This window comes from Mirounga angustirostris, unplaced genomic scaffold, assembly GCF_029215605.1.
Source record: "Mirounga angustirostris isolate CCGP_5_RB_7025 unplaced genomic scaffold, mMirAng1.0.hap1 SCAF_2, whole genome shotgun sequence".
Lineage (NCBI taxonomy): Eukaryota > Metazoa > Chordata > Mammalia > Carnivora > Phocidae > Mirounga > Mirounga angustirostris.
This window is the reverse complement of record NW_026991710.1, coordinates 103857235-104001413: the sequence shown is the minus strand read 5'-3', so window position 1 is coordinate 104001413 and position 144179 is coordinate 103857235. Positions and strand designations below refer to the sequence as shown.

Here is a 144179-nt window from a genome sequence, read left to right as displayed (position 1 = left end):
ACTCAGTTAAAAACTATAGGGATCAGAGATGTGTTTGCTTTGGGCACCACTGAATGTCCAGTGCTCAGCATAGTACCTGGCACAACACATTCTAGTTGAATCTTGAATGAACAAATTAATGTAGTCAGGATCTGAATCTTCATACAAAAATTTTTGAAATCCATCTGTTGATGCAAAGTATTCTCTTCAATAGCTTCAGGACACACTTCTATGCATACATTAATCTTCCCCCATTTAAACCTTATAAAATAATATAATGCAAATTACTGTCAATTGATAATTCAAGCAATGCCTTTGGGGGATTATTTTATAACGCCATCCTTATTAATGTCCAACTTAAATCTCTTTCATGTGAAAGATGTTCTGGTTAAAAAGAAGTACAGACAAAGAAAAAATAGCTGATAAAATGCATCTTCAACTAAAGGACAGAAACTCATGTTTTAAAAATCTCAAAATAATTTTGATAAAGAGGAACATGGAAAATTAATGGCAATGATTAAATTAATAACTCAATCAAAATAAACCCTCTAATTTTCTCAGATTGTTTAGCCTCAGAATGGGGAAATAATCTAAGCAGTATCCAAAGAGAGGGATTTGTGGCATTGATTACATCTAGTACTGGCTTAATGAGACACTGTAGTGGACACTTTCCCCCCATTCCACTCTAAAATTTCAATCTAATGTGTTTTGAAGTTCAGTAGTGAATTTTTATTCCGTTCCACCAATAAATGCAAAGCCCCTTTTCTTTTTTCACATATAGCTCAGACAGCATGCATTACTCATGCTGAAAGGAAAATCTATTTCCAAGATTGTGAGACATTCAGATATAATGACAATGGTACTAAGTTAAATTGACATGAATTTTATCTTTAGTATTACCATATCTTATGAACTAAATCTGTTATTTTAGTGTTACTCTTTTTTCTCAAGCTTTTATTAAATTCTAGTTAACCTACAGTGTATTATTAGTTTCAAGTGTAGCATTTAGTGATTCATCACTTATATATGTCATCCAGTGCTCATCACGACAATTGCTTTCCTTAATCCCCAACACATCACCCCACCCACTTCCCCTCCAGTAAACCCCAGTTTGTTCTCTATAGTTAAGAGTCTTACTGTTAATCCTTTTATGCATCTAAAAAAATGAAATAGTAATACATTGTTAGAATTAAATGAAGAAATTAACATAAAGAGCTTGTTAACTGCAAAAAATTTTTGTGAAATTAGATGATTATTGTGATCATCTTTACCAAAACTCCACAAATTAAAGCATCAGCTTAAAGAATTTGTGCTCAAAAATTTGTACGATGCATTAGTGGTGAAAGTATGATATTCCACTTTTAATGTTTCTTTCCATTATGACACTCCTGGCCTTTTGTCACCTGTCCTTCTCTCTGCTTTAGGTGAATTGGGGCCACTAATCAGATTGTTGAGTTTGAAGAAAGAAACTTGGCCCACATAGTTTAGCCCCTCCTTCTTCTCTTTTTTGGTAGCGCTACAGAAAGTCCTGCATTTCCTCTACTGTGTTCTCCCAGGTGTAGGTTCAGCGACTGATGGAGGAGACCTGCCCCAATTCAAGACTACCAGCGACAGGACACTTGATAGTCAGCATCCAACAAGGCCGCCAACAAAGTTTCCTCGTATTCTTGCCATTGTGTAGTCCCCTCCCACATTGAATCTGGCTGACATAAAAAAAGAATAATATAATGCAGAAACGACAGTGTATAACTTCTGAGGTAAAGCTGTAAAAGAAATTGTGATTTCTCACTTGCTGTTTTTTGGGTTACTCCCTCTGGGGGGAAGCCAGCTGCCAATGTCATGAAGATATCCAAAGAGTCCAGTGGCAAGAAACTGAGACCTCCTGCCAACAGCCAGTATCAACTTGTCAGTGATACGATGGAGCTCTCTTGGAAGCAGATCCTCTAACCCCAATCAAGCTTCCAACCATAGCCCAAGCTAACATCTTGACTACAACCTCATAGCCAGGACCATCCAGCCAAGCCCCTTCTGGATTCCTCATCTGTAGAAACTGTGATATAATAAGAGTTTATTGTGGTTTAAGCTGCTAAATCTTGAGATAATTCTTACACAACAATAGATGATTACTATGAGAGATTAACTGCTTTTACACCTTACATCTGTTAACACATAAAAAATACATTCTCCAATATCAGTTTGAAATATCAGAGGTGAAATTTTCCTTCCAAACACTAAATCTTTTGTCTTTTGTTGTCATTACTTCAGCACTTGAGCAGGGAAGTTTGATTCCAGTTACTGAGTCCTCTCAAACATCCTATTGTGCCTTGCATTTTATAATGTATCCATCTATTCAACAAGCATTCTATTGAACATCTACTAAGTTCTAAGCACTGTGCAAAAGTTTTGAATACCAAAAGAATTAGAACTTGAATAAGAACTTTCACTGAACTTGAAATTTCCATAGTCTCATTAAAAAAAGGCAGAACTACTACAAACTACTACATAATATCATAGAATGTCAAACTTCAATGAACTTGTTAATGAAGTATGAGGGCAGGAAGGGAAGATTTCAGCAAGTGTAAACTGATTTGCTATATTTAATTGGAATTACGGTGTACATGGAGACAGCATATGTGAGTAAGTCCATCCTCATGCATTACCTCATTGATGATAATGAGTAGAAAGAAGAAGAAAGCATAGTGGTTAACAGCATAGACTCCAGAGCCAGACTGTCTCAGGTTCTGTCTTGACTCTGTCTCCCTGGACTTGTGTGATCTTGGGATACTTAACATAAACTTTCTGTGCCTGTTTCCTCATTTCCTTTTTTTTTTTTTTTCAAGTGTGCAGTACAGTGACTTTTTAGTCTGTGCGCAGGTGCGTGCAACCATCCGCATAGTCAAGTTTAGAACTGGCCATCCTTCCAAAGAAACCATCCCCCCTTCGCCGCCACTCCCCACCCCCCAGCCCCTGGCAAGCACTGTCCTGCCCTCTGTCTCTGTGGGTTTGCCCATCCTGGACCTTCAGATACAGGGAGTCCTAGAATCTGTGCCCTCTCGTCAAATGGGGTTATTTGAGGATTAAATTAGTTAATAGATGTCAAGGATTTAGAATAGTGCCTAGCACTACATTATTGTTTGATATTATTATCAAGATTCACAAAATCATTCAATTAAGCTGACAATGGTTAATCTCAACTTCCTCAGACTCTGATTCACTCTGAGTCAAATTATTCATACATGTTATTTTTCTCTGTTGGCCAAAAAATATGTTAGAGATGTTATCTAACATTCCAGGAGTATCAAGAGATAAGTTTGCTCTTTCCACAACAGATTAACTCAGACGTTGGAATTTCTTGCCCCATTTTTTGAAAAACCAACCAGAATTACCTTCTTAAAGTCATCTTATGAGGAAGAATTAATTATTTTTCACCTGTTTAAACTGTTTACAAATCTGGACAAAAATGCAAAAAAAAAATTAAATTGATTGTCTTTTTAAAGTAATGAATAATCATAAAGTAATGAATAAATCAAACAATGCCTTATTCATGTTCTAATTCAAATTGTTCAATAGTTCCTTCTTTTTTAAATTGTTTTAAATTATTACATATTCTTTACTAAAATAAAGCACTAGATTTTTTATGGAATCAAACATCTGAATTATTGAACTATATATCTGATAGGCAAAAGAGGTTAGTTTTCCCATTCTGTATTAGCTACAATATGGTATCTTTTGCTCATTATAGTTCAAAATAATAGAAGTTTTTTTAAAAAAGTTTTTACTGTTTCATGAGCGTTTGAGATTTTGCACTGATGCATTGTCTATTCTTTTGACTTTGTGTAACCTAAAAGCTAGTTCATCTATCCCTGAATAATTAAGAGATGTAGAGTGATATCAGCAAGATGATAGAATAATAGGAGTTTTCTACCCTCTTGCCCCAAGAATATCAGTTTTGAAATCACCCATGGGCAGGAATTCCTTTTAGGAGTCCAGGAGTCCAGCTAAGAAGTTCTACCACACCACTGGAGCAAAAAACTCTGAGACTGGATGCTTGGAGTGGGTAGAAGAGAGTTTTACTTTTCTGTGTCATCCGCGCCACAAGGCAGCACAACTCAGTGCCAAGAGATTCCCTAAGCCCACAGTTTCTTCCATAGGGGACAGCGAGACTGTGGGAACATCCGGTTTCTCCAGCTGTGTGGGATACTGACAAAGGGGCCCACTTCTTTCTCATCCCATCCAGAATACTGAAGTGATCTTGCATGATAGAGGGGCAGGGAGAATCTGGGAATACAGCCTCAACATGCCCAATCATTGGGAAAATGCAAATCAAAGCTACAATGAGTCATCACCTCACATCTCTTAGGATGGCTATGATCAAAAACAAGCAATAACAAGTGCTGGCCAAGATGTGAAGAAAGAGAATCCCACCCTGTTGGTGGGATTGTAAATCAGTATAGCCACTATGAAAAATGGTATGGAGGTTCCTCAAAAAATTAAAAATGGAAATACCATATGACCCAACAGTCCCACTTCTGGGTGTGCATCCAAAGGAAATGACATTACTATCTCTAAGAGATATCTGCATTCCCATGTTCATCGCAGCATTATCCACAGTAGCTATGACACAGAAACAACCTAAGTATGATATAGTATGTGTATGTATGTGTGTGTATATATATATATATATATATATATATATATATATATAATGGAATATCAATCAGTTTTAAGAAAGAAGAAATCCTGCCATTTGCAAAAACATGGATGAATGTGGAAGATATTATGCTAAGTGAAATAAATCAGAGGAAGACAAATACTGTATGATCTCTTCTATATTTGGAATTACACAAACAGAGAGTAAAAAGGTGGCTAGCAGGGGCTCAGGAGTAGGGCAATTGAGGAGATGCTGGTCAAAGGAAGCCTTCAGTTATAAGATGAGTATGTTCTGGGGATCTAATGTATAGCATGGAGACTACAGTTAATAATAATACAATATTATGTACTTGAAATTTGCTAAGAAAGTAAATATTAACCGTTCTTAACACACATACACAAGGTAACCTTGTGAGGTGATGGATGTGTTAGTTAACCTGATTGTGATAATCATTTCACAAAGAATATGTGTATCAAATCATCGCATCATACATTTTATCTATATATATAGAGAGAGATAATTTATTTGTCAGTTATACTTCAATAAAGCTGGAAAAAATATGAAAGAATAGATTGATAGTAACTGCAAAAAAAAAAGTATTGTGATATAGGCATGAATAGGCATGGATAAAGTCTTAAAGAAATACATGAGAGAGTAGAGAGGGCCACTGAGAATGTAATCTCTTGTCTAGAACTTAAGTATTTGAGAGCTAGTTGTCAGAAAGGACAGAAAGGGAGAAGAAGGAGGGTAGTTTAGAAAATTGAAGAACAGCTTGAACAAAACAAGAAATGAGTTAATGAGCATGTCCTGGGAGAAGTGGGCTATAGCCAGATGTGCAAGTGTTATTCCCAGCATGATAGGCACATTCATCTTTATCTTACAGTCTAGGGTTGGTAAACTTTTGTTCATGGAGCACATCTGACCTGCCTCCTGCTTTTGTGAGTAAGGTTTCACTGGAGCATAGACACAACTCTTCATCTTATGTATTGCCCATGTCAGCTTCATGCTCTGCAATGGGGTGAGTCATGACAGAGATCATGTGAGCAGGAAATCTTAAAACATTACCTACCTGGCTCTTCACAGAAAATGTTTGCTGACCCCTGTTACAGATGACAGCACCAAAATGAAAAAATTTGAGGAGGGGAATAAAAACAGAAAGTGTTTAATGAGGCTCCCCACCCTTCCCCGAATAGTTTTTGGAAAGAGAACTCTGATAAAAAGAAAATCTTACGTAGTGGTTTTATCTGTATTATCTCATTTTAAAACTATGCACATTAAGTATTAATTTATGAACCCATTACCTTCTCTATTACATTACAAGTGCCTCCATAAATACATGTGTTATCTAGGTGGAGTAGGGAGCAACCTTATCCATATGTGTACATAGATGTATAAGAGCTAGAAAATAGGAATTATTCTTAGAGAAGAGCACATTCCAGTTCAGTTCAGAAAGGAGCCAACAGTAGCTAGACAGGCAGAGAAATAAACCGAGAAAGAAGTTGCCAGTAAAAAATGGCTAAGAGTCATGAGAAAGAGGTAGAGTATTGAAGAAGACAAACCACTCAAATCACACTTTTTTCTTAGAGTTTACTCTGAGTTTACTGGATACATTGAAGCTTGAAAGAGCTGCATGTAATTGCTGCAAATTGTTAAAATTAATTAAAATTTTAAGAGCTGATCGCTGTTTTTAGTTATTATAGGGAAAGCTCTAGTTAGCTCCATTGTCTTGAGGAAAAGGAAGCTGATGATCTTACGAAATCTTGGGCAGGAAACTTGAAAAGCATATTATTACAGCTCAACAAACCATGATCACGATCAGCTTTTGCAGAAACACCACCATGAATACTGAAATGAATAAGATCTTGATTTTTTAATATATTTGAATCATATTTTTATTCTGATAATAATAAAAGCTTATCAATAAAAAAATAGATGGATATGAGCAAGAAAGAATCTCAACTCCCAGAAAAACCACTGTTAACATTTTGGTGTATTCCTTTTCAAATATTTTTCTATTCATTTTTTGTTCACAGAGATGGAATCACACCATACAGTCAATTTTGTATCTCACTTTATCCGCTTATCATTTTGCAAAATAAGCAGTCTGTTTTTGTTCCAACTCTTTAATGATGTTTGTTAACACAATTTTTCATCATCTCAATAAACTATGATTTAGTCATTCCTCTGTTCTGGACATTTAGATTGCTTCCAGTTTTTTGCAATTATAAATTATACAACTTGATGATGAACATCTTTATGTCTGAATCCTTAATGAAATTTAGAATTACTTTCTTAAGATAGATTTCTGGGAGTAGGATTATAAGATAAAAGGTTATGAATATTTTTAAGCATTGTGATCCTTCCTGCCAAAATATTTTCCAAAACTGCTCGGTCATCTTGCATGATCTCCTCCCAGCAGTGCAGGGGAATGGATAGGCAGCACTTTGGTGTGAGTGAAACCAAGTTCAGAGAAGGAAATACAGAAATCACATTCACTGACAAATTTTTGTCTAAAGGGAAAAGTCAGAAAGGAAGAAAGTGAAGTGCCACCTTTTGCAGAAAGAACAGCTTTTACAAAAGGGTTATAAAATGAAAGCCTATTGAGACCCTTCCCAGATCCGATGGGGAAGTCATCTGGTTTTCCTGTTTTTACCCACAAATCTGGGCAACCCCTTCCATCCACTTCTAAGACAGAGGGCTGAGCAGTGGCACCAGCTTGCTCCCCTGGGGACAGATGGATCTGCTCACCACAGTCACCATCCAAAAGGCAGAAACATGATAGTTGGAAGAGACCATAAAGATGATTTGATCCTACACCTCACTTTATCAGATCAAAGCCTAGAAAAATGAACTGACTGTCAAGGAGTGACTCACAGCCACTTTGTGGCAAATTTTGGACTAATACCCATATCTCCCTCTACCTCTGATGACAAATAAAGATTACTGTACTTAATTTGAAGGCACAAACCTTGTATACATGATTCCTTGTATACGTTTCCCTCATTAAGTTTTGAAGTTGTGGCAGATGTTGAACAATTTACTCTAGTGCTTAGAAGGTGTTTTTAAAAATCTGATAAAAAGTTTCAGAATTTCCTAACTGATTGGTATACATCACTAGGGTGAATAGTTGCTCATTTCTTTGCTAATTTTCTGGATGCTCTTAAAGGACGTTAATTAACCTGAAGTCTCCAACTTGATTCGTTTTTTTTTTTAAAGATTTTATTTATTTATTTGAGAGAGAGAGACTGAGAGAGAGAGAGCATGAAAGGGGGGAGGGTCAGAGGGAGAAGCAGACTCCCTGCCGAGCAGGGAGCCCGATGCGGGACTCGATCCCAGGACCCTGGGATCATGACCTGAGCTGAAGGCAGTCGCTCAACCAACTGAGCTACCCAGGTGCCCCCCACTTGATTCATTTTTAAAAGGATTTTTTTTAAAAAAAATTATAGTGTAGGGCGCCTGGGTGGCTCAGTTGGTTGAGCGACTGCCTTCAGCTCAGGTCATGATCCCAGGGTCCTGGGATCGAGTCCCGCATCGGGCTCCCTGCTCCGCGGGGAGCCTGCTTCTCCTTCTCCCACTTCCCCTGCTTGTGTTCCCTCTCTCGCTGTGTCTCTCTCTGTCAAATAAATAAATAAATAAATAAAATCTTTAAAAAAAAAATTATAGTGTATAGACAATGGAATATTAATCAGCCATCAAAAAGAATGAAATCTTGCCATTTACAATGACATGGATGGAGCTAGAGAGTATTATACCAAGTGAAATAAGTCAGGCAGAGAAAGACAAATACCATATGATTTCACTCATATGTGGAATTAAAGAAACAAAAAAATGAGCAAAAGGAGAAAAGAAAAGAGAGACAAACCAAGAAACAGACTCTTAACTACAGAGAATAAACTAATGGTTACCAGAGGGGAGGAGGGTTGGGGCATGGGTGAAAGAGGTGATGGGGATTAAGGAGTGCACTTGTAATGAGCACCAGGTGATGAATGGAAGTGTTGAATTACTATATTGTACACCCAAAACTACTATAACATTGTATGTTAACTAACTGAAATGTAAATAAAAACTTTAAAAAAATTGTAGTGTATAGAAATAAAAAAGCTTAAAAATAGTTAATAGTATAGTGGTTGCATGTTTGGTTATAGCTAAGGTCAAGTGTCATTTCAGGCTTAGGAATAGTTTCTCGTATTGTTGGTCCCTGAGTCATTGGTCTCTTGTTGGTTCCCTCAAACCTTCCCACACCTTTGTAACAGTACCTTTACTAATCCCTCTTAACTTGAAAAACAAATAGTAACACTAATATAATATTTGAAAGATATAATAGTATGTGATTCTAAATGCAAACATTTGTCATTTATCCTTTCACAAAGGCTTTCATAAGCACCATAACTTTAATAAACATGTGTTTTGATTTCTGAAGTCTTAAATCAGTATTGCAAATATAAAGCAACTACTCTTTTTTTTTTAAGATTTTATTTATTTGTCAGAGACAGAGAGAGAGAGTGTACACAAGCAAGCAGAGGGAGAGGAAGAAGGCTCCCCACTGAGCAGAGAGCCCGACATGGGCCTTGATCCCAGGACCCTGGGACCATGACCTGAGCTGAAGGCAGACGCTCAACTGACTGAGGCACCCAGGCTTCCCTAAAGCAACACTCTTTAAAAAAATATATAATCTTTGTTATTTCATACTGTCATCTGAATTTTAAACCTGCTTACATTGTATTTTTATGTTTAAATTGGCAATAACCATAATATTTACTGTGGATATATGTATATATGTATATATATATATATATATATATTTGCAAGTGTAGCATTTGTTTTCCTTTGTACATTTTGCCTACAGTTATAATAAAGCACCATTAGGTTGGGTCTTTCTAACAGATTTGTGGTTATAGGCATGAAAATATATGAAACAGCAGCATTTTCTATTTCAAAATAATGGAACTGTGTATTAAAACAGCAAAATATTTATACCGAAGATCTGTATGTAATGCTGAATATAAAATAAGAAATAAGTTAAATAATCACCTTTTCCCTTAATAGAATCTAGCAAAGTAGTTTCAAAAAGTAAATACATAGTAAATATTTTTAAGACATATTTTTAAAAAACCGTAGTACAACCTGAAAGCTTACATTATCATTTTTTGACTATTTTAACCTAATCACAGTGTATTTTTCATATTGTGATTTGTAGCTTTAAGAAAATAAGAGTATTTTCCTCATCTATTTTACTAAATACAGATGATGAACACAGTTCTGAGTTTTTGTATTCCTATTGTTTTCATTACAGTTGAACCAAGAAAAAATCTGAATGGCTTTATATCTAATCTTAAAAATGAATTCATAACTTGAAACTCTCCCATAATGAAAACTCCAAAACCATTGAGTCAATCTTACACAAATTGTATCAGAAAACAGAGAAGGAAACATTTTGCAAATAATTTTATAAAACCTAGATTATCCTATACCAAAACCAGACAAACATTACAAGACAAAAAAGTCACAAATATTCTTCAAGAACAAAATATTCTTGACAAAATATTAGCCAACAGAAATCAAACATGTTTATAGATATATATCACATCATTAATAGATAGGGTTTATCCCAGAAATGTAAGGTTGGTTTAACTTTCAGAAGTTAATCAATATATTTCACCACATTATGAGAATAAATATTAAAAGTGATTTGATTCTTCCAATAAATTCAGAAAAAAGGTGGGAAAAAATTGAACACTTAGGACAAAAAAATTTCAGTGACATTGGAGCAGAATGATACATCTACAACCGAACGAAGATCATCTATGAAAAAAACTACTGTGGACATTATACTTAGTGGTTAAAGACTTTTTATGTTTTTCCTCTTAGATTGAGAATAAGTCATGGATATTTGAACTCATCACTTCTATTCAAGACTGTTCTAGATTATATAGATAGAATGGGATCACAATAAAAATCCCAGAAAGTTGTTTTCTGAATATGAACAAAATGATTCTAAAGTTTATATGGAGAAGGAAAAGACCCAGATAGTCAACACAATGTGGACAATATAAAGCCCCAGAAATCAAGACTGTTCAGTATTAGCAAAAAAAAAACAAAAACAAAAACAAAAAACAGGGAAATAAGTAGAACAGAATAGAGAACCCAGAAATAGACCTAGATAAGCATAGTCAACTGATCTTTGACAAATGATCAAAGGGGGAAAGATAGTTTTTTCAACAAAGGGTTCCTGAACAACTAGACATCAAATGTAAAAAAAAAAAAAAAAAAAAGAATCTAGACACAAAATTAACTCACAATGGGTCACAGACCTAAATGTAAAATACAAAACAATAGAACTCCGAGAAGATAATATAGGAGAAAGCCTTGATAACTTTGGGTATGGCAATCACTTCTAAGATTCATCACCGAAGGCATGGCCCTCAAATGATAAGCTTTAGTTCATTAAAATTAATTCACTAAAAACTTCTCTGCAAAAGAAAATGTCAAGAGAATGAAAAGACAAATCACAGACTGGGAGAAAATATTTGCACAAGACACATCCGATAAAGGACTGTTAAGCAAAATATACAAAGAACTCTTAAAATTAAACAATAATAAAAACTAACAGCTCGATTTGAAAATGGGCTAAAGACCTTGACAGAAACCTCACCGAAGAAGATAAACAGCAAATAAACATGTGAAAAGATGCTCTGCATCAAATGCCATCAGGGAAATGTAAATTAAAACAATGCAGTATTGCTACATACCTATTAGAATGGCCAAAATCTGAAACGTTGACAACATCGAATGCTGACAAGAATGTGGAGCAACAGGAATAATTATTCTCTGCCTCTGGGAATGCAAATAATACAGCCATTTTGGAAGACAGTTTGGAGGTTTCTTATAAAGCCAAGCATATTCTTACCATACAATCCAACAATCATGCTCCTAGATTTTTACTTAAATTAGTTGCAAACTTATGACGACATAAAAACCTGCACACGGATGTTTGTAGCAGTTTTATTCATAATTGCCAAAAGTTAGAAGAAACCAAGATGTCCTTCATCAGGTGAATGGATAAATAAACTGTGGTACATCCAGATAATAGAATATTATTTAATGCTAAAAAGGGAATGAGCTTTCAAGCAATGAAAAGACCCAAGGAAACTTAAATGCATATTACTAAGTGAAAGAAGCCAATATAAAAGGCTACATGGTTCTTTAAAAAGCAGAAATGTGGAAATAGCAAAAAAAAATTAGTGATCGCCATGAGGTGGGGTGGGGAAGATGGATAGGCAGGTTACAGTGGCATTTTAGGAGAGTGAAACTCTTCTGTATGTTACTATAATGATGGACACATCTCATTATATATCTTTCTAAATCCATAGAATGTACCACACACCAAGAGTGAACTCTAGTGTAAACTATGACTTTAGGTGATTATGATGCGTCAAGGTAGGTTCTATCAATTGTGACAAACGTGTCACTGTGGTGGGGGATGTTGATAATGAGGAATAATATGCATATGCAGGAGGAAGGGTTATGTGTGAAACCTCTACCTCTCTGTCAAATTTAGTTTCACAACTAAACCTCCTCTAAAAAATAGACTTGTAAAAAATAAATTGAAATAATAAAATGATAAATTGATTGCCTGAGGCAGGGCTATTATGTTGAGGGGCATGACAGAAGTTTCCAAGTGATGGAAATGTTCTATGTTTTAATTGTGCTGAGGGTTACATGGGTATATAATCAGTCAGTGTGGTACAATTCAGATTTGTGCATTTTATAATATGCAAATTATACTTTTCCTCTTAGATTGTTGATTTTTAAGCTAAAAAAATGTAATTTCCAAATCAAGAAAAACTATAATAGCCTCTGTGAGATAAGAGAGGTGGATGTTCTTTCAATGAATGGTGTAAAATAGGAAGAAAATGAAAAAGGATAGGGACTGGTGTAAAAGTAGGACATTTTCTCCTGGCACCAGCCATGTTTTCAATATTTTTTTTGACCATGTTTTCAGTATCATAGCTCTCTTCCCAGAAATAGGCAATATTACTCAAAAATAAATAGAAATTGAATTTTAGAAGAGGAATGTGCAATGGAGGACCCTGAAGCTTACGATTATCAGCTCCATGTTAAATCCACCTGGTATTTATATTTCTTGTGAGTTGAAATAAGAATTGCATAAAGTTCTATTCTGTGAAATCTAATATAATGGAATCCACCTTGTTCAGGTTTTTATTTAAAATGTGCTTATGGCCGTATTTGTGGTATGATGAGAATGATTTCAAATAATGATTTTAAGTTTAGTTTTATTTGCAAATAAAAAAAAGAGTTAAAGAGAGGGAGAAAGGAGAAGTTTGCTCAAGCCAATTTTCAGTGTTGTAGCCTAGGAATTAAAAAGAGAAATCAATGGGAACTGGTTTGTGATTTTTTTTTTTTTTCCTTTTCCAAACAATTGCATCATTTATTTAACCTCATTGCTAATCCTGTTTAAAGTTTTTCCTTGATGTGATGCACAAAGGACTTCGGGCTTCTCTTTTTTTTTTTTTTTTAAAGATTTTATTTATTTATTTGAGAGAGAGAGAATGAGAGAGAGCGAGTACATGAGAGGGGGGAGGGTCAGAGGGAGAAGCAGACTCCCTGCCGAGCAGGGAGCCCGATGCGGGACTCGATCCTGGGACTCCAGGATCATGACCTGAGCCGAAGGCAGTCGCTTAACCAACTGAGCCACCCAGGCGCCCTGGGCTTCTCTTTTCTAATCTAGAGAATAAAAGTTCTCTAACACGACATAAATGAAATATTTTCAATGAAATTCTAAAATATGGTGAGATAAATGGAGCACTATTTTACACAACAGAGTCATCCTTATATTAAGGCGTTTCTCTGATAGCATAGAAATTTGTGCAGCGAAATGGGAGCTAGAGAAAAATAAGAGAGCACAAACCACTATTTTAGCTACTACTATGAGTTCAAGTCAACTAAAAAAGGGAGTAAAAAGAGATCTCAATGACATATTGCTTATAAAGAAGTTTTGGAAACCAGGAATTGAGCATTGGTAAGTTTGAGATGTGAACTAATGTTTTCTAACACAGACCTTGAAAATAAAATGCTGAACTATATTGAATTATATATATATATATATATATATATATATATATATATATATATACACACACATACATACAACTTGTGAAAAACAATCATTGATTGTAATTACTACTAAACTTTAAAGCAGTTACTGCTAAACTTGAAAAATAAACCAAATTGGAAAAACCACTCTTGGAAGAGTGGATGGGAATCCACACTATAATCTGTGATAGTTCCCACCTACCTCGAAGTGTTTTCCCCGTTCTCCTTCCTGGATTCCCCAAACAACTTAAATGTCTGAGATGTCTGAGATGTCTGAAAAGTCCTTGTATTGGGTTGCCAACATTGATGTATTTGAGTGGAAGTTGGCCCAGAACCTCAAAGTAACTGTTTCATTTCATCTTTCATTTACAAAAAAACCCAAACGAATGGACACATTCTACTAGGGTAGAGAGAAATAGAATATGGGAACCCTGGAGTAAGGTATGGCCCTTGATTTTCAGCACATTGGCAGCAACATATTTAGCAGTTTAAATGTTATTCTTACTGTTGACACCCAGGCCTTAAAGAAATTAATTATAAAGCAAACAGTTTACGACACTAGGATAAAAGTATGTCTGGTCTAGTCTGGCCTAGAATAAGAAGATAAGATTGTAGACATCAGAGCACCCTAGGAAGTTGCTTGGGCCAAGAGGAAGGAGAGTCATGAAGACCAAATGGATCCACGTCATGTTTTTATCTCTGAGTGACTGTGCTAAGCGTTTATGGATGACATCACTTTAAATGTGTTTTTGAATTTTTAGTTGTGTTTACAGTGTGTGGACCATATTTAACTTGATATTTTTTCTTTAGAAAACAAAGAATGCTTATTGACTACATAGAAAAGAGAGTTCAAATGAAAGAAAAAAAAATGATTTTTTTAATTATCTTATTAAGAAAACAAAAGTCAGAGACCTTCCAAAGGAGTGAAAAAAAGGTAGTGGATTAAGCCACAGTACGTTTGAAATGTGATTGTAACTGAAAACAAACTGGGCCTTGCATACATTTTCTTATCCAGAGCCTTTCCTGTGAAGAGCAGCTTTCATTGTTTTATTTTCTGATCCGCTGATTTAATTAAATGCATCTGCCAAGCTAAAGGGAACTTTAAAATTATAAATACACAGAATGCTGAGAAATTCACTTGCTCATCAAGCATATTCTGCCATGTCCCCCCACATGGTAGGCTTATGAAAAGAAACTACATCTGGGTGATTCATCTTCTAAAGTCTTACTGAGAAATTATCTTTTTTTCTCTTTATACAATACAAACACACATTTCATAAGAAAATATGTAATAGCATATTCTTTTGGCATGTACTCGTTTGAAACTGGGACAACAAAGCTTAGCACCAATATGAAAGAGGTCACTGAAACAGTTCTTACAAGATGTCCTTGCTCTCCAGTTCAGTAGAATTACTAGATTTTTATTTTTCCTGAGTCAACACAGTTCACTGACTCCAGCATTTTTATTAGCTAAATGGGATTTTTTGAGAAGATTGATAGTCCTTTAAAAGAATCTTTACTTGTAGCAATTAGCATAGCAATGTGCCCAAGAATTCTCTGCCCTGAACAGGCCAGTCCTGACCCATGCTGTGCCACTCTTTCCTGCAGGGGATAGTCTAGCAAGATGGATACTTTATGCTGTGAAAAATACGAACTAGTCATCAGAGATCCAATAGAAGTGTCACCAAAGAAAACAAAAACATTGCCTCATTGTACGTATCAAAACTATTTTTACTCAAATAATACTATTGTGAAACATGAAGGACCAAATTCCATAAGCCATGTCCTTGTAAAATAAATGAATCATTTCTCTTTACAATATACAAGAACACTGATAGATTCTTTAAAATAGGTACTTTAACATGATTTCTTTCAAAACTAGCTTATTCAACATGTTTTTTAAATACCATAAAGGACCTCATTAGTCAGACTCACCCTATAAAATTATAGTTATAAATGATTTTCATTGCAGGCATCTCTTCCCTCAGTGAGATTTTTTAAGGTATTTTGGGTTATTATTGAAAACCTCTTCCTCCTTGGCAGAGAGGAGCTGGCTCACATACAAGTAAAGTAACAGCATGTTTTTGCATAGAAATAGGGAAGGGTTGTTGCTACAACTCTGCCTTATAAGTTATAATTCTACACTAAAATACTTCACCAGAAGGACATGCCCATCATATCTTTTCTAGGGCAGTGGATCCCAGACTTGATTTGATTGGTTTCTATAGTTAATCTCAAGTAAAAACCAAGAATAGTGCCTTCTGCATAGAAGAGGCTTGACATAAATGTGTTCAGTATATCGGTACACCAAAATTCCCCTGTCCTATACCCTCCCCATGCCTTGTATCTACAAGGATTCCTAAGAAATCTTGGATGGGTCTTAAACACCTCTTGCTTTGATAGATTTGAGAAGCTGTAAATGTACTAATGAGAGAAATGTTGAAGTTACATGGGTAAAAGTTGGGAGACGATGTAGTGAAGTTCCTGAAAAGATGGTGGAAGAACTAGCTCTACAAAGAGGAATACCTATTTCCATTCTGTAGTGGATGGAAGTAAATCTTGACACATTGGCAGGTGAATTGGGGTGGGGGGCGGGTGGTACAGAAAAGGAAAAAAAGAGTTGATGTGGCATCTATCTGACAGCTTTTATTTTTTCTGTGAAATATGAAGTTAGCTTATACTTGTAAATTTTTTTCAGCTCTATCAAGGTATAATTGACAAAATTATATATATTTGAAGTGTACAAGGTGATGTTTTGACGTATGTATACATTGGAAAATGATTAACACAGTCAAGCTAATTAACATATCCATCATCTTACATAGTGACCATTTGTGTGTGTGTGTGGTGAGAATACTTAAGATCTACTCTCTTAGTAACTTCAAGTACACAATACATTATTACCTAGAGTCACCATGCTGTACATAAAGTTTTCAGAACTTTATTCATCTTATAACTGAAAGTTTGTATTCTTTGACCAACATCTCTCCCCATTCCCCACCACCCATCTCCTGGTAATTACCCTTCTATTATCTTTTCTATGACTTTGACATGTTTTAGATTCCATAGATAAGTGATAGCATGTAATATTTATCTTTCTCTGTCTGGGTTACTTCAGTTAGCATAATGTTCTCCAGGTTCATTCATGTTGAAACAAATGAACAAATGTCAGGATTTTCTTCTTTTTTAAGGCTGAATGATATTCCTGTGTGCGCATTTTTTACCCATTCATCCGTCAATGGACACGTAAGTTATTTCCATATCTTGGCTATTATGAATAATGCGGCAATGACATGGAGTGCAGATATCTCTTTGGGATAGTGACTTCATTTCCTTTTAATATATACCCAGAAGTGGGATTGCTGGATCCTATGGTAGCTCTACTTTTAATTTTCTGAGGAAACTCCATACTGTTTTCCATACTGACTGTGCCAATTTATATTCCCACCAATAGTGTAAAAGGATTCTTTTTTCTTCACATTCTTGCTAACTAAAAATGAAGGAGGATGAAGTAATAAAATGACTTAAGAAGAATGGAAAAGATTTTAAACAGACTAAAAATAGGTTGGGACATGATTTCAAAGTGTCATAAATAACAGTATAAAGATGGAATTTCTATAACAAAAAGTGAGTCATTTCATTTGAGATCTGAATATTAACTGTGGGATTTGCAATTAAAAAGTCATTGATGATCTTGACAACCATTTCAGTAAGGGTGGAAGGCAAGTTGTAATAGATTTAGGAGTAACAGAGTGGAAAAATGGGAGTACAGAGGTAGATTCAGAAAGTGAGGCCCCAAAAACTATGCAAACTGTTTGATTCATAATTTCTACTTCTGGAAATATATTCTGAAATCAAATTCAATCTGCCCTGAAGTTTAGACCCATGCAGTATCATTAACCAAATGGAAAAAGAAAACTAATTTTACCAATCTGTGCAAGCATAATATGATCAGCAGTGTAGGACTGTTTGGTAAAAGCTCAACAGGAGAAAATGACTTCACCTCAGGCTGAAATGAAGCCTCCTATCCTTATAAGTGAATGGGTTTTAGGACTTGCAGTCCTTTAGCAGTGCATGGGTGGGGGGTGTAGGGCGAGTTAGTAAGGGTAAGAGAGCATGATAAGGTGAGAACCTTGCAGCAAGATGCAAAGAGACAAAGAGAGAAAGAGAGAGAGGGAGAAAGAGGGCACCTGGATCTCCTGTCTCGTTACAAGACAGGCTGACATGGAAAACTTAAAGAATGGTCAACCTGGCCTCTAGAATGCAGGGAATCATGGAAGTACAATTGCACCCACTGAGCCTATAAGGATTATAAACTCCAGGAAGACAAGGATTACTCACGGTTTTCTTCACCATTGTAACCCTAGCACAGAGCCTGACACAATGAATACTCACTGAATTAATTGATTAAAGAAAGAAACAATGTCAGAAAAAAACCCCAAAAAACCTGCTTCAAAATGTCCTGCCTTGACCAAGAAGATAGGAAACATAGGCAGGGCTAAGAAAGAACAATGATGCACAAGTACACTTAATGCAATTATTTTCAATTGCCCTTCATTATGAGTATGACAGTATTTATTCTAATCAGCCAATGACCATAGTTTAGCGGTCGGTAAATATTTTTAATTTTTCCCCTGGGTAAGGGTTTAAGTGAGAAGTTAAGCTTAGAGAGGGAAAAATTTCACCTTGTCATCAGCAATATCTCATTTTTTAAGTAACATTAATTATCAAATTTGTTATACAATGATTTTTATAATAATATCTCATGCTTTTAACACTATTATCACCTGCTCTTTCCCAATTTTCTGAAAACAGTATTGTTTATAACTTTGAAATATACATTTTAAATAATGGTGAGTATTGGATATAAATAATTTTGAGGGATATTTTTATGAATTCCTTTACATTTAGAAATATTCCCAATACATGGTATTCAAGATGCATGTTGTTCAAGATGTTATTCTAGCCAATTTATCCCTTTTACCTACCTTTTGTGTTAGATTATTCTTCAAAGAATACTTTGATATGGTCTCCATAACTTGTAGAGGAGGGGACCTAAATTCATGTAAAATCTTCATGTATTCAACATATTTATTGAGCGCTTACTATGTCCTGCACTGCTAGGTATAGAGGATAAAACAGTGGCAAATTCCAACACGTTCTCATGAGTCTAATATGGAGGAATGATGTTAATCAGATAATTACATTACTGATTCTATATAAAAATATTGAAGGAAAGGAACCTGTCCTAAACTTCTGCCTCAAGGAAGGCTGACAGTGGAAAATAACAAGTAAACTGGTATATAACGGGAGAACAAGAGACAAGGTGATAACTCTCTATGCAGAGGAAAAATCTTTGCAAAGGCCTTTTAACAGAATGAATTATGGTGCTTACCTTAATTGGTGCTCACAGCTCTTTTGTAGCCTCTATGACTGGTGCCCTTGGAGTTACTCACTGGCCGCCTTTCATGGCTGATGATGATGGCTCTGGAGGCAGGACTGGAAAGAATGACCACAGTACAGGGAGAAGTTGGAGTGGTAGACAGGAGTTAACCTATGTTGAGTTTATAAATCATTTTAAGTATTATTGTTTATTTCAGCACTTTAAATTGTGAAGTCACACAGATTTAGAAAGATCGTTCTAACTGTAGTGTGGAGAACAGAGTGGAGGTGGTACAGAGTGAAATCAGGGACAGCAGGTAAGCAGTTAGGGCAATTGTGCGGTTGAGAGATTATGGTGGCAACAGAGGTAGAAGTAGCCTCATGAAATCACAAGGAGAGAATCGCTCTTAAACTTTTTTCAGTTGCCCTTCCAATCTAACATTTAATCTCCTCTGTAAATCACTACCAGGTTGCTATGTACTTCTCCTCTTGAACACCTTCCAATGTTGATCTAAAATAAAGGTATATGTAGGCTATTATAATGGAGCAATATAGTACCCAGACTGGATTCAGACTATTTAGTTTCAAATCCTCTGGCACCTTGCATAATTATGGGGAAGTTCCTTAACCCATCCATGCCTCCGTTTTCTCGTTGGTAAAATAGTGAAAATAGTACTTACTTCAGAGAATTGTTGTGATGATAACTAAAATAACGTACTTTTAGGATCTAGTACAATTCCTAAGTAAAAGCTCGAGAATTAGGTTTTATATTAATAAATGATGAAGTTTGATTTATAAAAAACTAAGGCAAACATCTGAATCATTTCAGCATCATATTATTTCATAATTATTTTAGGACAAAGTGAATATTTTACTGTGTACTCTATGGGATCCTTTATTTTAAGAGACTAAAACTAAGGTACTTTCTTCCATTAAAAATCATATCGTTTATATATATATATTTTTTCATATTGCTTATATTTTTATTCTAACGTCCCTGACAAAAAGAGTTTTGACACCAGGCTATAATATATTTGGATACCAAAGAACCTGCCTTAACTTTAGATAATTAATACCTTGATATATCTTCAAAGTTAATTGTATTAATTGTATTTAAAATTCTGACTTATATCTCCAAAATAAATGTGATATGAATGTAAACTTAGCTATCATGGAGAAATAAAGCTTATGACTTGATAATAGTAAGATTTATAGAGTTTATTAATGGTGTAAAATTACTTAAGAGTATTTCTGGTCTATAAGGTGGGAGACACAGATACAATGTAGTCTAATTCAACTATTGTGGCATAAAATATATTCACTTTTTATTGAAGTATAATACTTCTTACTACTATGAAATAATTTTTGTTAAGTGCATTAAAATTTACTTATCATTCTAGGGCACTCTTTCATCTTTCTCTTTAGTAGATATAAATTTTAAGGACATTGGGATAACAAAACTGATGATAATCATTATTAAAAAAGCCAACTCAATTATCGTCATCATTGAAAATGGATATAAACATTTTTTAAAGTGTCACATTTAGAAAGTACAGAATGTGGGGAAAAAAGAAAGTACAGAATGTGTGGGTGCATGTTTTTATTTTCATGAAACAATAAATTTAGGCATAATCTAGCATTCTGTGTTTAGTGTTGGTTACTAATTTTACTTTTTCTCACTAAGGAAATAAAAAGTCTGGCTATATTATTATTAATTCATGTTAAAATTTTTATTCATGATTATTCATTTGTATTGAACAAAGACAATGTTTAATGCCGCTTTTACACTTCAGGGGGTGATTTAACAATTACCAACAATGGAATATATGACTTAAAATTTAAGAAATACAAGGGTACCTGGGTGGCTCAGTCATTAAGCACCTGCCTTTGGCTCAGGTCATGATCCCAAGGTCCTGAGATTGAGCCCCACATCAGGGTCCCTGCTCAGCGGGAAGCCTTCTTCCCCCTCTTCAACTCCACCTTGCTTGTGTTCCCTCTCTCATTGTCTCTCTCTGTCAAATAAATTAAAAAATCTTTTTAAAAAATTTAAGAAATACAGAGGTTTCCTTTCCTATAATGCATATTAATTTATTCCTTAATCCTTTTTCACAAGAATTTATCATGTGCCTATTGAATGACTTTGTGAAATATATTCCACTAGGTTCTAAAAGTTACATGTTAAAAAAATCTCTATCCCCAAAGAATCTAATGGCAAAGTAGACAAACACAGTGCACTGCTTTCATGGAATAGGCATAACACATATAATGTGGAGGGAGAAGAATGAATAGCTAAGATAGCTGGAGGAAATTAAGAAAGATTCCACAAAGAAACTTAAAGCTAAAGGTTATGTAGTTTTTCTGGTCAACAGAAATTGTGAAAAGGAAGTATTCTAAATAGAATGCTTCCAAAAGTACGGAAGTATAAAGAGCTCAAGCAATTCAGTATGTACAAAGTATATATGGGGAAAAAAGTCAAGAGGTAATTTAGATTGCTAGTTAAGTGCCATATCATGAAGGGCTACACAAAGCCTACCTCCTACATAGATAGGTTCAGAGCAGCCAAGGGAGGAAAAAAATTAACAAAGGAGCATGATGATCAGGTTTTTTTGTATTCAAAATACCACTTTTGCAATAGTATAGAAGATAGAATTACAGAAGGTTGAGACTGGAAGTAGGAGGACCAGAAGAGAGAGGTGAGAATCTGAACTAAACAGTAATGCTGAAAAGGAGGAAGCAGGTACAAAAAATATTTAGGAAAAAAAATAGAATTTAATATGAAGAGTAAAGAAAAGGAAAAAGTGTGAGGTGATTCCTAGGTTTTTGACTTGGGGCAACCAAGTGGATAATGTAGCTAAACAGTAAGAAGGAATCCAGGAGGAGGAACAGATTTGTGTGGGATGGAAAGATATGTTCATTTGAATTAAAATTAAAATATCATGTTGTGGGTATATTAAGTGAAGTTGCTTTTTATAAAAGTGGCTCTGTGGTTCTCTGTATTAGTCATAGTACATTTATTTATTCAACATTCTTGTTGAGGAACAACAATGCCAAGGTAGGGTAATGGGTGAGGGTGGGTAGTAATGACTAGTAATGGATGTGCATGGTCCCTGCCCTTCAGCAACTTATAACTGAGCAGCAAAGTGGCAGTAAATTGCACAAATAGTTTGTATCATAAAATATTACTTTGAGAATTCAGATAAGAGAGCAATTATATACAGTGGCAAGTCTCAGTAAATATACTTCTTTTAAAAAATGGAATTTAAATTATATCTGAAAGAAAGAAAAGATTTTGATGGAAAATGTGGGGAGGGCATTCCAAGAGTAGAGAAGAGAGTGGGCAGAGAAGGCAAACCATACAGAAACACCATGTGGTGTTAGTTTGACTGATATGGCAATTGTATTTAAAATAGTAATGAGCAGTAATATTGGAAAACTATCATCTGACCTCAAAAGAAGCCAGGGAATTATGATTCAACTTAGTAGTAATGGGAATCTATTGAGAGTTTCTGAGAAGGGAAATGAATGACCTACCAGAGCTATTCTTACTAAGATTAATTTTCAAGCTGGTTCAGTGGGGAAACCATTTAAGGTTATCAGGGCTTACCTAGAAAAAGATCAGCTGGTGTGGGGGGAAAAAAGACAATGGGAAGACCAATCCATGGCATTTGTCTAATTGTTGGAATTGACAGAACTGAAATAAATGACAGCACTGAAATTTTAAACCAATATTATTGGATGTATTTTAGTGACATTAAAATTGGGAAGACAAAAAGATGCTTATTTTAGGAGAAAATAATGAAAGGCTATAGATGAATGATGTTGCCTAGCAGCCTTCTGCAAATAAAAAACTAAAAGTCAAGAAAGAGGTTGGGCCCGGATTTATAGATTTGCAGGCTGATACAAATCAGTGATATAGGATCGTCATTGCAAAAATGAAGATTCAGTCTTCCTGATGTATTCTGAGTCATCTATTTATGTTTGTCCTACTTCTGGTGACTGAACTCTGTAGGGGCAGAGGTATCTCTGCATCCCAAGCACCTAGAACATAATATGGGCTCAATGTTGAATGTTTGTTCAGGCTCTTTTGGTTGCAAGGAGCAGTCACTTAAACAAGCTCCGGTAAAGGAGGTTTAATATAAGATTCAGTAAGAGACATGAGGCTTACACAGAAATATATGAGAAAGATCCAGAATAGAATCAGTACATATGGGGATTGGAACTAGATTCAAGGCAGGAATAGGGACTTCAGAAGAGAGAATTTACGGTCCTTCCCTTTAGAGACAAGCAAGGCATGTAATCCCACTACCTTCTTTCCCATTCCTCCTTTTTGAGTCTTTTCTTTTTTGTTTCAACTACAATCTAATTTTATATTTCTTTTTTTCTCTACATCATGATTATTGATAGTTTCTATGTTCTTATACTTCTGCTTTAACATGACCCATCATGATTCTTATTGGAATTCAAGGTCTCTCTACATTCTTTCATTTATAGTTCCTGCTGTACCTGCCTGAATTTCTCTGTAGATCTGAAGACTGTTCCAGAGTATTCAGCAATTTTGGCCCAAGTCATCTCAGTTTTTGCGGAGCTTTTCAGTCTTGTTCACCTTCAGGCTTTCTGGCCAATCTATCAATTTCCTTACCTGGGTTAGCTGCTCATTCCTGATCCAGTCAGTGAAGTCTTATGGGTGGATGGTGGGGGGTTCGTGATAGAAAAAACAGCCACCTAGTGCTATGTTTTTATTAAAAGCTATGCATGACATTGACGTGTTTCGTATAAACACAATTTTTCCCATTAAGTGTGAATTGTTAATAGTATACATGTTTAACTCAAAATGATTTATCATATAAATATTATTTCACTGAAAGCAACATAGAAACAGGACTATAGTTCTATTAAATGCTCTGAAAAATAAATGTATTTGTTAAAGTACAAAAGTTGTCACTGTTGTACATTTGAAATATTTCAGAAACTCATCAAATGTTTACTCTTAATAAACTGCTATGATCATATTAAATTTATAAAGTTAAGTTGGATGTAATTGGTGGCAAAGCATTTTTTAAAAAAGATTTTATTTATTTGAGAGAGAAAGAGTGAGTGAGAGAGAGAGAGAACAGAAGTGGGGAAGGGCAGAGGGACAGGGAGAAGCAGACTCCTCAATGCGGGGCTCGATTCTAAGACCCTGGGATCATGACTTGAGCTGAAGGCAGAGGCTTAACCAACTGAGCCACCCAGGGAACCCCTGGTGGAAAGGCATTTTGTTTGATTTCAACCTGCGAGTCATAGAATAGAGTCTTTTTTATGGAGGGGCTTTATTTCATGACATAATCTACCAATATTCTTTTATTATTTTATCAGTATGTGCTTTCTTTTTTCAGTTATAGGATAAGCTGCTTTAAATCAAGCAGTAAGTTTTCAATTAACATTTTATTCTCCCACAAAGTTTAATAGAATTGAGAGTAGACAATTAAAGGAATGTTGTTGGATAGTTGATTGATTTCAGTTTCTATAAATTTATACCTCTCGACTTAAAGTTTAAAAAGTTTGAAATCTAAACTTTAAGAGATTTGTTATTTTTGTGTATATGTATATGGGGATTCACATGCATGCCTGCCCACCTACACCCATGTGCATGCACACACCCACACACATTATTAAATGCCTGTACATTATAACTAATGTCTTTTACCCCTTAGTCCACATAAAAGATAAGAGAATTGCTGTAGGGAAATTTCATAATTAAGTGCATATATGTAATCGCTCTTTCCTATCTCATACTATTTGACATTTATTCTTTTTTTATACTTAAAAATGTTAAGATATATAAATAATAGAGTAAGAGTAAGATCCTTTAGACTTTTCTGTTGACGCATTCATAATAGCATGAAAGGATCTAATTACATTTGTAATTATCTTTTTTCTTTTTAATTTATGTGGCGTCAATTTATGTTTCTGTTAATTAACTCTCAAGGGCTAATAGCACACTCATAAAGATAGCCAGAGTTTCACTGTCTACTTTCAATATGTATATGTGGATACTGAAGATTAGAATCCAATTTTTGTATTATTAAGACATAATTGCTTTTTCCTATTCTTTCACTTTCACTTTCTTCATGGTAGCAGTACAATCAAAAGGGAAGAGAGAAATGAATAAATAAAGGAAATAAACATATTTTTAAACCATTTTAGTTGCCACTCTGAAACTATTATTTATGAAAGAATCAATGACCTTGTGATATTTCCACACCCCTTGAAGAACCATTGTGGGCAGGTATTGAGCAGGCTCTGGTAATACTGAAATGAATAAAAACAATTTCCTGTCTTTCAAACGTTTACAATCTAGGTGGGGAAGACAGATTTGCAAACAACTAAATGAAATAAAGTGTTACAAATCCCATATTAGAAATTCAGCATATAAAAACACTTAGCCTTCAAACGCAGTGTGCATGAAATGTGATTTTACTTTTTCTGTAATTCCACCTATTTCTATTGTGCCTCCCATTCTGCTTGATAATAGAACTTTAATCTCAGAATCAGTCAATTTAGAATAGCCTCAGGAAAAAACTTTTGAATTCCCTTGGTCTATTCATAGTTCACACTCCCCCTGATCCTTAGAATTATCTCAATGTTCTAAGGGATCTCTCAGCACCCAGATAGAATGGAGGAAGAAGCAGAGGGGAATAGAAAGGGGACAGTTTATTAATGGTTGTTATCCTCCAAATTGCACTGGTCCCTGCTAAAATGTTCATATTCCCATTGGTTCTCTAGTTATTAGTCCATCGAAGCCTCTGTTTTTTCCTTTTTAATCATACTTAAAACCTAATCTGGAAGACCAGCTCTCTAAGGTACTTATGAGCCCTTCAGGGACATATAACAAACAACTGATTTTCACTCACACCACCCTGGGTACAAGAAAACTCTGGAGTCTGTCCCAGGCACCTTTGCTCAGATACTATTTGTTCATCAAGTCTCTGGTGCTCTAATTGCACAGTTCCACTCTGCTCTCATGTTCCATCTTCTGCAAGGGATCTAGGATTTCCATTGTATATTCTATGAGATAAAGCTGAGAACATGGGGCTCAGGGTGCATTCTCGGGGAGCCCTCAGTATCACCTTCTCTCTACCTCCACTCTGATTCTCCCTTTTCATCCCAGCTCATAGAATATTTTTTTTCCCCTAGAATGAGAAAAGTTTGCTTCTATATCATCATACATTCTTCCAACTCTATGATTTATCAGCATAAAATTTATACTCTTCATCTTTCAAGGTTTTGGAAGCTCAAAATACCTAAGATGTTATAAATCAAAAGCTTTTGCTTCAGAAATGAAAATGAGCCGGGGCGTTGGTGGTATAGTGGTTAGCATAGCTGCCTTCCAGAAATGAAAATGACTTTTTTCTTCTTTTTTGTTGTGGAATCATCTGTCCCCTGAGGCAACAGAAGCTTACTATCTATATTGAATAGAAAATAGGCTATATGGATAAAAAGAATTACTAGGAACAGAAAATAGATCCATTGATTATCAAGAATGAATCCTACCTTAGATATATATACAGACTTCAGGAAATGCAAAGAGAGGGAGTTATTGCCACCAGAACTGGGTTGGTGAAGAAGGATGGAGCAAAGCTAAACAAAGGCTTTATAGAGGATATTCTGTTAAGTTGAATTATGAAGGGTGAAAAGGATTTCCATAATATAATTTTGTGTATGTATTACCTATTCAAATAAATTAAATACATTTTATAACATAATGAAAGCTAGTTTATCAGCTTCATTATGTAAGAAAGAGAAGGAAGAGAGGGAGGAAAGAAGAAAAACAAAGCAAAATGAGTAGGAGGTCGACAAGGTATGAGGAGGGAAAGAGTCTCAGGTGGTAGGAATAACATGCAAATACACATAGGAACAAAAGCATTTAGATAAGATGGCTGCCTTTGATTGGAACATGTGATGAAAGGGTGGGAAAAGTAGGAGATGAGAGTCAGCAGTATCTGGTAGGCAGGAGTAGAATCATGGAGGGATCTTTTAACCCCAAAAAGGATGTTAGGCTTTATCCTATGGTAATATGGGGTCAGTAAAATATTAACATGTTTAAACAGGTAGTATTATGATTAGATATGTATTTAAAATGAACATAATGCTGGCAAAGTGGAAGATGGATTGGAGAAGACTAGATAAACAAAGACCCGTTAGGAGACAGTTACAATGCCCAGATAAGCACTGAGGAAATCCTAAGCAGAAACAGTGATGAGAAGAATCAAATATGAAAAATGTTGAGATAAATTAGGAAGGCAAAATAGCAGGTCCAGTGAATGCTCAAATGGGTTTATGGGTTTAATGGAGGAGGTGTAAAATGCCTTCCAAGACGGATTCGGATCCCTTGATGTCTTCCTTCTGCACTTTGAGATCTATTCTTCTCTAGTCATTAGACTTGCGCCCAGAGGCTAATCTGTGTGGATTCCACCCTTGCCCTCTGGTTTCACTTTCAGTTCGCTGAGTGGGAGGTGGGGAGAAGAGATGGGAGAAGGCAGGTATGGGAGGTCAAGAAGTTCTTCCACTTCCTTTCCTGAGGGTTCGCCACAGGTTGGCTCTGCCCTCTACCTGAAGGCCAGCTTCAGGCAGCCCTCTTTCTGTGCTACTCCCTCCAATTTCCAGTAATTACTCTCTCCACTTGTCCCTTCAGGCCTTGGGTGGTAACACGGACTGCTGTAGCTAACCTCGGGGTACCGCGTTTGTCCTTTCTTTGTTTCCATAAACCTTGCTTACACATTTCTCTTTAGCTTATTTAACATGACCTTTAGATCACCCAGTTTGAGTATGCCGTTCTTTTTCCTTCCAGGAACTTCACTGAAAGTGGTCCTTTAAACAAGACAGGGACTATGGACAGAGGAGCCGGTTTAAAAAAATATATAATAAATACGCTCTCTCTTCCTACTTCTATTGTAATCCAGTCTCTAGTGTAATGTAAATCAGCTCTTCTCAAATGTGATCTTTAGACCACTAAGGAAGGGTCCCTAAAACCCTTACAGGGGATCCATGAGGTCAAAATTACTTTCATAAAAACACTAAAAATCTTTTAACTTTTTCACTGAGTTGACATTTGCAGTGATAGGTACAAAAGCAATAGTGAGCAAAATTGCTGACACATTGACATGATTCAAAAGCAGTGTGCTCTGCTAGCAGCCACTGCATTTTCACTGCCATACACTCACAGTTGTTTTTGTTTTTGTTTTTTAAAGATTTTATTTATTTATTCATGAGAGACAGAGACAGAGAGAGAGAGGCAGAGGGAGAAGCAGGCTCCCAAGGAGCAGGAAGCCCGATGCGGGACTCGATCCCAGGACCCTGGGATCATGACCTGAGCCGAAGGCAGACGCTTAACCATCTGAGCCACCCAGGCGCCCTTTTTTTTTTTTTTTTAAAGCCAGTTTCACCTAAGAATACATGTGACTAAGCAATCAAAAATATTTTTATTAAATTTCATGGTTGAGTACATATCCGGATGTATACCAAACTATGATTGACTCAATGAAAAGCACTTGTGTGTGGTGTGAATTGTGAGTTAAACTGGCCACTTTTTTTTCATGAAATACCATTTTTAATTGAAAGAACAACTGATGGACAAACTACAATTATTCAGACTTGGGTATCAGGCAAATATTTTCTCAAAAAATTAATGAAGTGAGCCTGTCACTTTAAGAATACCACTTGATAGTATTTATTATCATTGACAAAATTTATGCTTTTGAACTGAAATAAAATTTTTGAAATATTAGCTTCCATCTCTGTGAACTTGACCAATTTTCTGATTCAATTTGTGGCAATATGAACAAAGGTGGAGTTTTTCGACATTGTATAATGAAATGTATTTGCATTTGCATAACTCCGTGAACTAATATTTTTCAAATGACCAATGTATGATGTAACAAAATCATGCATGGATAAAAGTCAATTGAAAGTTCAAGATTAAAAAAAGAAGAAGAAGGGGCGCCTGGGTGGCTCAGTCGGTTAAGCGACTGCCTTGGGCTCAGGTCATGATCCTGGAGTCCCGGGATCGAGTCCCGCATCGGGCTCCCTGCTCAGCAGGGAGTCTGCTTCTCCCTCTGACCCTCCCCCCTCTCATGCTCTCTGTCTCTCATTCTCTCTCTCGCAAATAAATAAAATCTTAAAAAAAAAAAAAAGAAGAAGAAGAAAGAAAGTTCAAGATAGACCAGCCATTATAGACTGAATGTTTGTGTCCCTCCAAATTCATATATTGGAACTTCAATGTGTTGGTAATTGGACTGGGGCCTTTGGAAGATGATTAGGTCCTCTCTATGGAGCTTCTATGCCCTTTATGCCATGTGAGGACACCAAAAAGATTGCTGTCTATGATGGAAGCAGGCTTTCACCAGACACCAAATCTGCTGCTATTTTGATCTTGGACTTCCCAGATTCCAGAAATACAAGAAATAAATTTCTGTTGTTTATAAACCACCCAGTCTGTGGCATTCTATGCTATGGTTATAGCAGCCCAGCAGACTAAAAGGTCAATTAAATTTTTTGTAACAGAGTATGAAAAGTTCATTGATACAGATTCAGATTCCATATTGAAGCTAAAACTTTAAAGCATTAAGACATCACCATTTGCTAAGTTTTGGTGGAGTATAAAAGAGAATATTATACATTGTCTGAAAGGCTATTAAAATACTCTTCTTTTTCCAATTACCTATTTGTGGGAGGCTAGATTTTTCTTTTTTTACATACTTCAACCAAATAGCATATCAAAACAGAGTGCATGCACAAGCAGATAGAAGAATCCAGCTATCTTTTATTAAGCCAGACATTAAAGACATTTGCAAAATGTAAAACATTGACCTTTTCTCACATAATCTTTTTTGTTTTGGAAGATATAATTATTTTTTTATAAAATTAAAGTAGGCTTGGGGTGCTTGGGTGGCTCAGTCGGTTAAACGTCTGCCTTCAGCTCAGGTCATGATCCTGGGGTCCTGGGATTGAGCCCCACATCGGGCTCCCCATTCAGCAGGGAGTCTGCTTCTCCCTCTCCCTCTGCCTGCCGTTCTGCCTACTTGTGCTCGCTTTCTCTGTGTCAAATAAATAAATAAAATCTTTAAAAAAAATTAATTAATTAATTAATTAAATTAAAGTAGGCTTATGGACATTTAAACATAATATATTTATAGTTTTGTTTTAATTTTGAATATAGTAAATATCAATAGATACACTCTCCATAAACACAGTTCTTTAGCTTCCTCAGAAATTGTTAAAAGTGTAAAAGTATCTTGAGCCAAAAAAAAAATCAGAGCTGACATAAATGTTTTAGAAAGAAAAAATATATGACTGATACATGGACTGATATTAACAACTTATATTATAGTTTACTTCAAAACACCTAAAGACGTTTCTCTGACCTGTCTCCATAATGCAGCGTTTCATAATTTTAGTACTGCCGTTGGAAACAAAGCATAACAAAATCTAGAGGCCACATTAACTGATAGTCATTGAGCCCTTCTGCTTTTTTCTCAGAAATACCACCTTGAGGACTTGCTGTATTTTGCTTTAGCTTTCTTATCTCTAGCAAGTTTGCACAGGAAAAATATTTACTCCAACTCTAAGATTTACATTATCTCACTTCTATTGTCTCAGTGCACAATTTCCTCTATTGTAAAATTATCATTGGCATTCAATTTTGAACATAATGAGTTTGAAATCCTGTGTGAAATCCAAATGGAAATCTGCAGGAGTGAGCAATAGTACAGAGAAGTTGGACCAGGCATATCCATTCAGGAGATCCCTTCAAATACAGACAGTAACAGAAGTTGAAGGCTTGAATGAGAATTCAGAAAGAGAAAAAGAGGACAATGAATAGAAATGTTCAGAATACCCTCATTTAAGGGAAACATGGATGAAAATGAACAAACAAAAGAAGACCAGAAGAGATAGTCAAAGGTTTATAAGAAAAAAAAACAGAACTGTGACTTGGAAATAAGGGCATGCTCAACAGTGTTGTTTTGACACAGTAAGATTGATTAAATGAGGAGGAGTGGCTCGTTAGGTCATTAATGACATAACTGAAAACAATTTTGGCTGGGTTGTGGAGGTAGAAGCCAAATGATAAGAAGTTTCAGAGAAAACAGAAATTAAGAGACTAGAAATGTTAAACTTGGCCTAATATTTCTGGAAGTTTGAAGTTAAGAATAGAAGCCAAGAATCAGTCTTCATATTTCTAGTTGTGCTTATAAGTGGATATTACTGTTACCATTCAGTTTGGGTTTCACTATTGAAAAAAAAAGCAGCAACAACAACACCTATGCACAGGGAGCTACAAAGGTACTGAATCATCCTGCCCGGGCTACTTTAACAGAACGCCGCAGCCTGGATGGCTTAAACAACAATTCTAGAGGCTGGAAGTCCAAGATCAAGGTGCTGGCAGGGTTGGTTTCAGGTGAGATCATTCTCCTTGGCTTGCAGAGAACCACCTTCTCATTGTGTCTTTACATGGCCTTTCTTCTGTTTGTATACATCCCTGGTGTCTCTTCTTCTTCTTATAAAGACACCAGTCCTATTGGTTTAAGGCCTCACCCTTTGATCCCATTCAATTTTAATTACTTCCTTAAAGACCCTTCCTCCAAGTAGAGTCCCATTGAGGATGAAGACTTCAACACGTGAATTTTGGAGAGAACACAATTCAGTCTATAAAAGGCACATGGAAGGGTGCCAAATATTAAGTGAAGTGTTAGAGCTTTAGTGATCAAATTTCTAAAGGATGGAAAGTGCAGATGAAAAAAAACTGGCAAATAAAATAAAATTGCAAGTCAGTTCAGAGTAAAAAGGTCAGGAGGCCCAAGAGAACAAGCAGCATGTCCAGGGACTTACACATAGTGTATATTCAGGATATGTGGCTGGGATGGGGAACACAAGTAGAGGAATCATGAAAGAGAGATGCAGAAAGAGATCTGTCTCTCTCTAAAAAATGAGGAAACGACTGTTATAGCAGAGACAACCACAGCAGTAACAGCGATGCCACAGAACTAGTAATTAATAATAATACATGTCTTTGCATTTGTTTAGTAATATTTTTAAAGATTTTATTATGAAAAAATCTTATGGTGAAAAGTGAGTCCAATAACTGAAATGATTTGCTCAAGATTAGAATCAGAAACCTGACATCTGGATTTCTGGCCTACTCTTCTGATAGGCTTACTCTCTCAGACAATCCAATAGAGTTTTATCCCAATGGCCAATAAAATAGAGTACTACTTACTATTTGTCATTTTATTTCATCAATATTCTTCAGATAACATTCAGTATTGGCAGTGTAGAGAGGGTGTGGATGTAGAAATGGACACATAAAATCAAAGGGTGGTTCCAGCAGAGACATTGGCTTGTGTTTCTGACTTTATCTGAGGGGACACATTTTATGTGTATTGCTGAGGTCCTGAGAACTTCTCATTGCTTACAATTAAAATGGGCTCATACACTCAAATACCAGAACAAACTTTGAAATCAAGAAGAGAGAGATTCAAAGCACAAGAAGGATTTGATGTGCCTTTCCTGGCTCTGAAGAAAGTGGGAAAGAAGGTAGGTGGTCTGTAGGAGATAAGACTGGACCCCAACCAATAGCCAGTTAGGGAATAGGGGACTACATAGAACTGAATTCAGCCAATGACCAGAATGAACTTAAAGACAGATTCTTCCTCAGAACCCCAACATAAGAGTTCAGCCGGGCTGACATCTTGATTTTGTCTTTGTAAGACTCTGAGAAGCCAGATGAGCCATAATAAACTCTGACCTGGAGAACTGAGGGACAATAAATTTGTGTTGTTTTAAGTTACTATATTTGTGGTAATTTGTTACACAGCAATAGAAAACGAATACAGTTATAAATGTTCTGGCCCCCAAACAAGGAAAATGGAGTCAGTTTTAGATCCAGCTGGGAAGGCCCCATTAGGTTTCAGGACTTCAGGATATTCTCTGGGGCTTTCACCTCTGCCTTCTGGGATCTTCGTTCTGAGTCATCCTTCCTTTTTTATGAAAGGTAGATCCTGTTTGTAGCTGACTGATATTATCACACCCTGCTTCCTGCCAGGAGAATTTGGGGATGCTGCGAGTCTCTTTTTATTTCATATTCTTTTCTGCCCCTTTCAGTCCCAGCCGGTAGTGTTCCTGCTAGTAAAATATTCCCAAATACTTTGTGGCTTTATGTGGATTTCTGGAGGGTTTACTCCAACAGACAAAGGACTCACTCATAAATTTTTTTTTTCTGAGATAATTCCTTTTCTATTCTTGGCTTGAGCTGAGATATCTAAGGGACATTGCCAATAAGCTTTTTAGAGAGGCGTTCCGGTCTAATTGAGACCTATGAGGCACACCTTTAATCTCTGGTGATTAAACACTCTGACCCTTTTGATCTTTCCAGGGTGGCAGCAAAATGTTGTATAGACACACCCACACCTTTTACCCAGTGCCACATTTTCAGGAGTAATTTCTTAATTTTAGCATCTTTTGCTATCTCTATAGGCTGAGAATTTCCCAAATCAGCATGCCCATGTACTTTTTGGTTGACAGTTCTTTCTTCAATGTCTTTCTATCTTCTTATATTTCATTATGAGCAGAAGGAAGGAACCAGGCCTCACCTTCAACACTTTTCTTAGAGATCTCCTTAACTCAATATCCAAGTTTATTATTTACAAGTTCTGCTTTCTATGTAACAGCAGGAAACCACTTTTCTAAACTTTCCACTACTACATGGCAAGGATCTCCCTTCCTTCAGTGTTCAGTAGCAAGTTCCTCACTTCTTGCTGAGCCCTCAGCAGCAGCAGTTTTTGTTTTTTTTTTTTTTAAAGATTTTATTTATTTATTTGAGAGACAGAGAGAGAGTGCACACACACAAGGTGGGGAGAGGCAGAAGGAGAAGCAGACTTCCTGCTGAGCAGGGAGCCCAAGGCAGACCTGAGCCGAAGGCAGACGCTTAACTGACTGAGCCACCCAGGCGCCCCATCAGCAACATTTTTCATGTCCATATTTCTACTAATGGTCTTCTCAAAGCAATCAAGGCTTTTTCTGTCATGTTTCTGAACCTTGGTTCATTACCTGATTCCAAAACCCCTTCTACATTTGTGGGCATTTGCTCTGGTGGCATCATGGATAACAAAATCTGCTACAGAATAAATTATCACAAATTTAGGAGCTTAAAACAAGATACACTTAATATCTTACAGTTTCTGTACGTCAGAACTCCAGCCAGTCTTGAGTGGGTTCCAAGTATTCAAGGCTTAAATAAAGGTGTCTACTGACTGCATTTTCATCTGGAATTCAAGTTCTTCTTCCAGGTTCATTCTTGCTATTGGCAGAATTTTGTTCCTTGCAGCTGTAGGACTAAGATCGCCATTTCTTTGTTGGCAATCAGCCAGGGGTTACTCTTGGCTCCTTGCTGCCACTCTCCACTCCTTGCACATTGCCCCGTTCCATCTTCAAAGTCAGCAATGGTGTATCAAAGCCCGTCTCGAGGGCGCCTGGGTGGCTCAGTTGGCTAAGCGACTGCCTTCGGCTCAGGTCATGATCCTGGAGTCCCGGGATCGAGTCCCGCATCGGGCTCCCTGCTCGGCGGGGAGCCTGCTTCTCCCTCTGACCCTCTCCTCTCTCATGCTGTTTCTCTCTCGCTTGCTCTCCAATAAATAAATAAATAAAATCTTTAAAAAAAAAAAAAAAAAAAGCCCGTCTCGAGCTTTGAATCTCTTTGTAACAAAAAAAAGAGTCTACCTGAAAATCATCACTTAGAGTTGGGTTTAGTCCAACTATGAGGCTTGAACCGTAGATTTTCTACTTCTATTTAACGTATAATTTGTGGACTTTGGTTTTAATATAAACTTCCTGCAAAGAACTCTTCAGTAATCTTTTCTGCCTTGGTCTGAGAGCATATCTTGATTAAGGTATTTTCCTCTTTCCAGCCTCTACCTCTTGCTATCAAATGGTAGCCCCTTGTTCCTCTCAAATTTCGGGAATCATGTGAGGCTTTCCCTTATGTAACTTGTGTACCTATCTGAAAGTCTTGCTTTTATCTTATCAATTACAGATTATAGACTGAAATGCCAGGCACTTACTTATGTGACATTTTTAAATTCTTCCGGAAGCAAATAATAAATGTATATAAATAAATACAAGTAATAAAATAAGTCTTTATTTTAATTGGGATTTAGTCATATTAAACTACCATGTGTTATAATACTTGTTCATATCACAAAGATTATATTAAATAAGAACTATGTCTTCAGGAGCTATTACTAATGTCAGTTACTACATATGAAATTATTTTTGAAAAAAGTTCATGTTGATGTATGTTCCAACATACATTTAGTTATTTTTTTTAATTAGTAACTAAAATTATGCAAAAACTCTACTTCACTTTCCTGTTTGAGAGAAGATCCTTCAACCACCAATAACTAAAGAAGATAAAAATAGGTTGCTTTTAATCTCCTTAAATTAAAAGAATTTAATCAGAGATAGAGTGACAACTTGATTAAAATCAGATTTTTAAAGAACTAGAAAAAAGAAATTGTCCTTCGTTATGTATTAATTTATGTAAGTAATAATTTTATCCAAAGTCAAGTAAATTATCAGTCTCTGTTCAACTATGATATAAGTTTTCTGTGCCTTAACTCTTCAAAGTCCTGTTATGTTAAGTAAAAACATAATTTTTAATATAGAATATAGAACCTAACACTGAAAAAAATGTCAGTGCGGATGGCTATATTTTTCTTTAACCTTTTGCAAAGTCTTTCGACTGTATTCCTGTTTATTCACATTAAGCCGCACATTGAATTTAAGGGGAGCTGTTTATGTCAGGGACTCTTAGCCTGGAGTCCGACGACATAGAAGGGCATTACTGCTTTAAAATTAACACAGGCTTTGTGTACATTTGCCTTTTTTTTTCTGATGGAGAGTTTAAATTATTTGTCAAATTCTCAAACTTTTCTATTTGTAGTACTTAAAAATCTTAACAATAATATTCAGCATTTCATCCACCAAAAGATGAAGTCAGTCTATTTTTCCACCCCTTGAATCTGGTCTGTCCTCCTGAATTGCTTTGACCTATGAAACATGGCAGAAGTGACACGGTGTGAGCTCCAGACCAAGGCCTCAAGAAACTCTACAGATTCTGCCGTAGCTCCCATGGAACTCTGAGACCACCTTGCTCTGAAAAAGCCATGGGAAGAAAGCCCAGCCACTTCATTCTTTGCAGCCAACCCAGCTAGTGACCCAAACATGGGAGTGAAGCCAGCTGAATACAACTACGTGAGGGATCCTAGGTAAGACCAGCAGAACCACCCAGTCAATCCACAAAAATGTGAAAGATGATAAATCACTGTTGTTCGAAGCCACCAAGTTTTAGGTTATGGTATGTGATGTAGCAACAGATAACTGATCCACCAAAAATCTAATACGCCTCAAAAAGCTGGATTAGAGGCAAACAGCAAGTTTCCCTTCAAGTACTTTTTCCTTTCCTACAGAGCCATTTTGACCGATGTGCCCCGAATGGAGACTCTTTATCAACATTTTGATGTTATCTTCTTCTACTATCTACGTCAAAAGGAGGCGATATTGATTTTCAGAAAAATGTATTACTTTAAAATGCTTTCCTAATTTTAAAGAATACCTTTGAAATAATTTTATTATGTATGTTTTCTTTGACGTAGTCAAAATTTCCAGGATCTTTTTATCAGTACAAGAGCTCACAGGCCTAAATCCACATTTAATTTCTCTGGGTTAGGCAGCCACTTTTGCAAGTAATATTTGCTCTGCTCTATTGTCTGATTTTTTTCCTGCTGCTTGATTTTTCCTCCTTAGCTTAGGGAAGTTAGAAAGCCTTTGGGGGTGAAATTGACCTATGCCACTGGGGGAAATAGAGCCCAAGTCTGGGAAATCTTGTGCTCTAGACTGAGAAGCGTAAGAATTGTGTGCCTCAGCAGACGGTCAACCAGGAGGCCGCTTTTGCACATCGACTGGCAATGGCTTTCTGTCGCTGCCTCGTAAGTTTGTCTCGTTAGTTTTCTTCACACCCAATTCTTACAAGACTGTCAGTGAAATTTCTCCACCTTCTCGGTGCAGATGTAGGGAATCTCCAAGTTGAACTTCTAAAAGCTCTCATGGAGGAGGAGTCTCTCTCTGAGAAACTGATCATTTTATTCTCACTGTGTCTTGACTCAAAAGTAGTTATATATCTTTCTCACCTATTCTAGATCTCCTTTGCCCTGTTTATTTCCCACCTGAATAAATGCCTATGATATGAATTTAAATGTGGTCTAATTTAAACAGAAGGTGATCTCAATTCAGTTGTCGCTTATGATTTAAAGATAGTGTTGCTTTTGTTTTCTTTTTTTTTAAGATTTATTTATTTATTTTAGAGAGAGAGGGAGCACAAACTGGGGGAGGGACAGAAGGACAGGAGGAGAGTCTTTTCTTTAATTTTATTTTATTTGAATTCAATTAATTAACATAGTGTATTACTAGTTTCAGAGATAGAGTTCAGTGATTCCCCAGTTGCATAGAACACCCAGTGCTCATTACATCATGTGCCCTCCTTAATACCCATCATCCAGCTGCCCCATCCCCCCACCCACCTCCCCTCCGGCAACCCTCAGCTTGTTTCCGATAGTTAAGAGTCTCTTGTGGTTTGTCTCCCTTTCTGATTTTGTCTTATTTTATTTTTTCCTCCTTTCCCCTATGATCCTCTGTTTTGTTTCTTAAATTTCACATATGAGTGAAATCATATGACAATTGTCTTTCTCTAATTGACTTATTTCACTTAGCATAATACCCTCTAGTTCCATCCACGTAGTTGCAAATGGCAAGATTTCTTTTTTTTTTTTTTTTTTGGTGGTTGAGTAATATTCCATTGTATATATATACCACATCTTCTTTATCCATTCATTTGTCAATGGACATCTGGACTCCTTCCATAGTTGGGCTATTGTAGGCCTTGCTGCTGTAGACACTGGGATGCAGGTGCCCCTTTGGATCACTACAGTTGTATCTTTTGGGTAAATACCTAGTAGTGCAGTTGCTGGGTCATAGGGTAGTTCTATTTTTAACTTCTTAAGAATCCTCCATACTGTTTTCTAGAATGGCTGCAACAGCTTGCATTCCCACCAACAGTGTAAGAGGGTTCCCTGTAGGGAAAGAGAGTCTTGAGCAGACTCTGCACTTAGTGTGGAGCTTGAGAGGAACTCAGTCTCATGACCCAAACATCATGATCTGAGCAAAATCACAAGTCAAGTTGTCAATCAAGTGTGCCACCCAGGTACCCCTGATGTTGCTTTTCAATCAATGATTTATTCAATTGTTATGTGACATTAAAATACTAAGCTTAGTTTTGCACACACATTTTCATTAAAATATATTTTTTAAATCCTTCAGTTAACTCACCACCTATTTTTCTATTAGGTTTTCATTATCAATGTCTTTATTGATTTGTTATCAATGTTAACAGAAATGTTATGTTTTTAAGACAAATTTAAATAAAATTTCCTCCCTAAAGTTTAGAATGTTAAAATAAACAAAACAGAACTACTTGGTGAATTAAGTTGAAGATAAATAATCTAGTACCAATAAAATGAAAAATAATTGACTTTCTCATATAGGGTATTTCCCCCAGGATTTAAAAGGAATCTTAATATTTCGTTCTAAATTTCTAATCCCTCTATTATTTTTCTTTGTAGGTGACACCCTTCCCAGTTTTATTGAACTTTTCCTTCAGTATGCATTGCATGGTGAGCCATTTCAATAATGATATGCATACTCCAAAATAATGTATTTCTTTACCTTTCTGAAATTCTTTCTTTGACAATCTCCAGCCCTGGTTTGCCCTCCTTGTTTGCTTTCTCTATTCTTGTCCTACAGATACTGAGCATTCCCTAGAGAAAGTCACAAAATTATGCACATACTGCTGTCTTCCTAATGCACTCTCTCTGTTTCTTCTTACAAATGGAGGGTACCAGTGTGTCTAGCTAATATAATCCATTTCCCAGTTTATCTTGATAGTTCTGGTAACTTAGAAGTGTGCTGACAATTACTGGAAAAGTTTTACTTTCCTGACATAGATTCTATGCACCCCTTATTCTCTACTTTTTCCTCATCTTCTTCCTATGTCCAAGATATGAGAAGGATATGAGATACGAACCAACGGAACTAGAGGTAGAATGCCATGTTGACACCATGTAAGGTGACCAGCTGTCCTGGTTTACTAGGGACTAAGGAGGTTTCTTAGATGTGTGACTTCCAGTTTTAAAGCCAGGACAAGTTGGTCATCCCACCTTGATGTGACAATGAAAATGAAAGATATATACTTAGGATGGCAGAAGAGCAAGAAGAGAAAGATAGAAGGGTGATTCCTGATGGCACCCTCGAGGTGCTGTATGAGCCATGCCACCCAGGCTTTTTATTACATCAGAGAAATAAGTCCTTATGCATCAAATCATTGGGTGTGAGTTTGTTACACCTGCTCAAATATGATCTCTAACTGCATTTACTACCTTGAAGCACTCTGGTTTATGGGAAGCACACGACAATCCATCTGAATGGTGTCAACTGCTATTGTACAGCACACAGCCTGTGTGTGCCAAAACTACACTTTCTTAAAGCCGTGAACCTCCTAATGTTCCAACGATGATTATTCCTTGCAGATAATGCTGTTTCTTAGATATCCTCCCTTTTGAAATTTCCCCAAACTGTATTCCCTGTCTTTCCTTCATGTGGTCTTAAAAAAAAAAAAAAAAAAGAATTAGTTCTCTTTTTTAAAGTGTACCTCCCCGGGGCGCCTGGGTGGCTCAGTTGGTTAAGCGACCACCTTCAGCTCAGGTCATGATCCTGGAATTCCGGGATCGAGTCCCGCATCAGGCTCCCTGCTCAGCGGGGAGTCTGCTTTTCCCTCTGATCCTCCCCCTCTAATGCTCTCTGTCTCCCATTCTCTCTCTCAGATAAATAAATAAAAAATCTTTAAAGTGTACCTCCCCATGTGTGAAGTTGATTGCTTCCTTTCCCATCTCCTCTGGGGTCTTAATTTATCCGATTTGTTTGAATAATATTTAATTTCATCCTTTTGTTATTGTAACAATAAATTTGATGGAATTCTCATATAAAGATATGATCCTTGGTAAACTACTTTATCTTCATGTTAAATATTCTAGTTAAAAAAAATGAAATTTTGAATAAGTTATTAATGAGCTTGCTCACCTGAATCATCCAAAATTTAGATCTATCTTTTATTTGTATAAGTTTCTTAATGTGTTACCAGCAAATATAGAATCCTCTATGGAAAAAAACAGAAATTAAACAAAACTCTTATTTAAGGTTAATGCTAAACACATTTTTTTTTCTTTTTGTATTTTGAAGTAGCTACAAACCTTTAGAACTTAAATCAACATTATTGAAATAATGTACTTCTGATTTAGATTTCCCCCTGCTTTCCCCAACATGCCATCCTAGTTATATGTAAAACTTTGGTGGTAAATTGAGAGGGCAGCTTCTGATTCTCATTTATTATTAAGTAGTATGCTAGAACCTGATGTTTTTATATATTTGGAGATATCATATGGCTCTCTGGTAGGCTACAGTGAGAAACATCTTTGTTGAATAAGGTTGCTAATGTGATAAGAAATATTCAATGGAGAGAAAAGACATTTTGAAATAAATATAAATCCTCAATCTATATGATCTTAAAAAGTTCACTTAACTTCTGTCTCATTTTTCTTTCTTTTTTTTTTTTAAGATTTTATTTGTCAGAGAGAGAGAGTGAGGAAAAGCAGGGGGAGACAGAGGGAGAAGGGAGAAGGAGAGGGAGAAGCAGGCTCCCTGCTGAGCAAGGAGCCCGATGTAGGATTTGATCCCAGGACCCTGGGATCGTGACCTGAGCCGAAGGCAGATGCCTTCGGCTGAGCCACTTAGGCAACCCTTCTGTCTCATTTTTCTAATTATTTTTCAAATGGATAGTGTATATACCACAGAAAAGTAGGATGGTATAAATAAAGGTATGTTGTTTCAGTTCTCCAGAGCTATTTAAATTGCCCAAGAGACTAGATGAAGAGAGGGACAGTAGAAATTATATGTAGTATTTGTGAAATAATAGATTTATTTCTATCATATAGTGTTTTAGTTACTTATTACTATATAACAAACCATTCTACCACTTAGATGCTTAAAAGAGCAATCATGTTGACATCTCTTATAGTTTGTGGTTCCACTGGGTTCAGCTAGACAAATCTTGCAGTGGGCCTACTTGGGGTTCTTTATGAAGTTGTAGTAAATGGTGGCTTAGGCTGGAGTCATCAGAAGGCCCAACTGGGATGATGGGTTGGCTGGGCTTCTCCACTTCTCCAGAGGATCTCAGGGCCTCTCCACTGGGGCCTTCTAGTGTGGTCTGCCACATGGTCTCTTTAGCAGGGTACCCAGACTTCGTCTTCTACTTTTTTTTTTTTATTAACATATATTATTTGTTTCAGGGTAGGTTTTGTGATTCATTAGTCTTACACAATCCACAGCTCTCACCATGGCACATGCCCTCCTCAGTGTCCATCATCCAGCCACCCCATCCCTCCCATCCCCCTCCACTCCAGCAACCCTCAGTTTGTTTCCTGAGATTAAGAGTCTCTTTTTTTTTTTTTAAAGATTTTATTTATTTATTTGAGAGAGAGAGAATGAGAGACAGAGAGCACGAGAGGGAAGAGGGCAGAGGGAGAAGCAGACCCCCTGCTGAGCAGGGAGCCCGATGTGGGACTCGATCCCGGGACTCCAGGATCATGACCTGAGCCGAAGGCAGTCGCTTAACCAGCTGAGCCACCCAGGTGCCCGAGATTAAGAGTCTCTTAATCTGGTTTCATCTTGTTTCATTTTCCCCTCCCTTCCCCTATGATCCTCTGTCCTGTTTCTCAAATTCCTCATAGCAGTGAGATCATATGATAATTGTCTTTCTCTGATTGACTTATTTCGCTTAGCATAATACCCTCTAGTTCTAACCATGTTGTTGCAAATGGCAAGATTTCAGTTTTTTGATTAGCCAGACTTCTTTAATGGCGGTTCCCAAAGGTGACCATTCCAAGACATGACACAGAAGCTGCCAGCCTTCTTCAAATCTAGATCAGGAGATTGTATAGTGCCACTTCTGCCTCATTCTATTGGTTAATGCAAGTCATAGGCCAGACCAGATACACTGTAAGGCGACTGCTTAAGGGCATAGAGTCCAGTAATCGTGGTTCTTTGAGGGCATCTTTGGTGTCTACCTAGGACAAAAGTTGAAAGGAACAAAAACATTGTTTCCTTTTTCTGGTATGGGAATCTATAGATATGCCTTTTAGAAAATAATTTTTTTTTTTAAGATTTTATTTATTTATTTGACAGAGACATAGCAAGAGAGGGGACACAAGCAGGGGGAGTGGAAGAGGGAGAAGCAGGCTTCCCGCTGAGCAGGGAGCCCGATGCGGGGCTCGATCCCAGGGTCCTGGGATCGTGACCTGAGCCGAAGGCAGACACTTAACGACTGAGCCACCCAGGCGCCCCTAGAAAATAATTTTTGAGTGGTGATTTCATTATGTTTCTAGTTTACCATTCATGTCTGACAGAATGCTATGTTTCATGCTTTAAAGACTTGGCATACGGCACTCCTCAACCAATTCAGTTCTAGACTTAGGATTTCAGTTACATTTTTCCATCAGAAGAATTTTCAAAAAAATAGAGGGGCTTAATCAAAATTAAATGAAAATGAAAGGAATGATCTAAAGGAATGATCATATATTAGGCTCACTGAAGAGCACTAATAAGAAATATAGGCACCTAGATAAAACTGACTAGGAAGAAAATTATGAATTACCTCATGGAGGTCATTTAACATCTAGCTTGATGTAGAAAAAACAAAACAAACTTTCTGAGAAGTTAACCACCCTGCCACAGGCCTCTTGGCCCTGCTACATTATATGACTGTCCCTGCCTCCACCATCACCAGAGTGAAATATAAATGAGTTCCCTGGCAACATGTGTGGGATGGGAAGCGTGGGATTCACAGGAGGCTTTGTGACCCTAGGAAAGTGTTTTCCGAGATGAGGTACTCCCACAGATTCTTCGTTCAGTTTATTTTATGTTTTCTAGCATATTATATTAATCTTCCATATTAATACAACCTACCTCTCAGAGGTTGCTGATGTCAGAGTGTACTGGTGTAGCAAATAACAGAGACTTAGAAAAAGAAAAAAACAAGATATGGTGTCTAGAAGAGCAGAGAGACTAAAGACAATAAATAAAATAATATCTCTCATTTACCTTGGGCCTATCAAGTTAACAAATTATGCGCAGCAAATCAAGAGATTAATTTTATCTCATATTTCACTGACATTTTATTAAAGAATGCATTGTACATAGACGTAATGAAGTTAGAGAAGTCCACCTTGACAAATGACATTTTGCACTACTTTTAAATGACTATAGTTATATGTAATTATTTCTGTTTCTACATGTGACAATATGACATAAGAGTCAGGAATTAACTTTTTACTAAGTCAGTTTCAACTGTTCTCAGATATTTAAAATGTGGTTCAGAGAATACACAAATGACCTTTATCAGGATAAGTGATTAGAGAAAAGGGTGATGGTGACTTCATGTTTGGACCTGGGCATTTAAACTATATATAAGCCTATATAGGAAAAGGTAGGAAAAAGCAGTTATGAGAATCCAATGGAAGGACATATTTTAGAAGATTCTAATGTGCTGCTTTAAATTCCTTGCTGTCTTTGGGAGCTGGACAAGGTTATGAATTTCAGACTCATACTAGCATGTGTATTATAGGTGCAATTTTAGGGTCTACTGAATTTCTGCTCTATCTAGGAGCCTGTAGGGTAAGGATAAGAGCATTGTAGCCAGCTACTCAGTAACCACAGATACTTCAGTCTTTATTTCGGTTAGCTGGTAATTCTGCAAAATGAATCTTATTCTGGAGTTTGTTTAATCGTTTGAAGGAAAGGACTATACCTTACACATTTTATAGAGTGTTTCAAGAACAGAAACAAATAGAGTTGGCAACAGGACTTTTAAAATGGAAAGCTTAAATAAGCATTCTTTTAAAAAGAGTATCTAAGCAGATAGCCACAGCTGGATGTTCTTATCATTAGGCTTACTATGTCAAAGACTTCTATAGTCTGGGGCCACATCAGGTCCGATTAACTACCATAACTTGTGCGTGTTTGTGTAAACAAAACACTGTTATTAACAGTAGTATTGAAATAATCTGGAAGGGGATTGGTAGCCCTTCATATTTATTTGCAGCTTCTGCTATGGTCTTGTTTAATAGTGTGTGAGATGCATTAGCAGTGAACAGAGTTCTTTAAATTTGTGGGGAAATTTGAAAGATTGCCAGCAATAACTCTTTTCCAGACTCTTTCCAGATGCAAAGTAACTAACCCCTTCCTTTCAAGGGTAGTGTGAAGGATAGCAGCTAGGGGAAAAAAGTACAGTTTGATATGGGAGGCTAGGCACGGCCAACTTCTGGTCTTTGTAGTAGAGAAACTTGCAAGCTTGTTGATCCCACCAGGTGTTTGGTACACCAGTCAGGTGTTGGGTTCTGCTGCTGCTGCTGCCTTTGACATTCATGAACTCACCAGGCTGCCACGTTAGAGTCAGGGGTAAATGCTGAAAAACCAAAGGTAAAGTATAGCTGAAATAGAGACTGAGTTACCCTGTAGTAGAGCATACAGCAAGTACGCTGAATGCTTTTCGTAGTAAACAGAGTTCTTTCAATTTGTGGCATAATCTGCAAGACTGCCAGTGATATTTATTTAAAGAATTACTTTGTAAACAAATCTGAGGGATCTACACTAGTTAAACTAGAACTCTAAAATGAATCCTTTGAATTTTCATAGCATTTCATTTAAAATCATCGAAACTCAAATTAAAATATTAGATGTTTGCAGCTTTCAGGGATTGTAATTATTGAAAACAAAAGTTGCAAACAGGAAGATATTGAAATATACCTCTACCAATCAAGGAGGGAACTGAATGTACTCCATGATAAGGGGAACTATCAAAATAAATGTAAAGAAAGTTTATATGATGAGCTTTGTCTTGTAAAAATATTTGTTGAATGATGTTACTCTGAGTGAGGTTAAAAAAAGAATACATCTATGGAAAGATTTGGGCTGAAAACTGTGCATTTCAATATAAAGAAATTTAAATTGAGAATATATTTTATTTATTAGAGCTTGCTCTCAACTTATTAGTTACCTCAGCACTTAGAAAATTTTCAATTAAAAATACCATGGTCTACAGAGAAGCATTAATGGTGTCAATAATTTCAAATTTATTCAAATGTGAGGAAAATTTCAGGAAATATATTTTTTAAAGATTTTATTTATTTATTTTGACAGAGACACAGTGAGAGAGGGAACACAAGCAGGGGGAGTGGGAGAGGGAGAAGCCGGCTCCCCATTGAGCAGGGAGCCCAATGCAGGACTCGATCCCAGGACCCCGGGATCATGACCTGAGCCAAAGGCAGACGCTTAATGACTGAGCCACCCAGGTGTACCAACAATGAGGAAAACTACGTTTTAAAAAAATGCATTCTTTGGAAAAATATCAGTATGTGGTGCTAGAGAAAATATACTAAGAAATTTATTAACGTATATGAATACGTACTAAGAGTGAGTATGCTGCTTATGCCATTTTTAGCGTTCATGTAATTGATAAAAAAAATCTTATAAAATTTTGTATATAAATGTATATTTATGTTAATATATGTAATTGTTATATTTTTGGAAAATAACACTTGAATAGAACTCTCCACCAATATAACATAATCAAGTTTCCAGTCAATAAATAAATATATGTAAGAATTACACAATTTTAATTAACTTTATTGTCTCTTTCTCTTTTTTGTTCTCAAAAAATGTCTTGGTTAGGTCAATAAATAGGCCCACTAAGTGTACACACACAAACACATACACACACATATTAGATATATACATGCACATGTGTCTAATATATATATATATACACATTTATATACATAAATAAATATATATATATATTTCCCAACAATGGAGATTTCAGCTTTTGGTGAGAGAGATTTAAAGGTAGCAATATAGTCTAGAAGAGGTGGAAAAAACAAAAAACATCATTGCTTCATATCAAAAATGGGAGAGATAAATGTGTATTCCAAAAAGAAAGGAAGGTTAAAGTAATCCCAAGTTTCCTTTGCCCTGCAACAGTCCCCCAGACTTTAAGAAACTGTGTTCATCCTGCCACAATGGTGTATAACCTATCGCTAAGCTCAACATGATGCCAGGTACGTTGGAAGCCTCCAAGTAAGTAATTGTGGAATGAAAGAACAGACAGGCTTTACATGCTGTGAACCTTGCTAAGAGTGGGGAATGCAAGGCTGTGTAGGGCATAGTCCATGCTCATCAGAAATTTTTCTATTGGGGAAAGCAAAAGCCATAAAAATGAAATGTGAAATAAACTTTTAAGCCAAAAAAAATTCTAAGCGAGTCTAAAGATTAATTACAGCTCAGTTATCCCTGATGCTATTTCAAACAGCATTCTGAGATGGTTAGTTATCATAAAAAAAATAGGCCCACTCAACCAATTTTTTGTAACTTCTCTATTGGGCAGAAATTATTTTAGTTATTATATCAGCAAATAGTTTAATGGAAATGAGAGTATGATGTACATACTTATTTAAATTTTTTCTCTAAACATATAATATCACAGCCACGAAATTGAAGGACTCGATGACTATAAAGCTGCATGGCAAACAAGCTAAGTGGTAATTAAAATTGCTTAAGCAAATGCAAACCAATTTGTATTTTTAAAAAAAATCAAATTTCAACTCTCTAATTCTGGAGATTTTATATCTTCTGCCTTTTCTGCTTGTGCTTCGGAAAAGAACCTCAGAATTCACATAAAATGAATTAAATACTAAGATCAACAAGCTCCAAATGCCATGGATAGGCTAGGAATAAACAGAATGGAAGGGTAAGCACAAGCACGATCTATTTGGTTTTATGATCTTCTAGTTAAGTGTGAGAGCTGTACTTTGAAATTCCAGAAAAAACAGATGGGACGCTGGTTTGGTATTTGGGAAATAAACATTCAAATCAATGGTGAATGGGAGATGGAGAGCTCATGGCTTTAGCATAAATAATAACACAATAAAGATAGCACGTTTTCCACTCTCTCAGTTGACGACAGTACATTTACCTTCCCAGTAGAAATCTGGAATCTAAAGAACCCAGGTCCAAGTGAGTGCAAACACCTGGCCTGTCTAGTTCAACAGTAGCTGCCTATAGTCAGGCCTTCTAGGGCAGTTCATCTGATTCTACAGTCTGACCTCGACTATGGACTTTTTCCCCTATAGTGGCCCCTGCGGGTCATCCAACCGTCCAGGAGGGAAGCAGCCTGAGTCCGAACCATGACTGCTTTCAACCTCCATCTGGTGGAGGCCATGTCCTTTTCATGAGGCGGATGGGAAGGTCGCCCTATACCCCTGCTATTTTTTTATTTTTACAACATTCTTCCCAGTCCTTGCCTTGCTTCTCTCAGTCCCAGACTGAGAAAGTAAAAGCATCAAGGGAATTTAATGGATTGAAAGGGAGCCCGGACCACTGAAGAATAGGACGGGTCTGGAGTGGTCTTTTGGAACAAGGGGTTTAAGGGAGAGGCAAGGGGCAACTCTCCCAGCTCAACTGCCCTTCCTAGGAGCGGATAGGGCCCCCAGAGCCAGCGAGTCCCTCCCGGCCTGCAAGACAAAGAAAGGCTCAAGGCCCAGTGGTGACGGGGTGGGTGGGGGCAGCGACTCGCGTGAGCTCGGGGACGTGAGAACGCAGCCCCCGCCCCTTTCTCCGCCCCTCCGAAAGGCGGGGCCCCAAGGCCACCCCCAAAAGGTTCCCCAGCGACTCGGGCAGCGGGGTCCAGGCGCCCGCACACGCCCAGGCACGGGCGGCGACGGGCCGGCGCTCTGGGGGGAAGGGAGGGGCAAGGGGAGGAGCCGGCGGGCGAAGAAAGGCCGAGCGGTCGGTGGGGGCGGGGCCTGGGCCTGAGGGCGGGGCGGCGGAGTGGGGCGGGGCGGAGCCGGCCGAGTCCCGGGCTGCCTGAGACAGTCACTGCCCTGACGGCGGCGGCGGCGGCGGCGGTTGGCCGGTGGGGGTTGGGAGGAGCACGACCGAGGCTGCTGGGGCAGCTGGAACTGGCAGTTGCCGGGGCCAACAGGAGGATCTGGAGCTGAGAGCGAACCCCAGGCCGGGTGGAGGAGGCGGCTGCAGTTGGAGTCCGGGGAGCGCTGGCGGCCGCGGATTCTCAGAGGAGCAAGTGCCTGGGGTTTAGAGTCTGCAGCGGCGGCGGCGGCCACGGCGGCGGCTGGGGCCGAGGTAACCGAGGGGCGGCAGCGGGGGTAGAAGCGAGGCCCCTCCTCAGGTCGGGAGCTCGGGGGCTGTGGCTAGGCTCGAACCTGGCTCACCCACCCACCCTTTCAGTCGCCGGCCCCAGACCGACTTCTCCCCACGTTCCGCCGTGGGTCGGGCGGGGGCGGGAGCGGCGCGTGTGGTGGGGGCGCAGAGCTGGGCACCGACAGGGAGGCGCCCCCTCCTCTGGGATTGGCGAGGACGTCGGGCACCCCCTCCCCCCTCAAAAGACACACCCCAAAATCTCGGGCGGGGCGGGGTGTTGGGGCGTTCCCAGCCTTCTGGAAGGGAAGACCTCAGCGTGGAAGCTGCACCTCCGTCCGTGGCTTCTCGGAGGTGGCCCTCCTGTGGCTCCTGGAGGCTGCTCAGACCGAAGGTGGTTCCCGTCTCTGGGAATCCCGGAGTTCCTTTTGTCTGTCAGCTGAAACTGGAGGCCGGAACTCTAGGCAGACACCCACCAGCCCCGAAGCACTCTACTCCTTATCCCTTTTCTGTCTCGGAAGGAATTCTCCCCAGCAGCCTTTTCTCCGGCCACAGTAGTAGATTCCATTCCTCACCCGCATCCGAAACCTTTATCTTTAGCGCCGAGGAAGGAAGGAATTCACGTTGTACTTGTGTTTAGATTTATCATTCAAGATCATCCCCATCCTCCCCTCAGTTTGTTTTTTTTTTTAACCCATTCTCATCCAGCCACAACGCAGGTAAGCATCCCCTAGATTTTGCAAACTATCAACAAAGAAGTGTGACTAGCCGAGTCAACAGAGTCCTTGACTGGCTGGACTGTGCAGTTTAATAGAGCTTCCTTTAACTGGCGCTGTTCTACCAAGCTACTCGGAAAGACCTTTTTGGCTGGACTTAAGGATGTTACTGTGTGTGCATAAAGCCTTTTTTTTTTTCTTTCTACATGAAGTTCTTTTTTTTTTTTAAATCTAGAGTAACTTGATTAAAATGTAGTTGTTTGGGAAGCATAACCATAGAGGAAGGAAAATACAGAAAGGAAAATGTAATTATGATTCTGGGGATAATTGTCCAACTTTTTCAAAGTGCCAAAGATGAAGCATATGGATTTTTTTTTAAGTATATGGAATTTTGAGATTATTTTAACTGGCAAATTGTATCCTTTGTAAGCTTTTAAGTAAACAGGCTCTTAACATACAATATTTTGCACCAAGATATTTTGTTTTATTTTAGTTACTTGTGGAAATTGTTGATTTGCCAGATATCTTGAACCTAGAAATCTGTGAACAGGTTCATTAAGAATTTACTCTCTTGAAAAATGCATTTAACGAATGCTTTGGATTAAGAAGGTGTTCACAGTGGCCTGTCATTTATGCCACATAGAAGACCTTAATCTGAAACAGTTCCCTCCATGGCAGTTTCCCAGACGCCTGAAACTGGCAAGGTCTGGTACTTTGAGTGACTATCCATCCGTCAACAAGAAATATAGAGCTACCTATCTACTGTATACGTGTAATCTCTTTGATGGCATTTACTATAATGGACATCTTTTCTGCATCTAATTTTCAGATACAGAATTAACACTTCGAATCTGGAGAAGCATTTTGTACAAATTGAAAGATTGGGCATTCTCTTTAGTTTTCCAGATGTATTGTCTCATCTGCACACTTGAAACATCCACAATCACATAAACTCCCAAGATATAACCATGGAGTTATGTGACCCATCAAGATTTAGGGAAAGTATTGCCACGCTTTGGAACCAGGCAATTTTCCACCAGTTCAACAATTAAACTAATACATTCTCTGCTGATAATCAAGAGTAAAGAGCCAAATAAAGTCATGCACATTCTATTGGCAAATGGCATCTGTGGCTGTTGGGTTTTACTGTAACTCGTTACTATATCATTCACAGTCAACTTAATTTGCAAGTTATGTCCTAATGGATGTAAAGACCTGTGTTGATGTATCCGGGATCTAGCAAATGTTGAAGATAAGGAACCTATTATGACTAATCCTTGGGAAGAGAAAGTCTGCAAAATGGCTCAAACGAGTTTACTGCAGGGGAAGCAGTTTTACTGTAGGGAGTGGGTTTTCCACAAGCTTCAGCATTGCCTCCAGGAGAAAACCAACTGCTGCAATAGTGCTGTCAACACACCGTCCCTTGTAATGAATTCTGGGAATAATGCTAGTGTTGTCTCTGGAAAAGGAGCTGCCTGGGGTGTGTTGTTGGTAGGAGGGCCTGGCAGTGGCAAGACAGCCCTATGTACTGAGCTGTTGTGGCCAAGTTCACCTATAAGCTTGCAGAGAGGTTTACATCGCCAGGCTTTGGCCTTTCATTTCTGCAAAGCCCAGGACTCTGATACTTTGTGTGTTGGAGGGTTTATTAGAGGTCTAGTTGCCCAGATCTGCCGCAGTGGACTACTCCAAGGATATGAGGATAAGCTAAGGGATCCAGCGGTCCAAAGCCTCTTACAGCCTGGAGAATGTGAAAGGAACCCAGCTGAAGCATTTAAAAGGTAACAATAACAATGCCATGATGTTCTGGTTTCTAGTGTTTTCTAGATTTTTTTTTTTTTTTTTTTTAGTTTTTTTGTCTGTTTAAATTTTGTCGGGTACCTGTACTACTTCTGTACATTTGGGGATAATCTGTAGTTGTAAATACACATGTTTACTTTGAGTATTGAAGGAAACAGAATTTAAGCTTTGTGTTGTACAGGATATGGATTAAAAGAATGTCTTTTATTTTACTTGTTTAATAACAGAATGTGAAACACTGCAGAAACGTAATTTTTTTTAAACTTATGGCAATTGTTTATTTACTTTTCTAACGTTATCTATAACTAATAAAGGATATTTGTTCTTATGGTAGAGAAAACCACTTAGCTGCCTGGAAAATAGGCTACATTTTGAGGGAGGGTGAACTGCACATGACGCCGAATTTAAAGGAACTCTCAGCATAGAATCTCCTATCTTTTTTGCTTGTAGTATTATTATTTCTCTAAGTAAGGCAAGTCCTTTTTGAAAGAGATCATTGGCCATTGAGAATCTGAAGAAAATCTGTGTTTGGGGTTTAGTCCCCTTTCAAGTAAACAAAAAGTTAAGTGGTACTTTTAAATATGTGATATTTATAAAATAATGAAAATCTGGCATAATTTTAGTACTTTTAGTGAGCATTATGAAAAACAACTTCTTCCTAACTTCAGTTAAGCATTTTTCCATTGATAAATGGATTGGTCTAAGAAAAGAGCAAGTGAGCAAAGAAAACATGATTCTTTGAAAATAATTTTTTGCATATCACTCCTCTGCTCATTGTAAAAGAAAGCAGGGAAGTTCTTACTTTTGTGCTTGTTATTGCCTCACTGCTGCTTGAATTACTCATTTTGCATATACTTTTATCCCTACACTGTAAGTATTTCTTAGCAGGCAAAAGTTTGTCCCCCAAAGCTGCAGGTATACTGTGTGGTGATTAGCGTACGTGTGTGTGTGTGGCTGTCTGTCTGTCTGTCTGTTTCTCTGTATGTCTCTAGGAGTCATTTAAGCAGGATTTGAATTGCTTTGAAAGGAGTGGTGTTTATTTTTATGATGTCCTCCTACCTAATGGTATGAAAACTATTAATTTTTAAGTGATACTGAAAATATTAATAGTATAGTAAACACTATGTGTCAGTCAGTGTTCTAAATGATTTACAAATATTGAATTATTTTCATAGTAATCCTGTGAAATAGATACTATTATTCCCATTTCATGGATGAGGAAACCGATGCACAGAAAGCCTAAGTAACTTGTCCAAGGTTAAAGGCTAGTAAGTGGCAGAGCTGGGATTTGAAGTATGTGTGTATGTATACAGGTTTGTAATCAAATTCTTTGAAGGACTTGAGGGGGAGAGTAGATTAGAAGTTTGTGGAGGACAGGGGTGTGTGTCACAGTTGTGATTTGAGTGTAGGTTCCAGATTACCCGTGTAAGTGATACAGTCGTAGGCCGGAATGATCTTTATGGATAGTGGTATGGAATTCAAACATGGGATGGGTATATTAAAGTCACCCAAAGGGATGTGTCTCTGCGAGGTGTGATATTATTGCAGAGTTTTTAATGTATAAGTGCAGTCCAATAAAACTCAGGGCAAATCTGTTATCTTTTGCTGTTAGCCACCAACATCAGGGTTAAAACTAGTAGATCATTTTTAAATAACAAGTAAATCTGTTAGGTGATACTGGTGCACAAATATGAAATACCAGGTTCAGTGGACAGTTTTAAATGTGAAATCACTGTCTATAGAATCAATGTCTTTAATATATGAATCTCTACTTTTTAAGAGACTTAAATCTCTGTACATAAACAACTCTTTTCCTATTGACTTCCTACTTTTTCTGAAGATCCTAGCCCTAGTTGAAGAGCTGAATTTTCATTTTTTATAATTTCATTTCTTATAAGTTATTTGGATTTAACACCTTAGGAAATCAGTTTCAAAGAACTTAGCTAACTAAGTTGAACTTAGTCCAACTAAATTAGGTAATTATACAATTTATTTTCTTGGAATTTATATGTAAATTTCAAATGCCTTTAAATATTTAAAATAATGTCTGATAACTATATTTTTGCTATATTCTCATTTTGAGCAGATCTTTCTGTATGGTATCATAGATTTTTCTGAAAAAAGGTCCTTCTACTTAGATGGTCCTCCTAATTTTTTTTTCCCTGTGTGAATTTTAGTTATTAACTAATTGAAGGGAAATAAGAAGCAATTAGAGCTATATGTAAAAACCACACCAGTCCCGATTTTCTGACTGACAGAAGAAATTAATCACTTTGATAAAGGAAGCATGGTCTTTCTATTTGGAACATTTTGGTGCTTTTAATTTCCTCCTGGATCTTTCAAGAACCTGGGTCACATTCTTTCTTCATCATTAAAGTAATTAATCATTAAATTAGGTGACTCTGGTATTCTAACAACTGTTTCTGATAATTCATAGAGTACACTCTAAGACTGTGAAGCTCTAATGTAACCATAATGAAATGCAAATATGAGAATACAATTCATAGTTAAAGAGAAATATTTTTGCATAGTCTATGGCATTAGATAATCTAAGCCTTTACTTTTGGACAGAGAGTTAAGATTTTATTTTAGGTTTATTGGTGATTGATTTGTTAAATAAGTCCTTTAGAGAATTTTAATAGGAATCTATTTTCTTTAGGCAGGGAGAAATGTAATTCAACAGGTAAGCAATCATTGTTTTCAAGAAGTTATAATATTTCAAAGGAGACAGAGATCAGAGCTTATTATAACATGGTGGGAGATGAAATATAAGCAAAGTAAAATATTTTTTCACTTTTGAAAAAATTAAAAACCACTTTTTTTAAACATCTTTTTAACATCTAACACTTGATAATATTGATGGTTTCATATATTCATGTGTGAGACAATTTAATAGTATTGGAAAATTGATAAAAATCTTAGTTCTTCACAGTTCCACAAAGTTGGGGAAATTGCAGAGAAGCGATTCAGTATCGAATGCATTTTATACACCTTTCTTCAGTTTACTTCCTAATTTTTTCCCTAGTATTTATCTTCAATGATACTAGATAAAATATGTAATACCACAAAAAAAACTTCTTACGTGAAGTCATGGACCTACGTGGTAACTTGTTAATTACTGGTCTTTTTCTATATGATAATAAAAATAAGAGGAACATTATTTTAATCTAGTTAAATGTTGCTGCTTTCTTTCCTTTCTGACATGATGTACTACCTTGATTTTTAGATTTAGTTGTCACAAAATTTCTTCTGACATTCATTCATTCTTATAACAAATATTTGAGTCTTTTTTTTTAAGATTTTATTTATTTATTTGACACAGAGAGAGAGCACAAGTAGGCAGAGTGTCAGGCAGAGGGAGAGGGAGAAGCAGGCTCCCTGCTGAGCAGGGAGCCCATGTGGGGCTAGATCCTGGGACCCTGGGATCATGACCTCAACCGAAGGCAGATGCTTAACCGACTGAGCCACCCAGGAGCCCCTTGAAGAGTCTTTTGTGTTTTAAGCACAGTTTAGCTGGAGATATTTATTGAGAACCTTGTCTGTGTTAAGTAGAGTTCAGGTGTAGATAAATCAGTGAATAGAACAGACAAAATGCCCTGCCTTCACAGAGCTTAAATTCTTAAAATAATATTTATCCGATTTCTATAAAGAAATAATATTTGGGGTAAACAGTTGTTATAGTGTCCATACAATACATGAATGTTTTAACACTAGTTGGAAGGAATTACATGATCTACTAAAGGGTATGATGAATGAAGGCCCATTAATTTCTATTTTCCCTTTTTCATTTTTCTCTCTTAATTGGTTAAATTGCAAAGCTATTGTTACTGTGTTTAGAATTTTTTTTCTCATTTCTGTTGATGGAACTAAGTTGATGACAATTACATTTTTACTTGAAAATTAGAAGCTGATTTCTTTCGTTTTGCCTTTTCCCCTTTAGGCTCTTATTGCAAAACTTTGTATATTTTGTGTATTTTCTAGAGTTAGTGTTAGTGTTTCCTGGTAGTCATAAAACTGTAAAACAAATTCCAGTTATTTTTGACAGAACTGTCAAGGTATCTAAGTTAGGGATGTGAGAAAGATTTTCAGATCTTGTGACTGGTTTAGAAGCACAACTGAACGTGGTTATTTCGTTCAACGAGAATCTCCTTTTTGAACCTTACTGTCATGGTCCTTGAACTCAAGGATGTTCTTGGAGATTTAGATGGATGTGGTGCTGGGAAATACAAATTTTTGTTCCTGGTAGATACCATTCTCTAATTTTTATTTCTAGTTAACAGTCTGCAGGACCAGGTATGAGTTTTCTATGTGTGATAACAATTTTCCTTAGTAAAAAGATTTTCTTCTCTGTAATGTGTAAATGGAATAAAATCATGATGAAGAATTAGGATGACTGACTAAACTTTGAGAGTTTGGCAAGAAAATGTGTTAGTAGTGAAATGCTTGTTGGAAAAGAATTGGAAACTGGAAGACCAAACTGACATTTGTTTTTTATGTCAGATAGGAATCCTCAAATGGTTGAATCTTTTCTCTAATCTTTTTATTTCCTTCTTGAACATTTATAGTTTTTCACTTGTATCTCTCTAGATTTTTAGCTTCTTTTGTAGTTATTTATGCATATCTCTCTGTTATCTCCTCCATTAGGCATATGCTTCTTCATGGCATTATTCATGACTGATTAATTTTTTATATTTACTGTAGTGCTTTGAACAGCATTTTGCGTATAGTCAGTGCTAAGTGATTATTATGCTACTTACCTATCTAGAATATGTTTGAGCCTAATTGAAGGACAGCTGAAGTTCTTGGATAAGAAAAGGAATTGAAATGTTATATTATTTAGGTCAGTTTTCAATGTAGACCAGACTGGTATAGTGATTATTAATTTATTAACCTTCTGTGTCTGCTCTTTAGCATGTATGAATATGGCATTAGTCCAGATAGTTTAAGTGGCCAGATGTCTATCTTCTGTCTTAACTGGCTCCAAGTATTTTTGGCATACTCAACAAAGGGACTAAGAACAGAATGAGACTGAGTGTATGCTTCCCACTTACCCTCAGTTTTGGGGTATTTTCAAGGCAAAATATTCCCTTTCCATTATCTGTCTTGTATAACTAATACTACTTAAAATAACTGTCATTATCTATTCTTAGATATTATCAGATTAAGAGATCTTGTAAAGTGTCTTTATTGTTCACATTTTAAATAAAATAAATGGATTAATATTTTCATAATCAAAATTCTATTTCTTTTAGTCTAAGATAGTCGTTTTTCACTGAATTGTCCGTTGTTTCCAATTTTTAACCATGTTATTTTTACTTTAAGATGGACTTCCATTCATTCAAACCCTCCCACTTTCCCTTCCTAAAACCTTTTCTTTCTACCCTTGATGGGTTCTTTCTCTTTATATTCATATCTAAGAGCTGCTACCTTTGGTTCCTGTTCCTGGTACTCCTTATCATTTGCTGAACCATTCCTCTACCTTAATCACTTCTGCTGTAATGACATAACATATTGCTCCATATCTATACTGTTTAATTTCAGTCACATTTTTAGTTCTGGTTGGCCATTCTTTCATTTACTTCTTAATAACTCAGTTTTTTTGTTTTTTTTTTTTTGTTTTTTTTAGACCAGAGAGAGTAAAGTTATGCCCTACAAGTAGAATATTTTTTACCCAATTCAGGAAATTTCACACACACATCCAGACTTTGTTTTTCTTGAACAAAAAAATGGAAATTTTGACAATATTAGGTTCTCATTCTTTTGAATCAGTAATCTGGTAGAGCTGAGTTAGCTGCTGTCTTCAGATGGTGCCTACACACCCTAATTTGATCCAGTTCCCCCACTCTGATATTCTATTCCAAGACCACTTCATTTGTTTATATATCCAGCCTGGCTCCTCCTGGCATTTTCAGACACAAACATGTTTCCTATTCCTCTGAAAAAAAATGTATTTTTTTAAATTTCTCACTAAATCTTCATATCATCTCGAATTTGTATATGCAAATACTACTTTTATCTATGACTTCATTTTTTAACTTAGTGATGTTTGACTTCTATACTTCTATATAATATATATTCACAGAAAGATATTTATGTAGTGTAGTTTCTGAACTCATTGCTCATTCTATCTTAGCTTTCAATGATATATTCTAGAACTTTTTTCATTATTTGTAATTTCTTCCTTTCAAAATCCCCTGACTACATTCTTTGGTCACCCTTGCTCTAGGTTCTCTCTGTTTGTCCAACAAATCTTACTTAGTTCTTCTCTCGTTATACATACTCCTTCAATAATTTTATTTACTTACATGGTTACCAGTGCTCATATCTAATATGATAGCAATGAAAACTGCATCAACAGCCTTTATGCTCACTCTGATCAACATGTATCTTTTCACTGGAGTGTTCTTCACTAGACTTTCCGTCTTTCAAATCAGCATCTCTTTCAGCATTTCTATTCATTGGCTCATTCATTTATTTCTGAAACAAATATGCTGCACCTGCTGGCTGCCAGAAATACGCTCAGTGTCAGGGCTAGAGCTGTGAGCCAAACAGGACACTGGGTTAAGTGTGGGGTGGGGGGATATACATTGAACAAATAATCACAAAGATAAATGTATAAATGCAACTTTAACAAGTGCCAAGATGGAGGGAAGGATACAGGATGAAAGCGTATAATATGAAACTTGACCATTATCTGGAATTCTTGGAAAACGGACTCTTAGTATCTAAGTTGTTCCTTAATTCTTATTTCCTAGACTCTTTCTACTTAAAAATGTGATCTTAAGATCAACATTATTGGCATCTCTTGGAAGTTATTAGAAAGGCAGAATATCAGGTCTTTTGAATCTGAATCTGCCTTTTAACCCATTTCCTAAGTGCATCCTGTGCACATTGAAATTTAAGAAGCACTGCCCTCAGCTTGTTTCTAGAGTTTTCTTTATTTTCTATTAGTTTATTCTAAGGTATTTGATCATTTTCTTAGAATGTTTCTTGAATCTTTTATCCTAATCTAGAATATTTATTCATCTACTCCTAGTTGATCTACGTAATTTTAGCCTTTACATTCTAATTCATTTTGTTCATAGTTGACCAATTAACCATAGTAAAACAGTGCTTTCTTTACGTCATTCCTCTGAGATTGTGATAACCTATACAGCAAATTCAAATTTCTCTGCTTACCTTTATTAAAAGGTCTTGATAATTTCATTCTGTTCCATCTAAGATATGTATCATGTTTCCAAAACTTCATCAGAGCACACAAGCTCATTTGTTGTTTCAAGAAACATTTTAAGCATATAAGAGAGTGTTAAAGGGGGTAAGAGATGTGAAAAGTAGGAATATTCTTACTTTTCTCAGTGTTTAGTAAGAACTTCGTGTGTGTGTGTGTGTGTGTGTGTATAAAATAAGGATATGGATCTTTTGTTAGTTATGTATGTTGCAGATATTTTTCTTTTTGTTTTTTGGGTTGTTTTTTTTTTTTTTGCTTCACTTTGTTTTTAGCATTTTTGATGTTTTAAAAAAATTTTATGAAATAAAATGCTTTCCATATGGTAAAGTGGTTTGATTTTATGAAGTAAAATAAGTAAATACTTTTCTGTCTTTAAAAATACCTTTTAAGGGGCACCTGACTGGGTTGGTGAGTAGAGCATGTGACTCTTGATCTCAGGGTTGTGAGTTCAGGTCCCATGTTGGACATAGAGCTTACATTAAAAAAAATGCATCTTTGAAGTATATTCTGATTGGTTGCCTATTTACCCTACAGTCATTCTAGTTATGTCTTTTACCATACTATATATAATTGTCTTAAATTTTAAGTCAATTTCACTCTTTCATGTTATTCTAATCTCAGAAATATATTTTTTATCTAACTTTATTTATTTATTTGAGAGAAAGAGAAAGAGAGTGAGAGCATGAGCGGGGAAGAGAGAGAGAGGCAGGCCCCTGCAAGCAGGGATGTGGGGCTCGATCCCAAGACCGCAGGATCATGACCTGACCCGAAGGCAGATGCTTAACTGACTGAGCCATCCAGGTGTCCCTCTAATCTCAGATATATTCTAATGTTATTTTTTTCTACTATATACATGCATAGTTAAATATAGTCTTTGGTAATAAAATAGAATTTTAAGTGCTCATGTAATTGCTTAATAAAAAAACAAGTATTAATTAAGAGAACTAATTATACCTTACTTGTTGTTATCTAGAAGAAAGATTTGGAGCTTTCCAGAAGTTGCTGACCTTTTACAATTATGACTTATGATTTGAATACATAGAAACTGTGATAGATTGGAGTGCCTGGGTGGCTCAGTCGGTTAAGCATCTGCCTTCAGCTTAGGTCATGATCCCAGGGTCCTGGGATCCAGCCCCAATTCGGGCTCCCTGCTCAGTGAGGAGTCTGCTTCTTCCTTTCCCTCTGCTTCCCTCTCCCTCTGCTTGTGCTCTCTATCAAATAATAAATAAAAATCTTTAAAAAAAAAAAAGAAATTGTGATAGATTGAATTATCTGTTTTTGGTCTTCATCTTTCTATGTATTCTTGGTCTTTGCCATATGGTATTACAGGTCCTTCTACTAGAGTAGAAATACACTTCTCTGCCTTTTTCCATATGGCTCAACCATGTTATTTGGTTTGGCCAGTGGGATGTCAGTAGACATGATCTAAATAGAGGCTTAAAATGTGCGTGAATAGTTGTGCTTATCCTCTTTGCTTCTACTATCACATGAGAAGGTCTTGTGGCTAGCTTTTCAGTTCAAAGAGGATGAGAAAGGTATGCAACCAGTAATATACCACTATTGTAAAAGTAGCTAACAATAAAAAAGCTAAGGAAATAATATTTCATATAGGAAATCCATAATTTTCATCAAAAATTTAGAAATCGATTCCTCAATTTCATTCATCCCCCACACTCAATCCGTTAACTACTTTTGTTTTATTTCAATGATAAAACAAATACCTTCACTTCTCTGCAGCCCCATTTCTGCTACTCCTATTCTTTCTTGTGTAGATTCCTGCACTGGCCTCCCAACATGGTCTTCCCATTGCTATAGTTGTCCCTCTTATCTTCACAAAGCCGTTAGAATATCAGATCATATTATTTACCTGCTTAACATCTGCCAATGGCTTCTCACTACCTCTAGAATGAAATCTAAGCTTTACATGGTCCTGTCTTTGCCTAGCCTTTGACCTCAGCTTGTACCACTTTCATCCTTGTTCATTGCTCTTTATCCACATCATTACCCTTATTATGTTTTGCAATAGGTCAAGTTCCAGCCAGCAGGTTTTTGTATGACTGCTTGCTCTGGTATCACTTAGATGCCAGCTTTACTATTATCTCCTCAGAGAGCCTTTCCTTTCCATTGAGTCTAAGAAGTCTCCCCACCCAGTCAGTGTCTTACATCAGATTATCCCACTTCATTTTCTTTATTTCTTAATTTTCAGTGTCTATCATGATCTGAAATTATTTTGTGCATTTGTTTACTTCGACTTTATGCCTACCTAGTGGAATGAGCAGACAGCTTGACTGTCTTGTTCCCTTTCTATCTCCAGGGCATAGACTATAGTAGAGACCTTAACTATTTCTTGAATTGAGGAATAACTATATTTTAATTTAAAACATTATAAATTTGCTCATATTGATAATTTGTGTTGCTCTAACCATATTCAGTTTTGAAATAGTACACGTTTTTCTGTGGAGCAATTTATATAGAGAAATTTTATAGTTTAGATAACAAGGATCCATTTGAACCAGTATTTTTTATTTTATTTGTAGTCTCTTATGCATGTTGAAATTAGTTTTTATAAAATGGAAGACTCTTTAATAGCATCAGATTGATGTTATATGATGTGAATCATGAGGCCACCTTTTGCTTCTCTTCCATAAATCCGTAGTTTCATCTTTGTTTCATAGTTTCATTCTTATAAATCTTTCTGAGATTATCATTTAAAATTCATATTCATTAGAAAGGAGAAAAAAAACTTTTGTAGCTTAAATCTCAATTATTATGCTTATTAATTGCTAATTTAGAGAGAGAAGCAGCTTGCAAACCATGGACTTCACAGGAATTGAAACATAAAAATTAATGGCACCAACTACAAGAAATGGTTGCAGAAAAAGAATTTGTGGAAAAAATGATGTATTGTTCCTACCCCTGAAGTTTTTCAGTTATACAAGAAATAAAATAGGAAAACAAATGTGCATCTGCCTACCTATTTTGCCATATTTGCTTTAAGTCTGAGTTTTCTGTTTTGTTTTAAAGGAAAAAATAATCCACATTCGAAGCCTTCCCAGGTATCCCTTACTAATTTTGATCTCATACCCCGTAAGATGACTCCTCTTATGGATTTACTTTTTATATCTATGTAGTTTGACTAACTTATATGCAGTTTGACTACATAGGGAGATATGTATGTATATTCACATACTAGTTATATGCTCAAGTTTTATACAGTTTTGATTCTGTATCAGCAGTTCTCAAAATTTTTTTATTTTAGGTTTTCTTTGCACTCTTAAAAATTGCTAAGGATGTCAAAGAACCTTTATGTGGGTTATGTATCAGTATTTGCTGTATTTGAAATTTAAACTGATAAACTTAAATATGTACTAATAAATATTTAAAAATAAATTCATTACATATTAACATAAGTAACTTTTAAATGAAAGAATATATATTGTCAAGGACCAAAAAAAAAAAAAAAACCAAAACCACATACTTAAAAGAAGAGCATTGTTACACATTTTTTACAACTCTTTCTAACATTAGGCTTAATAAAAGACAATTGGATTATCATATCTGCTTCTGAATGCAGCCCCTGGAAAACTCTACTGTATCCTTGAGAGAGAACTAGAGTGAAAAGGCAAATCATATCTTAGTTTTATTCTTACCCTGAAAGGTTCTAGAGTATAGGAAACCCTTAGGGAACCTCAGACCACACTTTCAAAACCACTCTTCTATATAAGTGGCATTGTGTTCCTGGCAGTATTCTGCAATATTTTCTGTGTAACTTTTTTTTTTTTATGTTATCTATGTTGTTATATGTGGTTCTGAATGATTCATTTTAACTACTGTACAATATATAATTCCAGTCTTTATGTTATGATTCATTTGTTGTTGTTGTCATGTTGATACTCATTTAAGATGTACTCAGCTTTTTATGGGGCGCCTGGTGGCTCAATCGGTTAAGTGCCCCACTCTTGATTTCCACTGGGGTCATGCTCTCTGGGTCATAGGATCGAGCCCTGTGTTGGGCTCTGTGCTGAGCGTGGAACCTGCTTAAGATTCTCTCTCTCCCTTTCTCTCTCTCCCCACCTGACTTGACTGCATGGGTGCACTCTCACTCCCCATCCCGGCCCCCAAAAAGTTGTATTGAGCTTTTAAACTTCTACAAAACCATGCTGCTAACATTCTCTCTTGGGCATACATACTAAAAATGAAGTAGTGAAGGGTGACTCCAAATTGCATAGTTAGAAGTGAAATTTGGGATCATAGGGTATATTCATCTTCAACTCTGTGAGATAGCACCAAACTAACCTTTAAAATTGTAACAGTTTATTCTCTTACAGTGTTGTGTATTTGAGTTTCCATTACTCTTTTAGGTCACTGACACTTACTGTATTGTCATAGTTCTTTATGTTTCAGAAAGTGAACATGAAATGGTATCTTACTATTTTAAATATCTTTGATCCTATGGCTTGTCATTTTGTTTGTAAAATTTTTGTTTTGAAATGTAAAAAGTGAGTATTTTTTTATTATTTCCTTTATGTTTTACTTTTTTTGGGTCTGAATATTTAAAAACTTGTTCTCTACTTGATTGTTTTACTGGCATTTGTTGAGTGGCATGTCTTTCACTATTAATCTATAATACCACCAGTGTGAGATACAAACATGTATGTATGTATTTTTGAGTTCTCACTTTTACTCTGGTCTATTCATTCATTCTTTCATTCATTCATTTAACAATTATATATTGGATACTTGGATCACCAGATGCCATTCTTAATACTGGGATATATTAGTAAAAGTGGAAATGTCATCGTGTTTATTGAGCTTACATTTTTTGGGTTGGAGTGGGTGGTTGGTAGAAAAGTAAAAATTAATAAGATACTAATAGCATATCAATTGACAGTAAATGCTGTGTGGAAAATCAAACTAGAGTAAGGAGGATAGTAGTGATGTACTGGGAGATTGTGGGAGAAGGATTGCTATTTTACATTGGGGAGATTAGGGCATTGTGAAGAAAATTTCTGACGAGAACATTCCAGACTGAGGAAATATCAAGTGCAAAGTCCTGAAGTGGAACTTGGTTTAATATAATCCAAAAAAAATAAGGGAACCTGTGTGGCTAGAACAGAATAAGCAACAGGGTATGTGTAGGAGACAAGTAGAGAACAGGATCCATACAATGTCTGGCCTTCAAGGCTGTTGTAAGGACATTTATTTTTAGTTTCAGTAATTTGGAAGACATCAGGTCTTCTAAACAGAGTAGTAACATCCTCTGGCTTAAGATTTTAAAGGATCACATTGGCTACTTTGTTGAGAACTGGGTTGGTGAAGGTGGAAACAGGAAATCAGTACCTGGCTAGTGTAGAAATGGAGGAAAGAGGCAGTGGTGCTTGGACTTGGGTAAAGTGGTGGAGGTAGTGAGACTTGTTCTGTTTTGATTATTTTTAAGATTGATCTGAAAGCACACTGGATGTGGAGGATGAGGAAAACAAAGAGGAGTAAAGGACTATTCTAAAATTTTTGGCCTAAAACTGGAAGGATGGGATTGACCTTTACTGAAACGGAGAAGACTAAGGGAAGCACAAGTTGAGGGTTAGAGGTCTGAAGTTTAGGTTTTAATATGTTCAACAGCAGATACCTAAGCAGAAAAGTTGAGTAAGTAGTTAGATTCACAAGTCTAGATTCAGAAAAGAGGTGCTGGCTGTATATATAAATTTCAGTGGAATATAGATGGTACTTAAGGGCATTAATAAACTTATGTAAAAAGTGAATGTAAATAGAGAAAGAGAAGATCCAAGATCTGAATATTGATATATTTCAAAATTGAAAGGTTGAGAAGATGTGAAGAAGAGTAGCTAGTGTGGTAGGAGGTGAGAGCCAAGTCCTAGAGGAGGGGTATGGAGGTGGAAGAGCTTCATTTCAGCCTTACAACGACACTACACAAATAATGCAATAAATTAATTTGAGAATATGATAACCACTACAAAGAAAACAGTTGAGATGGAGTGTTTAGAATAACAGCAATAAGTGATGATGAAGTCTTCTTAAGACATGGTGATCAGGGACCGTGTCTTTCAGGAGCAGAATTTGTGCTGAAACATAAAGGACAAGAAATTCTATATGGGGGAACTTTCTAGGCAGAGGGAGTACCAAGTGCATTGGCCTTTAAAAAAAAAAAAAAAAAAAAAGACATGTTTACTGTTAGAACTGAAAGGAGGGCATTGTGACTGGAGCAAAAGGAAGGACTCAGGAATGAAACCTAAGATTTTGGCTTAAGAACTTTGGCTTAACTTGGTTAAGTTTCTGCCTTCAGTTCAGGTCACAATCCCAGGGACCTGGGGTTGAGTCCCACATTGGGCTCCCTGCTCAGCAAGGAGTCTGCTCTCCCTACTTGTCCGCTCGTTCGCACACGCTCTCTCTCTCAAATAAATAAAATCTTAAAAAAAGAAAAAAAGAAACTAGGGGATGCTGAGATACATCAAGTGACATTGGAAAGGCAGGTGGGGAAGAACTTATTTGGGTGAGATCATATGATAATTGTCTTTCTCTGACTGACTTATTTCGCTTAGCATAATATCCTCTAGTTCTATCCACGTCATTGCAAATGGCAAGATTTCATTTTTTGATGGCTGAATAGTATTCCATAGTGTGTATGTGTGTGTGTGTGTGTGTATCTTCTTTATGTATATACCATATCTTCCTTTATCCATTCATCTGTTGATGGGCATCTGGGCTCTTTCCATGTTTTGGCTATTGTGGACATTGCTGCTATAAACATTGGGGTGCAGGTGCCCTTTCAGATTACTTCTTTAAACATACTAAATTTGAGGTGCCTATGGGGCATCCACACAGGAGATTGGTAGCAGATAGTTTGGGGGATTTTTACTTTTGAGTTTAGGGTGAGGTCAAGGCTAGAAAAAAGAACTCAACATTTTTAAAGCCATAGATTGGCTTCTGGTTATAATATGAGTAAGTAAGGCATGGAAAATAGTACAAAAGCAAGAAAGTAAAACTATGAGAGAACTATAAGCCCAAACCTTAATATAATGTGGAAGTTGATATCAAATTGAGATGCAGACAAAACTGGCAGAGCTTTTATTCTTTAAAATAAGTGCAGACCCTGAATATCATCAAGAGTATATAAAGGTTCTTATTTGGAACCATGGAGACAGGTTGTAGACTTATGCTAGAAGTTCCCCTGGACTGAGTTAGGGAGAAAACAAAGAGGGCAGGGAAGAATGAGTCAGACATTTGGGGGTAGTTTAGGAGGGGATTGTGGTAAGAAACCCTGCCTTATGTTTATCCCCACAGCTTCTGATCTTAATTGGCTGGGGAGAAGTAGAAGCTCAAAGATATTTTTCATGCCCGTAACTCTGAGTCATAAGGAGAATTCTTACAAGCCTGGACACTGGCTACTAACCTGCAGTTGCTGGTCCAGAGGGAACTTATCTTACTGAAGAAGAGCTGTCACAGATATATAAAAATACATCTCAAGAACAAAAGAGGAAGGAATCTGAGAAGCAGAGCACGAGAAACACTCACCAAAAAAAATGTTGCCATGGAAAAAAAGAAATCTATGGCCAAACATACAGCCTTAAATGAAAACGTAATTAATAAGAAATTACCTGAGTTAAACAGTTGCACAAAGCAGAAATAGAAGTGCTGGGAAAGGGGTGCCTGGGTGGCTCAGTAGCTTAAGCATCTGCCTTGGGCTCAGGTCATGATCCCAGGGTCCTGGGACCAAGTCCCGCATTGGACTTCTTCCTCTGCTTCTGCCTGCCACTCCCCTTGCTTGTACTCACTCTCATTCACACTCTCTCTCTGACAAATAAAATCTTTAAAAAAAAAAGTGCTTGGAGAAAAGATAGTAAGACAATGGAATGAGATGAAACATGCCCAAAACATGTATGAGGGTTTACTCTGTGAAAAGGGAGATATTTCAAATCAATAGGAGAAAGATAATCTCATAAATAGTTTTGGGATATCTGTGGAGACATGTGGAAAAAATTTGGAACCCTAGGTCACATCTTTATGTCAGAATTTGATTAAAAAATAAAAGTAAAATGTTCAAAGCTTTTGAAGAAAACATGAGGAAATGCTTTTCAAGCTTAGAGTTGGGAAATGTGACATAAAACTCAGGAATCATAAAAGAAAAAAAGACTCTGATATATTATCTGTATAAAAATAAAAAAAGAAACTGCATGTCAAAAAAAAAATATGTTAAAAAGTCAAAAGGAAAAATAACAAATAGTGGAAAAAATTAGCAACAAATGTATTTGCTTAATACTGAGGAGTCCCAAAAAGAGAAAAATTGACAATCTTTTGTAAAATGGGCAAAGAGATATAAAGACACAGTTTAAAGAAAAAGAAATATGACTCCTAGACATATGTAAATGGGATTGGCCTCATGATAAACAAAATGTAAATTAAAACTACAATGATGCCATTTTTTAATGTATCTGTGTAAAAATTAAACAGGCACTCTTACATAGCTGTTGGGAATATATATTTATGTAATTTTTAAGGAGAGTGTTTTGTCAATTACTACCAAAGTATACACAGGTATGCCCCTTAACCTAGCAACTGTAATCCTAGTAATATATATTACAGATGTGCTTATACCTTGCAAAAGATATGTACAAGAACATGGTAGACTTAGACTGAACCATATCAATAATCATATTAAATGTAAATGGCAAATATCCTAATTAAATGTCAGTTTGCTTGGATAAAAATGTAAGATCTAATTATATGTTGCCTACAGTATACTTTATATATAAAGAGACACATAGTCTAAATGAAAAAGAATGAGGAAATATATATTATCCTAAGCCTAATCAAAAGAAAAAGCTTACATTAATATCAGGTGATGTAAATTTTGAAGAAAAGAATACTACCAGGGATCAGAGAGGATCATTTCATAATGATAAAGGGATCAATTCCTGAAGGATATAACAGTCATAATTGTTTCTTAGTAATAACACAACTTCAAAATATCAAAAACTAATACAGTTGCAAGAAGACTTAATTACATTCAAATCCACACATACATTCTGATATTTTAACACTCCCCTTTCAATAATGGATAGAGCAAATAAACAGCAGATCAGTAAGAACAATTGGACAATACTATCACCAAATGACCTAATTGACATTTGTAAAACAGTCTACCCAACAATAGCAGAGTACACATTCTTTTCAGGTGTCCATACAACATTTACTAAGATAGATATATTCTGGGCCATAAAACAAATCCTAATAAATTTAAGGGTATGCAAGTTATATGAAGTATGTTACCTGATCACAGTTGAATTAAGTAATGATAATAACACAATAACCTAAAAAACCTGGGAAATCACCAAATATTTGAAAGCTATACAACTCACATCTAAAAAACCTGTAATTCAGAGAAGGAATCAAAGGGAAATTATTTTGAACTAGATGATATTGAAAATAGTTAAGAAGGGAATTCATAGTATTAAAGGATTATATTAGAAGGAAAGTATGAAAAAATTAAGTTTTTATTTTAAGAAACGATAAAAAGAAGAGCAAACAACTAGTAAGCAAAAGCAACAAAATAATCATCAAATCCTATCAATTTCACCCACCAGATTTCCCTCAAATCCTTATAATATTTGCTATAATATAATTAGTAGACCCTAGTGGTTAAGAGTATAAATTCTGGTGACCAACCACCTGGTTTGCCTAGGAGTTGGGGGTGGGGAGGAGGTGCAGCTAGTTTCTCAAATCAGTGCTTAAAACTTGGAAAGTCCCAGGCAAACCTTAGGATGAATGGTCCATCCTTGTGTAGGTTCTGGAGTCAGACCTTAGACCTGAATCCCTTCCTTTAACTTTGGACAAATGACTTATCCTCATGTGCCTTGATTTCCTCATCTGGAAATGGGTATTATAATAGTACCCATCTTAAAGACTTTATGTGAAAATCAAATGAGTTAGTGGATATGTAAAGTACTTAAAGCATGTAAAACACTGAATTAAAGTTAGCAGTGGTGCTCCCCCTTTTTTTTTAATAAGCAGTGGCCTCCCAACTCACTCTTCCCTTGTAGATTTACCCTGCTTCAGGCTTTCCTTCAAATATAGCCAGTTACCTTTATAAACACAAATATAAACATCTCAATTTCCTGCCTTAAAGTACTTCAGTGGCTCTTTAGTACTCTTAGATCACAGTCCAAATTTCATAATAAAGTTTATAAAACCCAGTGTTTACGTATTTTCCTAACTTTTCTTCCATACTTTGTTCAGTGGTCTTTCTCTTCTTCAAGACTTTCAGGTGAGGTTCCCACAACTAGATTTTTTTTTTTTTTGGTCCTGTGTGTTGTCCTTACCCTAACTCTTTCTCCTGACTAAGCTCCTTTTTTTTGGCTTCCCTGAGCTCTCCCCCACCCTATCCCTGTCAAAAGTAAGTTCTAAGTTGGCCCTCTGTGTACTCCCATAGCACTGTGTTACTTCTCAAGTGGCAGTGATTATAGTACATTACTTTGGTATGTTATATACTATGGTATAAATATTACTATAGTACCTGTTATTCATCAACCTTCTTTGTTCTCATAATAGAGGAAATATATACATAAGGTACAGTAAAGTAAATTTTCCCAAATTTAGCATATTCCTTCTGTCAGGATTGCCCTTCTTCCTCTTAATTATAATTTATTGTAAAATGTATTATAAATTTATTACAATTCCTGGAAAACTATAATTGGTTCTTCAAAACTTAATTCATCTGAGCACCTAATATTTGAATATTTCTCTGACATCCTCTGCCTTTCCTCTCTACTTCCCTTGAGTTGGTCATTTATCAATCACATTAGTGATGTTACCGCTTTTTATCATAGCACTGAGCATAATGCATTGAAGTCATTTGTTTTCCATTCTAGCCTACAACAATGTCAAGTCTTTATTTAAGTTCTGTTATGGGCACAGCACTATGCTAAGTCTTGGAGTACACTCATGAGCAAAACTGACATGGTCCCTCTTTTCTTGATGCTTACAGTGTAAAGGAAGAAATAAGGATCATTGACATTAAATTAATAAGTCTAACTGCAAATTTGATAGTGTTATGAAAGAAATATTTTTAATACTATGAAAGCATATTACAGGGATTCAATCTTGGAAAAGTGACTCTCAGGCTTACAATCGAAGATTAAGGAGGAGTTAATTACATGAAGAGAGAAAAGAAGCACATTTCAGGCAGAGAAAACTGCAAATGAAAAGGTCCTTGTGTGGGATGACTGGGTGGCTCCCGGTTAAGTCTCTGCCTTCGGCTCAGGTCATGATCCCAGGGTCTTGGGATTGAGTCCTGCATCGGGCTCCCTGCTCAGCGGGAAGCCTGCTTCTCCCACTGCCTGCCGTTCCCCCTGCTTGTGCGTGCTCCCTCTCTCTCTCTCTGTCTGTCTCTGACAGATGAAATCTTTAAAAAAAAAATGAAAAGGTCCTTGTGTAATTGTATCTTATTTAATAAAAGTCATTGAAAGAAGGCTAGTGTGGCTGGAGTAGTATTGTAAAAAGGTTCCTCTGGCTGCAGTAGAACTCTGGGGAAGTGGTTGGAGACATGTAACATACAGAACATCCAGGTGATTATGGTGGCCCAGGTGAGAGAGATGATGGTAGCGTGGAGTAGGATGATGATGTTACAGACTGAGGTGGGTTTGAGAGATTTTTAGAAAGAAATATTGGTAGGACATAGTGATAAATTAGATCTTGGTTGCTATGGGATTGAAAGTTTAAGAAGAGAGTTGTAGAAAGTATTAGCTGTAAAGTTTTGGTATTCATAACTAAATGGATTATGTCCCTTTCAGTGCCTTATTCAGCACATGACATGGTTAAGTAAATGTTTGTTGAAAATGAATGAGCATTGTTTCAGCTATGAAAATGTTATATTCGATTGCAGTATAAGTTATGAGTAGGAAATGCTTGTTCTGTTGAATTAAATGTAATAATTTGTTCTTTAACATTGAAATTTGAACATACACCAAACAGGACGTAGATTATAGTAATTTATCTTTGTACCATCTTTTAAAAATAAAATTTGTGCGTGACAAGCTAGTATAGCCTGCAGTCATTTTGTAAGAGAAATAATAATGAAACATTTCTAAATGATATGGGACACTTGCTATTTTCTTTTTATTAAAGTGGTCCCCAAAGGTTTTTTTTTTTTTTTTCCTTTGCAACACATTTTAACTTGGTTATAAGCAATTCGAGCTTTTTATTGGAGATTCAAAAAATCAGGAAGGGAATATTGAAATGTGGTTTCCTAAAGTTCCTACTGTCCTCCTTAGCTGAATTACTAACACACACACACACACACACTCTCTCTCACTTACTTTATTGTGGAAAATGTTGTTACTGAAATGTGGACTATTTAGGACTAGTATCTTAAAGTAAGGAACTGAAACTTGTACAATATTTTTATTCTAAAACCTTAATTTATGTATTCTTAAAATATATTTATAACCTGTATGACTAATGTTTGAATGCTAAACTAAACATCATAGCCAGTAACATTCAAAATGTTCATTTGAATGTGTTTTACAGATGTGTTCTGCTCCCTCTTTTGGGAATGAAGCCTCCCCAGCAAAGCCTGTATCTGCTTGTTGATTCTGTTGATGAAGGGTGTAACATTACTGAAGGTGAACAGACGTCTACCAGCTTATCTGGAACTGTTGCAGAGCTTTTAGCTGGTCACCATGAGTTCTTTCCACCATGGCTATTACTTCTGTGTTCTGCCCGAAAACAGAGTAAGGCTGTTACTAAGATGTTTACCGGTAAGTGTAATTATTGCCATGTATGTATATTGATATGTTATCGATATATTTCTAAACTATCCGTCTTATCTTCTAAACTATCTGTTGGCATTTTTGTGCAAATGCCACATTGGTTTAATATTTTTTTATTTTTTGGGTACATTTACTTCCCTGCCCTCGTTGTCACCAATATTATTATTCTGAATTACATATTTTTACTTTTATTCCTCCAGATTGACTTTAATAGCATACTTTTTAAAATTATAACTATTAATGATATAAACAAAAAATACTAAACTTGGTTAAAACTTTTAATATAGGAGAATTTTGAAATATAAAATATGCTTTCTTTCCATCCATGAGCATAGCATATTTTTTCATTTATTCAACTTTTTTCCTAGACTTTTTTCAGTTTTCCTTGCCTATGTCCTACATATTTCTTTCTGCTTTTTGCTATTGTTTTAAGTTGAAATATATGGGCTTTGAATTGAAATGAGTGCGTTCAGAATTAAAATTGGTAGGTGTATCACCATAGGGAAAGAACATTAAGATTTTTACTAGTCTAAATAAGTTTCATCCACTCATATCTGAGGATTTAACATTGTTGGAAAGAGATTTTCTCTTTCCTGATGTATTCACTACACTAACCAGTAGCATTTTTATTAATGGCTTCAGATTAGAGTCAATTTAATGAAAATTACTTTGGCCCTTAAGCAGAATCTTGACTGCCTATGAGGTTATTATTGTGGGCTAATGGCAGTTGGTATGTGTTATGGGACTGAAGGAAATAGCCCATTTGAAACCATTTTGTGCACAAAGAAATTAATCCGCAAGTATTTTTGAAGATCTTCATACATATTTATTATATCTGGTTATAAGATAATACATGCTCCATATAGAAAATGTTTTAAATGACAACATACTCAAATATTAACATCTTTCAGGGATAAAATATTAAGTAACCACTCTTTAACATTATTTATTAAATTCTGTGTATGTTACCCTACCTAGTTGAGATCATACTTATATCAATTTGACTTCCTCCTTTTCAATAAAGTTTAACTAAAGCCTTTTAGTGTCACTGTATTGTCTTTTTAATAACCATTTTAACGGCTACATAATTTACTAGTGTATCAATATGCCAGAATTTAGTTGACTTTCTTATTGTTGTATTTCCTAGTTCCTTCCCTCCCTCCCTATCCTATTCTTTAGGATAATAAATACTTGCAGTGAGCATCAGGTTATAAATACTGACACACATCCTATCACCCTGTCATTCTGCTGTCAGCAGCACGAAGAAGTTTCATACCCTGGGAAATATTTTCAGTAAGAGTACAAAAGTGGTTCAACAGAGATATGGTCCAACATTTCAGTAAATTCTGTTTTTATCCCCCTAAAAATGTTGAGCATTTTTCAGCCTTATAAAAATGTGTTTAAGTGCTTTGATAGCAATGTATTAAATTGTGCATATTCATAATAAGAGAATTGCATATATAATGATTTGAAGTTGCAATTTTAAAAAAGCAATTATTTTCAGTAACTTTAACTCAAGATATTCAAATTATTAACAGATACTTTCAGTTTTGTTTTAATGAATAGATAACTATCATTAATGATAACATAACAATTTATTCTATCTAAATTCATATTACCAAGCATTTAGATTTGGAAGAGCTTTATTTTTTAAACTGTAAGCATTTTGTATGTATTCTTTATGAAAGTGTATTTATAGTAGTAATTTAGAGGCAGTGACAGGTAATACTCTAATTGGATATAAATATTCAGTCCCATAATTAAGGCTAGTGTACATTCAGGTATGTGGATGGAAATATATAAATTTTTCAAGTGAAAAAGATCAGCTTGTAAAAACAAGCAAGTGTTACTTGTTATCTTTGGCATCCTTTTTTCCTTAGTCATTTGAGAGTTCAGAAAATCTTACTGAGGTGCTTCCATGGATATGTATGTAAGACTTTCCAATGTTGAGTTTAGTATCTCTTGTCATTAAAGTTGAGAGGAGCCCTGAGCCACTAATAGAATAAGAAGTAGTTCCATTTGTAGATCAGAAAATGAAATAGTTTATCTGCCATTAATGCATTTTTACAGAAGGAAGAGAAAACTGATTTATATACTTACAGATATTGTGGCACCTGGGTGGCTCATTCGGTTAAGCAGCCGTCTCTTGGTTTCAGCTCAGGTCATGATCTCATGGGTCATGGGATCAAAGCTCCTTGGGGGGGCTCTGCGCTCAGCAGGGAGTCTGCTTGAAGATTCTTTCCCTGTGTCCCTCCCCCCACCCACGCATAAATCTTTAAAGTGTATATATATATTCATAAGTGTTAATTTATTAGTATTAATTGATTTGTTATTGATTTCTTTGCTTATTAGTTTATTATATATTGAGGACATCCTTTTCAAATATATGGCAACTTCTGTAATCATTTTCAGCTGATGACATCTACTTTTTTTGTCTCTTTAGGTTTTCGAAAAATAAGCTTAGATGACCTTCGGAAGGCATATATTGTTAAGGATGTTCAGCAGTATATCCTTCATCGTTTAGATCAGGAAGAAGCTTTGCGACAACACCTCACAAAAGAAACTGCAGAGATGTTAAATCAACTGCACATTAAAAGCAGTGGATGCTTTCTTTATCTAGAACGAGTTCTAGATGGAGTTGTAGAAAATTTTATTATGTTAAGAGAGATTCGTGACATCCCAGGAACTCTAAATGGTCTCTATCTCTGGCTGTGTCAGAGACTTTTTGTAAGGAAACAGTTTGCAAAAGTTCAGCCCATTTTGAATGTGATTCTTGCAGCCTGCCGGCCTTTGACCATAACGGAATTATATCATGCGGTATGGACCAAAAATATGTCATTAACCTTGGAAGACTTTCAACGTAAGTTAGATGTCCTCTCCAAACTTCTTGTTGATGGACTAGGAAATACTAAAATACTATTCCACTATAGTTTTGCAGAGTGGCTTCTGGATGTGAAACACTGCACTCAGAAGTATTTATGTAATGCAGCAGAAGGACACAGAATGTTGGCTATGAGTTATACCTGTCAAGCCAAGAATTTAACACCGTTGGAAGCACAAGAATTTGCATTGCATTTAATTAATTCAAACTTACAGTTAGAGACAGCTGAGTTAGCTCTCTGGATGATATGGAATGGTACACCTGTCAGAGATTCCCTGTCTACTTTAATACCCAAGGAACAAGAAGTGCTACAGCTGTTGGTTAAAGCTGGTGCTCACGTCAACAGTGAAGATGATCGCACATCGTGCATAGTCCGACAAGCTTTGGAAAGAGAGGATTCCATTCGGACATTATTAGATAATGGAGCTTCGGTAAATCAGTGTGATTCAAATGGGAGAACATTGTTAGCTAATGCGGCATACAGTGGCAATCTTGATGTAGTGAACTTACTTGTCTCCAGGGGAGCAGATTTAGAGATCGAAGATGCGCATGGACACACACCACTTACCCTAGCTGCTAGACAAGGACATACCAAGGTAGTTAATTGTTTGATTGGGTGTGGTGCAAATATTAATCATACTGATCAAGATGGTTGGACAGCATTAAGATCTGCTGCTTGGGGTGGCCATACCGAGGTAGTTTCTGCACTGCTTTATGCAGGTGTAAAAGTGGATTGTGCAGATGCTGATAGCCGAACAGCTTTGAGAGCAGCGGCTTGGGGAGGACATGAGGATATTGTACTGAATTTGCTACAACACGGTGCTGAAGTCAACAAAGCTGATAATGAAGGCAGAACTGCGCTGATAGCAGCAGCATACATGGGCCATAGAGAAATTGTGGAACACCTCCTGGACCACGGAGCAGAAGTGAATCATGAGGATGTTGATGGCAGGACTGCACTCTCTGTAGCTGCACTTTGTGTGCCTGCAAGTAAAGGACATGCATCAGTTGTTAGTCTTTTAATTGATCGAGGTGCTGAAGTAGATCATTGTGATAAAGATGGCATGACTCCGCTGCTGGTAGCTGCCTATGAAGGACATGTCGATGTGGTTGACTTGCTTCTAGAAGGGGGAGCAGATGTAGACCACACAGATAACAATGGTCGGACACCCCTCTTAGCAGCAGCTTCTATGGGCCATGCCTCAGTTGTAAACACACTTTTGTTTTGGGGTGCAGCTGTGGATAGCATCGATAGTGAAGGTAGGACAGTCCTCAGCATAGCTTCAGCCCAAGGAAATGTTGAGGTAGTACGTACTCTCCTGGATAGAGGGTTAGATGAAAATCACAGAGATGATGCTGGATGGACACCGTTGCATATGGCAGCTTTTGAAGGTCACAGGTTAATATGTGAAGCACTTATTGAACAAGGTGCTAGAACAAATGAGATCGATAACGATGGACGAATACCTTTCATATTGGCTTCGCAAGAGGGTCATTATGATTGTGTCCAAATATTATTGGAAAATAAATCCAACATTGATCAAAGAGGTTATGATGGGAGAAATGCACTGCGGGTTGCTGCATTAGAAGGGCATAGGGACATTGTTGAATTACTCTTTAGCCATGGAGCTGATGTTAACTACAAAGATGCTGATGGGAGGCCTACGCTTTATATTTTGGCCTTAGAAAACCAACTTACAATGGCTGAGTATTTTCTAGAAAATGGTGCAAATGTAGAAGCAAGTGATGCCGAAGGAAGGACAGCACTTCATGTTTCCTGCTGGCAAGGCCATTTGGAAATGGTGCAGGTTCTGATAACCTACCATGCTGACATCAATGCTGCCGACAATGAAAAGCGATCTGCTTTGCAGTCTGCAGCTTGGCAGGGCCACGTAAAAGTGGTTCAGCTTCTGATCGAGCATGGTGCCATAGTTGACCATACATGTAACCAGGGTGCAACTGCACTCTGTATTGCAGCCCAGGAAGGGCACATTGATGTTGTGCAGGTTTTATTAGAGCACGGTGCTGATCCAAACCATGCTGATCAATTTGGACGCACAGCTATGCGTGTTGCAGCCAAAAACGGACATTCTCAAATAATTAAATTATTAGAAAAATATGGTGCATCTAGTTTGAACGGCTGTTCCCCATCTCCTGTTCATACAATGGAGCAAAAACCTCTGCAGTCGGTGTCTTCAAAAATGCAATCATTAACAATCAAATCAAATAGTTCTGGCAGTACTGGTGGAGGGGACATGCAGCCTTCATTGCGTGGTTTACCTAATGGGCCAGCTCATGCATTCAGTTCTCCTTCAGAATCTCCAGATTCTACAGTCGATCGTCAGAAGTCGTCGTTGTCAAATAATTCCCTGAAAAGCTCGAAAAATTCATCTTTGAGAACTACATCATCCACAGCAACAGCTCAAACAGTGCCAATTGATAGCTTTCATAACCTGTCATTTACAGAACAAATTCAGCAGCATTCGTTGCCACGCAGTAGAAGTCGACAGTCAGTTGTGTCCCCGTCTTCCACGACGCAATCCTTGGGACAGAGCCATAATTCACCAAGTAGTGAATTTGAGTGGAGTCAGGTAAAACCCAGCTTGAAGTCAACTAAAACAAATAAAGGGGGGAAATCAGAAAATTCCAGCAAATCTGGGGCAGCTGGGAAAAAAGCTAAACAAAATAATTCTTCACAGCCAAAGGTTTTAGAATATGAAATGACTCAGTTTGATAAAAGAGGGCTGACGGCCAAATCCGGGACTAGTGTGCCACCTAAACAAATATCGGCAGAATCTCAGTGCAAAATTATGGTACCTTCAACTCAGCAAGAAATTGGTCGATCTCAACAGCAATTTCTCATTCATCAACAAAGTGGGGAGCAGAAGAAGAGAAATGGGATAATGACCAATCCAAATTACCATCTTCAGAGCAACCAGGTTTTTCTTGGTAGGGTTTCGGTCCCACGGACAATCCAAGACAGGGGGCATCAGGAAGTGTTAGAAGGATATCCTTCCTCCGAGACGGAATTAAGCCTTAAACAAGCCCTGAAGCTTCAGATTGAGGGTTCTGACCCTAGCTTCAACTATAAAAAGGAAACACCATTATAAAAGGTAACATTTCATCAACATAGAGAATACAATGTCAAAAGTAGGGTTCTCTCTACTGAGGATACTCTTTTCCCTAATAGTCACATGGCCAATTCCCTCGCCTAATCTCTAGTCAGATGCCATCCTCTCTTTCAACAACACCTTCCCTTTGCTTCCTTGTGAATTCGAATTGTCCCGCCACCAGCACTCTCTTTTTTCCTTTCCTGCTTTTTGTTATCCAAAGAACTTTTTAGCATACTTTATGTACTTTATTTTTTATTATGTTTATTATTTGTCTCTTCCCAACTAAAATGTAAACTGTGTGAAAGTAGGGATTTTTATGTTTTGTTCTCTGACATATTCCATGTACTTGGAATACTGTTTGGACCTATGGTCGTTTCTCAGTGAAAAGGTATTGAGTAAGTGAATGGATGAACGAATGAGTGAATGAATAAATGAATGAATGAATAATAATACTTAATGGATCTCAGATTAAGAATGGCTTCCTATACAGTCATTTCCCCTCTTAAAAGTTCTTTGATGGTAATGGAGGGGAGAGGACCATTTCTGTAATATTCACATTTTGGTTTGAAGAAAATAGTGTATGTAGTGCTTAGTAGATAGGTAGTCAATGTTAATTTCCTTCCTTTTTCACCCTGGAAGAAGTCAAAGATTTAATCAGCAAAAGGTAATTTTTATTATGACAGATCTCTTAAAAATCTTCCAAGTAAAATTTGCACATACCAAGAATAGGTGAGGAAAGATGGTAAGTTGGATGTATTGGCAAGAGGGTATTTAGAGCCTAGTATATTTAGACATAAGAATTATATGTTTAAACCTCAAAATAAATCATATTTATTAAATAAAAACTTTTTCTTCTTTCCACCACAATGGATGCTTCATTAATTACATAGGGGAAGTTAATGAGAAAATATATACATAATTTTATATAATAGATACTTTTTCAGAAGCACATTTCTCTCATTAGAGATAAATCCAAAGGTTTCGTTAGGAATCTTGCTAATTTATACTACAAGTATATTTATCCCACTTTGCTTAATTATTTTTCATCCTCTAACAAAATTGTACTCTTTACTTTAGTAAATTGATATTTCCTCCTTTTGCTTTTTTTGTCTTTGGAGCTATATTTTAGGGGTATTTTAGGTGAAGCATTATTATAAATTATAAACTTCCTGTGCTTTCTAATAGTAAACACCCTTCAATATGAATCGATGGAGGACTGGTCAGATATCGTTTAAAAATAATTTGTGTAAAGTAGTTCATTCTGCTGTGTGATTTATTTTAAAAATATTTTGTTCTGATGGTACAACCCTCTAACTCTCATGACATCATTTATAAAGGCAAAGTATAAATATATATTAAACAGTAAAACACATGAATTAGGGTAAACATCTTATGGATTCCTTAAAAGTTATTTTTAAGTTGACTAATGAATCTCTAATAGATGTGTCCACTTTATGCTTTACATAGTAAGTATATTTATAATTATATAGGGTCTTAAAACTATATGTAGTTATATAATAAGTATAATGTGGAAATTAATTTTTTTTTTAACTTTTGCATTAGTTTCCTATTCTGTGAAACAGAAGACATTGTGATTGGAGTGGTTCTTCAGCTACTGGATGAAAACATAAAATGCCTGTTGATTTGCTGAAAAAAAAAGAAGAATGTGATATCTGCAGTACAGTTACCTTAATTACTGTAATGTGCCTAAATAGTAAGGCTGCCTTCTCAATGTAACCCTCTGTGCTTAAAAAATTTCATTTTGTGTGCTTTGTATTCACTACACAAGAATAAGCACTTTTGTTTTTAAATGCAGATATATACTGCAGTTCCCTGATAAAAGCTGAAAAAAATTTTAAGTTAAGATTTGATAAATGTGCATGTGCCATGATTCAAATATATATGAAAAGGCAGTGTTCTTTGTATTTATTTTATTTTTTCTTTTTTTGTGGCAAACGAAACTCAAGCATATTGTTTCAGTCACATTTGCATTGTTGTAGTGTATGGCTTGTTTCTTGTATCTTTAAAAATGTTGCTCAATAAAATAAATCATGCAACTATTTTATGTTCAGTACACCTTCAGCATTGGTTGAAAATGTGTTTCTATTTAATGCCACACTGAGGTGAAAAATGGTTTGTTGACAGATTTTTAAAAAATAATTCTAGTGTTTTAGGGAGCTGCTCTGAGTAGTTTAAATTTGGATTTCCCAGTAGAATCCTCCTAATCTCTGGCTACAGATGACAAAAAAGAAAAAGAGAGAAAGAGAAAGAGAGGAAAAAGCAGACTATAGGCAGAACAAAGTTCTGTTTCATTCACTGGGATGCAGTTTCACCTTCCACTCACTTGTCACTCCACCTCCAAGAAGACAGACTATCATCCCTGAGGCATGAAAATTCTCAGGGACAAAGCCATGCCTCAGGGCGTGTGTACGTAGAAGGCCATGCACCTGTCTGAGGGTAGATTTTTGATCCCTGAACAATTCATTGACTACACTCATCTCTTCTGTCCAGTTAAATAAAATATCATTTCCCAGCATGAATTTTCATGCTGGCTTCTCTCTCAGTTGTTTCGATCTTGTAAATCACTGCATGACCAAAATAGCCCCCGACTCAAAATCAGTTGAATCAGTTTTCATGGTAGTTGGATGTAATACGTGCGGTCCTTCACAGATGACACCACTAACCTGTCAGTCATAGCACATGTGTATTTTTTTATTGATAGTTGGTAAACAATAGTGATGGATTTGCACTTTTCTGTCCACATACTCTTTCCTGTTTTCTTCTTTGACCAGTTGCTCACAGGATGACCGGATGGGATGGCAGGGTTAAAGATGAAGTCTGTGACCAGGGAAAACAAAGGTGACTGGCTCAAATGAGCTGGGGACCCACAGCCTTGGCCTCCCAGATGGGCTCTAAAGTAGTGAGGCTGGCTTAGATGGGTTGTGTGTATGTCTGGAAAAGGTTAGAATTGATTGTTGAGAAGCCAGGGTTGTGGGTTTGATCTCTGAATAAGCCCCGTGAATTTTAGAAAGCCCAGAAATTCTATTTTTCCCATGTGCTGTTGATAAGAAAGAGGAATGAGGAAAGAGAATTTGGAGATTCAGCACAAAAACACTACTACTGGAGAAAAATCTTGAGTAACAGAGGTCAGTAATGTCATCTTCATATATGAAGGACACATGTGGTGCATTGTTCACAGAAATAGAAATGTGTAATTGGTTGTGATAAGTGTTTCACTTGAATCTTCGTGTAAGGCTTTTGTTTTCTCTTATTTTTTAAAGTCAGCGAAACACATTTTGTTTGTGTCATCGGCAAGTCATAATCAGGAATAGGAGAGAAGTTCAATCGATATTAAGGTGACATGGCAATATTGATAACTCGAATGTGAATGTTTCAAGTACTGAGTTTTTGTCCCTATGGGACATTTATTAAATACACTTAATAGGACTCTTGCAAAGTAGCCTTAAAAGTGTTAATGATTCTATTGATAAATATGAATTCATACTATTATTAGAACCAATCTTACTCATATCTCAAATACAGTACATTTACATTACTGTAGAAGATGAAGCTCTAATTTCTTATTAGGTGTATTTTTCTTTAGAAGAGAACCCTGAAAGCTGCCAGTTTTTCTATTAACCTTGAATTATTGGAATTGTATTTATTTAATTTTATTGTTTTTTTACAAAAATGCACCTTGTGGCCAAAGGGCAAAGATATGATTCATTACATAAGGGATTTATGTTTTTCAAAGAGCTGAATGTTTTCATATCCATACTATGTACACTTGAAACAGTTGGTAGGAAGAGGGTCTGTGGGAAAAATATGATTTTCAAAAGTAAGTATTCCTCTGGATGTTTCTGTATTACTTGTGTTTTGGAATAGGACAGAACTGGCTTTTAGGTAGGATAAGGATGATAAGGGTGCTGAAGATGCCCTGCTTTGCCTATTTGTTTTTGTGGGGGATTTAATAGCATGACTAAAAATGGCTTTTGCTTCATGAAAAAGACTAATAAATAGTCCCCTCAATTAAAAATGCCTAAATAGCTATTTTAAAAATCAAATGTTTAAATTTTGTAAATCACCTGATGTCACTACACACCTATGACGCCATGTGCTTATAACTGTTTTAACATTCCATCTGCGCCCGTTCCCTAAAAGTTATGAGTTGGTGATAAGGGAAGTGATAGAAAATACAGTAATGAAAAATTAAAATCTGAATGTATGTAGGAAAGGTTTTCGAAGGAAAATTGGAACTCCTGTGTACTTACAAAGTACAGCCAGTATCTTTTGTCTCTCTTCCTTATCCCCCCATCCCTACTGGAATCCTTACCAAAAATAATTCACTACTTTAAAAACAGGAGTAAATAATTTTCTCAGTATTGTTTGGCTATGCAAATGTTAGGTTTGCTTAATGTCCTCCATTTACACTTCTCAGCAAATGTAGTTGCAGACAAATGCTTTCTTTTTATTTTTTCCTTGGTTTGGGGTATGTAAATAGCCTAAAATGTACATTGAATTTCACATTGTAAAAGTTTATTTTATTCCTTGTATTATATTAAGCAAAAATCCCTATGTATATGAAAGTGCATAATAAATATATTTGCTCTACAGAGGATATCTTGTTTTAATTTTACCCTTGAACCAGCAGAACATGCGTGACATGTTTACAGTGAAAACGACTATTAGTTTTAAGTTGTTAACTTACTTTAAATAAATAGAAAATGAATTTGGAAACATTTTACCAAAAAAAAAAATGAGATATAAAAACTTCACAAAAGAAGGTAGAAAAACAAAAAGATCTAGACTTTATGTCTTCCAAAACCTTCTGTAAGGACTTAGTGTTTTTTTTCTTTCTTCCTTGATTGATAACTATATAACTACTGTACCTCACCATGTCAGGCTTCATGATTCGGAAATTGCAGTAAGCCAGTCAGTTGTGTGTATGCATGCCCCTTGGTCGTCAGAATATTATGGCCATCTCACATTTGATATTTTGGAGTTTATTGCAAGTATGATCATTTCTGTGTATTCTTCACTTGGTAAAGTTGAGTCACTTCATGATCCGCTTCTCCCACCAGAACACAACATCGTATGTATGTATGTGCACGTGTGTGTTTATATACAATATATTAATTACTCCAGGGAGCGGTTTCTAAAAAGGCCAGCAAGGTATTCTGTGTTAGGTGATCTTATGATAATTACAGAGTTCTGCAGTAATTACCAGATATCATTTATAAATATGTTGGATTAATAAAAATTTGACTTGAACTTTTTAATAACAATGTTTAAATGCAAAGGGCTGGTGTACTTAGAATTCTGAAACAGACGGTTGACTAAAACTTATATGGAGTTTTCTAGTTGGTGATCCAGAGAAATACACTGTGAGAACTTGGCAATGACTACGATTTTCACTCCTTTGCCCTAGTAGTTGGAAGGATTCCAACTAGTAGTAGTGATACATACTCTTAAGGCTTAGATTCCTGGATTTGGGGGAAATTTTCATTAAGCAAATACATGCACTAATCTTACTTTCAAGATAGGGCTTCTGCTGGCTTGTTAGTACAGTAAAATTAAAATTATCCAGTATTAAAAAGGAGTCATTTGAAATTTACTGCATATTTAGATTACTACTCTTAAATGTACACAGTCATTACCCACACTGACAAAATTTAAATTACAAGAAACATATTCATAGAAGAATATATTTCTAATGTTTAGAAGAAAGTTTTACTTTCAGCCTTTACATATTTTTGGTCTACATGTTAAAAAGTGAGGTAACAATAGGTCCCAAAAGAAGTGATGTACAGTTTTAGTGAGTGCTACTCCCATTTTGTTTGTAAAGTTATGCTGAACTAAAACATACAGGAAAATAAACAAATCTTAAGACACTGTCCTATAATTTTTTACAAATTGAACATACCTCCTTAGCCATCACCCTGACCAAGATGTAGACCATAACCATATATCTAAGGATAAACCTCCTGTATCTGAAACTAATGATTATTGTGAAGATAGAGGGTAAAAGAAACCATGTGATTTTATGAGATTTGATGGTGATTTAATAACTCCATTAGTAGCTTTTAGTAGGTAAAGACATAACAAACAAACACTGTATACATGCAAAAAAAGAAATGCTATAATTTTGATTAATTCTCATAGAGAAAGACAACTTATGCATTTACAAATACCTGCTAAAAAACTGTGTGCATGTTTTATTTTTCTTATTTTTTTATTTTTTAAAGATTATTTATTTATTTATTTATTTGACAGAGAGAGACACAGCGAGAGAGGGAACACAAGTAGGGGGAGTGGGAGAGGGAGAAGCAGGCTTCCCGCGGAGCAGAGAGCCCGATGCGGGGCTCCATCCCAGGACCCTGGGATCATGACCTGAGCCGAAGGCAGACGCCCAACCGACTGAGCCACCCAGGTGCCCCCTGTGTGCATGTTTTAAAAGTACTGTAAGTTCAGTATATCCAAACCTAAAGCCATCAACTTTCTCATTAAACACCAATCCTCTTAACCTTTGTGAATAGTTTTCCATTCTACTTTAAAGACACTAAAATGGGCTACTGTAGGTGATGCTCTATGGGTGTGGCTTATGCTCAGAAGAGGACCTGGAAATCCCTTCAGGGAGCCCTTCTTGGTAGAAAAGGCTTTGGTCCTTCCTCAAGAAATTAACCAAGGGATGATGCACTGTTACATACTTTAAGTTAAAATATAGTGTGACTAAAATTTTTAATAATTAACTCAAAGGTTTAATTAGAAAACCAAATATCCATCCTCACTGAATCACTAAGACAGCTCCTACTTTACACATCGCTCTCCCGGGCGTGTAGGTTTAAAACTCCGAAGTAACATTACTGCACTTTGTTTCCAACACGTGTTGCTAGGTCTAAAATGGATTTTTATGTTATACCAGGTTTTCTAAATGCTGCATGTATTCTTCTCTCTTGGCCACTCATAATGCGCATCATCGTATTAAAATCTCTGAGAGGTCCTTTAGGAAAAGATAAGTTCATTTAACTTTGTATACACCAGTGTTTTTTCAAAAAATCTTTTTGATGATAGAGTGTCCTGCTCCACAGTCGTTTAAAGAGCACCTGTTAAAACATGGGTGAAAAATACATCGCAGAGTCACCTTGCCTCTCTTCGCTGCTCACGAGGAAGTAGCCATCCCCCATGGGCTCTCACCCTCCCACATTTCCTATTCCTTCCTCCCTGCCTGTTGCCACCATTCTTGGGTGGGCCTCACCTGGCCTCGCAGAACCCCCTCTTCACCAGAGGGGCCTTCTGTGCTGGACCTTCTCCAGCCCTACCTCTGTACCTACAAACTGACAGCAGATGCGTTTCTGAAAGTATGGCTCTCTTCTCATCACAGACTCCAGCCTGCCTTGAGTCTGTCTCCTCTGCAGTCTGTCCTTCAGGTAGCCACCAGTTATCTTTCTAGAGCATCACTCTGATTCTGGCTTACGCCTGCCCGGAAACCTTCGCTGTCTCCTAGCGTGTCTTACAGAACCGCACAGCTCATGCCTGTCCCGAAAAGCCCTCACAGACTATCTTTCACCCCTCCTTCCCGCTGCCGCTGCTTCCCTGTCCTCTCCAGCTCCACCCCCACTGGCCACGCACCAAACCCTCTGCTCCCCACCCCCCACAGCCATATTTGCTCTTGCTAGAACACTCCATGCTCCTTCTGAGATATATCTCTCTGCTCGCATTGATCTTTGTCCCCATCTCCCAGCCAGAGAGAAGTGCTTTGTAGTTACTGTTGTATTTTATACTTGCCTTTTATGGTTCTTCTTCTGCATTATGCTAAACATATATTGTCTTCTTTTCTCCGCCTGTAATCTTCTTTCCGACAGGAATTGAGTCTTACCCATCTTTGTATCTTTTGGATTATCTCATACATAGTAAGTGTTCAGTTACTGTTCTTTTCGTGGCACTTTCTTCTCATTCAGAAACAGCTGTGGGAGAAATATTTAAATTCTGCTATTTTTGGTCCACTTGTTAAAACATATTGAGCTTACCCGAGCTCCAAGAGTGATCAAACTTGGTAAGAAATAGTCTGTATTTTCTTATCACTGCTTTCCCATCTGTTTTATTCACTTAGTTTGTATTGAATATAGCAGAAAAACAAGCCAATTGTTTATCATTTATTAGCATACATGGTTGACCGATAGCTTGTTAGCTGATAACCTGACCTGACCTCTTTGTAACTGGAGACAATTAAGTGGAATCCAGTTTATTCTTTTAAGAAAAACTTAGTAACTCTCACTAAAATCGAGAAAACTTATCCATTTGTCCTTCAGTTATGCAGCAAGGAGGGAAAGCCGGTGGTTTTCAGGGATGCAACAAGGGCAAGTGTAGGCTGTCAGCCCTGCTCTGTATCACAGACACATCGCTCCCCGACCCTTTCCCTAGGAAGCCACTGTAAGTTCTTCTGGTAATGATAATAACAGGCATTTGATTCGAAACCTGGTAATAACTCATTTGATGTAGATCTTAATAGAAGCTGCAATGAAAATCGTTGGACATGGGGGGTGCGGGGAATAGCCCATTAAAAATGAAATAAAACTGGTGAAATAAAATTTTAAAAAATGTGTAACCAGGATGGAAAACAAAAGAAAATGTGATCTTAAAACAAAAATAGAGGCTCTAAAAGAGAAAACAAGAGGAGATTGTATAAACTAATTAATGAAGACTATGGTTTTGCCTTATTTCAAAGTTCTAAATTCTATTTCATTTGACTTGTGCAAAAAAAGCTTTCATTAAATTTTATTCACATTCATTTTATTATTTGCATTTCTCACATTTATTACTTGTTCTCTTTAATAGTAATCATATTTCCTTTCTAGTTAAATTCTTATTTAATAAAGAATGACTTTTAGTGTCCATTCGACACTGAAAATTTGTCATATTGATACTAACTTAAGACTTAAATACAAAGAGAACTTTATCCCCTCATCCCTTTGGGTTCTAATGCTTTTCATCTCCGTTTCAGGCAATTTTTTGTGACCAATAATGCAGTCATTTCAGTGCCAGCAACTTCCTATTGGAAGTGACATTTATTTATTTAGTCAGTAAATATTTATTGAATACTTAAGCAGTCACCAATAAAAGTGATAAACAAGAAAAACAAGGTTTATGCCCACAAAGCATTTACATTTTAACAGTCTTTTTTTAAAGAAAGAGTAAAAATAGGATATGATTAGAATAAAATTATAAACTCTATGAGAAAAGAGATATTCTCTTTTATTCACTGACATATTCCTAGCAGTTCTTGGTATAAAGGAGGTGTTCAGTAAATATTAGTTAAATTAGTGAGTGAATGCTTTGAAATAGCTTTGTAGCCAGAGAAAATATCTACAGAATCTAGATATTTAGAGTTTTTTTTTAATTTATGTGTCTAATATTGTCTTATTTCTAATCCCCAAACTGTAGTGAAGGTTAACCATGTTCTGTGAAAACACAATCCACAACACATATGAAACACATTAAGACCTGCAGGGTGCTAGACCAAGGCTGAGTATTTAGAAGTCTTTGGTTGAAGGAGACAAAAACCAACTCAAGCCAAAGGAAGTGTATTTGGGGGATATTAGAAACTCACAAAAGTCATGGGAAATGTGAAGAAACTGGCCTGAACACAGGGAGAGTTCAAGTTGTCTATAGATTCTAAAAAAAGGATGTTCAGAAATAGCAGGAAATATTTGTTTAGGGAGCTGGGATAAATGAATACCAATTGTTTTCATTGTGTCTGTCATTCTGTGTAAGTTTCAGTGAGGTTAGCTTGGGTCATGCTCCCATCTCTTAGCTGGGAGAGGACAGAACATCAAATCACTTTCCTGAGATCATATTCAATAGGGAATACAGAGTTCTCAAGAGGGAATTGGGGTATAATTAGGAAAGGAAAATAAATGCTAGGAAACCCCAGCTCGAAAATGCCAGCCATAGTACTTATGCCAACTGAGGCATATCAAGAATTGTGACATCACATTTTACCCCACTTATAAGCTCACAGGTCAGCGTGCCACAGTTTCATAGCTATACCAGCAGAAGACACAAGACTTGAGGTCAGAGACAAAGAACTTTCTTACTCATAGCACAGCAGACATCATGGGCTTCATGTTTGCACTGGTTCTCCTTATCCCCATGCTGTATGACAATGAAGCAGGAGCAGGCCCAGAAGGATGCCACATGCACAACTAAGGAGCTACAAGCCTAGGACTCCCGATCTTGTAAAACGGCTGCTAGCAGACTTGCCCAAACTTTGCCCCAGAGAGAGCCATCGTTTTTATCTTGGACAGCAAAGAAATCTGCCCTCCGCACTGAAAGGAAACATATATTTCCAAGGTTATTTGCTACCCAGACATCCTTAAAAAGATATTCCAGACAAATGATGTCACAAGATGGCCAGAAACATGAGGGATTCATGGCAAATTGTCTACTAACAAGATCAGAGGATGAGAGGGACAGAGAGACATTGATAGATGAAAGTCTGATTCAAATCAAAGAAGAAAAAAACCAATGTCTGAAACACTAGTTCAAAGAAACCAGAGGATAAAATAAGATTAGGGACATGTAGCTGAGAGATTTGGGTTTTGTGGGTTCAGAGGGAACAAGGCAGTGGTGCTGGTGCTGGTGTTGGGAGATGTCCTCAAACCCCAATGGTCGTGTGTTGGTGCCATGTGTCAGGCAGACTTACGACACCAAGAACAGGATGGATCTTTGTGAGTTTGTGCCTCCATCTGCTCGGTGGAACTTGGAGAATTACATAAATGTATTTGTGAAGAAGATGCAGGAACACGTGGAGATCAGGCAGAGGTGTTTGGGATTCAATCAAGAGATCAGCTTTATGCCACTGCCTTAACTACAGAGTGCTTACGCTTCACTCAATAAGCTATTCTTTGGTATTCCCAGAGTAGTGTCTGGGCCTTTCATGGTTTCCTAAGGGAGAAGAAGACTGTGGCCATCATGCTTTGAAAAATTTTCCCCAACAAACCTTACTCTGTATGATACAGGCATCTTCTCTGTCCAAACTCAGAGGTACTTCCTGGAAGAAAAAAACCAAACATAGTCACTGTAGGTTCCAGGCCTTGTCACAGGGCAGTGATGGCCATGCAAATGTGGGACTTGAGCCAAGAGTGACACCTTAACCTTTAATGGAAGAGGCGGGGCAAGAGTGGGCCATGTCCCTAGTTATCTTACCTGTATTTGTTTCTGCTGTAATGGCCTCCCAGGAATATTCACAGGAATATCTCTGCTTTGAAAACATATCAGTGGCTTCAGGGCAAAAATTAGTGTTACAGGAAAAAAACAAAACAAAACAGTCTTAAACTAGCATTAAAGAAAAAAACTTTCTTTTTAACTGAAGTATATGCTAATATAGATTGAAACAAGAGTAAGAACTTCAAGTAGTTACCCCATGGAGGTGGTAAAAAATTTAAAAAATATGTTTTAAGGGAAAGAAAAACTGGTCGGTCATTTTTGAAAATTAAGTAATGGAAAGCTACAAAGAAAAATTAGTAATGGAAAGCTAGAAATTTGACTTCTGAAGTCAAATAGAGGCTTTATCTGAAGTATTTACTCCCCCCTTTTTTTTGTAGTGACCCTATTCAAACCTCTGATAATGAATTCCTTCGTGATAATGAAGTACTTCAGAACATCTCAAAGAAAATTTTGACGTCATGGTACTAAAGCTGCTATTTAAGATATATTTCAGTCAAATATACTCATAAGGGAATGCTTAAGAATAAGGATTGAAGGTCATCTAGAATTTCCACTGGATAAAAAGCAATTATAAATAAGAATATTTCCCTAAGGTCTGAAAAATGCATATATGGGTTGGCTTAAGAACTTTCATTTTTTTAATCAATTGGTTGTTAGATAGAAATATCACTTATTTATGCCATGGATGTTGGTATAGTCCTGCTTAAAACAGTAATTTTTGATGTAAAATTTATCTTGGATCAGTGGATTTCCAAACTCAGCTGGCCATTTTAGCAGCTTCTCCGTATTTTCTGAAAACCCACCATTTTTGTGAAGCGCTGCCCTGGGTCATCTAGTTCAACTTCCTCCTTTAATGGAATGACTCGGAAAACTTAATCTCAATCATGTGACAGATCTTCTTAATCCAAGCTGAGTGGTTTCCCATTCCCAGGTTTCCCATGTCAACCTCTAAGATTTTATATTCCACTTTTTGTATTGATTATTCTGACATTCTTCCTTCCCCATAAGGGAATCCATAGAGAAGTTTGATTATTTCAAAGAAAAGTGGATCATATTTCCTTCTTTAACCTATCCCAGTACTGAACAGAGATGCCCCTGTTTTCTAATCATAGATCAGTACAGGAAACAGTAGCATATATCCCAGTTTTGAGAAATTTTTTATCCAATTTTTCAAGTGAAGATAAGCATGCTGTATGAAAATACCACCATGACATAATGAAACACATATGAACCTTGAATGAGCATAGACTAAACAGTATTATTGGGTTTCCTACTATCTCTAAGCATATCTAAATATCTACAAGGTCTAAGTTTCTGTAAGAAGAAATTGGGGGCACCTGGGTGGCTCAGTCAGCTAAGCGTCTGCCTTTGGCTCAGGTCATGATCCTAGGGATCCTGGGATCGAACCCCACATGGGGTTCCCTGCTCAGTGAGGAATCTGCTTCTCCCTTTGCCCCTTCCTCATTCCACCCCCCAACTTGTGCTCTCTCTCTCAAATAAATAAATAAATCTTAAAAAAAAAAGAAATTGATCTAAGAATTAGAGCAAAAATTTGCTCAAATGTAAGCAAACTTTTTATTTTACTTGCAAAATTGATCTAGGGTTCTTGCGTATTCTTCACCTGGATTCTTTCAGTGATAGTATATAAGCATAGTACACTTACTAAAACCAGGAAATTGACATTGAAAAACACTGTTAAAAAACATTTATAAACCTTATAAATGAGGTTAAGCCTCTGACTCTTGGTTTCAGCTCAGGTCATGATCTCATGGTGGTGAGATTGAGCCCCACATCAGGCTCTGTGATCAGTGTAGAGTCTGCTTCAGATTCTTTCTCTCCCTGCCCCTCTGCCCCTCCCCTGATTGTGCACTTGTGCGCACGCTCTGTCTCTCTAAAATAAATAAAATCATAGAAAAAAAAAAAACCTTATTTGTATTCCTCATGGTTTTCTTTCACTTTTTAATAGTTCTAAGACATTTTATCACACACGGATTTATATATAACCACTGCTATAATCAGGAAACAGAACTGTTCCATCATCCCCCAAAACTCCCTCATGCTCTCCCTTTATAATCACACTTTTCCCACAAACCAAGCCCCCAGCAGCTATGGTGACAAAAGAATTCACAGATAATTTAGTTTTAAAAGTCCAACTTTATTGAGCTAAATGTATATATTAAATAATAAAATCTGTTTAACTTTGTGTTGAAAAGCCAGTGATTATTTCTAGTGAAACATGAAATGCAAGGCAGCAATTTCCCTTTTGTCTTTCTGGATTTTATACAGAAGTAACAAGATGAACATTAACAAAAACTGCATGCTCATTTTGAGTGAAATCAGAAGACAGACATAATTTACAGATTCAAATAAAAGGGTAGGGTCTGCTGTGAGTAGGAAGAGCATCTCCCAAGCTTGGGATGAAGAGCAGCAAATATTGTTTCAGGGGGAAGGGACAGCAAGATGGCCCAATGGTGACAGAATTCAGATAACAAAAGAATGCAGCCAAAATACACTTTCTTAAGGTAAAAGACCAAACTGAAGTAACTAACCTATATTTGATGCATATATAGAGATCTATTTACTGTTACTCAGATGAATTTGAAAACCTGGAAGAAATGGATAATTTTCTTAGAAAATCTAATTTACCACTACTGACCCCAGACAAGATTTTTAAAAATCTAAATATCGTATTTCCATAGAAGAAATATAGCAATCTTAGGGGAGTAGTAAAAAAAAGAAGCAAGAATAGATCATTTCACAGAAGAATTCTATCTGACTTAGAGCTGAAAATTTTCATGTCCTTAAAACTGTTCTAAAACATTATGGGGAAGAAAAAAACACTTTCAAATGCTTTGTATGCAGTCTTCATAATGCATGAACTTGTTATTACAGTTTAGTTAACTAACACTAGCCCCTCAACAACAAGGTTCAAATTTCAGTAACTATGATGTATTAACCATGAGTCATTGCATAAAGTAAACACTTCACTGCTAGGTTTCAGTCCACAAATCTCTATGTACATAACAGATATGCATTATGACCAGTGTCCCTCATGTCACCTCTTTCAAAGTCTGTTGGTGACAGGTCACTGAGTATCTATCACTCACTTTATGCACAGACAGCAAAACATGAAATTGTGTTGTTTCTTTGTCTCCCGATGACAAACCCCTGTATCATTTTTTAATAATCAAAAGAGGAAATTAGCCAACAAAGATTTAAGTATAGCAAGGACATGAAAATTGATGATGCTAGAGTAGAATTGGATGTGAGAAGATTTAAAAGTAGCAGCACAAAGACAGGGTAAGATCCGGGCCTCCATGAAGTTGTAGTACAAACTGTGTTAGCAAAGTTTGATAAATATAAAAAACAAACCAAAGTTGTTTTAATATCTTCTAAAATGTGCAAAGGACAGGAAGCCACTATGGTTGAAACCATATACAGCCATTATGAGAAGACTAAAGTTTATTCCACTGCCAATAAAGGTGGATTTCTTTGTCTTAGGAGTTGGCACAAATTGGTTAATATTATCTGGTGAAACCATTAACACAGCTCTGGATGCTGCTGAGAAATGTGCACCCAGACTGCAAAGGTTATTAAGATCTCTTTGCATGGTTTCAGTGTGCGGGTCACTTTTATGTTTTCATACTACAGTGAAAAACGAGGACTCCCTGTATAAATGGGTACCAACTTAATGACAAAGAAAATACTGGACCTATAGACTGATCTTACTTATGATTTTTGATTCAAAAAATCTTAAGTAAATATTGGCAACCAGAAACCAACATTACATTAAAAAATATTTTATCATAACCAATGGGGTTATTCCAGGAATTCAAGCATGGTTCAATATTGGGAAAGCTATTTATATAGTAGTTCTTTTAATTATATATCTAAAAAGAAATGTATATATCCTTCATGGATTCTGAAAAGACACTTGATGAGCTACAACAAGAGTTCTTGATAAAAACACTATAGAAATAGGATAAAATATATTTCTGAGCATAAAAGTCATTTTTATGCTTAATAAAGAAATAGGAGATACAGCCCGCTAAAGTCAAGAATAAATCAAGAAAATTCACTATCATCATTCTTACTTAATATTGTTCTAAGTTAGTAGCCAATACAATTAGAAAAAGAAGAAAAAAGGGTTGAGTTTGTAATGAAGCAGGGGACGTTATCACTATGTGTAGACACTGTCATCATATACTTGGAAAAGTCCAAGTGAATCAACTGAAAAACCACCCTAAGCAACTAAAGATTTCAGTAAAGCAGGGAAGCACACAGTTAATATGTATTTTCCGCAGTTTTCACATATACACGCAATAACCAAGTGCAACACACAGTGGAAGAAATTCACAAAAATGACATTTTTGGGGTCTGTCAGAACGACAAAAATCCCCAAATTCGATCTTTTAAAACCTTCCCTTTTCGAAAATCCACGAGAAAACAGGCGAGCTCCTTCACTGCAGAAGGCAGTATATGCTGCTACGATCTCTATAGAAAGCAATTTACTTACTACGTAATGAAAAAGAGCCAAAGGACAATAAAAATTGCAATGTGGACCAAATGAACAACACTGGCTTCCTCTTCTTCTCATCTTACCTTTATTGGATGGAGGCACTTTTCACCAAGTTTTGAGAAAAAAGATGTCTTTAGAACTACACTGACCACTGATATCACACGTGGCCCCTGTGGTCGTCCCTAAATAATTATTTTAAAAACAGAATGGATAGAAAGGGAAAAGGACCAGGGCTGTGACTTCAATTTTCTTGTGTTTATAGTAAAAGCTCTAATTTTTTTCATGGGAAGAGCTTTCCATTGATGTGCATATGCAGTTGCCATTAGCCTTTATAGGGGTCAGTCATTTGCCTGTAACGAAGGTGCATCCTTGAGGTCAAATTACAGACAGAAAGGTCGTAAGCAAAAGAGAAACCTTGGTATGGAGCTTCTCAAGAAGCACACTGCTGCCTTTGTACTTTCTCTTTCTTTTTTTCTTTTTTTTTTTAAAGGTTTTATTTATTTGAGAGAGAGAGAGAGCCCATGAGAGGGGGGAGGGTCAGAGGGAGAAGCAGACCCCCTGCTGAGCAGGGAGCCCGATGCGGGACTCGATCCCAGGACTCCAGGATCATGAGCTGAGCCGAAGGCAGTCGCTTAACCAATTGAGCCACCCAGGCGCCCGCCTTTGTACTTTTTCAATCCACGGTAAGAACTTCCATCTACTTTCCCACATTAAAATATCAACTTTTTCAAATTACCGGGAGGAAATGTAAACAGTCGCTATCAGTTTCTCCAACAAACAACTGACAACTTGTGCTCTGGCTTGCTCATCTTAACACATTTTAACATGTCTTTTTCCCAATAAAAGGAGGCTTCTTTTAAGACACAGTTATACTGGGGATGTTAGGAGGTGATCAGTGGGAGGCGACACCCTTGCTGCTCCCGAGTTAGTGGGAAGTTAACCCTGTAATGGCTTGAGGGGACTGAGCCATCTGGTTTCACAGTTCATTACCCTTTCACTGTCAGGAGCAACACATTCTGTAAGGAGTTGCTCTTTGCTTGCTGAGCAGTTTAGAATAGAAACTAACAATGGGATTAAGTTCATTCTGCTTCCCTGCAGGTTTCCATCCTCAGGGTGCCCTCAATTTGAAGAATAGAAACATCGGCTCAGGAGTTGGGGAAATGAGAACAGTAGGCAGGACACATGGGTGTAAAGCAATCAGAGTTACATTTGCAAAGAAATAGCCTACTTAGGATGAGGCCAGTAGGCACAACCAAAAACAGAGTCAGTCCCCACTAACACCATCACCGTGGAGAGTTAAAGGACAGGCAGCATTTGTGAAGTGACCAGAGTGGGGAGAAAATCCTTCTTGAGGAATCCGTGAATTTTGGTAAAGGCTAATTTAGTGGTTTTCCCTCCCTCCCTCCCTCCCTCCCTCCCTCCCTCCCTCCCTCCCTTCCTTCCTTCCTTCCTTCCTTCCTTCCTTCCTTCCTTCCTTCCTTTCTCTACAGAGAAATATCTTATAAGTTATAGACCCTCCCCATGCTCCTCCCCTCAGCTTGGGAGCTATGGAGAGTATACTATTTACCAAGTGCTTTTAGGCACTGTGCTCAATGTATCCTATACAATTAATTTGCATTTAATACTTTTAAAATTTTATGAAGTTCTACCACTCATATTTTATGAATTGATAAAATCATGTTAAGGGAATTAAGTAACTTGTTCATTGTCAAAAAAAAAGCAAACAGACAGTGCCAAGATTCTGTGTTTGTCGTTACTCAATATTAGGTAGAAGAAAAAGCTGAAGAAACGAGTTTAAGGTCTGTGGACAAGTCGTGCAAACTGAGATTGGAAAATGTGGAAAACAAAAGGTGACTTTTGAAGGGTGACTCAATATTACTTCCAAATTCACAAAATCTAGAAGGAAAATGTTTTCTTTATTAAGTTTTTTAAATTTTATTATGTTAATCACCATACATTACATCATTAGTTTTTGATGTAGTGTTCCACAAGTTTTTAATTTTAATTCCAGTATAGTTAACAGGAAAATGTTAAATACTTTGCTGTACCTTACACATAGGAGAAGAAAAAAGGGCATAACTTACATTTGAAACAATGTTTAGTATTAATGAATGATCTTTGTAATAGGGAGAATTTAAGTTAAGGGTAACAATCCTTAGAAAATTAAAAAAAAAAATAAACAGTTACATGATTTTGATGGAAGAGATCTGCCTGTAGGGAAGATTTGAAAAGAAATGATCTCTTAATTATTATCTCTATTATCTCTTAAGTAAGAGATGGGAAAAGATGACCAAATGTGAAGATACACCAGTGGAAGAGAAAGAAGGGCCAGATGATCATATGATTTTCTTCTTGTGTTCTGAAACTTGTTTGCAGAGACTTCAGTGGTCAGCAGGTCATCCAGGAGGATTCCCAGCAAGTTTCAGAAAGTGAGAATCTGGTTTGTTAGCATGAGTTTGAATGTGCAAAGAGAGGAACAGTTGCCATAAGCATTTGGTTATCTTTGAATATAGGAAAGAACTAAGATGATAATATGATAAGCTATTATCTATAAGCTGATTTAGAAGCAGGGCCTTGATACAAACTTAAAGTCCTCACCTATGCAAAACAAAATAAAACACCTGCTACAAAACCAATTCATACCCGAAGGAGCTCTCATTCGTTAAAACTACAATAACAAAAAAATGTGTTCCTACCTTTTCATAGAGATCCATCCGCTAGCAAGGATAAATAAGTTACTATTAGTTGCCTTCTGGTAAAACTTGGGGATTAATGGGATTGTGCTTTCTGTTGGCATGAGACATAAATTCCATTCAGTAAGGATTCAAATGCTAAATTGGAAAATCCCTTGCACCTACGTGTAAACTTTATTCCTGGCAAAACTGTCTTTAGCATCAATGCTAATATATGTAGAATACTTAAAAAAACAAAACAACCAAACTTCATAGGTTTCTATAGAGACTATTCCCCTGGTAGTATACTATTGGGAGATTTTTTTTTTTTTTTAATGGCTTGTGTTATATTGGAAAGAACACTAAGTTTCCAGGAAACCTGAAAAGTCGTCTCTGCTTTGCTGTTCTTTGTCCCATATTGCTTCTTAAGACACTGTTTTATCAATTATGAATTAGAAATAATAATTCCTGTTCTTCCAGCTCTTCATAGGGTTACATGAAACTATTTTGTAAGAGATATTAGATCTAGATTTAGAATACTGGCAATTTTTAATACTGGAGACTCAATTTAAAATTATTCCTAACTTTTAATAAAATTAAAATCTTCACAATTAAATTTGAGTTGTCATAAATTCCAGTATAGTCCCAATAACAAAGTCACATGAAATCTCAAACATTTACAAAGAAGAAAACAAGCAGGCTATGATAAGAGAGAAAATTTGAAAACCATATTCAAATATTGCAAGAGAAATTTAATTTAATGATTGTAGTTGGCAATCTGTTCGCATTTTGTTCAGGTTAGCTTCCCTATAATGCTGGACTGTGGCAATGTTGCCTTGTATTTTCTGTCCCACAGTTTTGTCATTTATTGACCTTTTGGAAAACTCTATGATCATTTAGATCCCTATGGTTGATCTGTCACTTCTACCTTTCCTTCCATTTCAAACTTCAGTTCCATACCCACCCTTCACGCTATACCAGGCACCAAAGAGTTTCAAAACCCTCCCTAATTTTGATAAGACTGGAAAAGGCATGTGTTGCCTGAAGAAGCTCAGTCAAAATAGGAACTACCAGGATCTTTAAACAGATTCTTTTTTCCAAAGCATGCATGTATCAGGGTGCCAGGTTGACTCAGTCGGTTAAGTGTCGGCCTTCGGCTCAGGTCATGATCCCAGGGTCCTGGGATTGACCCCCCGTGGGGCTCCCTACTCTGCTTCTCTATCTGACCCCTCCACCCCCCACTCCTGCTTGTGCTCTCTCTTGTGCTCTCCCTCGCATGAGTGCTCTCTTTCTCAAATAAATAAATAAAATCTTGAAAAATGCATGTATCTCCTTTACTATCAAATAGTACATTTCAGTTAGCAATTGACATAGGATTCAAAACATATCCACCCCCCTCAAAGAAGGTTCCTATGACATTTTCAATTTGTAAATTAAAAGGTGAGAGGAAATTTAAATTTCTAGAACCACATAGCCTTGTTTTTAATCTCCCAAATAAGCTTTTTCATATTGGTAAATTTCTCTTTATAATAAATACATTGCCCGCAACTCAGAAGGAAAAGTACTTTAAAGGAAGAGACGTGCATTTTGCTCAGGGCACTTCAGTTGATCTAAACAAAGGCTGGGCTCCAAGCACATGTAACTTTGGAGATCAGACGATTGCAGCTGCTGGTAAATAAGTAGGTTTTGGGAATTCATACTTGGGGAGGCCTGCTATGGCTGCTCAGGCCCCTTACATTATGTCAGTGGTTTATTGAGCAATCAAAACATTTAGAATTCTCATGGAAATTTGCCTGAAGCAGGCATGAACATACTGAGGTGTAAAGTAATGATTAGTTCATGAGTAGAGGTGTTGCTGTTTGTTTTGTTTTGTTTTTTTTTTTGGTCTGTTTTGGATTACCCTTAATGGGAGCAAAGAACACAAAGGATTTTCTGAACATGTATAGAGTTGTATTTCTCACGGAATATTTGAACTATCTCCTTACATCAGAATCGGGATTGGGCTAGGCAGTGTGATTGGAGCTCTGCGAAATGAACTGCTAAAAGTCCCTCGTTGTCAACTCAAGACAAACTTCACACTTAGATTTACTTTCATATGTGACTTCTTTACAGAACGGTGCTGCACTCTGCCCCACCACTCACAGATATACATTCATCGGAAAATTAATAATGAACCCAAATATCTCCTGTGCCCCCAACCCACTCCTATCCTACAGCCCTGAAACCACTACATTAAGAATGCTCTTGTAGATTTACCTTTAATGCCCTGAGCTCATTTGAAATAAGTCCTCTCTGATCAGAGTCCAAATTCAAATCAATATTGTGGGGCCTGGAAAAAGACGAGACAGGCCCACTCCTACCAAACCTAAATGAACTTGCTGTTTGGTGAAGAGGACAAGGGTAATGTTCATAGACCCTTCATCAGAACATGCAAGTACAGATGGGTGTAAGGTCTTCTAACCTGGGTAATAGGGGGACAGTTTTAATTACAAATGTCTTCTGAAAGGAAAAATTATTAAGTCTTGAAGTATCTTTGAAAATCTATGTCCTAGGAGAAATTTTCACAGAACAGCAGAGGTATATTTGCTTCATAGGGTGTCAGTGAAGTCTTGTGGAAAGGTCATGCTAGCCAGGCAAAGGAAAGCTAAGGCCTGACCAGGCCAGATGCAGAATCTCATAAAAAGAAGGTGATTCAGTGGCCATAGGTGATAAATATATTCATTTTGAATCTTTTGGTTTGCAAGTCATAGAAATCCATTCGAATTATTTCTGGCAAAGAGGGGACTTCATTGAAAAGCTGGCTTGCCTCGCCATAGAATGGCAAGAGGTTGCTCAACCTAAGAGGTGACCAAAACCAGGCACTTGACATCCTCCTGACTGTCTCTCTTCTGTTTGTAGATCAGCTTTTCTCAAAGGCTGGCAGTCTTCAAATCACATAAAGCTGCCACTAGAGAGGAATTTCTTCTCTTCCCAGGGAAGGCAGAGATTGGCCTACCCTTGGATAAATCAACTTTGACAAGGAAGGTAGGGTACTATCAATGTGAGCAGTTATTAAAAATTCAAGGTTAAGTGCAGAAAATAGTAGCTTTGAAAATAAAACGGGTGAGATTCCCAGAAAAAGGGACTAATTTTGTGCAGCAAAGAAAGCTGGATGTAGGTACTGCACCCGAGAATGAGAAGAGAAATGATCAGTTGTGCTCAAGCTGAGGATCCTTGGCGAGAGGCATTGAGGACAAGGAAGCAAGAGCAGAAATTAGAATGCTGGAAGAGGGCCGAGGGTAATATTTCCAATGGAGAAGAATCAGGCAGTATCCTGTTCAAGTGACTGTAACAAAAGCTTCAAAAATTACCAGGCCGGGAGGTCAAGAGCAGCAAAGATTGCTCTTTAGAAATGCAGTTAAGGCCAGTGAGTGATTCTGGCTTTGAAATTGAGTGACTCTGCACTCCCCTGAACCCGTTACTGGTCTTCAAAGGACCACAACCTCAGGGCTAGTGGGGCCCTCTGTCAGGTCCTAAAAGTACTCGAGACATTACTGCCTCCGCTCATCTGCTTGTGTAAACCATCCCTGGCTGAAGGGGGTTAGAATTTCCGCATCAGATGAAACCTAGGTCACAATTTGTTTTCAACAACTTTAACTGATCGACCAATGCATGAATCTTTTTCTTTGCTCTTATGAACTGGTGAAGCCTGAAGACAAACTAAAAGACAAAGCAAAACAAAATTTCCTGAGAATAATTTCACAAATTTCTTCTCTTCTAATATTGAACCTTATTAACCCTGATTAAAACAAAGCAAAACTAAATAAAGTTTCTGTTTTTTTGTTTAGAAAAGGTAGTGAATATATGAGGCTGATAAAAAATTTATCTCTAGGCAAGGGACTTGAGCAGACATTTCTCCAAAGATGATATACAAATTGCCAACAGGCATGTGAAAAGATGCTCAACATCACAACCATGAAGGAAATGCAAATCAAGACCATAATGAGGTATCACTTCACACCCATTAGGATGGCTCCTACTGAAAAAACAGAAACCAAGTGTTATCCAGGATGCAGAGAGATTGGAACCTCTGTGTCAGTGGGAATGTAAAATGCACAGTTACAACAGAAAACAGTATGGTGGTTCCTGAAATAATTAAAAATAGGATTACCATATGATCCAGCAACTCCACTTCTAGATGTGTGTGTGTGTGTGTGTATTCTGGATATATATCAAAGAATCAAAAGCAGAGTCTTGAAGAGGTATCTGCACACCCATGTTCATAGCAGGCACTAGTCACAATAGCCAATAGGTGGAAACAACCCAGGCGTCCATCAGCGGATGAATGGATAAACAAAATGTAGTATATTATTTCATTTAGAATGGAAGGAAATTCTTACATATGCTACAATATGGATTAACCTCATGGACATCATGCTAAGTAAAATAAGCCCATCACAAAAAGATGATTACTGTGTGATTCCACTTATACAAGGTATCTAGAGGAGTCAGATTTATAAACAGAAAGCAGAATGGTGGTTGCAGGAAGCTTGGTGGGGAGCGGAGACTAGGCAAACTGGGAGTTGTTCAATGGGTATAGAGCTTTGATTTTGCAAGACGAACAAGTTCTGGAGATTGGGTGCACAACGATGTGAACATACTTAACACTACTGAGCTGTGGTCTTAGAAATGGTTAAGATGGAAAATTTTATGTTATATGATTTTTACCATAATAAATATGCAAATTATGATCAGAATTTGTTGATGTGAAGATATTTGGAATGTTTCTACTATGAGTCGATTTGACACAAGCAGATTTTTTTATTTCTTGTAATTTAAACCCCTTTATATTGCATGATGTTTTCTTCTTAAAATTGCATTTGGGCAATTGCTGCTAACTTTGTAATTATTGCATTGAGCTTTAAAAAATTATAATAAGGGGCGCCTGGGTGGCTCAGTCGTTAAGCATCTGCCTTCGGCTCAGGTCATGATCCCAGTGTCCTGGGATTGAGCCCCGCATCGGGCTCCCTGCTCTGCGGGAAGCCTGCTTCTCCCTCTCCCCTCCCCCTGCTTGTGTTCCCTCTCTCACTCTGTCTCTCTCTGTCAAATAAATAAATAAAATCTAAAAAAAAAAAAAATTATAATAAGATTTTATAAACACTGCTGGTTTTAAAACTAAATTTTTCCTTCTAATTTGGCTTTTAAGAAATAAAGAATAATGTATTTTAAGCAGTGTTTAAATAAATCATAATTAATTATATTTTAGGTACATTGACTAAGCTGGGCCTTATAATTAGAGAGCTAATTATGTTGAAAATGCAATTTCACTATCCCCCTGGGCTCGTGTGGTTATTTCTATGCTCTAATTTTGACATGCAGTGTTTATTTGCCACTAGGCAACACCTGATAAAAATATTTAAGTAATGCAAGGACAGTTATATACCTATGAAGACATGCAAAAATAGTTTTATGCGAGAAAGATGATTATCTGCTTAACATTTTGAATATTTGCTTTGATTTACATGTCTCATTAATGATAAGTAGGCAACATAGCTCTCATCACAAGTCTAGACTGCTCAAAATACTGGTTTTTTGAAAAAGTGAGGTGATGGTCAAGTCTTCACATATAACCTCTGTACCAAGGCATGAAGAGATATCACCTAGGTGGCAATCGTTTTGTAGCTGAGACATTAGAATTCTTAGCTTAATGCAACATAGAATCAAGAGGTGTCAATAGCAAATTCTCACAGAAAGGTGGAATTTAAAACTGGACCTGACACAGAGTAAGTAGGTCTTCCAGGAGGAGTTTTGTGCCTCTGATTTTCATTCTGTGACAACAGAAGTCCTTTAACTTTTTTGAATTCCAGTTCCTTCAAGCATTAAGTAGAACTAACAAACACCTGCTCTTTATGCTCTTCTTAGGACGCTAAAACAACAACAACAAAGCAAACAAAACCCTCCCGTGTATCTCCTTAGCAGAACATAAGTTGTTTTAGGAATATTTAAAATTCCTTTTTATTAGGACAGAGGCAATGACCTGCTGTGCAGGGGAGCACTTCCAGTGGAATGGCAAGAATTGTGTCTTTTACAGCACGCTACCAAGATGCTGGTTGTTAAAGAATTACAAGCAAAAATGTCTTCATAACACATGTGTAAACTGAATTTTTGTACATTCGTTTCTGAAAATCAGAACCTCTCATAATTGTGTTTATACATTTTTAATAAAAGTGAGCTTATACCAAGTAAAGGAATGTGGAGAAATAGGATAAATAAAAATGTGAGGAAAGTATATATACTAAAGAGATTAGACACAAAATTAAGATGAGTCAATTCTTTTTGTATTAGACATAGAACCATAGAGGCAAGCAATAATTAAATTTCTGTGGTAAACCTTTCATATATTGAAGCACTGTTGTAACTTCTGGTGCCAAAATGTCCCCTAGCATCTCTCTCTGAAATTATTAATTCCAAACAGACTGATAATTTTGAATGTCATACTTTAGAAAAGCAGAAATATTAGGTCAATAAAATAGCTTCTATATTTTCTAAATCCTTTGGAATTATAACAATTTGATCAAAAGATATAGATCCGAAATACATCTATATATTGGATTACAAAAGTCAATGAGCCACTCATTGTTTAGACTTCTGGTTAAAAAAGCTTACTGGTAATTTTATTAATTTATTCATATTCATTGATTATTTCTGCTCTCTCAACACTGAGAAGGCTAGGAATTACCTATAGATGCAGTTACCGTTAGAATATTTGCAAAGCTATGTTCATCTTTATTTATGTTTTCCTATTGAAAGTAATCCAGATCCAAACATGTTAGTGACAAAAACGTCACTTATGTGTATATTTATGAAGTTCTTACTGAAAACAAAATGTGGACAATACATTTCTTTTCTTTTGCCTCTCCTTTAAATCTTTTCTCATTCTCACTCAGTTCTATTTTCTCTATCTCTCAGGCATTTTGTTAGGTACATGGAAGAACAATGGAGTCAAAACTCTTTTCTGGTCACCCTGGGTCCATTCTGCTGTGAAGTTCTCATCAATGATCACAGTGATGAGAAACAAACAGCAGGATGTAGTCAAGGACACAAGAATCTAGTCATGGAGCAAAACCCTACAGATAAATACTTTTGTGTTTGTTCTTTTACCTCCTGGCCAATGGCTTGTCACCAATTCCACATTCTCCATCCTCATCACTGTAATCCTCAGAACTGAGGGAGATCTGATGTCCCTTATGCTCAATTCGTGAAGCTTTATTTTTAAAAATGTCATCAAAGTAGATACATATTCAGATAAAATTTGGCTCTAATATTTTGTGAATTCGCAAAATGTAGAGTCTTCACATTGTGGCAGAACCAGAGTGATTTAAAGATTCGATGACTAATTCACCACAACTTATTGTAGCTGCCAAACGATATCTAGGTCATTTTTTAAGTCACCCTGTTGACTAGAAATATAAGAGGAAAGAGAGTTTTGAATAGTTTTGCTGTAGGGCAAAAAGATTTAGCCTTTGAGGGACAAGTGATATACATCATGCTTAGAAAACATATATCATTTCATTGACATCCATGAAATATATATTTAATTTAACATATATTCATTGAGCACCTAGTATATCCATAACACCATTACACATACTATACAACCATTTGCTAATTTGCAGTTTATACTTTATTTATTTATTTATTTTTAAAGATTTTATTTATTTATTTGAGACAGAGAGAATGAGAGAGACAGAGAGCACATGAGAGGGGGGAGGGTCAGAGGGAGAAGCAGACTCCCTGCTGAGCAGGGAGCCCGATGCGGGACTCGATCCCGGGACTCCAGGATCATGACCTGAGCCGAAGGCAGTCGTTTAACCAACTGAGCCACCCAGGCGCCCCAGCAGTTTATACTTTAGTGTGATATACACACATGGGGATATTAAGTTAACATGATTGCAATGTAACTGTGTACTGATCCTCCCAAGAAAGTATATCAGTACATTCTTAATGAGTGGAATGACAATGACCCATGAGGGAAACGAAAAGACCATCATGGGCTAGAGTGGTTTCTCTTTAGAAGTGCCAGAGCTTGGAAGGCATGTGGGCCATGGTGTCAACTCACCATCTCACCATGTTTTCTCTTGCTCTCTTTATTCCAGTTGAATGACCTTCTTTCCCCTCTTACCTGCGATTCTTTTTCCTCCCTGCTTCTCTGAGTTAGCTATTATTTCTCTTTCACACCGAGCTCAATCATCACTTCCTCAGGGAATGCTTTCCTTGCTTTCACTCACAATGAGAAACTAATAAGGCAAATGATGGTTGTCCTTTGTTTCTGATATCTATTACTGCATAACAAACCACCTCAAGGTTGAGTGGTCTAAAACAACCAAGTGTCATTATCTCTCATGGTTATATAGGTTTCCAGGGTAGGCATCTCTTGGAGTCTCTCATACCATCTGAAGTTTTGATGGATAGATATCCAAGATGGTTTCTTTGCCCACATGTCTGGAACTTCAGTCCTCCTTGGCCTCTTGGTCTCTCCTTATAATGTTTTATCTTTCAGGGCCTCTCCAGGTAGCTGAGACTAACACAGAGAAATAGTTTCATTTCTTGCAGCAACTGGCTTCTTAGAGGCAAGAAGCAGAAGCTGTCATGCCAGTTAAAGTCTGCCCCCAGAAGAGAAACAATGTCAATTCTGTGATATTCTATTAATCAGAGCAATCCCAGATTTAAAGGGTGCAAAAATGCACTTTACCTCTCCCATGGATATGTAGAGAAATCACATTACAGGAGAGTGCAGACAGCAGGAGTTCTTGTTACAGTCACCTCTGGAAAATATAATATGATACAAATATAAGTATAAATATATTAGCCACATAAATTTTAGAGTGAGGAGTAACATATACAAGCATGCTGCTTAGAAAGGGGAATGATGAAAGATGGCAGGAAGCTCAGGTGAAAATGTGAGGGTGAAGTGGGTTTTGCCATCTGGTTATTACAGAACAGGAAGTCAGAACAGAGAGTCAGGAATGAATTAAAGGAATAAAAGTGTCTTTGAGAAATACCTAAAAATAGGAAGAGGAAACTAGTGATAAAAAACAGGGTTCTTGAGCAATAGCTTTTGGTGGCACTCACAGAAATAGTGAGGGAAGCAGTGTGTCATCAAAAGCCAAGATGAGGGGTGCCTGGGTGGCTCAGTCCGTTGGGTGTCCGACCCTTGATTTTGGTTCAGGTCGTGATCTCAGGGTTCTGAGATGGAGCTCTGTGTCAGTCTCCATGCTTGGCGGGGAGTCTGTTTGAGATTCTCCCTCTCGCTTTGCCCCTCCTCCTGCTCTCTCTCTCTCTCTCTCTCAAATAAATAAATAAATATTAAAAAAAAAAAAAAAGCCAAGGAGAGAATCTATTTCTCTAGCTCCTAATGTGGTTAAGACAGAAGTACAGTCCTGGGCTAGGAGATGGACTGTAGGGATAGCATAGCAAGTACAAATATGTTTCTCATAAAGAGGTTTATGGACTAAAAGCATGCCAATCTAGGATTGAAAGGGAACAGTTAAAGGCTTTAATCATCTGTCTTGGTTTAAAATGTAATGTCATGGATATAGTCTGGATTTTTATAATAAGTCTTCATTTTAACCCCATAGCACAGATATTTAAGAAATAAATTTTTGAAATGTGGTCATCCCTCCACCCACCCAAAAAACTACCCACTCCCTCTTCTCCTGCGTTGTATCTGTAGCATTTCAAGGAGCTTGCAGAGTGTCAAGTGATTAAGGATGGCATCTGTTCCTGGTAGCTGCCCTCTCCCTGTGCTGGCATTTTCCGAAGCAGCCTTGTCCTGGCTGGTCTGTGTGTGTTTGCCCATGCAGACTGCTTCTGTGACACCTTCGAATCTAGTCCAGAGGCTGCACGGGTCATGCTGGGACTCAGTTAATGCTTGGGACTCTCTTGGGTGTGCAGAAATCACGCTGTTTTTCTTGTTTATGCTGAGACCACAGAAACTCAATGAGGCTTCATATAATTCTTACCCCTTCCTGATGACTAGAGAAAAAGGAAACCATCTACTCCTAGTGTAAGGTAATTGTATGAGGCTTACTGGAGATATCTGAATCCAGTCCTACTCTGAGGACGTTCCTTGTCTTCATCTCCACCAAATGAGACAAAGGTTCCTTCTACACTTGTTTCCCACAAAATATCTGGAGTCCTCTGTCCCTCAAGACAGAAGTCCCTCAAGACTTCCTTCAGCAGAGCATGGATATCTCTACCTCAGACCCCACTGTATCTACTCACTCTTACATCTTTTTCTCACTCATTTTTCCCCCCAAACTTTTTGGAGTTATTTTTCATCTTGGGGTTGGGAAAGAAGAGAGAGAAGAGGACAGAAGCAGTGAAATTTCACTTGAGTCATCTAGTACTTTTTTGCCTTGAATTCCCTTGTTGGCTAGATTTTACCCATAAAAATGTAGGCTTTTGATCCTCAGCAGTCTGTTCTTTGAGTCTATGAGTACATTTCCTCCAGCAGTGGATAAATGCAGTCACAGGGTAGCATAAAATATAGCAGATACATGTTGATTAATACTTCAAGATATTATTCCACTATAACACTAAATTACCCAACTTATGGGTTATTCAAATTTTGCTTTGATATAATAAATAAGGCAGGGAAAATATTAGTTTGAATTGTATGAAATTGCTACTAGTCGAGAATTTTAATCAGAAAGGCAGAAAAACATTGCAACACAGAAGCATGGGGTCTAGTGTATTTTTTCCTCAGGGCCTGGCCCATGTATCATCTGCTTCAGAATTAAATGGAGTAGATGTAGTGGGAGGTAATAAAATTATTAAAGTGGTGTTAACTGTACCCTACTTCCAGCTTTCTAACCAGAAACTCTAGAGGTGAGGTCTGTGATTTTGCATTTATAACCAGCATGCCACATGACTGGTTATTTGGTACATGTACGAACCCCTCTTTGGGAGTTTTTATTTTTTGTATGGTGTTAGTGAATAATCAACCTGAGTTAGCAGCAGATAATAGATCTTTTTCAGAGGAAGCCATTTTCTGTTTCCTTGGCTTCAGCCATCGTGAACTTACGTCACTTTGTCACATATGCTAACTAAACATTTAATCTATATTTTTATGTCATTGTTTAATGAGCAATTCATTTCACTTGCAGAGAAGAGAAAACTATTCTCACTTAGTTAGGCATATTTTACACCAAAGAAATACACACCAGAGTCAAGGACAAAGAAGCGCAAAACTATTTCCTTAACCATTGTTAGTTTAAATAAATGGGGATTGTGTCTACAGTTAGCAAAGAAAAAGAATTGGAAAATGTAAGTTGCGTTTACGTAAAATAAAACCAGGATTGAAATTTTTCCCCCTAAAGCTGAAATTACTTATATGACATAAAGTGAAAGATGTAACAATTGATAAAAGGATTTGAGTTCACATGAAATATGCCATCTGATAAATTAGACTTTTAAGAAATGGATTGTTAACCCAACTTTTTATATTAAGATTTTTAAACATAGAAAAATAGCTAATGGAAAATTTCAAACACTTAACTACTAGTTATAAGATGTAAGTTAGGGGTTATATTTACTTGAATTTAATTATGGGGAGAGGGAAAACCAACACATTACCTGGAACAGCAAACCAAGGTGCTACGTAAGTTGGTTACAAATCAGCAAACAAGAAAATGCTGAGGAAATTGTAACTTGCAATTAAAATGATGTTGGCAACAGAAAATTGTCATTTTTCATGGGTTGGTTATTTAACCACTACCTTGAATGCAGTATGTAGCTTCAAAAGAAAGAAGTTAACCAAGTTTATGTGTGTCTCTAAGAATTTTAGTTCAAGTGCAGTCAATCCTGATTAACTTTAACCCAACTAAGTGGAACCCTTAATTAGCGATATTTTTTTCCCTCAAAAAGCTGAAAAAAAGAGGTAACACACACACACACACAAATAAGCTTATTTCAAAGTTTTACTTTAAAAATTTCCACCCAAAACTTCCAGAGCATATTTTGTAGTCAATGTCTATTTAGAAAATTTTCCCAATCCACTATTTTCTTTATTATATAAAGATGCTATACACATACCCTAAATATTAATATAGATTCTCAAAAAAAGACTCTGTTTTATTTAATATACTTCCTAAGGCAAAAAAGTAATCTTCATTACAAAACAAAAAAAGATAATTTCAGGAATTCTCTTATTTGTAATTAATGAGAACACTAAATTAATCTAGAATAATCCTTTTATTGAGCTTTTTGACTAAGTAAACTTAAACTTTAATAGCTGGGACAATTTATTGGTAACTGTCAGGTAGGCATCAAAGAGAACAATGAAAGATGATCCAGACAGTGGACACTTAAATTGTTTGTCAGCAACCTCACCCTGGGCATGCACGGGAGTGAGGTTTAGAGAGAAGGGGGCAAACAAATTATAGAGATAGGAAAAGGAAAACCCTTGGAGGATTTTTATTATTATTATTATTATTTTTTAAAGATTTACTTATTTATTTGAGAGAGAGAGAGAGCGCATGAGCAGTGATGGGGGGTGTAGAGGGAGAGAGAATCTCAAGCAGACTTCTGACTGAGCACGAAACCTAATACGGAGCTCGGTCTCACAACCCTGAGATCATGACCTGAGCCAAAACCAATACTTGGACACTCAACCAACCGAGCCACCTGGGCACCCCTTGGAGGAGTTATATTATTTAAAAAAAGAAGAAGAAAGCAGAGAAAAAAAGCAACCCGCTTTTTTTTTTATTATTTTAAAAGATTTTATTTATTTATTTGACAGAGAAAGAGAGAAAGAGTTCACAAGCAGGGGGAGAGACAGAAGAAGAGGGAGAAGCAGACTTCCCGCTGAGCGGGGAGCCCCATGTGGGGTTCGATCCCAGGACCCTGGGATCATGACCTGAGCCGAAGGCAGCCGCTTAACCGACTGAGCCACCCAGGCGCCCCAAAAGCAACCCTCTTGATGGTGATCTTCCCTTAGTTACCACATCACTTAAGTAAAATATTTGTAAATTGATGGGAATAATGCCCAAAAGAGGAAAAACGGATGATTCAGGAAAGAGCAGGGAGAGGAAAAGGCGCCATGTCTGTGAGTAAGCATAACGTAAAGACTTTTGTTTTAGATAGAATGATTTAACGTTAGAAAATGTAACTTCCTCAAAACAAAGACATATATTTAAGGAACTATTACTTGGAATCCTGATAATATATGTTTGTGTATGTGTTCGTAAAACTGGATAAAACAATCTTAAAATTTACCTGGAGAACAAATACCAAAGATTAGCCGAGAACATTTTGAGAAACAATAACATAGAAAAACATGTTTTCCTAGACTTAGAACATCCAAGAAAGCAAATATAAATGGACCAATATGGTATCTACATGGTAGTAGACAAATGGCTTAGTAAAATATAATAAAAAATCCAGTGTTAGGTCCAAAGATGCATGAGAATTTCATGTGGCAGTTAAATTCACTGGGAAGGAATTTGTTATTCTATAATAAGTGCTTGCAAAAGTAAATTTCCATCTGAATGAAAAGAATATTAGCCTTTACCTTACAATAAAGAGAAATGAACTTCAGAGGAATTAAAGTGGTAAGGGTAAAATTAACATTTTGTGAGGACATCTAGGAAATCATAAGTACAACCTAGAGATGAGGTTGAATTTAAGCAAGACTAAAAATCCACAGGCTATAAAATAAAAAATAGACAGATCTGATTACATAAAAAGAGCTTAGGATATAGTCAAGAAATGATATGATGGACCATGTATGCCAAGAGGAAGAAGGAAGGGTGGGTGTGGAGGGAGAGAGTAGAGGGATGAAAAAGCTGGAGGACTCAGTTCTCATGCAAGGCTCATGCTGGTCACGGATAAGCAAGTAAAAGTACAGAAAGGTGTAGTCTGAGTGATTAGTTTGAGCCAGGGATTTGGGGAGTGGAGTAATTAGAGACAATGATAAGATCTAGGTGGGATCAGATCATGTACCTCAAGAAGCTGGGAAGAGTGAAGAATGATGAATGAGAACACTTCAAAACTACCTTACATCAATCTGTTCTTAAGATACATAGAAAATGCTTACTTGGGCTTGCACAAGCCTTCCCCGCCATCCGCAAATCCAGAGCTGATTAAGGGATGGACCAGCCTGGCAGCTCCCCAGACCTCAATCTATAAAAGTTGCTAAATCATTGTTGGAATACTAATCGTTGCTGGAAATGTAAGAGTGTTAGGATTTCCTCTTCACCGTAGTTGTTCTCAGGGAGATTGACAGGGGAAAGAGGTCCTTCCAGCCTTCTTTCCTCCCAACAGTTATCATCCAGTACCAAGAGTCAATAAGCTATTTCCAGAAAGAGTTGAGTCCGTTTAACTGCAGGCCTTCATTTTGCTGACTGGAGTGTCTAAATTTGGAGCCAAGATTTCTCAGAAAAATAGAGGAAGAGTTGATTGTTCCTACAGAACTTCTACTACTTTAAATGTGGAAAATTATGAGTGTGTAGGATCAGTGAATAATTCCATGCCCACCCCCGTCTGCCCAGACCCCTGCCAACCACGTTCCTGGATTTCATCTTCTCTAAGTCATTCTCTACGAAGAATATTTGCACTGAGTTCCTAGTGAAGACAAGAGAAAGCCTAATAATACCATGAGACACAGTTTATCAAGGCTCTAGAGAAGGTGAGAAATCTGGAAATACTTTGGGAGTTATTTCTGCCATCTCTTTAGGGCGGACAAAGGATGTAAATTTACCAAGTACAGATCTTCTTGGACTTACGTCCCAATAAACCCACAATAATAAGTTGAAAATATCATAAGTTAAAAATGTGTTTAACACATCTAACCCATGGAACATCATAGCTTAGCCTAGCCTATCTTGAACATGCTGAGAACACTTAGATTAGTCCACAGTTGGGCAAAATCATCTAACACAATGCCTGTTTTATAATAAAGTGTTGACTATCTCATGTAATTTATAAAATACTGTATCAAAACTGAAAAACGGAATGGTCATATGGACACAAATGGTTGTGAGTGTAGAGGTTGTTTACCCTCATGATCACCACGGCTGCCCAGCATCATGACAGAGTATCCCACCACATACCATTAGCTCAAGAAAATATCAAACTTCTAAATTTGAAGTATGGATTCTACTGAGTCCGTATCACTTTTGCACTATCATAAAGTTCAAAAGTCGTAAGTTAAACCATTGTAAACCGGGGACTGTCTGTAATGCTTTATCAACAATCTTCAGAGGCAGCCAACTGAATCAGTGCAGGCTGGCAGCAATAGAAACAGGCGTGGGGTTCTGGCAGCAATGGACAGACTGAGGTAGGAGAGAAGCTTCTTTGGTTTTAATCCTCTGTATTCATTTCCTAAGGTGGGAGAGATAGCATCACCTATTAGACTAATGTGAAACACTGTCCTAATTTATTTCCAAGTTTGGGTCTTTCTGACTTAGATTTTTTTTGCTTTTTCTATGTTTGACATTTTTATCTTCTGGATTTTTTTTTTTTTTAATATCAGCCCATCTGTATACGGTTCTTCTCTAATCATCTTATCACATCCTTGTTTAAGCAACAAAATCTACAGCATTATGTTTAGTTGTGTCATGAAAATATATCTATGTTTTCTTTTGAAGCATCTGTGATTATTATGGAGAGATCTGGACGTGGAGTACAAAGACCAGATCTGAAGCTCAATTCCTATGCTTAACATCTGTATGGATGTGGGACATTTTCCTGATTTGTTTTAGACCCCATTTATCACTTAATGAAGGAGTGAACCATTTGAAAATGCCCATGATATAGAAATGCTCCCTAAGCTATTTTTTAAAATTTTCCACTTTAGACAATGAACTTAGAGAAAACTTACTTGCTTTACCCATTTTATGTGATATTAACCACATTGTGTGCAGTAATGACTAGGAGTCTCTAATCCACTAATAGAGTTTGAGAAGACATGACCACATGGGGACAGTTCTCATCAGATACTTTAGGGAGAAGGCAAAATACTTCTTTTGGTGTCTATGTGAGGTATATGATTTTGTTACTCTTATAGGACATATCCAGTTTCCTGGGAAATAAAGTAGTGGCCCTTATTTTTCCAATATGCTTTTTTAATTCATATAACCATGTCAAATGGCATAGTCCTTCAACATCCTCTTGATAGTGGAGAGTAATTCTATATTGAGGTGAACACAATCTCAGGTATAGAAAGGAATGGGGGAATTAGTGAAATCTTGTGTACCTATATTTATTCATTTTCCCTGAATAAAATTATTAAATAGACAAAGTGTGTGTGTGTGTGTGCACACGCACGTGTTTTGGGATGTCGATAAAGGAAAGAGAAGAGAAAAAGAAATCATAAGAGTTATTCCTTCTCTTAAGAGATTATGCCTAAGAAAAGCACAGAGAAACAAGAACCATTCAGTGTGATGTATCCAAAATGACAAAATAACATCATCCAGACTGCCCATTTGTGGTGCAGCAGTGAACATTTTATGAGTGATCTAGTTCTTGTGGAATAAGTCAGCACACTCTCCTAGAGAAAACAGATATTGAATGAAGCTTTAAAAAGGGGGATGATGTGGGTTGAGAGAGACAGAGAGAAAAGGCTTTCCACATAGGAGCCTTGGAAGACGACTGAGTGTGTGATAACTGGAGCAGATCTGTTTGCAGGAAAAGGGAAGTGATGGGGGGGTGGGGGTGGGGAGTGATGTGATTGGAGAGTTAGAGAAGCTACAGTCCGTGGAGGACCTTTCAAGGTTTTTCTTGACCAAGGGGAGGCAATAAACCTGTGCTTTGTGAAGCTCCTGCCGAGCTCTTCTCAGAGATCACCATCTGGGCACAGCCTTAGGGTAACTATACTGAGTGACGCTCCCCACTTGCCCAATGCAAGTGCTAACAAAGGCTGTTTTGCGTGTCAGACCACACAAGGTAGCATAAGTAGTGTCAGTATTTTTTTTTTCAAAAGGGAGAAACAATTCTCAGAAGCCTGTCACAATCTCCTAATCCAATGGAGTCCCTAAGATATTTTTTTTTATTTATTATTTTTTAATTTAAATTTTTTATTATGTTATGTTAATCACCATACATTACATCATTAGTTTTTGATGTAGTGTTCCATGGTTCATTGTTTGCATATAACACCCAGTGTTCCATGCAGAACGTGCCCTCTTTAATATCCATCACCAGGCTAACCCATCCTCCCACTCCCTTCCCCTCTAGAACCCTCAGTTTGTTTCTCGGAGTCCATAGTCTCTCATGGTTCATCTCCCCCTCCGATTTCCCCCCTTTCATTCTTCCCCTTCTGCTATCTTCTTCTTCTTCTTCTTCTTTTTTTTTTTTAACATATAATGTATTATTTGCTTCAGAGGTACAGATCTGTGATTCAACAGTCTTGCACAATTCACAGAGCTCACCATAGCACATACCCTCCCCACTGTCAATCACCCAGCCACCCCATCCCTCCCACCCCCCACCACTCCAGCCATCCTCATTTTGTTTCCTGAGATTAAGAATTCCTCATATCGGGTGCCTGGGTGGCTCAGTCATTAAGCGTCTGCCTTCGGCTCAGGTCATGATCCTAGGGTCCTGGGATCGAGTCCCACATCGGGCTCCCTGCTCTGCGGGAAGCCTGCTTCTCCCTCTCCCACTCCCCCTGCTTGTGTTCCTGCTCTCGCTATGTCTCTCTCTGTCAAATAAATAAATAAAATCTTAAAAAAAAAAAAAAAAGAATTCCTCATTATCAGTGAGGTCATATGATACATGTCTTTCTCTGATTGACTTATTTCATTCGGCATAATACCCTCCAGTTCCATCGACATTGTTGCAAATGGCAAGATTTCATTCTTTTTGATGGCTGCATAATATTCCTTTGTGTATATATATATATATATATATATATATATATATATATATATATATACCACATCTTCTTTGTCACATGAAAAAGTGCTCAACATCGCTTGGCATCAGGGAAATCCAAATCAAAACCTCAATGAAATATCACCTCACACCAGTCAGAATGGCTAAAATTAACAAGTCAGGAAATGACAGATGTTGGCAGGGATATGGAAAAAGGGGAACCCTCCTACACTGTTGGTAGGAATGCAAGCTGGTGCAGCCACTCTGGAAAACAATATGGAGTTTCTTCAAAAAGTCAAAAATAGAGCTACCATATCATCCAGCAATTGCACTACTGGGTATTTACCCCAAAGATACAAATGTAGGGATCTGAAGGGGTACGTGCACCTCTATGTTTATAGCAGCAATGTCCACAATAGCCAAACTATGGAAAGTCCTTAAGATATTTTTAAGGAAGAGAGTGCAACTTTGTGTCTTTGTCTATCTTTTACATATAAAGAATATTTTCTTTCCTTGGCAATTAAGTTTGCTATTAGAAAAACATATCCATAACCTCTATGTCATGGGAAAATTTGGAATAATCTGTACTGACGCTTATGAAAAAGTTTCCTTCCTCTCAGACCACCTGCCTTCCCTCAGCATTTCTCTTCAGGCGAGGAGCTGTCTCTGGCATCTATTGTTCTAGAGCCAAAGCATATGGTATGTGCCAAGCTGTCTGCCAATACTACTAACCTCCTCTTGTTCTGTTCCTTTTTTCCTCTTTTCTTTTGTTTTATTTCCTAGGCAATTTATTCTTTATTTTCATTTTAGCCCCTCCCTTTTGGCCTCTTCTTCTCCCCCTCTCCCTTTTCCCATCCTTTCCTTTCCTCTTTCCTTCCTTTTACATTTTGAATTATCGTGTTTTCCATGTGTGCACCATTCCAAGCATGGCTCTGGTGGGAAAGAGAAGACTGACTCTGGGTTTGTAAAGTGTTGGTCCACTTGGATGAAACCTTTTTTGGATACCAGATTTAATGTATAGTTCTACTTTATTGACCATCTTCTATATTAGTCAGGATCTTCAGAGAAAAGGAACCAATAAGAATTATGTGTATCTCATCAATCTATCTATCTATCTATCTATCATCTATCTATCTATCATCTATCTGTCTATCTATCTATCTATCTATCTATCTATCTATCTATTTATCTATCTATCTATAGATTTACTATGAGCAATTGGCTCATGTATTTATGGAGGTAGGGAAGTCCCATAGTCTGATGTCTGTCAGCTGAAGATCCAGGGAAATGGTGGGTATAGTTCCAGTCCAGGTATGAAGGCCTGAGAACAGGGGAGCTGATGGTGTAAGTCTCAGTCCCAGGGTAGAAGAAGACCAAGAATGATGACCCAGCTCAAGCAGGAAGGCAGAGAGACAAATTCCCTCTCTTCTGATTTTCATTCTACTTAGGCCCTCAATAAATTAGATGAGTCCCATCCACATTAGGGAGGGCAATCTGCTTTATATAGTCTACCAACTCAAATGTTAATCTCATCTGGACATACCTTCCAAGGCACACCAGAAATAGTTAAATATAGCTTAGTCAAATATCCGGACACCCTGTGGCCCAATCAGGTCAACCCATAAAATTAATCATCACACCTTCATAGTTCTGGACCAGTCCCACCTGAATCCTGTATCCTGACTTGGCTCTTGAAATTTTAGCTCAACATATTATAGATCACCAATTTTCTTAAGTCCAGAATTCAATGGACACTGAAAGTACTGTCTGAGCCATGCACAATTCATGGGACCATCATTTCTTGTTTTCTAGATATAATCCAAATATTCATGAATTCTAAAGATTTACTGATTTTGAGCAACCAGTTTATAGTCAATTGACTCATATTAAACATGTGATTATGTAAACACTCAGATTTCTTTTGCCATTGTAAGTCACTATGATGTATTACACGTAACTTTTACTTTTTTTAAGATTTTATTTTTAATTAATCTCTACACTCAACATGGGGTTCGAACTTATAACCCCAAGATCAGGTGTTACATGCTCCACCGACTGAACCAGCCAGGTGCCCTGCACATAACTTTTTAAAAACAATAATTCATGTAACTATGGAGCCAGGGAATACTAGAGAATATTTAATTGACCTTATTTAACATCATCATCCCATTTTTTAGAACTGAAAATCTAAGTGTACTAAAATCATACTTTGTTATTAATGGAGCCAGAGAATACTAGAGAATATTTAATTGACCTTATTTAACGTCATCATCCCATTTTTTAGAACTGAAAATCTAAGTGTACTAAAATCATACTTTGTTATTAATGGAGCCAGGGTTGAACTCAGGTTTCCTAACTTAATATGCTTTATAGACTATGGAACAATTGAATCTTCTTTCTTTCTTTCTTCTTTCTTTCTTTCTTTCTTTCTTTCTTTCTTTCTTTCTTTCTTTCTTTCTTTCTTTCTTTCTTCTTTCAAAGATTTTATTTGAGAAGGAGAGAAAGAGACAGAGAGAGCATGTGCACACAAGTGGGGGGAGGGGCAGAGGAAGAGGGAGAAGCAGATTCTCCACTGAGTAGGAAGCTGGACTCAATCCCAGGACCCTGAGATTATGACCTGAGCCGAAGTCAGATGCTTAACCAGCTGAGTCACCCAGGCAACCCTTTTGCTTCTACTTTCTTTCTCAGTCTCTGCTTTCAGGGAGAGCTATTACCTTCCATAAGAAGCATCTTGGAGTAGTGTTTACAAGGATGTTCTGTGGGGTCTAATCAAATAGGATTCTGACCTCAACTTTGCCACTTACTTGTTGTATGAGGTTGGGTAGTCCAGTTAACCTAGATGAGATTCAGTTTCCCCACATGTAATGCAACATAATAAGTCTAATAAGAGATCAACTGAAGTAAAGTATAGCACCCAGCATAGAGGGAGCAATAAAAACATTAGCTGTTATTACATGCATCATCTCCAAGTTTAGTGAAAATTTCAACTACAAACTCATCTAGATTTTGTTGAATAAGATAAAGCAAAGGGCCTATCATTTTAGTTTTCAGTAGAACATTCCTTCCTTCATAGCATAGAAGGATTAATCGACACTTTTTGGATACTTTTTATTTTTTTATTTTTTATTTTTATTTTTTGTAGTTTTATGGCTTTATTAACACAAGTATGACTTGCACAAAAGCTGTCTATTCATTTTCTTCACTGCGCAGCCTGGCATTGGGATTGGTGACTCTGATGGCCAACTGGGCTGCTCTTTCCATGATGGCTTTGCGGTTTTTCATAATGATACCATTAGCTACTTTATAAATTCATATTTTAGCTTATTTTTATTTAAAGTACATTTAGTAGTTGGCACTAAGACATAATTATCTGAACATTAATAGGATTTAGTTCCAGGAGCATCTGGATGGCTCAGTCAGTTAAGCATCTGCCTTCAGCTCAGCTCATGACCCCAGGGTCTTGAGATCCAGGTGGTGTCCTGTCATCTGTGTACCTGCTCAGCAGGGAGTCTGCTTCTCCCTCTGCCCCTCCCCTGCCTCCCTCCATGCCCGCTTGTGCTCTTTCTGTCTCTCAAATAAATAAAATTTAAAAAAAAGAATCTAGTCCTGTATATGACACAACAAAAAATCCAGAATTCATTACTATTCTTAAAAAGTTAAATTGTATTCTAAAGCATAAACTATAGAAAAAAATATGGATAATAATTTCAACAGATATTTATTCCATTTATTCCATATTTCCATTCCATATTTATTCATTTTCCATTTTATTTACATTTAGTCCATTTTTTTCATTTTTATTTCAGTAAGTATTTTAGGATTTTCTATTTAAATTTTTGTATATACACAAAACATATAGTAAAAACCATTATACACCTACAACTAGAAAATTTCCATAACTGTGTTCTTTGTCAATAGTCACATATGGAGGAAGTACTTACAATTACAATTTTTCTAGTCCTTATGTATAAAACAGTATAGTATACTTTGATTTTTTTTAAAATAATTTTTTGAGGGGCGCCTGGGTGGCTCAGTTGGTTAAGCGACTGCCTTCGGCTCAGGTCATGATCCTGGAGTCCCTGGATCGAGTCCCGCATCGGGCTCCCTGCTCGGCAGGGAGTCTGCTTCTGCCTCTGCCCCTCCCCCCTCTCATGTGCTCTCTCTCTCTCTCTCTCTCACTCTCTCAGATAAATGAATAAATAGGGCGCCTGGGTGGCTCAGTCGGTTAAGCGACTGCCTTCGGCTCAGGTCATGATCCTGGAGTCCCTGGATCGAGTCCCACATCGGGCTCCCTACTCGGCAGGGAGCCTGCTTCTCTCTCTGACCCTCCCCCCTCTCATGTGCTCTCTCTCTCTCATTCTCTGTGTCAAATAAATAAATAAAATCTTTAAAAATATATATATATATTTTTTGAGGTATGACTGACATACAAAAAGCTATACATATTTAATGGATACAACTTGATGAGTCTGGAGATTTCTATTTCTCAGCTGTCTTTTGAAGCACTCAGCTAATGCTCCCAAGACAAATGGTGAAGCAAGACTAGGATGTTTTACATCTCTTCATTGAAGATGTTGGTAAGTAGGATCAGACCATGTCCTTTCAAGAACTTTGAAAGAACTCTAGGTTGTACATTATTTTTTTAATTTAATTTTTCAGTTTTTAAGCACCAGCGCATATCAGACACTCTTCTAGATACAACAGTGAACCAAACAAAGTCCCACCCCTTGTGGAGCTTACATTCTCATGGAAGGACAGCCATAAACAAATCAACCCATAAAGCAGTATGTAGCACGCCATCGGATGATATCTGCTCTAGAGAAAAGTGAAGAAAGCTGAGGGGAGTACTGTGTCTTGGGTAGGGGCTGATATTTTTACTTAGGATGGTTAAGGAAAGACATCTCATGTAAGGTGTCAGGTGAGTAGACAAATGAAAGAAGTAATGGTTGGAGACACACGAATAAGTGGAAGAAAGACACTAGTCAGAAGGGAGGACATGCCCAAAGCACTGAGGTCGAAATATGCTTGGTTTTTGACAGACAACAAGAAGCCTGTCTTGGTTGTGGCACAAAGATTCAGAGGAAAAGCAGGAGGGGACAGAGTCAAAGAGTTCATGTGACGGGATGGACGGAAGGGGTAGCGGCAGGGCATGGGGCCCAAGAGAGGGCTTGACCATTTATTCTTATTCAGATGCTTTTGGGCCAAGAAGGGATCTGATTTATATTGTAGAAGGATAACTCTCATTACTGTGTTAAACAATAGACCGAGGCACTGAGATCATTTAGGGGCTTCATTAACAATGTGGGTGAGAGAAGACGGTGGCTCTTGGTAGAGACTTTTGAGAAGTGGCTGGATTCTGATGTATGGATTCTGGATGTGATGTGGAGCAATGGACCCACTTATAACAGATTCTATCAGAGAAAGAGCAAAGTTCCTAGGTGTCAGGCAATCATATGAACATTTCTGCTGGGAAACTTCTACAATTATTTATTTACTGAATGTTAATTCAACATTATGCAATTTGATAAAATATATAATAAAGTGTAAAATCACTGGTTATTTAAGCAGACATGTAACTAGCAATAAACAGAACACGAGGACGATGTGGTGCAAACACATGGTCACCCGTTTATACAAACTATTGTTCCTTGGGGATACACGTTCACATTCCAGAGAGTCAGTGACATGAAGGTTACTAAGATAAACTCAATACAACTTCTGTATGAAAAAAATCACTTCCATTCCAACAACTGGGCCTGTTTTAGAAGGGATAAACATGTAGACAAAGTCACGTAATGAACATGTACTTCTGAATAATAAATGGCTATTGCAATGGGGGCAGGATAGTTTGCCACGGATGTGCCACAGACCTAGAGTTAACAAAAAGCTTATGTGGTTGATACTGCTGGTTGTCACCTAACATTTGTTCTCCCCATCCTAGGTTTTAGGACCGATTTTCAGCTGAGCACGTGACTCTCTAGAATTAATAATATACTTTCCACGCTCACCTACAATTAAACATCAACAGGTGACTTCATTTTTTTTTCTTTTTATGTGGAACATAACCAGAATTTGTGGGCAACTTCTCTTAAATGAAAGAGGCATGTCTTTCTTTGTCTCTTTTTCTTTTCTGCTGGCTGAAACTAAATGTGATTGCTGGGGCTTGAGCAGCTATTATGGACCATAAAAAAGAAGTTATTTGAAAACAAGAAGTGACAAGATGTAAAGTGCTTTCTGTCCTGGTAATGGCGGGCCAGGAAGGCTTGCATTCCAAAACAAATATCTATCTTGTTTAAGCTGCTGCTACTGTGAGCTTTCTTTTTCTTTTTCTCTTTCTTTCTTTTTTTTTAAGATTTTATTTATTTATTTGACAGAGAGAGACAGCGAGAGAAGGAACATAAGCAGGGGGAGTAGGAGAGGGAGAAGCAGGCTCCCCACTGAGCAGGGAGCTAGATGCAGGGCCTGATCCCAGGACCCTATCCCAGGACCTGATCCCAGGACCCGATCCGAGGACCCTGGGATCATGACCAGAGCCAAAGGCAGATGCTTAACTACTGAGCCACCCAGGCACCCCCTATTGTGAGCTTTCTGTCTCTTCAAGCTGACTCTGCTCTTACCTGATCCAGGTAGAAATAAATAGACCATCTTGACAGAGAACTAAAATTTTGATTAATCTTCAGACTGTTCTTTTAATATTTTACATTGACCTTGACTTATTCAGTGAAATATTAAAATATTCAAATTTTTGTCAATATATTATATAAAATAAAAATTTCACCTCAATGTAGATCAATTATAGAATCTTTAGTGTAAGTTAAAAAAGAATCATAATATAAAGTATAGTAATGAAACTGGATGCTGATTCATCATTCATGAGCACAGAAAATTTTCTAAGTGGTCATGGTTGGCTGTTTTCAATATAACTTCCTAGTGACTAAAGGGTTCTGGGCTCTACATGGTGAATTCCAGTTTAGTAATTATTATGTTCTTAAGTGAATGTGTATCCAAAGAGTAAATATGCTTTCTTATATCTATAACTGGCACACTGGTAGAGTCAATGATGTTTATTTTTGCTGTTTCTAAGGAAATTCCATCTAATTCTCTCTTTTTAATTATCTCTGAACTTTTGAGTCCAAAGATTAAAGGTCATTAAAAATCCTAGATTTTATTGAGCTCACTCATAATAGTTTCCTTAAGATATAAGATGTAGGGCGCCTGGGTGGCTCAGTTGGTTAAGCGACTGCCTTCGGCTCAGGTCATGATCCTGGAGTCCCTGGATCGAGTCCCGCATCGGGCTCCCTGCTCAGCGGGGAGTCTGCTTCTCCCTCTGACCCTCCCCCCTCTCATGTGCTCTCTCTCTCTCATTCTCTCTCTCAAATAAATGAATAAAATCTTAAAAAAAAGATATAAAGATGTAAACTTAACAATATTTTAAGTGAAAATATTGCAATATTTGAAAAGAATTTAATTAAATTTGGGGGAAAAAAGGAAAACATCTTTTTCTAGCCACACTTGGACTATTTCTAAATAAACCTGGAAGGATTAACTATTGAATAATGTAAATCCTAGAGTTTCCATCTGTATTTCTAGATGAAGGGGTTGACATATTTTAATAACCAACAAGCTTTGCATGCTTATTCTTAGTAACTCTTTGAAGTTATTCTCACAATGCCATTTACAACCCCATAATTAAAAATCTAGATGAAGAGAAAAACTTCACTATAAATATACGCATTTCTTTCTCTATGCCTTGAGTAGCAATTTTTCCATTAAGTGATGTAAAAGATTTGAGCCATTGGGCATAAAAGCCACATTACTATTAAATTACTATACATATGATAACTGATAACTGTAATTATAAAGTAAATGCCAGGTAATAAGAATGTAAAAATAGGCCACTTTCTACTTTTAAATGAGAATTTGAGTTATGCTATAATCTTTTTTGTATCGACTATCTAAAACTGTATTAGCCTCATATTCTAAGAAAACTTATTACTCTGTCTGGTGAGCATCCTACAATCATAAACTTAAACAAGGCACCAAATTACAGCTTATAGTATAGTAATAAAACATCACAATAACTTTATGTTTATAACAAAATTATCAACAATTTTGCAACAAAGTTCACAGCATTAAATAGGAAATTATTTCCATTTGAAGGATTTGATTTATATTATGCCACAGAATCATATGAGTTATTACAGTAAAGTTGAAATTACTAAAGAATATAGGTGGACAGTAAATGTAGCTGTACCAACATAAGAAGGAGGCTTGAGAACTCTTTTGAGGAAAATTAGAATATAAAAATTCATCGATATATGTGCGTGTGTATGTATAGCTGCATGTATAAAACAAACCTACTACAATATATAAATTAAACCCTCTATTTAAAATTAGGATTCCATAGCAGTATATAGATGAAAAAATTTTGGAGGGAGGAGGAGAAAAGTACCCTTTCTCTCTAGGTCCATAAAATTTAAAGGGAAATTGGCAATGTAATGTTAAGACATTATTACTCATGATCAATTGGAAATCTGATGGCAGGAAGCACACATTAGTGCTTCTCTGACTTTTTATGATTATAAATGTCCCTATAAGAGTTTTTAGTCTTAATGGCTTAGATCACATGGTGGCTGAGAACACAGACTTGTCACAAAGATCTGGACAAATTTCTCCCTTTGATATTTACTAATTATATGATCTTGGGGATGTAACTTAACCTTGTGAAACTTCCGTTCTCATGTATAACGTTGGTGCAACCACATTCTCTACTTCAGAAGGTTGTATTTAGCATTCATTGAGATAATTAATCTGTTAATCATGGTGGATGGCACTTAAGGTTAATAAATTTTAGCCATTATTATTACTGTCCCTAGAGAAGATCTGCAAGAAGTTTTTGCTTCTATGGGGCACCTGGGTGGCTCACTGGTTAAGCATCTGACTCTTGGTTTCAGTCCAGGTCATGATCTCTGTGTCGTGAGATCAAGCCCTGAGCTGGGCTCTGTACCAGTGCAGAGCCTGCTTGAGATCTTTCTCTCCCTCTCCCTCTGCCCCTCCCACTTGTGTGCTCTCTCTCTCTCAAATAAATAAGTAAATCTTAAAAAAAAGAATATTTTGCTTCTAGTATGCAACTAATTTAGCTTAACATTCACGAGCAATTTGAAAACAGCTTTTGTTGGATCATATGAAATGGTCATATCAAATATATACACGAGAATTGCAAGACACTGATTTTGAAAAGGTGAAATTGTAAAAAAAAAAAAAAATCTTAAACGCTAAGAGATATGGCAGTTAGCATTTGCATTTGTGGATGCTTTAGGTGCCCCTCCACTTCCAGGATTTCCTATGGTCTCAGTTTTCAGAACCACATTGTCAATATACATAAAAATATAATATGTAATAAAGGGTGATAAAACAAACAATATTGATAGATATTAAGTTTGACACTGAAACTTTAAAACAACAAAAATACTGAATAAAAGAAAGCAGGCTGTAGAATTTCTTTTTTGGAGTGATGAATTGTTATTTGTATGCACAGGTAAAATTATTAGTGCTTTTAAGATTTTTTTCTGCTTTATTCAGATATAATTGACATATAACACTGTATTAGTGTTAGGCATGCAATATAATAATTTGATATATGTATATATTATGAAAAGAGCACCACGCTAAGTTTTTCAACACAAATCACTTCACATAGTTACAGAATTTTTTTTCTTGTGGTGAGACTTTTGAGATCTACTCTCTTAGCCACTTTCAAATTGCACAATATAGTTTTGTTAACTATAGTCACCATGTTGTGCCTTACATCCCAGGACTTTTTTATCTTATAACTGGAAGTTTTTACCATTTGGCCACCCTCACCCATCCCCCCACTCCCCACCTGTTCAGAGAGTTGTTTAAATGAAGAAAACACCTGAAAGTTTTAGTTGTCCCCAAGAACAAAAAGAGCCAAGATTGTGATTTAGCTGCTAAAGCAGCCAACTCAATCAAGTCATATTGAGAAACAAGAGAGATGGACAGTGGACTCTGAAATCAAGGACTCTAACCCACTCCTCCTTTCCACACTTTCTTCTCCTGGATTCTGTGATTCCTCTTTCTCTGGGCTTTCCTTCTTTCCTCCTTGGTTGCCTCTGCCCAGTCTCCTCTGCTGGCTTCTCCTCTTCTGCCTGACTCGTGATGTTGCATTGTCCTGGGGCTCTATCCTTGGGCCTCTTTTCTTCTCCACGTATATTTCTTTCTTGGTGATCTCATATAGTTCCATGGCTTTTAATATCACGTCTGTGCTGATGACTCCAAAATACACATCTCTGGCTCAGATGACGTTTTCTATTCCAGACTCATGTGTAACTGCTTATTCGACATTTCCAGATGTCAACTTTACATATCCAGAGAGATATGCAAGGAGGATTTGATCTTCTCTGTCAAATCTGCTCTATTTGAAGCTTTCACCGTCTCATTTCATGGCCACTCTGTTCTTCCTATTGCTGTGGTCAAAACCTCTCAGTTCATGCTTGATCTCTTGATTTCTCTTAAAATCTATGTGCCGGGAATTCTGTTGGCTCAGCCTTTTAGAAACACCAGAATCTGACCACTTCATGGTTACCATCCTGTCCAAGCCACCATCAGCTCTCACTGGATTACTAAAATGGGTCTTATCCACTATAATCTATTCTTATTATAGGCCAAATGCCCTTTTAAAGCCAAAGTCAAATCGTATCACTCCTCTGCTCATTTAGAGGAAAAGCCACAGTCCCTACAATGACCTAAAAAGTTCTACATCCTCTGGCCCCGGTCACCCTCTGACCTTTCCTCCCTGCTTTTCCCATTGCCTAGTCCACTCCAGCTACACTGTTTCTGTTATTCCCCAACATACAAGCATGCTCCATAGGAGGTATGTCTAGCTTTTCCATTTTTCTGGAATGCTCTACTTTCCACATTTCTTCTTAGATATTTCTCTCATGTCTTTCAAGTTCTACTTTTTCAATACTGCCTCCATTGGCCACTAAATGTAATGCAGCAGCTAATCTCATCCTTTACACTTCCGATACCCTTCTGCTCTAATTGCTTTTTCCATAAAAGTTAATTTCTAAAATATTATAAAGTTATTTATTCATTATATATATTGATTCAGTCTTCCTTCAGTAGAATATAAGCTCCACACGGGCAGAAATCCTTAACTATCTTGTTCAGTGATACATTCCATGTGCTGAGGACAGTCCCTTGCTACAGGTAAGTGCTTAGAAAACACTTGTTGGATAAATGAAGAGATTACTAGCACCCCACCATAGAGAGGTGTTAGTTTCAAGACAATAATTGATCATCAGTGTAAAATGTTACTAAACAATAAATTATGAAAAGCACTTTGGTTTTCATTCTTAAGATGTCACTTATGACCTTGATCAGGGTCATTTCAATGGAATAGTGGAGGCAAAAGACTGAGGTCAGATGATCAAATCAGAGACAAAGTATAAACAGTTGCTAAAACAGGAGAGACATGATTGCAACTATATATGTGGTGGGAGGAAATCTCATGTGGAGGAAGGGATTGATTTCCTACAGTGAGGAGATACACTTGGTTTAGTCAGGTCTCTGAGGTGGAAACTGGGAGGGATCCAAATAACCATCAGTGGGTGACATTATCCCTCTTCCTCTGAGACTGGGGCACCAGGTTGAGAATGGCGAGGATAAAATTCACTGTTTTTAGATAAAAGTACAGGAATTTTGTGCTTTAGCATTAATTTTTTCAATGAATGACAAACCCTGATTTTCTCTTATAATAATGAGAACTTCAGTAAGGAACATGAGTAAAGACTTGAAATTTTTGATTAACTTTGATGGACAACAGGAGCTCTGCCAAGGACATGTAGAAGATTCTGAGACAGTGCTGAGAAGCCCAGCTGAGACTGAAATCACAACTCAATATTGGCTTCATCCTTTCCATATTTCAGCAAGCTGGGTGTAAAAATAAAGATGTTGGGATAGGTGGTGTGAAATATGAAAGTAAAAATATTTGGAATTGAGACATTCCTTCTACCACCCCCCACCATTTTAAAAATCATTATGCATTTGTTAAAGGAAAAAAAGCAATTTCCTTTCCTAGCTCAAGTCACTTGCTTAGAAATAGCTCAACCAGCAAACAGTATATATTCTATCTACTGGCTACAAAATCTGTCTGTACTGTCTAGCTACAAACCCCAAAAAACTTCAAGTGCTTCAATGAGACATCACCCCTCTTCCTTTAAAAATTTTAAACAAAATTTGAGTTGCATCTATGTGTGAAAATTCAGCTAAATCACATGTAATGTAATGAAATCTAGAAGTGTGTGTTTTGTCCCTATAAAAACTGTCTCATTAACTTAGTTCAGAGTTTGCACAATCTTTTTTCTATGATCAAGAAGCTCTCCCATAGTTTTAGAGTAATAAACTGTCTCGAGGCTGATGTATGTTATACGTTGCTCAATTTCAAGAGTTCTGTAAGATGCTAGGATTGATTGAAGGCAAAGGTTGTGCAGGAAATGTCAAGAAAGACAAAGGGGAGATGAAATTTAATGTGTTTGCAAACTTAATGCAGCATGAGGACAAGGTTAGAATTCATAGATAGGACTTCAGACAGTGAAAAGAAGGGTCGGAGAAATCGGTGAAATGTATGAGATCAAAGAATATCTATGCTGGTGTAACTAGGATTTTCAATAATGGGATGGGTTACTTATGATGTAATGCATTTCTGGACACTGAATTAAAAGTGATGAAGCTCAGGCTGTCTTCTATAGGAACTTGTCAGAGATGTTTTAGGAATGAGGCTGGATGCAAAGATCTGATTTCTGATGCCCCTTCTCAAAGCAAGATTCCATGATTCTCTACCACTCCACAGTTCCTCATCCTCTGGAATACCATTTATTAGCCTCTTCTTATATTTCAAATTAGAATATACTTGCACTTGTCACCTAACACACACACACACACACACACACACATGCTCAGCCAGCGTACTGACGTCCCTGAGGTACCAAATTCTCCCTTTAAACCCATGGAGCACCAGTCTTCTTGTTATATAAAATAAAAAAGAACCATATCATCTAAGAACTGGCAGTAAGATAACTGTGTCATTTTAAGTCGAACGTGTCCTAACAAATGAGAAATCTCTCTGGCCAGGCACTTAGCGAGATAAACGGATAGAAAAATGAACAAAACATATATGATCTGTACCCTCATGGTGTGTTCACAGAAATGAGGGGAGATTAAAAAAATCAAAATAGGACTTAACAGCATGCCAAGTGTAATTAAGGAAATGATTGTGTGCTGTGAACTGACCAAAAAGGAGATTGAATTTAGCACTGTATTATTATTAATTTTTAAGATTTATTTATTTATTTTAAGAGAGAGAGAGCACAGTGGAGAGGGGCAGAGGAAGAGGGAGAGAGAAACTCAAGCAAACTCCCCACTGAGCATGGAGCCTGACACTGGGCTCGATCTCTCGACCCTGAGGTCAGGACCCGAGCTGAAACCAAGAGTCAGACGCTTAACAGGCTACACCATCAAGTGAGTTATTAAACTCCCTCCTTGAACAGTCACAAAGACAAAACCTCTTTGGCAATGTTCTGTGGAATTCTGTAGGCCCAGACATTTTCAGGGTCTCTTTGTAAGTCTTTTAATTGAAAATAACTACTTTTATTATTCAAAGTTTTAAATTTGGTGAAGCACTGAAGCATGAGCTCTTGAGTCCCACAACTCGTTATGAAATCACTTGTCTCGTAATGACCTGGGCAAGTTACTTAGTTCCTCTCCACCTTTGCTTTCTCATTTGTAAAATGGTACTGGTGTGCCAAGGTTATTGCAAGATTTAAAAGAATAATATATAAAAAGAAAAACTCTCACCAGAGGGCCTTACACATAATATTAAAAAAGGGTATAATTCTTTTAATGAAGTCTGCAAGGTTACAAGATTATGTGAAAATGTCCTTGACTAACAGCAGCATAAAATTTTATGATATATTACAAAAGTATCAAGACTCATATATAATGTTCTTTAAATTCTAAAAGTATCCAATTTTGAGATAAAAGCTGCATTTTAAAAACTTTGCTTTGCAAAAAAGGTCTGCAAAATAAGTATTTTGGGTTGTAGGTTGAAGTAAATATGTATCCAGTGTTCAGAAGTTGACCAGTGGGGGAGCCTCGGTGGCTCAGCCGTTAAGCGTCTGCCTTCGGCTCAGGTCATGATCCCAGGGTCCTGGGATCGAGCCCCGCATCGGGCTCCCTGCCCAGCGGGAAGTCTGCTTCTCCCTCTCCCACTCTCCCTGCTTGTGTTCCCTCTCTCGCTGTGTCTCTCTCTGTCAAATAAATAAACAAAATCTTAAAAAAAAAAAAGAAGTTGACCAATGTTTTAGTTTCTGTTATATAAATAGTATGGAAAGACCAGAGAAAGCAAATTAAGAATTGAAATACAATATATCATCCCAATTAAAATGTGTGCACAAGGCTAAATCAGTAACTATGAATAATCAGAAAATATGAATAAATGTCCAATGATTTTTTTAAAAAGCACAGATTTGAGGATGTATTTCTGGCTTAGTTTAATATTTTATCTGCCTTATTCATTTCTTTTATTATATTTCAAAGTTAACCATAATCAAATCTTCCTTGCAATTTAATAATACAAGAATATTTTGGAGATTAACAATATTATTTAGTAGAGTAGCGAAATTGTAGTTCAAAGTAACCACAAATATTTTGATGTCTATAGTAAATAAAGCCATCACTGCTTCTGAATTTTTTCAGTCTTAGTTATTTAGAAAATGAGATTAACGAAGCTTACCTCAAGTGAAAAACAAAAGAAAAATACCTTAGAAAGAAACTAAGTCACCCTTATTTTCAAGAGTCAAATGAAATAAAATTCACTCCTAAATGATAGCATGCTCCTTTCTTTAGTTCATTTTGTTTCTATTTAAGTTTTCTTTCTTTTCTTTTTTTTCTTAAAGATTTTATTCATTTATTTGAGACAGAAAGAGAGAGAGCACAAGCGAGGAGAGGGTCAGAGGGAGAGGGAGAAGCAAACTCCTTGCTGAGCAGGGTGGCCAATGTGAGGCTCAGTCCCATCCTGGGATCATGACCTGAGCCGAAGGCAGACGCTTAACCAACTGAACCACCCAGGTGCCCCTCTATTTAAATTTTCAAAAACAATTTGCTTTTTAAGTGAACTGGAAGGAATTTATTCAGCCACTTAATTCATAATTACAAGGGAGGGACATGTAACAGAAAAACGCATAATGTAAGTGAACTAGCTAGATATTTCTAAACTTAAGACAGCCTTGTATGCATATAAAGACTGAAAGAAATGAGAAGTAATGTAAGCAAAAGTCTCAAGGAGGAGATATTCATTCCATTTCATTTAAAATAACCTGTAATGTCACTATATTATAATCTTGTAACAAATAAAACAAAAACATATTTATAAAGGTTTTAAAAATAATGAACAAGGAGTTGATAACAATTTATAACAAGGAGACATGATTTTCAAGTAGTTTGTCATCTGATTAGGGTTTTACTTCACTGTGGAATACTCTGACTTCAAATTCCCCAGAGCTTAAAGTATTTTGTTAGTTTCACTCTCAACATAATTGAATGACCTAATTTTTTCAATTAATAGATTTTATTTTTAGAACAGTTTTAGATTTAAGGAAAAATTGAGAAAATCAAGTATGGTGTACACAGTTTCATCTATTATTAACCTTTTCATTAGTATGGTACATTTGGTACAATTAATGAACCAATACTGATACATAATTATTAACTAAATTCCAGAGTTTATTCAGCTTTCCTTGGTTTTTAATATATTTTTCTGTTCCAGGATCCCATCCAAGATACACATTATGTTTCATTATTCATGTCTCCTTAGGGTACGTTTTGACTGTGACAATTTTTTCTTAGGATGTAACAGGCTGTGACTTTCCTTGTTTTTGATGACTTTATAGTTTAAAGGAGTGCTGGTCAAGTATATTGAGGATGTTCTTCAATTGGAATTTGTCCAATGTTTTTCTTGTGATTAGATTGAGCTATGGGTTTTAGGAGGAAGACCACAGAGGTGAAGTACAATTTTCATCATTTCAGATGAAGAGTACATACTATCGACATGATTTTGACTGCCACTAGTGATCTTGAGCTCATGGCTGAAGTTGTGTTTGTCGGGTCTCTCCATTGTAAGGTTACTCCTTTCCCCACTCTCCCTCCTATGCTCCTTAGATGGAAGTCATTTTTGGATAGAAGCCTGAACTTAGGAAGTAGAGAGTAATACTCTACCTCCTTTAAGGTGAAGTATCTGTATCATGTATTTGGAATTCTGCACAGGAGATTTGTCTCTTCTCCCTCATTTATTAACTTACTTAATAATTTCTTCATATCAGTATGAACTCATGGTTATTTATTTTATACTTTGCATTATAACCCAATACTACTTTATTTTCTTGCTCAAATTGCTCCAGCTTTGGCTATTGGGAGCTCTTTCAGCTCTTACCCCCCTCGATGTGTTTTTTAAAGGATCCATTTTTTATGTAAACTCCCAATCAAATGCTAGCACATGCCTAATTTTTCTGGGAGTGAACCACTGAGAAGACACAGTGTGAAAAAAAATCTTCAAATCTTTGCAGCATTAAAAACAAGAACTGATCAATGTTACAAAAGCCAAACTTGAAAATGTGAGGCCATAAAGGGACACAGGAAGTGATAAAATATGATCCAAAGCATTATGGATACAGTAAGGATTTTCCACCATTTAATAATGATGTCGAAAACTCTCTCTAAATCTTTGAAATCATTGTGCTGTCCATATTTAGCAAAATAAGATGGTATCAGCTTTCATCAGATATACACATTAAAAATCCTGAAAACTGTATTCATCATTTTAGGATACTACCTAGCAGGAAGCCATCTGTATTCCTTTTTTTGGAAATCGTAAGAGTTGCAGTTTGTTTGCTAGCCTCAGATTCAGAAATGCTTTCTTTCTCTGAGAATCAGACTACCCAAAGTTTGCAAAACTCTAATAAGTAAAATTCTTTACAGACCTGTAGATGATATTTTTAAGAAAGAGTGGGCCCAATTCTTCCCCTGTTGGAAGTGAGTCATGTTGGAAGAAAACTCCTAGGTTTTCAGGAATACAGGTCAAAGATCCAGTGGGGATGACCCTTGGAGAAAAGAATATGTGCTGAGCAAAGCCACAACACAAGAATCTTCCAGAGTTCTTCTTTAATCAGTACTCTAAATGTGGAAGCATGCTATTACCAGAAAAAAAAAATCAGATCTAAGGGTAATCTTATGTATATATGTATGTATATATTGAATCATTGCTCCACTGTAAACACCAATCACCATACCACTTTTTATGTACAAAAATACCATATAAAAGGCCAGACAATATCAAAACCAGGGTATTCCTCAGATTATTCTGATAATTCTGTTCATTCACTACTTTTTAAGATGGATACACTTGGAGGAAACAGTTACAGTTGGTTAATTATCATTTACCAGTTGTGTGACTTGAACTTTCTTTGTCTCTGAGTCTCACTTTTTTTCTTAACCTAATACTTACTTCTTTAAGTCATTATGAGAACCTGAACATGAAAAATCATGCTAGAAGCTTAAATTTAGGATTACCAATATCTACATGTAATACAACCCATCAGTTAGAAATGCAACTGATTCAACTGACTAATATCTAATCATAGGTTAAAATATTTGGAGACAAAAATTTCCTAAATACTGTGTATATTTCCCTTTTCTATAGCACAGTTTAGTGAGTTCAAAGTGGCTTTTTTTTTCCATTAAATCTTCTTGATAGCTCTGTGGGATAAATAAATTGCAAAGCTTATCATCTACTTTCCAATGGAAGGGAACTGAAGAGAGAAGCTGTGAGTCATCCACGATGAATCATTAAGTGAATGAAATACTACCAAATTTCTTAAATTGTACTATAGGATTCTGGTTGTACTTCCTCATGAAAAAAGTGCAACTTGGGGCGCCTGGGTGGCTCAGCCGTTAAGCGTCTGCCTTCGGCTCAGGTCATGATCTCAGGGTCCTGGGATCGAGCCCCGCATCGGGCTCCCTGCTCAGCGGGAAGCCTGCTTCTCCCTCTCCTACTCCCCTTGCTTGTGTTCCCTCTCTCACTGTGTCTCTCTCTGTCAAATAAATAAAATCTTAAAAAAAAAAAAAAATAATGCAACTAGACAGACATGAAATTAGAATAGAACTAAAGACTTTCTACTCACTGCCTTAATCATCACATTCCTGGTCTCCTATTTTCCAGTAGCGAATAACACAAACTATTTTGGGAAGTTCTAACTTACTATAGTTTTAGATGGCATCAAAGTCAGTTTATGTAGCCTACCATGTATTTCCACTGCTTCTCAAGAAGGCATCGACTTTATTTCAGTTCATGATTTGCGTTTTAATGCCATAGTAGTATGGGCAGAACTTTGGCTCCCAATAAGGTAAAGGGAATTTCCTTTGGGCAATATTTCCAAATGTATGTATTCTGTCATCATCCTTTATTGTCTTCTTGATAATAGAAACAGGAGCCCAAAGTTGGTAAATTAGTAAAAAGGAGCTGTTTTCCTCTCTATTTTATTTTAAAGCTGTAAGAATGAAAATGCTATCACCTAGATTGTGGATATAATCTCTAACGAAATACCAAGAAAGCAAGTGTATTATATTGTTTTCCTTGTATCATAAGAATAAAACACAAGAGCAGCCTATGGGCACGTAATGGTATATTCTTTCTAAAAAGCTTTGTGATAAAGAATAAATTTACAGCAAAGAAAGACAAAGATAAATGCAGAGAATGAGAGAGCATCAGAAGAGCATTCCTCGAGGCAAATTCTATCTAGAATTTGGAAACTAGAAACAGAAAGAGCTAGTGAAACACGCCCCCCCTCAACTCAGCAAATCCACATGTATATGAGGAGGCATAGAGAAGAGCAGGTTTGAATTCTGTACAAGTTAATCGTTATCACTGTTCATCTCCTAGCTTCTGTTATTTTCAGAACCAAATGACACAGAGTATAGCCCTGTTTATTTATTCATTCACTCATTGATTCGTTCATTCATCCGTTTATTCTTGCAACAAATAATTTATTGACTGTCTACCAATTAGAATCTTTTCCCCCCCTTTCATTGGTGGTTCCAGAGAAAGACACTAAAGTGCTTCACATCGATGAAACTGATTCACATTGCTCTTATTTCTGTCCACAAAGGAGCCTGGAAAATTGCACGTGTTCTTGAGTGGGCATCTGAAAGCAGTGGGCTCCAGGCACAATCCTGCACATCAGACATGCTAGGAAGGAAGGGTACCAGCTGGGGCACGGAGACTCTCACTGGACCCCACGACGCTTAAGCTGGTTCAAATAAAAAGCCTTTGAAAATCCTTTCATCAAGCTTCAGGTCGGCTTGAGCTTTTCAGACTCTTCCTCATCACCTTCCCGGGAGAGCAGCTTCTCCTTTCTCTGTTTGAGTGATTCCTTCCTTTTTAGCTATAAGAAAAACCTCATTTAGACCTCCTAGGATCTTGATAATTTATGTTAAGATATGCGATTTCACTTCTCCCAGGTCCTAACTTGAGCGGCAGCCATTTCTTCCCCTTCATTGTTAATCACATCACTCTTATGTCACAGATCCAGAATTTTTTAGAAAAGTAAATGCTCTATGCCTGTAATAAACCTTTCATCAAGGGCCATTGGGATTCTTATATTTAGCTCCTCTATCATCCACATGTAGTGTGTCTTTTTATTTTGTATCAATATTAATTTTTTCTGATACTGATTATGTAGAATCAGTCAATCAGATTTGTTGGTTGAGCTTTAAAACACCCAACTGAGCCACTTGATTTATATATGTGACAAACTTTTATTGAGAACTTTGCTTTTTTGCCGGACATCAGACTGGAAACTGGGGAGTGGAGACAAATGAAACAAAATCTCTATTTTCTAGGGGTTTGGTGTTTAGTAGAAAAGCCAAGTGAGCACAGTGACTATGCAGAGTGACTCTGCAGTCCTTTGTGAACAGGACTAATCTGAATGCCCATTCTATATGTTTTATTGGTTTATTTTTAATTAAGAAATTATGATATAATTCATATACTGTAAAGTTTTCCATTCTTAGTGCACATTTTTGCAAAGTTGGGCAAATGCGTATTTAAGTAACCATCATCACCACCATCAAGATGATCTGGGAAGACTTCCTCTTCCCTCCCCCTCCCCCATTCCCCTATTCTTTTTTGTGGTTACACTGCTCCCCAACCCCCAATGTCCCTGGCAACAAATATGAATTCTGCTCTCATAGTTTTACCCTGTTTAGAATGTCAGATAGTGTGAAATCACATGGTATGTGGCCTTAGCAAAATGCATGAGCTGTTCATCCAAACTTTTGACTCTATCAATATTGATTCTTTTTTATTATTGAGTAGTACTCAATTATGCAGACATACAATAGTTTATTTATTCCCTGCTGAGACACATACGGGTTGTTTTAGGTTTTGAGATATTATAAATAAAACTGCTGCAAACACTTATGTACAGGCTTTGCTGTGGGCATAGGATTTCAATTTATGTGGTGAAAAACTAGCAACTGGATTGCTGGTTGATATGCTAGTTTTGTTCAACTTTATAAGAAATCGCCAAACTGTCTTCTAAAGTAACTGTGCCATTTTGCATTACTATCAGCATCATAGGCCAGTTCAGTTGCTCGGCATCCTGCCAAGCACTCCATTCTCCTAGGTGTATGGTAGTATCTCTTTGTGACTTTAATGTTTGTACCACCCTAATAACTACAGTACTTATTTTTTATCCATATATATTCTTTGGGGAAGGATGCAGATCTCTTGCCCATTTATCTATGGTGTTGTTATTATTAAGTTTTGAGAATTTTAATTATATATATGTATGTATATATATATATATAATGCATACACATACTTATTTTCTGAGAATGTGTACCAGCCAGGAATAGATGTTGAATTTTGTAAAAGGCTATTCCTGAATAGAGTATTTCATGTTTTTTTCTTATTTAGTCTTCTATGTGTACATTATATCAATTCATTTTAGAATGTTGAACAAACTGAATTCTTAGGACACTCCTCATTTGGATATGATGTATTATCCTTTTTATATATTATTGAATTTTTTAAAAAATCATTTATTTATTTGTGTGTGTGTGTGTGTGTGTGAGAGAGAGAGAGAGAGAGAGAGACAGAGAGAGAGAGAGAGAGAGAGACAGAGAGAGAGAAGGTGAGCGGGGAGGGGCAGAGGGACAGGGGAAGAATCCTCAAGCTGACTCCCCACTGAGCACAGAGCTTGAGCCTGACATCGGGCTTGATCCCAGGACCCTGAGATCATGCCCTGAGCTGAAATCAAGAGTCCAATGTTTAAATGACTGAGCCACCCAGGTGCCCCATATTACTGAATTTTTTAATAGAACTTTTTGAAAAATGTTGCTTTTAAGTTCATGAGGAATGTTGGCCTGCATTTTTTTTTTTTTTTTATGTCTTTGCTTGGTTTTGGCATCAGAGTAACACTCGCTCATAAAATGATTTGAAAAATGTTTCTTTATTCTGGAACAATTTGTAGAATTTATAAAAATATTAATTGATTCAATATTTGGTAGACTTTGTTAGCACAGCTAACCGTGTGTGGGTTTTTCTTTGTCTAAATCTTTTAACTACAAATTCAACAAATTTAATTTGTTTTATAGATATAGCATTATTGAGATTGCCTATTTCTTCCTGAGAGAGTTTGGACAGCTTATGTCCTTAGAGGAGTTTTTCAATCTCATTTGAGTGTCTAATTTATGACATTATGTGTAATAGCTTGCATTACGTCCCCCAAATACCTATGTTGAAGTTTGCCTTGGTCCATTCAGACTGCTATTACAAAATACCATCAACTAGGTCAATTACAAACAACAGAAATGTATTGCTCATAGTTCTGGAGGCTGGAAGTCAATGCCAGCCTAGCCAGGTGAGGACAGTTTTTTGGGTTGTAGACTTTTCCAACATATCCTCACACAGTGGGAGGGGCCAGGGAGTTCTATGGAGTCTCTTATAAAAGTACTCCACCTTCATGATTTAGGCACCTCTCAGTAATCCCGTCTACTAATATCATCACCTTTGGAGGTTAGGATTTCAACGTATGAATGTGAGGGTAGGATGGGAGGGTTGTGCACAAACACTGGAACCATAGCGAAGTCCTAATCTCCAGTGCTGGAGAATGTAACCTTACTTGGAAATAGATTATTAGCCGAAGTAGTTAAGATGAGGTCCTTCTGGAGTAGGTTCAGTCCCTAATTCAGTATACCTGGTGTTATTACCAAAAGAAGACATTTGGACGGACATGCACACAGGGAGATGACCGTGTGAAGTTATGCCATTGGAGTTATGCTGTCACAAGCCAAGAAACTATGAAACTAGGAGAGAATCCTGAAACAGATCCTTGCTAGTACCTTCAGAAGGAACATGATCCTTGCTGATACCTTGAACTTGAACTTCTAGTCTCCAGAATGTGAGACAATAAACTTCTGTTGTTTAAGCCACTCAATTTGTGGTACTTTGTTAAGGCAGCTCTAGCAAACTAATGTGGTGTTGTTCATGTTTTAATGTTTGTAGAATATGTAGTGATGTCACCTCTTTGATTTCTGATAGTTGTAATTTATGTCTTCTCCTTTTCTGTTCATTTGTCAGGCTACAGGTTTATTAAAATTACTGATTTCTTAAAAAAAAAAACAGTTACTGGTTTAAATGACTTTCTCTATTGTTATTTTTGTTTTTATCTTTATTATATCCCTTCTGATTTCATATGGTTTCATTTGCTCTTCTTTTTATGATTTCTTAAAATAGAAGTTCTGGTTATTGATTTTTTTTAAATATAAGCAATCAATTCTATAAATTTCCCCTTAAGCACTACATTATCTACAGTTTATCCTATAAACTTTGATATATTGAGTTTTTATTTTAATTCAATTAGAAATATTTTCTAATTTCCTGTGTCTTGTGTGACTTTCTCTTTGACCCATTAGTTATACAAGGATGTGTTATATAATTTCCAAATATTTGGGGATTTTCCAGTTATCTGATTTCTTGTTTAATTCAGTTTTGTTTCAAATTATACTTTTAATTCTTTTAAATTTGTTTTTTTTGTTCGTTTTATGGTCCAGAATATGATCTCTCTTTGTGAGTGTTAATTTACATGTGCAGTTTAAATGAGGGACTCACAATGTCTATTTATTCCTAGATCTCTCCCAGGAAAATATACGTAGGCTAGAAAAAAGGGAATTTCTTTCCTTTGTGCTCTTTATATTGTAATGCTTCTTAAGGACTAGGTATTTGACATTAAAATTTTTTTCTGATTCTGATTTCTGATTTGACACATGAAAAGATGCTCAACATCATTAATCATCAGGAAAATGCAAATCAAAACCAGAATGAGATAACACTTTACACCTGTCAGAATGGCTGGAGTCAAAAAGACAAGACATAACAACTCTTTTTTTTTTAAGATTTTATTTATTTATTCATGAAAGACAGAAAGAGAGAGACAGAGGTAGAAGCAGACTCCTCGCTGAGCAGGGAGCCCGAAGTGGGACTCGATCCCAGGACCCTGGGATCATGACCTGAGCCGAAGCCAGACGCCCGACCATCTGAGCCACCCAGGTGACTCTTAGCAAGAATGTGGAGAAAAAGACACCCACCCCAGTGTACTGTTGCTAAGAATGCAAATTGGTGCCACTGTGAAAAACAGTAGGGAGGTTCCTCAAAAAATTAAAAATAAAATTACTATAAGATCCAATAATTCCATTACTGGTATTAAACCCCCCAAATTCCAAAAACATTAATTAAAAAAGATACATGCATATTTATGTTTACTGCAGCATTATTTGCAATAGCCAAGATATGGAAGTAACCTAAGTGTCCATCAGTAGATGAATGGATGAAGAGGACGTGGTACACACACACACACATACACACACCGGAGTATTAATCAGCCATAAAATCGAATGAGATTTTGCCATTTGCAAAAACATGGATGAACCTAGAGAGTATTACGCTAAGTGAAATAAGTCAGACAAAGAAAAACACCATATGGTTTCATTCATGTGGAATTTAAGAAACAAAAGAAAGCAAAAAAAAAAAAAAAAAAAGAGAGAGAGAGAGAGAGAGACAAACAAAAAAAACCAAACTCTTAAATACAGAGAACAAGCTGGTGGTTGCCAGAGGAGAGGAATAGGAGTGGCTAGGGGGATGGGTGAAATAGATAAAGGGGATTAAGAGTACACCTACTGTGATGAGCACTGAGTGATATATAGAATGGTTGAATCATGATACTGTACTGTATGTTAAACTAACATAACACTGCATGCTAATTACATTTCAAATTTAAAAAGAAAGAAACTTGGTCTGCAAAAAAAATAGTGATTTTTTTTTTCTGATTCTGATGTAACATCACTTCTTTGATGTAATAGATGATGTCTGGGTTGTGGGGAAAGGCACGGACTCACATGAAGGGGGAAAATGCCATGGGTGATAGATCAAAATATTCTCCTGCCAACTCTTCATCCCCTACACTGAAGTGTAAGTTCTTTTAGGGTAGGGATTATGTCTCATTTTTCTTAATAAACCCAAGGAAGACAGTCAGTTACATAGTAGAGACTTGGTAAATATTTGTTGAATAAATTAAAACAGAAAAGCGAAAGCTCAGTTGACAGGGCTAGGAATGAAGGATTTATAGGGGACATAACATAAAGCATATTTTTCAGATAGACAAAGAGGAAAAGATAATGTTCAGCCAAATGCAATTGATACCTGTACAATTTCATTTTTTTAAAGGCCAAGAAATTGTTTATGCTACCAGGAGCAGAGATTTCACGTTATGGTGTTTTTATATCATTTTTATAAGTTCTAAGTGTGTAATACCTACAACACATATTTAGCAACTAACATGTTACGGGTTCCAGGGATAAAATAAATAAGCAAATGTTAACATGTTGCAATTGTTTCTCTTTCTTAAGCTTGAAATGCATATGCTCCTGGGTCAGGATAGAACCACACCCAGAACTGTGGTTGATACCATGTTCAGTCCACAGCTTGAGCGTTATAAAATTGGCACAACAGACTGATGAATATGGATGAGAGATCTGGGAAACCGAGAAACAGAGTATTTTAAAAAGTAAATCAATTTAGGTCACAGTATTGTTTTGTTACATGGCATGTACAAGGAGAAACATTTCTTCATTTCACATGGGATATAATATCCTGCAATTTTATCCTCATTTCTAAAGCCTCAGCAAACTGTAATTCACAGGCTGGCATGACTTCAGTGGGTGCCGACTTACTGAAGAAGAGATTTTTTTTAAGTTTTATTTATATTTTCTGCACCACACTGTGAAGTGCCCCTGATGCTTTGTTTCTCAGATGCAGGATTAGAGCACAGATGGGAGAAGAAAGGCATGAAATTCTATACTTTGAAACATTCAGTCAAGATTTATATTGTATCTCTTGTTACCTGGCGCCTCTGTAATACCCTTCATTGGAGAATTTCAAAGCCCACGAAGCTTCTCCGTCGTATAAATAAGTAAAATTTTATAACTATCATCTGTGAGAAGATTAATCAAACTGCAGCGTGGTGAAATTACAAGGGACAAATGAGAAGGGGGGTCCTTGTTGTTTGTTTGTTTTGTCAATAAAATCTGATGTCAACTAGATCTGACCCAGTTTAGGAAGCATAGAAGCCTTAGTTCTTTCTGTTTACTGCTTCTTGGCTCTAGTCCAGTTAGGCCATTGACAATTAAGGAAAAATACAACTTGCTTTCTCATGTGTCTTACATATGCATCCATAGTACAAAATAATCTATACCACAACCACATCAAATACTTTTATTTTTGGTTGGCTTTTTTATACTTACCATTTTGGTAAATTATAATCTAACTCTTGCAATGAACATATTCTAAAAATATAAGCCAGCAGCTATCTCCCAAGAAATAACCTTGCCAAATAGGTTATATTTTCCTTCAAACTGCAATCAGTGGTAGAACATGGGTATTTTTCCAAATATTAAAATAATATTCTTTTAAAAGTAAGGATTCTGTTATATTGAAAAAAAAAGTATCTGTGGGAAAGGAACAGGTTATGTCATAAAACATGTGAAATTTTAAGTTCTTCTATTTACATATTTTATATGAGCAGATTAAATACCTTTTGGATTACTCATATGCCAAAAAAAAATTGACAGTCAATGTCACATCTCTCAGTCAGCTTTGGTTAGGAAAACAGAAGCTATTCTGCATAAGCCAGAAATAAGTTTAATTCAGAATTAAGTGCTTAAGCTATTGTTGGAGAAACTGAGATAAGGGATATAGGGAAAGCACCACTGAAGGTCAGAGGTTGACAGTGAATATTTTATTTTATTTGTTTTTATTATTTTTTAAAGATTTTATTTATTTATTTGACAGAGAGAGACACAGCGAGAGAGGAAACACAAGCAGGGGGAGCGGGAGAGGGAGAAGCAGGCTCCCCACAAAGCAGGGAGCCCAATGTGGGGCTCGATGTGGGGCTCGATCCCAGGACTCTGGGATCATGACTTGAGCCGAAGGCAGATGCTTAATGACTGAGCCACCCAGGCACCCTGACAGTGAATATTTTAAAACCATAGTTCTCCACTGAGGGCAATTATGTCGTCCCTCTCCCCCCACCCCAGGGAACATTGGGCAATGTCTGGAAACATTTTTAATTGTCCTGACTGGTGGCAGAGAGGGTTGCTTCAGGCTTCTAATGGGTAGAGGCCAGGTGTTTTACCCATGTTGCCTTGGCAAGGCTTGGTGATGCAGATCAAGAGAGAGAAACCAGAAAGAGTTTTAAAATTTTGTTATACTCACAGTTTACACAGGAAGAATTCAGCAAGCTACAAGGGGACACCGAGGGGAGATTCCGGATTCAGTCCTGAGGTTAAGGGAGAAAACGGAGCTGTGTGCCGTGCCTTTGTTGGAAGAAGGAACAGGTGTGAAAAGGTAAGTTGGTGATGGGGTTCAGAACACACTACCCCAAAATATGACGCCTTGGCATATTGAATATCTTAAGCTGAAGGAATCTGAGAAAATGGCAGAAACAGGAAGGTCTCTTCCTCTTGCCTGAAACAGGTCATATGAGAGGTACCCTGCCAGGACCCGAAGGAAGACATTTACCAGAGATGGGGAGTTTGGAGCCAAGAAATCAGTACAAGCTTTGTTAAATTAACCCTTATCTTCCTAGTTACTATTTCACGATTTACTGCCCCCAGTCCAAACCCCTTCATCTTGTCAATTCCTTACAAATGTATTGTTTCTTTGTGTAAAAGATATAGAAGCTTCTTTCTCTGGTCACTCTTATGAAGCAAGATAAGATATAAAATAAATAAAAATATCTGGTAATGAGATGGTCTCAGGGAGAATGAGATGATCTCAGGGTATGGATGAAATCTACCAATCTTGTTAGAGAAAAACATTAATAAAACAGACCGATCTAAGCAATGCATACAGAGTTAGAATATTAAGGAGTGCCTATTTATTTATTTATTTTTTTGTAGTTTCAAGTTTTTATTTAAGTTCCAATTACTTAACATACAATGTAGTATTAGTTTCAGGTGTAGAATTTAGTGATTCATCACTTACAGTTAACACCCAGTGCTCACCACAACCAATGCCCTCCTTAATACCCATCACCCCTTTAGCCCACCCCCTATCCACATCCCCTCCGGCAACCCTCAGTTTGTTCTCTATAATTAAGAGTCTGTTTCCTGGTTTGCCTCTCTCTCTCTTTTTTCCCCTCTGTGTTCATCTGTTAAATTTCTTAAATTCCACATATGTGTGAAATCATATGGTATTGTATTTTAATACTTGATAGAAACATACGTATAATATTAATTTGGGAGAAAGCATATAAACCAATAGTTCTACTAGTGGGATTTGGAGTAAAATATTTCCTCAAATTTCGGTTCCATTGTTTGTAACTGATGGGCCTTAAGCAAGTGACAGACTCGCAAAATCAGTTTCCTTACTTGTGTAATGTAATAAGTTCTGGTAATTTCCTTGGATTGTTGTTAACATCAAGTGAAATATAGTATGGAAAGCATCCAAGTGACGTCTGGTGCAAAGCTGATGGTCAATAAATCTATTTATATCCTCCCACCCCCACCTTTGTCCTTCAATGACTACAACAATGAAATCCAATCTAATTCCTCCTGCAAGAGAGAAAGTTAACTAAGTAGAAAAAAGGTAGCAGAGCATAATAAGATTTAACGACAAGGGTGCTGGAGTTTAATAGAAGTGGAGTTTTGTCTCATCTGAAATGGAAATACTACTAATACTTACTTTGTATGAAGAGTATAAAAATTAAATGAGATAATGGAAGTAACACATAGTTTATAATATAGTATGTGCTTGATAAATCTTAGTTGGTAAAGGATCATTATAGAAGCAAAGATAACAACATTAATATTTGAATTTCCCAAGAAAGAACATAGTAAAAAATTCTCTGGAAAGGACGAATCCACTTGACAAGCTGTCTAGAAGGTTGCTAATTTATTTTAGATACAGAGTTGCTTTCCATATTGTAAAATAGAAATATGAGGTTTTATAGTTCTCAAGAATTACCCTTAATCAGAAAATGATGTTTTTTCTCTCCCTCTATCCCTCCTGTCAATGCCATCGTCTGCCCACGGTTGTTATACCTACAGAAGATGGGAAGGGTTGGAGTTCCTTATTCTCAGCCTCAAAACTGACTGCTCGGGTTGGCTTTGTGACCTCTTTGGGTAATAGAACTAGGGTGCTTCCTAGAAAATATGAAGTCAATCTGCCTATAAATCTTTCCAGATTAAAATATTTCTACTTGAGGGGCGCCTGGGTGGCTCAGTTGGTTAAGCGACTGCCTTCGGCTCAGGTCATGATCCTGGAGTCCCTGGATCGAGTCCCGCATCGGGCTCCCTGCTCGGCAGGGAGTCTGCTTTGCCCTTTGACCCTATCCCCTCTCATGTGTTCTCTCTCATTCTCTCTCTCTCAAATAAATAAATAAAATCTTTAAAAAAAAATAAAATAAAATATTTCTACTTGAGACAAAGTCTGATGGGGGTTCTCAAATTTGGACTTTCAATCCAAACTGGTTATTTAACATAAATTTAATCTCCTCATGGAAAAATTGAAGAACAGACTTGCTATGCATTTACATTAAACCCAAACAGATAATTGTGTTACTCAGGTTTGCTTCATTTTGGGCACCAATTCCTCCTTGCTAAATTTTCAGGTAAGCCAGTCTCGCTCTTCCAGACTCTTGTGTGCTATGTAGCTTTATTTCATGCCTCCTTATGTGGACTGCAGCTGGATTACAGCCTCTTTTGAATTTACTCAGTGCTCTCTTTTTTCACTAGGACTCTGCTCCTCTAAGAATAAATCACGATTACACATTTCCTTTCCCTCCAGCTGTTTTTTAGTACTCCTTTCTCTTTCTCGTGTTTTCCTGCTTTTAAAACCATTCCTTTAGTCTTTGCAACCTTGCTCTCTGACTTGGCATTCACTGTCTCCTCTGTAATTTCCCCTTTCCACAGTCTGTACCAATGTACTTTTCAGTGAGCAAGTACTCATTAAACACCTACCCCATGTCAGACACATATGTCTGCAGAGACATCTTTGCCATTCTGTGGCTTCTTTTTTAGCCAGTTCTAATAACTGTGCATCTGGCTCCTCTTTCCATCCTGCAGTTTCTTCCTGTCTATGTGGTAGGAGGACTGATTTATTCTCTGAAGCAAATTCTGTTATTTTAGAGATAAAGACACACTCAGTTTCCAAACACAATACCTTTGGCACAACCATGTCTACAGGCACTGAAATGTTATCACAATTTAGGTCTACTAGTTTCCGGTCAGCAGGTGCATTTCAAAAACGGTTACAAAAAAACAACGATTGTCATCTTCCTCTTTTTTGTAACACTCGAAGTCATTCTTGGCTAAAACATTTTGGGACATTTGTATTGTTGCAGGAAGAAGTCAAAATGCTTTAAGAGATTGCAAACTCCTTTTTTTATATTTCAGGTTTTTATTTAAATTCTAGTTAGTTAATATATAGTGTAGTATTGGTTTCAGGAGTAGAATTTAGTGATTCATCACTTACGTACAATACCCAGTGCTTATCACAAGTGCCCTCCTTAATGCCCACCACCCATTTAGACCATCTTCCCACCCACCTTCCCCCCCACCAACCCTCAGTTTGTTCTCTATAGTTAATCGGGGCGCCTGGGTGGCTCAGTCGTTCAGCGTCTGCCTTCAGCTCAGGTCATGATCCCAGGGTCCCAGGATCAAGCCCCACGTCGGGCTCCCTTCTCGACAGGAGGCCTGCCTCTCCCTCTCCCACTCCCCCTGCTTGTGTTCCTTCTCTCACTGTGTCTCTTTCTCTGTCAAATAAAATTAAAAAAAAGAGTCTCTTATGCTTTGCCTCCCTCCCTCTCTTTTTTTTCTTCCTTCCCCTATGTTCATCTGTTTTGTTTCTTAAATTCCACATATGAGTGAAATCATATGGTATTTGTCTTTCTCTGACTGATTTATTTTGCTTAGCATAGTAGACTCTCTGCAAGCTCCTTCTTGATCTGCTCTCTGACAACTTTCCAGCCTCATCTATCAAGTATTCCCCCTTTGCCTTTAATATTCAAATACTGAGTTACTCCTAAGATATGTCTCTTCTTGCTCTTCTTGTGCATTGTACTTGCTATGTATATACTTGTCACACTTTCTCACTCTTCTGACTTTGCCAGTGTTAACTCTCCTTTCATCTCTGTATGTGTATCCCTTTCTCTATGAAGCCTCCC

At 36.9% G+C, this 144179-nt stretch overlaps 1 protein-coding gene and 1 long non-coding RNA gene across 2 annotated transcripts; one reads left to right on the top strand and one right to left on the bottom strand.

Annotated features, from left to right (window-relative positions):
* Positions 1–48254: 48254 nt before the first annotated feature.
* On the top strand, positions 48255–79125 carry ANKRD50 (ankyrin repeat domain containing 50). Its single transcript, XM_045880481.3, has 5 exons — positions 48255–48517; positions 50078–51026; positions 70814–71043; positions 73499–77049; positions 78613–79125. Exons 2-4 carry the CDS (start codon positions 50515–50517, stop codon positions 77044–77046), a joined length of 4290 nt encoding a protein of 1429 aa, XP_045736437.1. The 5' UTR covers positions 48255–48517; positions 50078–50514; the 3' UTR covers positions 77047–77049; positions 78613–79125.
* Positions 79126–84839: 5714 nt separating this feature from the next.
* Positions 84840–140321, bottom strand: LOC123847542 (uncharacterized). Its single transcript, XR_006791564.3, has 4 exons — positions 140228–140321; positions 104198–104270; positions 88054–88099; positions 84840–85013 (listed from the first exon to the last, which is right to left on the bottom strand). It is a non-coding gene; the product is annotated as an uncharacterized LOC123847542 (long non-coding RNA).
* Between the last annotated feature and the right edge of the window lie 3858 nt (positions 140322–144179).

Excerpts from the sequence above, each read along its gene's own strand:
- ANKRD50 (XM_045880481.3), top strand. The coding sequence starts at position 50,515 with ATGACTAATCCTTGGGAAGAGAAAGTCTGCAAAATGGCTCAAACGAGT. Across the intron at positions 51,027-70,813 it reads CCAGCTGAAGCATTTAAAAG|ATGTGTTCTGCTCCCTCTTT; the intron begins GTAACAATAACA and ends TGTGTTTTACAG. Across the intron at positions 71,044-73,498 it reads TGTTACTAAGATGTTTACCG|GTTTTCGAAAAATAAGCTTA; the intron begins GTAAGTGTAATT and ends TTGTCTCTTTAG.